This window comes from Pongo abelii, chromosome 8 (genome assembly GCF_028885655.2).
Source record: "Pongo abelii isolate AG06213 chromosome 8, NHGRI_mPonAbe1-v2.0_pri, whole genome shotgun sequence".
Lineage (NCBI taxonomy): Eukaryota > Metazoa > Chordata > Mammalia > Primates > Hominidae > Pongo > Pongo abelii.
This window is the reverse complement of record NC_071993.2, coordinates 73,207,779-73,349,249: the sequence shown is the minus strand read 5'-3', so window position 1 is coordinate 73,349,249 and position 141,471 is coordinate 73,207,779. Positions and strand designations below refer to the sequence as shown.

Below are 141,471 nucleotides of genomic sequence, written 5' to 3'. Positions count from 1 at the left end.
CCTTGTGGTGGGTTAGAACATGCTCTTTTAGCTTGAGAAGTTTGTTGTTACCGACCTTCTGAAGCCTACTTCTGTCAACTCGTCAAACTCATTCTCCATCCAGCTTTGTTCCCTTGCTGGCGAGGAGCTCCAATCCTTTGGAGGAGAAGAGGTGCTCTGTTTTCTTGGAATTTTCAGCTTTTCTGTTCTGGTTTCTCCCCATCTTTGCGGTTTTATCTACGTTTGGTCTTCGATGTTGGTGACCTACAGTTGGGGTTTTGATGTGGATGTCCTTTTTGTTGATGTTGATGCTATTCCTTTCGTTTGTTAGTTTTCCTTCTAACGTCAGTCCCCTCAGCTGCAGGTCTGTTGGAGTTTGCTGGAGGTCCACTCCAGACCCTGTTTGCCTGGATATCACCAGTGGAGGCTGCAGAGCAGCAAATATTGCTGCCTGATCCTTCCACTAGAAGCTTCATCCCAGAGGGGCACCTGCCTGTTTGAGGTGTCTGTCAGCCCCTACTGGGAGGTGTTTCCCAGTCAGGCTACACAGGGGTCAGGGACTTGCTTGAAGAGGCAGTCTGTCTGTTCTCGGAGCTCAAACGCCATGCTGAGAGAACCACTGCTCTCTTCAGAGCTTGCAGACAGGGAAGTTTAAGTCTGCAGAAGCTGTCTGCTGCCTTTTGTTCTGCTATGCCCTGCCCCCAGGGGTGGAATCCGTAGAGACAGTAGGCCTTGCTGAGCTGTGGTGGGCTCCATCCAGTTCCTGCTCTTTGTTTACACTGTGAGCTACTCAAGCCTCAGCAATGGCAGATGCCCCTCCCTTCATCCAGCTGCAGCATCGCAAGTCGATCTCAGACTGCTGCACTAGCAGTGAGCAAGGCTCCGTGGGTGTGGGACCCACCAAGCCAGGCATGGGAGGGTGTCTCCTGGTCTGCCAGTTGCTAGGACTGCGGGAATAGCTCAGTATTTGGTCAGAAGTGTACCATTTCTCCAGGTACAGTCTGTCACGGCTTCCCTTGGCTAGGAAAGGGAAATCCCCTGACCCCTTGCGCTTCCCGGGTGAGGCAATGCCTCTCCCTGCTTCAGTTCACCCTCCATGGGCTGCACCCACTGTCCAACCAGTCCTAGTGAGATGAACCAGGTACCTCAGTTGCAAATGCAGAAATCACCTGTCTTCTGTGTTGATCTCGCTGGGAGCTGCAAACTGGAGGTCTTCCTATTCGGCCATCTTGGAAGCGACCTCCGACCCTTTTATGTTTGAATGCTTTCTGTCAATAAATGAGGGAAATGCCATTTAAATTTATGAGCAGCTCTTTCTTTTCCTTTTGGCTTGGGGTAGAGTTACAAGGCAATTTATCTTCGGGGTAAATATAGAGCTTTTGGTAAAAAACAAAAACATTAGCCTTTGGAGATGCAGGGATGCAGGCCAGATCTCTGTGACCTTGGGTTGGAGCCTCTGTTTCCACATCTGAAAACAGAAGCATTAATATCCACCTGGCCAGCAAATCAGAGGGTCACTGTGAATGTGAAATGGCCTAGTGGGCTGCAGGCATCATGGCCATCTTCACCTTTTGCTCTTACCCTGGTGGTAAGGGCTCAGTCTGTGGTCACCTGGCCCTCACCCTGCTGTAACTCTGCTTACCACTCTGCTCTCAGGCCTTTGTGATGGGAGCGTGTTTGTGCACCCTACAGTCATGAACAGCATCTGCTCTGTCACCTGCATAGCTCTGTACAATTGTCAGAGGGCTTTCATGCTCATCCATGATCTCATTTAGAAAGAAACTGAGCACAGAATCTACCAAAGCCCCCAGATCTGGGTGTCTTATTTTGTAATTTGCTCATTTAAAGCAATAATATTAAATCCAGTCAGATTAACAGCCATTTGTTGAATCCTTACAATGTATCAGGTGCTCTGCTAAACACTTTCCATACATTTCACCCTAACCACAGACCAAAAAATTAGGTCTATGATTTCCTTATTTTCCATATGGAGAAACTGAGGCTCAGAGGGTTTAAGAAACATCCCCTAAGTCACAGAGCTGTTAAGTGGCAGAGCCAGGACTCAAACTGACCTCTGTCTGACCCTCATCAGCATCGCTTACTTGCCTAAAACACTTCCAGATCTTATATGTGTCAGGGGCAGTGTGTGGAATCCCCCTGCTGAGGGATCTAGTGCCCAGGTAGGGGTGCAAAGCTGCTGAGGTTGGAGAGAAGATGGAAAAAAGAAAGTGGAATTGGTCAACATGGCACCCCTGGCTGGAGTGGGTACCCTGGACAGGACATTGGGGAACCTGGTTTGGAATATCAGAGCTTACATTCTCCCACAGCACGACCTTGGCCCATTCACCTCCACTTTCTGCCTTCAGTTTTCCCTCCAGAAACACTGTTAGGATCACAGCAGTCATTATTTGTGGTGCAGCTGCTTCATGATTGCTTAGCACGGCCTGTGAATCATTGGATTCATCTTTAGAAGATCCCTCACGGAAGGATGCAAAGGCATAAGAATGATACAATGGACTTTGGGGACTTGGGGGAAAGGGTGGGAGTGGGTGAGGGATAAAAGACTACACATTGGGTACAGCGTACACTGCTCAGGTGATGGGTGCACAAAATCTCAGACATCACTACTAAATAACTCATTTATGTAACCAAACACCACTTGTTCCCCAAAAACCTATTGAAATAAACAAAGATCCCTCATGAGTGGATACCATTATTCTTTTAATTTTACAGAGAGGGAAATTGAGGCATTTAAAGGTAAAGTAACTTGAATCAATTCACCTGGATGGTTAGTGTTGGCACCAGGGCTTGAACCTGTGCCACCTGATTCCAGAGTTTTGTGGAATTGTGGAATTGATGGAGCCCTCAGGTTCCCACTGTTATGGGTGGAAGGTATCTGAGTCACCTGGCAGGGAATCCACACAGGTCTGCAGCAACCTCAATTCTTGCCTCCTCAGAGAGAAAGAATTCAACTGAGGGGCATAAGGCAGAAGGAGAGACCAATGCAAGTTTCAGAGCAGGAGTGGAAGTTTATTTAAAAGGCTTTAGAAAAGGAAAGAAAGGAAAACATGCTTGGAAGAAACTCAAGCAGGCACGTGAAGGTCAAGTGCAGTGTTTAGCCCTGATCCTAGGACTTTCTAGGCTGGCCCCTTTCCCATGATTCTTCCCTTAGGATGGGCTGCCCACATGCACAGTGCCCTCCTTACACTCGGAGGTGAGCGTGTACAGTGTGGTTAGGGAGTTGTATGCACACCAATCTGCAGCTTTCTTCACTTTTCTGGTGGAGTGCCCCCTGAAGGTAATACTCCACCATTTTGTTTCTTGATGCACATGCCCAGGCTCACTAGTCCAATACCTGAGATTTTGTTGGAAGCCTCTTTTTGCTTCTCCCTGGAGCCTGCATTCAATTAACATTTTAATGCAACAGGTGTGGACCATCAGGAAATGGCCACTCCCTGGTGCTGACTGCCAATTTATCACTTTTAGAGAGACAATGTGACAACTGCCAAGCCATCGCTCAAAGTAGGTGGAGGAGAGCTCTCTCTTGCCCCATGCGTGTCTGTCTACCTGTAACACCACCAGCTGGAGTTCCCTGGGGCCTTTTCTCTTGCTAGGGTTAGGGAAGTAATGAGGGACCCTGGGGCAGAGGAGGAAGCCCTAAGGGTAGGAGCGTCTATGGATGGTCACCAGGGTAGGGGTCCTCTGTTAACAATGGCCAAGAGAAATGGAGGAGGGGCTGTCAGCTAAGTCAGAGGCTGCCCCTCAATGGCCTCTCCCTTATTAGTTTGATATGGTCCTGGAAGTGCCCACCCCTCCCCTGGATGCCTTCCTTCTCTGCAACCCAAGGTACCTGGCTCCCCTACTAACCCTCACGCAGATGGTCTCAGATGCTGCTTCTGGATGCTCTGGTCCCATGCAAGGTCCAGGGAAGAAAAGCCTGTTGCTCACTGCTTGCCCTTGTACTTAAGGAGACAGGAGGCCTCTTCCCTCTCAGCTCACAGGCTCACATTAGCCCCCCACAGTATCTGTTGGGAGACAATTCCCTTGGATCTCTTGTGTCATGTCACAGCTTTTGTTCTAGACTATCTTTTCAAGGATTTTTGTACAGCAAACAGACTTGGAAATGGCCTTGGAAGATAAAGATCTTGTCTCCAGGGTGGAGGTCAGATTTGTTTGCTGTCCCCCAGGGTAGGGATGGGGCAGTGTAAGGGAAATGGCTGCGCTTTAGTCAGGAGTAGGCTGAGGTGGCCTTCCAGTGCAGCATGACTTAATGGGTTTGGAGTGCAAGTGCACAACTCCACACATTATGTAACCATGCTGCATGAGGCGCATTAGGTTACCAGTCATGTGAGCTTGTGCTTGACTCAGAGCCACTTTTGTCAATAAAAGGTATCATTACCCTGCTGATGCTGTATGTACAGCTCGTGCCCAGGCTCACGCCCACGGAGAGAATAAAGCCGTGCCAAAACTGCCTACAATTCCTTAAGTGTTTTTCCAGCTACCTGCCACCTGCCCACCGACTCCTCTCGGACCCAGTTTGGTCTAGAAACTGACAATTGGCACTGTGAGCAGGATCCCGACATAAGTGAGCCTTCTGTCCCCACCGATTCCAGGTTGGCCATGTGGCCGCAACATAGACTGTGGTACCCAGTGGCAGATGTGCTTCTTGGATGGGCTCTGGTGGAAACCTGGGTGGCAGTAAATGGGTTCCCCTACAAGCATGGAGAAGGTGCTGAAGCAGCTGGAAGCACAGAGCACCAAGAAGGAGCAAACCTTTGCTGGCAGAGTTGGATGGGCATTTTTGACTGTGCAATGGGAAGTACACACCCAGTCTCTGAGGGATGTAATGCAGGTAAGGGACCTCCAGGCTCAGGTGGGGCACCTGGAGGCCCAGCTACAGAGCTCAGAAAAAGTTAGAGGCTGCTGTGAATGGGGACCTCCAGGTGCAGGTGGGGTGCCTGGAGGTCCAGCTACACTGATCAGAAAAAGAATTAGAGGCTGCAGTGAATGCAGGCCTGGATCCACCATCTCAACCTGAGGCCCCCACTCGGTCTGATACTGAGGAGGAGGAACTCTTGTTGTGGGCTCACCCAATGGTCTGTCAGAAGATAGATCATGAACAGCTGATGGGGCCCCAAGGGCAGGCTCAGGGACCCCCCCCCACCATAATGCAACACACTTCATATATTCCCTATACCCCAACTGAGTTGCAGAAATTAGGCAAGCAGTGCCACCAGCATCCAGGGGAACCCCTGACTGCTTGGATGCTTCGTTTGTGGGACAAGGGAGCAGATAGTATCTGTTGTTTTGTCTCTGAGATGGAAGAGCTGGCCTCCGTGACTCATCCCTCCCTCTGTCAGCAGTTGCAAGTGAGCAGGTGGTGAGCGGCAGGGCAAGGTGACCACACCCTGATTGAGTGGCTATGGGCAGCCATATAGACTGTGTGGAACAATGCTGGTGAAATACCCAAAACTGTGAGCAAATGGCAGTCATGTGCCAATTTGGTGCAAGCCATCTTTGAGATGGGTATGTGGCAGGCTATGTTTGACCTGAATACTTGGGGGCCAGATGATGAATGTTTCACCTTCCACATGAGGGATCTCCTTTTGGGTTCTGCATCCCCGAGCTGCTGTTCTCACCCTGTACATAGGGTGCCACATACATGAAGTGATCACTGCTATGGCAGCCCTCAGGGAAGCGGAAGGCTGTCAGCAGGACTGAGGGGTCCATGCCGTAAAGAAGGGGAAGATGCCTTTCCCACAAAGAGCTCCCCCATGGGACAAAAGGGGGCCCAATGAGTGACATGCTCATAGATGTGGATACATTTGATTTTGGCCAGGATTGACTGAGAGAAAATTGATAAGCGGCTCAATGAATACTCCTAACTTTGTGGAGACACTTGTCTCCAGAGCAGCAATTCCAGAAAATGCCCAAGGGGGAGAAGGACATTACTGCATGACCCAGTCCCAGCTGGGTGCTCCAGATCAAAGACTACTTGCTGCAGCCAGGTGGAAATGTAGAGCCTTTTCTGTTTGATTAGGGAACTGGCTGAGGTGCCCGGCTTTGGGGGACATTGGACGACTGGAGGCCACATGTAAAATTGGCAATCCACTGGTACCCCCACCAATGTACAGTGGGTACTGGCACTGGTAGATACTGGAGCAGACTGTAGCCTTGTTTATGGGAACCTGGGTGAGTTTCTGGACAAAACTGCTTACACTGATGGTTATGGAGGCTGGTCAGTGAAAGTGAAACCGATATCTCTACACCTTGACATCAGCTGTTTGGCTCCCCATTTATATACTGTGTATGTCTCTCCCATACTAGAATACATTCTAGGGGTGGACATTTTACATGACCTGGCATTACAAACCACAGCTGGGGAATTCAGACTCTGAGTGCATGTGGTGAAGCCAGTGCTGTGTGGACATATGCATCACCAGCCTCAGGTCCTGCCACAACCCTGATGGGGTTTGCTGGGTGGGTAGATGGAGATCACTGAGACAATTAAAAAGCTGGAGGAGGTGCAGATAATGCATGGCACCCACAGCCCCTACAATTATCTGGTGTGGCCAGTTAGAAAGCCTGATGGAACTTGGGAGATAATGGTGGACTATTGGGAACTGAATAAAGTAATACCCCCTTTGCATGCGTCTGTATCATCATGAATTTGATGAACTGTTTGACGATGGAACTGGGACAGTATCACTGTGTAGTGGACTTGGCCTTATGTACCTGCCACTGTTCTCTCCACATTGCCCAGATGCCCACAAAACCAGGAGGCTCTATGCTCTAGGGTTTTGCAAGTACGGTGAATCCCTTGGTGGTTCTATCCCCTGGCAGTGACTATCCCTGGAGTGGGTGTCATAACTGTAGAAGCACAAGTTACTGCTCTTGCAGAGCATGCTACTCAGGCTCTGAATTACACCTGAGTGGCCCTCTTCCTGTTAATGGATGAAGTTGATCAGATCAGAAAGGTAGTGTTGCAAAACCAAATGGCCTTAGACATAGTAACTGATGCCCAACGAGGCACCTGTGCCCTTTTAGGAACACAATGTTGTACCTTTATTCCTGACAACACTTGGCAGAACAAAACAGCAGCCCTTTAAGGGGTCTCACAGCAGATTAAGGCAGTCGAGAGCCTTACTGACAAGCCCCAGCAGGGATGGTGGGCATCCCTGGGCTCTGGCCTATGCTGGGCCTTAATAGTCATAAGTAGCATAGCTGGGATCCTAGTAGTGAGCTGTTGCTCTCTGTATTGTTGTTGTGGGTTGTGGATTCAGAGATCTGCCTTGTGGGCATGTATCCCTACCTGGAAGATGCCCTTGGCCTAGGAGGTGGAGTGTAAGGGAAATGGCTGTGCTTTAGTCAGGAGTAGGCCGAGGTGGCCTTCTGGCACAGCATGACTCAGTGGATTTGGAGCGCAGGCACACAACTCCACACATTATGTAACCATGCCATGTGAGGTGCATTAGGTGACCACTCATGTGAGCTTGTGCTTGGCTTGGAGCCACTATTGTCTGTAAAAGGTATAATTACCCTGCTGATGCTGTACATATGGCTCGCGCCCAGAGAGAGAATAAAGCCATGTTGAAACTGCCTATGTATCCTTGAGTGTTTTCCCAGCTACCTGCTACCCACTCACTGACTCCCCTCAGACCTCAGTTTGGGCTAGAACCTAACAGGCATGTTTTCCAGCAGCCCCCTTTTAAGTTTGGAGGTTTCTTCTGCTATGTCCCTGAGCTGTGACACAAAACTGTGGTAGCATCCACATGCGCCTGCCTCCACATTGGCCCTGTGGGACTGGGAATGTGAGGGTAACATGAAGATCTTGCTGCCTGCTGTCCCCTGAGCAACAGAGTCCTTAGTCTCTGACCCAGGACTTTTGTGTCTTCTGCCAGGAAACTGGATTAGCTTAAAAGTAGAGCAACATCTCACACACTTCATAGCTCTTTATAGTTTTGACAGCAAGGATGGGTGCCGATGGAGACATGGCTTTCTGGAAGACCCCATGGATCTGGTAACAAATGCTCTCCTCAAGTGGTGGGTGAGGGTTGTGGAATAAGGGTCCCCCACTGTTTTATTAATGAGGCTCTCACTTTGCCTCAACAACCCTTTTCTTGTTTTTTTTTTTTTTTCCTCCTGCAGGCAGGAGGAGGAAGGGCCAAGGAGTCCCCAAGCTGATGGAGAGCTCCAGGTGGGTCCAAACTGAGCCTAGCTGGCCACAGGGCTGCTAAAACCCAAAGCATGGGGGAATTGCCCTCCCAGCAGATGGACTACCTGAACTTCCACTACTGACATTTCTTCAGACTGATAGACCTAATCTGTGTCTTGTGTTTGGCTTTCTGGACGTTGACAATGGTGCACCTTTCATTACAAAAGCTACTCACCAGGGATTGAATTTCTGACTCTATCTACCTCCTCACCCACCCCATCTTAGTAAGAATCTTAGGTCATGGGGTGTGGCAGCCTTCAGAGAGAGAGATCTCCTCCTCTCAGCTGCTCTCTAGGCACGGGGGCTGGGGTGGTGTGTGCACCTATTTTGAAAATTCAGTGGTCAGTCACTTCTGAGTAGGAGGAAGCTTCCTCTTGGATGGTTGGAGAGGACTCTGGGAAGCACATAGCTCAGGGGCCCTAGTTTCGCATCTCATAATGTGCAATCTAGAGTCCTTTTTTAGCTCGTTCCGGATTTAGGCCTTCACACTGTACTTTACTTCTCTGGGTGCTTTGCTCTCTCCATGACCTTGTCTTCCAATGGCTCTCTGTAGCCCTCCACCCAAGGCCTCTGCTCTGCTCCACTGGCCTGAGGTAGCCATCTGCTGACTGAGTCAGGCGCCCTGGGAGAATTCCTGACCTGGTTCCCACCCCACAAGCTCCCAGCTTCCCGGTGCTGACTTGGCTAATTGATCTGGAGGCCTTGCCAAAAATCATATCCTGCAGGCATGTGGAGCCTTAAATGTGGAGTGGCTGTACAGCCCCGCTGTGCTTAGCTGCTCGGAGTTATAAAAAGAACTGCAGTGCCTGTGGTGGGCGGGTAACTAACGTGGCCACTTGGGGAGTCGTCATCAGCTGTTGGGTGAGGTGATGTGTATCAGGCCGCACTCGGTTCCCAAGGTTCGACCCTAGAGGCTGATCTCCTTTCTCACCTCCTTAGTCCGGGCTGCAGGAGAGATTTCTGCCTTGAGCACAGAACTTAATCAGTGGCTCACTGTCTATCCTGAGATATGGCTGTGGTACAGCCCAGGTCTAGGCACTGTGGCAGGCCCTGCGCTATGGGGAACTGTCATGAAGTGAATGATTTGGTGAGAAATGATATGCTGACAGTTTGCAGACACTAAAGGAGTGTGAGGAACGGGGAGTGGATTTTGGAGTCTGAAGAGCTACCTCCACATCCCAACTCTGCCACTTACTAGCTGTGTGACTTCGGGCTGGTTATTTAACTTCTCTGGACCTCAGTTTGCCTTGTCTGTGAAATGGAAACAATACCTATCCCATGAGGGTTACATGAAAAAAACATAGTATAATCCATTTTAATCTGACCTTGAGTCCTAAGAGAAGGAAGAAGGAAATGTTATCCCTGGCTGGGTGACACTTGGCATATCCAGCTGTCCCATGTGAAGCTCTTAGCAGAAGGCCTTTTTTTTTTTTGAGATGGAGTCTTGCCCTGTCACCCAGGCTGGAGTGCAGTGGCGTGATCTCAGCTCACTGCAACTCTCGCCTTTTGGGTTCAAGCGATTCTCATGCCTCAGCCTCCCAAGCAACTGGGATTACAGGCATTCGCCACCACACCCAGCTAATTTTTGTATTTTTAGTAGAAACAGGGTTCCGCCATGTTGTCCAGGCTGCTCTCAAACTCCTGACCTTAAGTGATCTGCCCACCTCAGTCTCCCAAAGTGCTGGGATTATAGGCATGAGCCATCACGCCCGGACAAGCACAGCCTTTTAACAGCAGCCTGCAAGACCCACACTTTGCTCCACGAACATATCAATATTACTACTGCTATGTTGGTAGGAGATGTTGTCTCCCTGGGGACCTTTTTACTTAAGCCTGGACCATAAACCATGGTAGTGATGGTCCTCTTGTTTGTGGTGGCACATCCATACAGGTGTGCAGCAACCTCAGTTCTTGCCTCCTCAGAAGAAAGAATTTGACTGAGGGGCATAAGTCAGAAGGACAGACCAAGGCAAGTTTTGAAGCAAGAGTGAACGTTTATTAAAAAGTTTTACAGGCTCGGCGTGGTGGCTTATGCCTGTAATCCCAGCACTTTGGGAAGCCGAGGCAGGCGGATCACTTGAGGTCAGGAGTTCGAGACCAGTCTGGCCAACATGGTGAAATCCCGTCTCTACTAAAAATACAAAAATTAGCTGGGCGTGGTGGCGGGCGCCTGCAATCCCACCTACGCGGGAGGCTGAGGCAGGAGAATCACTTGAAACTCTGCAGTGGGGTGAGATCATGCCTCTGCACTCCAGCCTGGGCTTCAGAGCGAGACTCCATCTAAAAACAGCAAGAACAACAACAACAAAAACCAAAAAACCCAAAGCTTTAGAGCAGGAATGAAAGCAAGGAAAGTACACTTGGAAGAGGCCCAAGCAGGTAACTTGAAGAACAAGTGCAGGACTTGACCTTTTGACTTGGGGTTTTATATGTTGGCATGCTTCTGGGGTCTTGCATCCCTTCTCACTTGATTCTTTTTTTTTTTTTTTTTAGATGGAGTTTTGCTCTTGTTGACCAGGCTGGAGTGCAATGGTGCAATCTCGGCTCACCACAACCTCCACCTCCCGGGTTCAAGTGATTCTCCTGTCTCAGCGTCCTGAGTAGCTGGGATTACAGGCATGCCCCACGCCTGGCTAATTTTGTAATTTTAGTAGAAATAGAGTTTCTCCATGTTGGTCAGGCTGGTCTCGAACTCCCGACCTCAGGTGATTTGCCCACTTCAGCCTTCCAAAGTACTAGGATTACAGGCATGAGCTACCATGCCCGGCCTTCTCGCTTGATTCTTCCCTTGGGGTGAGCTGCCCGCATGTGCGGTGGCCTGCTAGCCCTTTGGAGGGGAGCATGTGCAGTGTGTTTACTGGAGTTTTACGCATGCTTACCCAAGGAGTTCTTCCCTTTTACTGGTGGAATGCTCCTGGAAGTTCAACTCCGCCATTTCGTGTCTTAATTCACATGCTTGAGTCCACTCGCCCAACTCCTGAGATCTTATAGGAAACTGATGATCACCAGTTTTAGGTGTTTTCTATCTACAGGCAGATTGCCTTTTCCTGGTGCTGGTTGAGACCTATTATTATTTTCGAGAGGCAGTGTGACAACTGCCTAACCATCACCTAATGATCGCCTGACTTTCCTGGTGGGGTGTGGGGGCCCTCTTCTGCCCTGTTCATGTCTGACTAGCTATCCACCGTAACACTCCTGAGCACACTATTGGAGCTGGTGGGGTTTTCTTTGCAAATGCCACCATGTCACCCATAGCTTGGCCTGCAGGTCCCTGCACTAGTGCCAATGTAGATATTTTCTTTCCAAATCTAATCCCTAATTTACACATCCTTTGTGATGATGAGTTCAATTTCTTAGAGAAATTGTTTAGCACCCTGGAGAGACTGCTCTCCCAGTGTGGAGGGCTGGGGCTGGGGTCACATGTCAATATTGTTCAATGTGACACATATTTACTGAGCACCTACTCAGTGCCTATCCCTGGTGAGACAAAAGGTGAGTGAGGAATGGCCCCTGCCCTTGAGAAACATATAAGAAATGCTTCAGCAAGAAGTGTGTGTCTTTCTCTTGACCATAATGGCAATCTCCTAACACTGGAATAGGGTTAAGAAATCATAAAGAGTTAGTTCATGCATGTGTTCATTGATTCATGAAAGCTTTATAGGGCCTCTACTGTGTCCCAGGCTCTATGCTACACAGTAGGTAAAGCTGAATTGAAGCTTTCATTTTGCAGTTATTAAGCCTGTGAATAATTTCAGCACAGGAAGCCTACTGTGCCTTTCAGCACAGTTGACTTATGTCCAAGGTACAGATGTGGAACAGAAGAGAGAGTATTGAATGATTTGCTGGTGGGAGAGCAGGATGGTTCTTTGTCTGGGAGTGCTTCACAGAGGAAGTGGCTACTGAAAAAGGATTCAAAGGAAGACTCAGCTTGCCAGGTGGATGCATGGGGAAAAGGCATCCTAGGCTGAGGAAACAGCCTGTGCAAAGGCCTGGGAGCTGAGTCATGGACCAGCAGGGCTCAGAAGCTCCGCAGAAGTGATCTCATCCACCCACTCATAGTTCAGATGAGGCTGGGATGCAGACAGCGGAAGGCACTGCCTAGAGCTACTCAGCCAGTTAACCACAGAGTTTTGATTGGAACCTGGCCTCCTACCTCCCAGCCACAGCTGGTGTTTTCTCCGGCTGGGGAAATGCTACACATCATGCACAATGCCATCTTTACCACTTGATGAATCACAAGCAGGTATACATTCAAGTCATCTGAATTTAGTTCAAAGTTTGCAAATGGAGAGCAGAATTAGAGGGGCTGGTTGTGCTTTCCATGGGTCCAGATATATAGTGAGTGCTCAATAATTGTCTGTGCCCTCCTCCATGGCCAGATGTGGTCAGGGGGTGGGGGTGGGAAGTAAAGGCAACTCCCTGTTCTAAAGGAACACATGGATGACAACTTCCAACTTAGGATGACTTGAAGCTGGGCTTGTGAAGGCTCTGAGCAGCTGGGCTTGGAAGGCAATAATTTCTCAGGCAGAGCATGAGTACCTCTGTGTCACTCAGTTTGAAAGGGAGCAGGTCATCCTGAAAATAAGCAAATGTCACTTCACCTCCGACCTGGCTGCCCTTTCAGTGGGTGCAGCGAATAAAGCCTTCTCGGTCATTCCAGGCTTTCAGTTTATGGGACTAAGAAAAAGGCAGAAATGCCAATAATATACAATCATATCTATTTTATTGTGCTTTGCTTTATTATGCTTGGCAGATACTCCATTTTTAAAAAACAAAGTAAAGGTTTGTGGCAATCCTGCTTTGAGCAAGTCTATTGGTGCCATTTTTCCAACAGCATGTGCTCACTTAATGTCTCTGTGTCACATTTTGGTAATTCCGGCAATATTTCAGACTTTTTCATTATTATTATATCTGTTATGGTAATCTGTAATTATTGATCCTTGATGTTACTATTGTAATTATTTTGGGGTGCCACAAACTGTGCCCCTAAGACAGCAAATTTAATCAATAAATGTTGTGTGTGTTCTGACTGCTCCACCAACTGGCCATTCCTTCATGTCTCCCTGTCTTTTGGCCTCCCTATTCTCCAAGACACAACAATATTGGAATTAGGCCAAGTAATAACCCTACAATGCTGCCTTAAGTGTTCAAGTGAAAGGAAGGGTGGCATGTTTCTTGCTTGAAGTAAGAAGCTGGACATGATGAAGCTTAGTGAGGAAGACATATGGAAAGCAGAAAAAGGCTGAAAATGAGGCCTCTTGTACCAAACAGTTACAAACGCAAAGGAAAAGTTCTTGAAGGAAATTAAAAGTGCTACTTCAGTGAACACAGGAATGATAAGAAAGTGAAGCAGCTTTATTGCTGATATGGAGAACGTTTGAGTAGTCTGAATAGAAGATCAAACTAACCACAACATTCCCTTAAGGCAAAGCCTAATCCAGAGCATGACCCTAACTCTCTCCAGTTCTATAAAGGCAGAGAGAGGTGAAGAAGCTACAGAAAAGAAGTTGGAGCTGGGTATGGTGGCTCACACCTGTAATCCTAGAACTTTGGGATTCTAGGTGAGGCAGGTGGATCACTTAAGTCCAGGAGTTTTGAGATCAGCCTGGGCAACATGGAGAAAACCTGTTGCTACAAAAAAAAAAAAAAAAAAAAAAATTAGCTGGGTGTGGTGGTGCATGCCTGTGGTCCCTGCTACTTGGGAGGTTGAGGTGGGAAAATCTCTTGAGACCGGGAAGTGGAGGTTGCAGTGAGCCATGATTGCACCACTCCACTCCAACCTGAGTGACAGAGTGAGACCCTGACACACACACACACACACACACACACACACACACACAAATAAAAAGAAAAAAAAATTGGAAGCTAGCAGAGGTCAGTTTCTGAGGTTTAAGGAAATAAGCTATCTCTTTGATATAAAAGTACAAGCAGCAAGTGCTGATGTAGAAGCTGCAGCAAGTTATCCAGAAGATCTAGCTAAGACCATCAATGAAGGTGGCTACACTGAACAACAGATTTTCACTGGAGACAAAGCAGCCTTACATGGGAAAAAGATGCCATCTAGGACTTCCATAGCTAGAGAGGAGAAGTCAATGCCTGGCCTCAAAGCTTGAAAGGACAGGCTGGCTCTCTTGTTAGGGGCTAATGTAGCTGGTGACTTTAAGTTTAAGCCAATGCTCAATGGCCGTTCTGAAAATCCTAGGGCCCTTAAGAATTATGATAAATCCACTCTGTCTGTGCTCTAGAAGTGGAACAACAAAACTTGGATGACAGCATATCTGTTTAGAGCATAGTTTGCTGAATGTTTTAAGCCCACTGTTGAGACCTACTGCTGAGAAAAAAAGATTCATTTGAAAATACTACTGTTCACTAACAATGTACCTGGTTACCAAGAGTTCTGATGGAGATGTACAAGGAGATGAATGTTGTTTTCATACCTATTAACACATCATCTGTTCTGCACCCATGGATCAAGTAATTTTGACTTTCAAGTCTTATTACTTAAGAAATACATTTCATAAAGTGATAGCTGCCATAGAGAGCGATCCGTCTGACTGACCTGGACAAAGTAAGTTGAAAACCTTCTGGGAAGGATTCACCATTAGAGATGCCATTAAGAACATTCATGACTCATGGAAGGAGGTAAAAATGTCAACGTTAACAGGATTTTTTTTGGCTGCCCAGTGCATATAAAAGTTATATTTATGCTATTACATGTACAATAGCATTATGTCTAAAAAACAATGTATGGACCTTAATTTAAAAATACTTTACTGCTAAAAAATGCTAAAGATCATCTGAGCCTTCAGCAAGTCATAATCTTGCTCAAGTCTGGAAGTCTGGAGTTTGTAAGAAGTTGATTGCAACCCTCATGAATGACTCTGAGGGATTCAACATTTCAGTGGAGGAAGTAACTGCAGATGTGGTAGAAATAAGCAAGAGAATTAGAATTGGAAGCGGAGCCTGAAGATGGGACCGAATTGCTGCCATCTCGTGATCAAACTTGAATGGTTGAGGGGTTGCTTCTTTATGGATGAGCAAAGAAAGTGGTTTCTTAAGATGAAACCTACTCCTGGTGAAGATGCTGTGAATATTGTGGAAATTACAACAAAGGATTTAGAATATTCCATAAACTTAGTTGGTGAAGCAGTGGCAGGGTTTAAAAGGATTGATTCCAATCTTGAAATAAGTTCTACTATGGGTAAAATGCTATCAAATAGCATTGTGTGCTACAGAGATGTCTTTTGTGAAAGGAAGAGCTAATCCATATGGCAAATTTCATGGTTGTTTTATTTCAAGAAATTGCCACAGCCACTCCAGCCTTCAGCAACCACCACCCTGATCAGTCAGCAGCCATCAACATGGAGACAAGACCCTCCACAGCAAAAAGATTATGACTTGCTGAAGGCTCAGATGATTGTTAGCATTTTTTAGCAATAAAGTATTTTTAAATTAAGGCATGTATATTGTTTTTTAGATATAATGCTATTGTACATGTAATGGCATAAATATACCTTTTATGTGCACTGGGCAGCCAAAAAAATTGTGTGACTCACTTTATTGCAATATTTGCTTTATTGTGGTGGTCCAGAACCAAACCCGCAACATCCCCAAGGCATGCCTGTATGCCTTTACTGCTCTCGGGTTTTTTTTTTTTTTTTTTTTTTTGAGACAGAGTCTTGCTCTGTCTCCCAGGCTGGGGTGCAGTGGCATGATCTCGGCTCACTGCAACCTACGCCTCCCGGGTTCAAGTGATCCTCCTGCCTCAACCTCCCTAGTAGCTGGGAGTATATGTGTGTGCCACCATGCCCCACTAATTTTTTATATTTTTAGTAGAGACGGGGTTTCACCACGTTGGCCAGGCTGATCTCGAACTCCTGATCTCATGATCTGCCCACCTCTGCCTCCCAAAGTGCTGGGGTTACAGGTGTGAGCCACCACACCCAGCTGCCTTTTCAATCTTAACTAAGCATTTATTATGTACTGTGGCTGTCGCTTTTGCAGTTTCAGGTGTGACAGCAAAACTAGCATGAACTTCTTTTTCCTTCTTCACAATTTCACAGGCAGAAGATCTTAGTAATCTCATTGTACAATTTTTTTCTTTCCTAATTAAGTTGAAAACTTTCACCTTTTCAGTTAAAAGAAGCATGATACAGCTTCTCTTTGGCACAGCTGCATTGTCAGTATCACTACTCTTGCATCTTGGGGCCACTGCTACGTAAAGTAAGAGTTACTTGAACACGAGCAAGATTGCCTAGCTGATCTGATAACTCAGATGGCTACTGACTGACTAATGGGTGGGTAGTGAAGACAGCATGGGTACGCTGGACAAAGGGATCATTCATATCCCAGGCAGGATGGATTAGGACAGTGCGAGATTTTGTCACACTACACTGAACAGCATGCAGCTGAAAACATGAATTGCTTATTTCTGAAATTTTCTATGTAATATTATTGGACTGTGGTTGACCATGGGTAACTGAAACCACAGAAAGCAAAACCACGGATAAGGTGGGACTGCTGTATATAGAATAGTCTATGATATTATATATTAAACACATCATAAATAATACATTTTATAATATAATGCTTTATAGTATAAACTATATAAATTCAATATTAAAATAGAAATTACATATTTAAAATATAAATATAAAATATAATATAAAGACATGTATTTAATATATATGAGAAATATTTAAAGAAGTCAAAGCATAGTATGATAAACACCCTCCCACTGCATCTTAACAGTTTACCCTGTTGTCTCTACCCCAGTACACAACTATGGTTGACTGTAACACCTCAATGTGAGTGAGAAATTTGAATGCAGGTTTTACATCTGTAGCTTTTTAAGTACCAAAGCTGCTCCTGCCTCCTCATAGAATCCTCCAGTGGCTACTGAGAGCCCTCTGGATAGGCCAGACTCCCGCACAGGGTCTTTGGAGGCTTGTGAGATTGGATCCCTGCCCACATCTCCCCACCAGCCCCTCATGCTCTGGCTCCTGTTTTGTTCCTTCCACCAGGCAAGTGGCTGTCTCCGCCTGGGACGTTCTCTCCTCCTCTTCCCCTTGCCAACTCCTGATTATCCTTCAGGCCTTGGCTGAAATGGCACTTCCTCCAGGAAGCACTTTATGACAGCTCCAACGTGGCTGTGGCTACTGCCCTCCAGCACCGTGCCTGCCCTGGGCCCAGCATGTCAGTCCTCCCTCCCCCAGGGATTGCTTGACCCCTCCTCTGTGACTTTCACTGTTTAGTGAGTTCTGGCACAGGGATTGGCCTGCTAGGGTCACCTCTGCACCCTGCATGTCCATCATAGAGTTTTAACAAGTTGGTGGGCACATCACCTCTACTTGTTACATGTTAAACATGAAGTGGAAGGTGGCACAGGGCGTATCCTGGTGGATGAGGGAACCCTGAATGGGTAAAGCCTGCTGAGGAAGGCTTGGCCAGCCCTAGCATTGGCTAAGTTGGCCCATTTTGAAAGATTGGAACCATCCTGGTTTCCCAACTAGTAACATTCACTTCCTTCCCCTCTTTCTGATAGAAACCCGACTTTGCTCATCTTCGTATGAGCAGCCATATGTTTCCAAAGAGGGGGCTCAGCCCTCATCAGGAACTGGCCAAGGCATGGGCTGGGGGGGGGGTCTGGACAGTAACACTTGAGGGTGACTCTGCTGCTGGGGGGTCCCTGAAGCCTCACCTTATTCTTCAAAAGAGACACAGGAATGTGGGGAATTCTGTAGGACAAATGTCTTGGTTTTCTCGACTTAAAAAAAAAAAAAAGATGTTGGGGAGGGGAAGAGAGGGAGAGAGAGAAACTGTTTAGATGAGAGGTTAGTAGATTTTTTCTTCCAAATGCCAAGCAGTAAATATTTTAGGCTTTGTGGGCTGTACTGTCTCGGTAGTAACCGCTCAACTCCGCCTCTAGCAGGAAAGAACCATGGAACACATAAACAAGCAGAGGCGGCTGCGTTCCCATGAAGCTGATTTACAAAAACACACGGCGGGCTCACTGGGCCCCAGGTGTAGTTTGCCCACTTATGGTATAGATGAAAAGAGACTTCTGAGGTATACTGGCCAGATGAGATGTATGGACTTTGCTTGGATACCCACTTGAACAAATCAAGACAGGGTTTCACCATATTGGCCAGGCTGATCTCGAACTCCTGATCTCAAGCAATCCACCTGCCTCAGCCTCCCAAAGTATTGGGATTACAGGCGTGAGCCACTGCATCTAGCCCAAACCAAGTCTTAAAAACCAAACAAGACAAAAATGTTTGTGACAGTTGGGGAAATTTGAACAATGATCAGATGCAAGATGATTTTAAGGAATTATTGTTAATTTTGCTAGGTGTGACAAAGACATGGTTTTCGTTGTTGTTGATGTTGTTTTGATTTTGTTTTTAAAGAAGAGAGAGTCTTTATCTACTAGCTGCTGATACTAAATGGGAGATAATGTAGGGGTTTGCTCTAAAATGACCTCGGGTGTGGAGGGAAGGGGTAAGGATGACATGGAGCTGGCCATATGAGCATAATGATTGAAGCTGGGTGATGGAATTGGGGGAAGGGGCCTCCATACTCTTTTGTCTTCCTTTGTTTATGTTTAAAAATCTGTATAATAAAGTCTCAGCCAGCCGCGGTGTCTTACTCCTTCAATCCCAGAACTTTGGGAGGCCGAGGTGGTTGGATCACCTGAGGTCAGGAGTTCGAGATCAGCCTGGCCAACATGGTGAAACCCCATCTCTGCAAAAAATACAGAACAACTAGCTGGGCATGGTGGTGAGCGCCTGTAATCCCAGCTACTTAGGAGGCTGAGGGCAGGAGAATGGCTTCAACCCGGGAGGTGGAGGTTGCAGCGAGCTGAGACAACACTATTGCACTCCAGCCTGGGCAACAGAGCAAGATTCTCTCAAAAAAAAAAAAAAAAGAAAAGAAAAGAAAAGAAAAAGAAAATCTGTGTAATAAAGTCTTTAAAAAGGAGAGACAAGAAAGAACTCCCCGCCAGGTGTGGTGGCTCACGCCTATAATCCCAGCACTTTGGGAGGCCGAGACAGGCAGATCACCTGAGGTCAGGAGTTCAAGACCAGCCTGACCAACATGGTGAAACCCTGTCTCTACTTAAAAAAAAAAAAAAAAATTAGCTGGGCGTGGTGGTGCATGCCTGTAATCCCAGCTACTCAGGTGGCTGAGGCAGGAGAATCACTTGAACCCGGGAGGTGGAGGTTGCAGTCAGCCGAGATTGCACCACTGCACTGTCACTGGGTGACAAAGGGAGACTCTGTTTCAAAAAAAAGAAAGAACTGCCTCTTCCACTGCCTCTGGTCCCCATTGCATCTGGTGAATATGTGATGCCTGCAGCTAATGCAGTCATTTTACAGCTAAGAGGGAACAAGCCTGAGGATGAGACTAATCCCCAAGCATGACAGAGTGGAAGAGGAAGGGACTGAGATGTGGGAAGATCCTGTGAGGCTGCCAAATTAACCAGGTCCAGAACTGGCCTGCTTCAGGATTCCTTTTTATATGAGACAATAAATTAAGCCGTGTGTTTGGTGACATGTAAGCCAAAGTCCCCTTACTGAGGAACAGTATAGAGGTCTGGCCCCTCTTTGCTGCAGAATGTCACCCATGGTATCTAAGAGGATGTTAGGATTGGAAGAAAAGCTGGTAAGTGGTATCCAAGAGGATGTTAGGATTGGAAGAAAAGCTGGTAAGAAGCATGCCCTGGAGGAATCTCTCTGAGTCCTTCCATTATACCATAGGGGCACCAGGAAATGGGGGGGATCACTGCTTCCTGCCTTACTCTCTGGAACCCCAGGCTGCCAATGCCAGGGGCCGCACTGGACTTTGCTTAGGAGGATGCTATAGGAGACCTATAGTTTTAGAAGAGTAAATGGCAGAAACAAAACTCCCAAAGGATAGCTGGGCTTTTTGGCATCCTTCCTTACAAAGACAAGGAGACCTCCTCTCCCCACACTCCCCAACACGCAGTAACCACAGCCACACAATGTCTACACACAGGGCACAAACAGCATTGTTTCTAACTGATCTCATGGTTCAGCCAGTCTCGGGGGCATCAGCTGTTCTGTAGTGCATGACAAATCACTGTGGTTAACTTAACCCATCCTTGTCTCCTAGCTACAGTCATTAGACACTTGCCAAAAAATGTGCAGAGGGAATGCTGGGGAAACAAAGGAGAAGGGTCATGTGGAGAAGGCCACGAGGCACAGCCCCTCTCCCGCACATCTGGAGGCTTCTGGAGCGCTGCCAGACTCCTGGAGTTCAGATGCAGCACCAGCCCAGGCTTTGGAGATGGGGGATAGGAAATGAGAGTAGCGGCCTTGAATTAGGAGCAAGTCACAGATCCTCAGTTAGTGAGTTTGCTCTCAGTCTTCATTTGGCCCCAGTTTTCTTTTTCTTTTTTTTCTTGAGACTCAGTCTCACTCTGTCATCTAGTCAAGTGATCATGGCTCACTGCAGCCTCGACCTCCTTGGGCTCAGGTGATTCTCCCACCTCAGCCTCCCAAGTAGCTGGGCCTACAGGTGCACCACCATGCCTGGCTAATTTTGTATTTTTTGTAGAGACAGGGTTTTGCCATGTTGCTCAGGAAAGTCTTGAACTGCTGGGCTCAAGTGATCCACTGGCCTCAGCTTCCCAAAGAGCTGGGGATTAGAGGTGTGAGCCATTGCTCCCAGCCTGGCCCCAGTTTTCAAGGCTTTGTTTAGAACAGTGATTCTTAAACTTGAGCATGCATCAGAGTCCCCTGGAGGACAGGTTAAAACAGATTGCTGGGCCCCTTCCCCAGAGTTTCTGGTTGAGTAGGCCTGGGGTGAGGCCTGAGAATGTGCATGTCTAAAAACTTTCAAGTGATGCTGATTCTGCTGCACAGGGGGACCCTGATTTGAGAACCACTGGCTTAGAGCTGCTGTGCATGACTGTGGCTCTCAGGTAGCAGCAGGAAGAGACTCAGACTCTTCTTCCTCTTCCTTCCCTTTGGGCTGAGGTAGGAACTAACGATGAATGACCAAAGGAGGAACCAATATCACCAATACTCTAAGATCACTGTGAACCAGGAACCAGGAGACTTGAGGTGTTATCCTGCCCCTGAATGATCTTTCTGTGTGGTGTTGCAAAGTCACCTCTGCTCTCTGGGTCTCAGTTTGCCCCTCTGTACAATAGGCAGGTGGTGTTTTTCTGTATGTGTTGTCATTTCCACTAACAAACAGTTTTATAAAATAAGGAGGCTGGGCACAGTGGCTCACGCCTGTAATCCCAGCACTTTGGGAGGCCGAGGCAGGCAGATCACCTGAGGTCAGGAGTTCAAGACCAGCCTGACCAACATGGTGAAACCCCGTCTCTACTAAAAATACAAAAATTAGCCGGGCATGGTGGCCCATGCCTGTATTCCCAGCTACTCGGGAGGTTGAAGCAGGGGAATCGCTTGAACCCAGGAGGCAGAGGTTGCAGTGAGCCAAGATCGAGTCATTGCACTCCAGCCTGGGCAACAAGAGTGAAACTCCATCTCAAAATAATAATAATAATAATAATAATAAAAAACAAGGAAAACAAAATGAACTAAGTGATCTCCAAGAAGGTGGAGGTGGGAGAATCTCTTGGCAGCATCACTGTGTGCCTGAAAGCCTGGGAACTGGAATCTGACTTGGGTTTGAATATGGCTCTGATATTTACCAGCTATGAGTGCTGTGAGCACTGGCAGAGCTGCCCAACGTGGCAGAGCCTTAGACTCCTCTTCTGCAAGTGGGGATGAGGATGCTGACCTTATAAAGTTGTTGCAGGAGTGGAAGTAAATGTATAAAGGGGCTGGCCAACAAATATTAGCTATGATGATTGTTTTTGTTATTTTTAATATCTTTTCAAGGCTTGGCAACTCAGAAAGGCAACTCATCTCCTGCATCCGTGCCTGACTGTGGAGCCTGGTGATGTTCGTTGATGACCACTCAGAACTTACACGAATGTGTCTCAAGTTTTCCCCTGGAATGATTATTCTGGGAAATGCTTGACTCACCAAATTTTCCGTGAACTGTTCTTTCTCCAACTTCTGTTCATTTGATTACTAATTTAACTAATATTTATTAAGGGCCTCCCATGTGCCCAACACAGGGTAGCCACTGGGGATACAATGAGGAGAGAACCCCAAATGTGGTCCCTGTTCCCTGTGAAACTCAGTCTGGGGGAAGCAGATGTTCATCTGTGAATCACAGAGAATCAGGAGAAACTCAACAGCAAAAACTGCTGTGCAGGGGCCCAGAGATGGTACAACAGCAGGTGGATTTGACCTGGTTGGGAGGCCAGGACAGGCTTGGGGAAGAGAGGACTAAAAGGATGATGTCTGAGGGTAGCAGGCATTGACTGGGAGAAGAGAGAGGGTTGGGCATTACGGGCAGAGAGTACAGCCTGTTGTGCAAAGGTGGCTACAAGGAACTAGGCTGGAGGGCGGTGGAGGTATTACCCAGTGTACGTGACCTCAGTGACTTTTCACCCCACCTTAACTCTGCTTATCTTTAGAAAACAGGACATCTGAGGTCAGAAGTTCCCCCTCGTGACTAAGCAGCTAAGACTAGTGGGATCCAAGATGACAGTTCCCTTGACCTCTGAAGAACCTGTAACTTCATTATAATCTAATTTCCAGGCTAAATGACACTCTTACCAGCATGACCACTGTTGATAATCACCATGCCAATGGCTGGAAGAAACCACGAAAGGACAAAAAGGAAGGTGGCAACTCTGGTTCCCAGAAGTTCTCTGCCCATTCCCAGAAAAGACATGAATATTCCTCCCCTTGTTTTCAATGCTCAATGTCTTTATTAAAGATGCCCTATATCTGTGACTTCCCAGCACTCACAAGCTGAGCAGTGTTGCGGGAAGTCAGGAACCCCAAATGGAGGGACCGACTGAAGCCATGGCAGAAGAACATGGATTGTGACGATTTCATGGACATTTATTAGTTCCCCAAATTAATACGTTTATAATTTCTTATGCCTGTCTTTACTGCAACCTCTGAACATAAATTGTGAAGATTTCATGGACGCTTATCACTTCCCTAATCAATACCCTTGTGATTTCCTATGCCTGTCTTTACTTTAATCTCTTAATCCCATCATCTTTATAAACTGAGGAGGATGTATGTCACCTCAGGACCCTGTGATGATTGCATGAACTGCACAAATTGTTTGTAGAGCATGTGTGTTTAAACAATAGAAAATCTGGGCACCTTGAAAAAAGAACAGGATAACAGCAATGTTCAGGGAACAAGAGAGATAACCTTAAACTCTGACCACTGGTGAGCCAGATGGAACAGAGCCATATTTCTCTTCTTTCAAAAGCAAATGGGAGAAATATCGCTGAATTCTTTTTCTCAGCAAGGAACATCCCTGAGAAAGAGAATGAGTCCCTGAGGGTAGGTCTCTAAAATGGCCACTTTGGGGGGTGGCCGTCTTTTATGGTCGAAGCTGTAGGGATGAAATAAGCCCCAGTCTCCTGTAGCGCTCCCTGGCTTATTAGGATGAGGAAATTCCCGCCTAATAAATTTTGGTCAGACCAGTTGTCTGCTCTCAAACCCTGTCTCCTGATAAGATGTTATCAATGACAATGCGTGCCTGAAACTTCATTAGCAATTTTAATTTTGCCCCGGTCCTGTGGTCCTGTGATCTCACCCTGCCTCCATTTGCCTTGTGATATTCTATTACCTTGTGAAGCACGTGATCTGTGTGACCCACAACCTATTCGTACACTCCCTCCCCTTTTGAAAATCACTAATAAAAACTTGCTGGTTTTGCGGCTTGTGGGGCATCACAGAACCTGCTGACAGTTGATTTGTGAGCCAAGCTCCCACTTCTCAATTCCATGGCCATTAAATAAAGCCTGCACTGCTTGATGCTCACTCTCAGTTTTGCGTACTGACTTTGTGACACCCAACAGAGAATAATATCTCATTTTTTTGAGAGGACCACCTTTGTCAGTAACAGAGGCAGGAAGGTGGGCACAGGGAGTCTGATCTTTGTTCCAAGAGGAACAGAGCCTTTGGAGGTTTCATAGCAGAGAGGGCCACGTGATGTCTCAAACATCTCTGGGTGTAGTTGGAGGAGAGATTCCGGGGCCCGGAGAGGAGTGGGGATATCTGTTAGGACAAACCTACAGCAGTGTCCACAGAGGGCTGCTGGTGGCCTGCTGGGAGAGGGGGTTGCATTTGAAATGGAAAGAAGTTACTGTATTTGGAATATCCTTTGGAGCTGACTCCACAAGAGTTGGAGGGGATTGATGTGGTGGGTGAGAGAGTGGTCCGGCTGTTTGACTTCCTAACTGGCTATCCAGCATGGATGGTGATAGCTTTCAGTGAGCTAGGGTGGAACTCCTTTTCTCCAGAGCATTTCAGAGCCCTACTGGTCACTTGTCACACCGTGGGTTAGAAGACAAGGACCCTCTTCCTGTGTTTCAGGGTCCTCATCTCCTCCAGGTGTGGATAAAACAGGTAAACACTTAGCACAGTAGCTGGTTCTCAACAAATGATAGCTGCCTGCTGGACCCCCTGCCTCTGGGTCACTCTCGTGGAGCTGTTGGCCTCTTGCTGCAGAGACCTGTCACAGGCTGACACTCTTACTTCCTTGTGGGGGCATCTGGGACTCCTGCTGAGGTGGGGATATTTTGTCTCAACCTTGAACCTCCTCATCTTTATCTTGGAAGATGGAGCAAGAGGGGAAGCGAGCTGGTGCTCAGCAGAGGTTGTGGTTTTCTGAAGCCAGGGAAACTGGCCCTCCTCTAAACCAGCTGTGTGACCAGAGGCAAGTCTGCTTTCCTCTCCAGACCTCAGTTTACCTAACTATAAATGCAGTGGGGCACAGGACTGGAGACTGCCTCTTAACCCCTCTATCTCCAAATCTCTGCATTTTTGTTTATGCTCAAAGGAACGTGGGTGGAGGCTGGGACCACCTTGCTCCTCAGGGTCAAATCCTGGGCCGTTGCCCAAGCCCCAGCCCGCTCATTACATCTGTTTCAAAGTCTTGCCACAGTCACCTTTTGGGGATAGACACCTCCACTTTGTCTTTCTGCCCTACCTGTCACAGGAGCCTTCCATGGGCTCTAGCTAGTCCAGACTTTTCTCCTCCTGCCTGGGAGGCTCATGGCAGGCTGCCCCCTCCTGCCCGTGCTCGTGCCATTCCCAACCAGGAACACTGCTTCCTCTCTGTCTCCCCTGTGGAAGCCTCAGCTTGGATCCACGGCAGTGAAATCTCCCTCTAAGCTCCTCCTTCCCAGAGTCCCCAGAGTCCCTGGGGTACCCCCGGCGACCTTGCATGTTCATTTACAGCACATTTCTCTACCCTTTCCTTACCTAGTTTTCAGACTTTCTCTTGCCCACATCAGGTTTCTCAATTGGTTGCTGGCTTCATGCAGCCAACACAGACTTTCTGCATCCCTCTCCCCCAGGGCCTTAGACTGAAAGTGTTGTGTTAGGTGTTGGGAGAAACACCCAAGACATTCTGTCCTGTGCGAAGACTCAAGGAAGACACTGGAAAACCCAGACCTTGACTTCCTAGGAGTGTCCCCAGCTTACACCTGGGGATTTCTTTCTTTGGCCCCATTCACCTCCAAATCTGGGGCCACCTTGCCCTCTCCCCACCTTCTGGCCCAGACTCGGAGCTAGGCCCCCATGTCCCCTTTTCCTAACAAAGCCTTCCTCAGTGGAAGAGAGCTTGGACACACAATACTTGCCAATAAAAGCAACCATTGCAGCCCCAGGGAAGGGGGTGGGGGTAAAGAAACAGGGAGAGGTTTTGCTCTCTGCTTGCCAAGGCTGGCTCCAGGGAAGGCCGCAGCCCACGCCGGTGAGGCAGGCTGCTGAGGCCCCAGCTGTGACCTGCCCCTCTTGACTTGCTTTCCTTGAGGCAGGAAGAAGCGGGTGGAATGGAGCTGGGGCCCCTGAGTTTCCTAGGGGAGTCTTTCTGAGATGGCCCCACAGCAGAAAAGGGGCAATCCTTATGCCATGACTTTTTCCTTCTGTCCCACAGGGTTCCCACTCTGCAGCTTGGAAAACTGAGACCCTGAGAAGGGAAGCCATTTTATCCAGAGATCATTTGGTGGGCTTGGGTTTGCAGAGGGCCAGAGCTGTGAAGCTCCAGCCTGGTCATCTCCCAGCCTTCTCTCTCTCTCTCTCTCTCTCTCTCTCTCTTTCTCTCCCTCTCTCTCTTTCTCTCTCTCTCTCCTATCTCTCTCTCTTTCTCTCTTTCCTATCTCTCTGTCTCTTTCCTCTCTCTGTCTCTCACACACACACACACACACACCCTCTAACTTTCTTGCTCCGTCAGCCTTCACACACAGAATCCTGTCTGGACCTTGACTTTGCACGTCTTTTTTTTTTTTTTTTTTTTTTTTTTTTTGAGACAGGGTATTGTGCTGTCACCCAGGCTGGGGTACAGTGGTGTGATCTCAGCTCACTGCAGCTTCAGCCTCTCAGGCTAAAGCAACCTTCCGCCTCAGCCTCCCAAAGTATTGGGACTATAGGCGTGAGCCACTGTACCCAGCCAACACACATCTTAAAAGACCAGAAAGAGGAGAAAGAGGAACTCTATTCTTTCTGAATTTAATATAGATCAATTTGGTTGTGGCATTTCCAAATAACTGGATGCTCTGATGTAGCTTGGAATGCTTGGAATATAATATACTTTAGCTTTCTGAACCTGCTTCTTAAATGCACTCGTCCTCCAAAACCTTGGCATCATTTCCAAGATTCTTTATTCTATGGTTATTACAAAAAAATCTCCTTTCCACAACTCCCACCCCTGGATTGCTTGAAATATAGTTTATTTGCAAGTTATTAGTTACATATTTACAGAGTAAAGCAAGAGCATGGATCTTCTGTTGGGTTGTTTGTACTGACTCCTGACCTGGTCTCAACACCATTGCAAGACCAGCATCAAGCGCTCATCTCTCAGACTCTTGGTTCTTTCCACCTTGGGATGCCGCAGTTGTTACTGGTGTCAGGGATGGAAGTGGAGGGCAGTTATCACTTATTGAGCATCTATTATGTGCTGTAGTTAACACCCATTTCACAGATGAGGCAACTGAGGTTCAGAGCTAGGATTTCAATCAGGGCTGTCTGACTCTGAAGCCAGGGCTCTCTCCTCACCGGCTCAGCCCTGCTGTTGGCTAGGACACAGGTCAGTCGTGCACTCTGGGCTGCAGTCTGGAAAATGGGCAGATCCAAGGGGTCGATAGTTAGTGAGGGCATCAAGACCATAGTGAAAGAAAGACGGAGTCTCCCTCTACCGGGAGGTTCACTGTCCACCACACTCCCAAATGCAGCCGGACACCCCTTTGGCCTCCTGGCTCTGGAACAGAAACGGAGAGCAGGCCCTGCGGCCAAGAAAGGGGGCGGAGCAGCCATAGAAAGCGGCTTCGGGCCGCCACTCCGGGGATCCCAGGCGTCTGAGGGGACAATCGGTCCGTGCGCCAGGAGCCCCTGCTCTGTCTCCGCGTGGCACTTCCGATCCCCAGCCGCAGGCAGCTGCACTCCCCAGCCGCGCGCCCCGCCCCCGGGCGCCCGGCGCCCCAGCTCCGACCCGCGCCCGGCCCCGCCCCGCCCGGTGTGCCCACCCTCGGCCCGCCCCGCCGCCCCGTCGCCCGGCTCCCGCGGAGTCCCGGAGCGTCACTGCGCGGGCGGGCTGACCGACCCGCCGGCAGTTGGCACCGGGGGCGCTGGCGCGTCAGCGGCTCCGCTTTCCAGCCGGCAGCCTCACGCGCCCGGAGCCAGCGGTCCAGGCGGCGGCGCCGCGCAGGGGACCCGGAGCTGGCGGGAGGGAGGCTGCTAGGCGGGGAGGCGGCTGAGGCGGCAGCGGCGGGAGCCAGCCGGTGCTCCGACAGCCCGGGGCGCACCCTAGCCTCGCCGCCCTCAGCCTGGGACTTGGGGCTCGGGCGCTTGCCCAGCCCGCGTCCCAGCGCGGCCACATGGCTCCACTCCGCGCGCTGCTGTCCTGCCTGCTGCCTTTGCACTGTGCGCTCTGCGCCGCCGCGGGCAGCCGGACCCCAGGTGCGTGCGGGTTGGGCGCGCGGGGGCCCGTGGGGTCCGGGATGCACGCGGTCAGGGTGGCCCAAGGTTGCCCCAGCCACCCAGGCAGGGTTCCCGCGGGTGGGAGGCAGTGTGCACACTCTGGGCTGATTTGCTTTTTTCTTCCACTGTGCCACGGCGCTGTCCCGTGATTTCTCTCCCTTTCTGGCACTAGAAGTAGACAGAGACCCCAGGAGAGAATTTGAGAGCATCGGTCTTTTCTCAGGAGCAGCATATCTGCCTCTTTGTCGCTCTGTGTTTCTTCTTTCCCCTCTTCCCCAATCTGTTTCTCTGTCCTGTGTCTCTTTCTCTTTCAATGTCTTCTCTGTCTCCAACTTGTGTGAGCATGGGTGCAAGGTGTGTGTGTGTGTGTGTGTGTGACTGTTACATACCCAGAATAAGGCTAACAGGTGATTGCCTCCTACTGCAGAGCATGCGGGGCACTCACGCTCCTGCACAGAAACATACATCCTTCCACTGCCCCCAACATAGCATTGTCAAACGCTGCGGACACAGGCCTCTGGCATACACACCAGATACACTCCACTCCCGCCCTGCAGCATGGGGTACCCTCCTGGTGGCTCTGAACATGGGGAGGAGTCTCCGGTCATTTCCAGGCAGGGTCCCTCCTTGTTTGTGAGCCTTGTTCATGTGCCAGAGTGGGTCCCCTCTTGCAGCAGTCTTGGGGGTCCTCTGCTATAATGGGGATGAAACTAGAGCTGTGGGCATGGGGGATTTTCAGGAAACACCACTTTCTATGTTTTGTCAGTGACGTGAACTGGGGAGACGAGAGGTAGAGCTGTGTGGAAATGAAAATTCCTCCCAAACTTGCATTCATGAATCACCAGGCCTGGAAGCCAGGGAGCTGTCATTCCTGCCCAGCCTGGCTGGGCTCAAGGAGAGCTGTGTGAGGATGGGCCTGCTGGCATGTGGCCTGGAGCATGGGGCCGTGACCTCACTGTTAATTCAGCCCAAGTGGGCAGGTCACCCCCTGTATATACTTTTATTTTTGAAGATCTATATTTATCCAGCTTGGGGCTAAGCCATACAGAGATCTCAGCGGCCACTGTCCTGCTGTAAAAAGTTTTCTTTCTAACCTTGGAAAAATAGAGAACCGCGAATTCCCTCCCTCCCCTCTGCAGCCCCACCTTCTCCTTGACACGTGCCCACGGTCCCTTGGGTTTCTAGGTGTGTTTGTTTTGCCAGCTGCGTTCTTGGAAGCTTGGGGAGGAGGGCCCTACCCCAGCCTGGGCTGGTGACTTCAGCACGTTGGGGAGTTTGGGCAGATCTGCCCTTCCCTTTATTTTGCCCTGTTGGCTTTTGGGGAATTTTAGTCCTTTTCTGGGCAGAACCCAAGGTTGGAAGTCTTGTCGCTAGTGACCGGGCTCTGTCTGGTATCATTTGCTTTCTTCTGCTAAGTTTAAAAAGGACCTGGGGGCTACAGGGAGTGATATTTCCACAAGGTACCTGAACACCCTTCATCCAAGTGTAGGAATCCTGGAGCTCAGGAAGCAATGGATGGAAAATGGGTGAACTCGGGCTAAGGGGCCTATCTAAGGGTAACACTGAGAGTTCCTATCCCTCCCTGCCCTTGTGGGATTGCCGACTTCCCCTTACCTCTACATCTACTGCATTGAAGTGACTCTTTGTTTACCTCCAACAGAGCTGCACCTCTCTGGAAAGCTCAGTGACTATGGTGTGACAGTGCCCTGCAGCACAGACTTTCGGGGACGCTTCCTCTCCCATGTGGTGTCTGGCCCAGCAGCAGCCTCTGCAGGGAGCATGGTAGTGGACACGCCACCCACACTACCACGACACTCCAGTCACCTCCGGGTGGCTCGCAGCCCTCTGCACCCAGGAGGGACCCTGTGGCCTGGCAGGGCGGGGCGCCACTCCCTCTACTTCAATGTCACTGTTTTCGGGAAGGAACTGCACTTGCGCCTGCGGCCCAACCGGAGGTTGGTAGTGCCAGGATCCTCAGTGGAGTGGCAGGAGGATTTTCGGGAGCTGTTCCGGCAGCCCTTACGGCAGGAGTGTGTGTACACTGGAGGTGTCACTGGAATGCCTGGGGCAGCTGTTGCCATCAGCAACTGTGATGGATTGGTAAGGGATGAGACTTTCATTAAGCTGTATCCTCCCCTCCCATGCCCTGCTCACGTGGTTTTGAGATTGCTGTGGGCATATTTTGCAGTCTGGGCCAAGGCAGGGGTGGTGCTGCCTTCCTGAGGGAGTGCCGCCTGCCCCCGCGGCCCACTAGGTTCATGCTCTGCCAGGTGTGAAGTGGCCAAGTTGGGATGGTGTTCACCCCTCGCCTTCCATGGACCCACCTGGATCACAAGCTGTTTGGCTGGTGTCTCAGAGTGCGGAGAAACACTAGGGTTGGAATTGTGGCTGAGCCACTGCCTAGCTGTGAGGATTTGGATGAGTTAACCTCTCTGTGGTTCTTTCCCTTATTTATTTTGCACATATTTACTGTTCTAGGTGCTGGGGGTACGGTGGTGCCCGAGACAGACATGGCTTCTGCTCTCCTGGAGCTGACCCGCGGGTGTTAATGATATGGCCCGCCTAACTGGGCAGTGTACTGGGGGCTGCCCCTGCCTGGCTCGTGGCGCGGGCACAGTTAGTGGCTGCTATTATGTCTTGTAACATTGTGATGTCGTGTCCTTCCTCTTCTCCTCCCTGTCTCTCCCCCCAGAGCCAGCCTGCTCTTTCCTGGCTGCTCTGTGTGGTCCCTTTCCTAGGACCCCCACTGCTTCTGCACTGCTTCCCAGAGTCTGGGAAGTTGGCTCTGCTAGTTGGCTCCACATTGCAAACCAGAAAGCCATGGGGTGGGCTGTCTTTCTCGCCCCCACCTGGGGTTGGCTCTCATTCCCCTCGCTGCTCCTCCTCAATGTGCAGGCCCTTGTGAGCTGGCACAGCAGCCTCAAGGTCCTGTTGGGCGGCTCTTCCCTGCCCCAGAGACATCAGATGTGAGCTGATGGGTCCCAAGAAGGGGCCCGCTTGCTCCCCTGCCCTTCAGCTTTGAGACCGAGAAAATTTGAGATGGGGAGGTGTTGTGGGTTCCTTCCTCACTGGCAGGGTGGGGAGCATTTGTCACCATCGTCTCATGTGTAGGAGATGTCTTATCTGCTGATTTCGTGGCTGCCTCTGTCTAGGCCAGTGCTTTCCACCTTTTATCATGATGTGCCCCTAAATGTTTTAGACATTTCCCCCCAGTCATCAGTCCACCCCACGATGAGGTTTTTATTTTTTTAGAGGTGGATTTTCACTATGTTGCCCAGGCTGGAGTGCAGTGGCTACTCACAGGCACAAACACAGGGCACCGCAGCCTCAAACTCCTGGCCTCCAGCCATCCTCCTGCCTCTGCATCCCAGGAGCTGGGGCTATAGGTGCTTGTCACTGTGCCTGGCTTTCCTCATGCAATTTTAATACCACAGATATATTGAATATCTGTTTATACACTGAATATCTATCTGTGCTTTATATATTCAAAGGTGTAATATTTTTGCCTTCCCCAGAATAAATTTTCATCCCATTGAAGGTGATAGGGCCCTCATGGAGAGGGCTTATCTACATGGTAGTTGGTTCTCATAGTTGAGCATGCACTAGAATCACCTGAGCATCTTGTCAGGGGCGCAGAATCTGCCTCTCAGGGGAGGGACCAGGATCTGATCATTACCAAACTCTGCAGGTGAACTGATGCAAGAGTTCCTGAGAACGGACTTTGAGAAAGCAGATTGTCAGGGCAGCTGGGGGAGCCTAAGGCCTTGTCAGGTGTCTGGGCTGAGCCTCCGCCACCAGCCCACTCTGGCCCTGCGGCTCTGTGCCACAGGGGCCCTTGGTCACCCTGCTGGCTAGAGCTATGCCATGGCCATAAGTTTTGGTTGAAAATCCCAAGTGATGTTAGGAATCATCCAGGGATACAGTATCCATGCAGATAGAGAGAAAGTGCTGGTGCAAGCCAGCAGCTGCACTGAATTAGATGGTGAATTCCTTCTAAAGTCATCACACAGGTAGGCTATAAGCTCCTCGGTGACAGGGCTAGGGCTCCAGCTTCTCTGACTGCCCTCCTGGAGCGAGACACGGAAGAGATGCTCAATATATGCTGAGAACCTAAACTGAGGATGACCGTCACCAATGATAAGTAACTCCCCACCCCCTTTGCATCCTGCAAACCTCCCTTGTCATTGAACCAGCTCAGCAGCCCATTGACAAGTAGTGACTGACCACTAGGTGCCACGGGGACCAGGGCCATGAAGGACCCTGAGTTAGCACTCCTGAAGCACGATCACATGGCTACATGGTGTAGCGTATATGGTGACAAATCGTCATGCTCTGGTTTTGGGGGCTGGCAGATGGTGGAGGTGGGGCTGTTCAGTGGCCCTGGGGCTGGGCATTCCTCAGAGGGTGTTGCTGATTTTTGGTGGCATCTGAGTAAATGTTCTCATTAGCTGTGTGACCTTGGGCAAGTCGCTCCCACATTTCTGAGCTTTACTCTTCTCATTTGTCCAAAGAAGGGCTATACTTGATGTTCCCTGGAGGATGGGAATCGATTCTGTGTGGCATTTGCTAAAGCCGGATTGGGTCTCAGAGGCTGTCCAGATACAGGCTTCTGGAGGCTTGCTCTGTAGCTGGTATAGAACTGAGGCTCTAGGAAGTGACTTGCCTGGGTCCCCCTCCCCTTGGTGAGGGGCAGAAATGGACTTCACTGGGCTGAGCTTCAGGCTGGACCACAACATGTACCCTGGCTGTTTCCAGAGGCCAGTACTGAAGTCCAGTATCTGGATGCCTCCGCCTCCAAGCCCTGGGAGTGGTACTCCCTGACTGCCTTCCACTGGGGCCACTGGCACAGAGGTCACCCCAGGCTGGGATTCCTTGACTTTCCACCCACTCCAGGAAACGGCCCTGTGTCCCATGACAGCAAGGGGCTGTGTCCCAGTGACCCAGCTGAGCTCACCTTTGGACTCAAAGGCCACGGTGTAGCATTTCTGATAAGATTGAACTCTGCATCTTTACATGGTCTCTGGATTTTAATCCCATATTCTCTAACATCTCAAATGCCAAAGTCATTCATTTCAAAAAAACATGTACTGAGTGCTGACCATGGACAAGGTCCACAGGAGATCATACAGAAAATGAAAGTGACACAGATAATGACAGCAACAGTAACGAGTCCTTCCTGTGGCCCAGACACAGCATGCATACGTGTATGTGCTTTTATTAACTCCATCCATTTGCAGATGAGGAAACTGAGCCATAGGCGGAGATACGAAGATAATACAGATAGCTTCCATTAGCACAGGACTTTATAGTTTACAAAGCTCTTTTGCTTCCTTCAATCTTGTGAAGTGTGTATGCAGATATTGTTATTACTCCTGCTTTGCAGAGAGTCAGGTCCCTGTCCTCGAGGAACTTGGGTGCCATGCAGGGGGAAACCCACCAATAGTTTCAACATCGACTTGGTTTCCTAGAACACAGTGGGGATGGGTCCTCAGTAAATGAGAGTGATTGTTTTCTTTGATGTCAGAGAAGGTGACATTTGAACTGGGCCTTGAAGGATGAGTAGAAGTTTGCTGGGGTCAGGGGGTGGGGAGGGCCCTCTGGGCAGGGGGAAGAGCTTGAGCAGGCTAGTGATGGTTGGACAGAGGAAGGAGCACTATGTCAGGTGGGGCTGGGGAGTGGACCCTAGAAGACACACGGGGCAGGGGGGCTTGGTCTGACCTTGAAGGAAGGGCAGGATGGAAGAAGGGGTGTGGGGCAGGGATGGGGCAGGTTGCTGTCTTGAAGAGGCTAGGCTGGGAGTTGAGAGATGTAGCTGTGTGACTCTGAGCAAGCTGGCCCCTTCTCTGGGCCTCAGTTGCCTCCTGGGTGCGTTAAGGAAGCTGGAATGTGTAAGCTCAGACCCCTTCCAGCTCTGGTATTGGTGCTTTGTAGCATGGGGCTGACCTTGCTGGAGTTTGGAGCCAGGCCCCTATAAACCTGTAGTTGATGGCTCCCTCCTGCATTGCGGTTAATTCTTGCCTAACACTGGGGTATGGGATACTTTATCTTACTTCCCACCCACTGTTCTGGAGGGCCTTCTGTGTGTCCTAGCTGTGGGAGAGGAAAGAGAAAGATCCAGGAATGAAAAAGCAGGGCCCTTGCCCTGGAGGAGTTTGTAGGCTAATGGGGACTCAGATGTAAAAGCAAACTTGAGAATCCGCTGAGAGGCAGCAGGAGAAGGACCCGTTTGGTTTGGTTAGGGCATCTAGGAAGGTTCCCCGGAGGACGTAGCAATTGCTCAAGACTGTTCATACATTATAAACATGAAAGATAGTGCCAGGCCACTGACCAGCAGAAAGAATGACTGACCCAGCCAGTCTTGAGGATGTTCAGCGGCAGGAAACAAGGGATGTGGGGGCGGGGCCTGGTCCTGCCTGCAAAGTGCTTCCTCTGGGGTTGGGGAGAGCTAGCCTGGGATGATGTTAGACCTGAGAGTCCCAGACTGGGAATGTGTCCAGGTGTCAGCAGTGACCTGACGGGCCACTCTTCAGAGCCACTAACACTCTGCACCTGGGAGGAACATGGGGTGGGGACCAGTTCTTTGTGGATCCTGGAGAAGTTGTGGTGTGCAAGGATGGGGTCGGCAGAGTGGGGTCCCTGCTTCTTAGTGGGGCTGCATGCTCACCGTGCCCATCGAGAATCCAGGCCACCAGCCTCCTGAAGGGTTGCTTCTCCTACGGCCATCTCTGCCTCCCCAGGCCCTGGGGCCTGATGCCCTGCGACGGGATGATGGGGGCTTGGCTGCATCATGTTTCCCCCTTTGCCTTCAGTGCCTCTGTGAGTCAGGGCCTGGCGCGGAAGCAGCCACACGTGTAAGATTTGTCACCATCTGGTTCTGTTTTCCACTCTCTGCAGATCTTGCATTTTTGATGGGTTATACTGAGTAGACCCTGGCAGATGGCTTTGGGAGGGGCAGGGGAGGCTGCATCCCAGCCCAGCTGCTCACCACTGAACAAGTCACAGAAGCTCTTTGAGCACCTCCCTGTTGTCTTTAAAATGGGACTACAATGTGGGGCGGGGCTGGAGGAGTTGAGAACTTCAGGGTAAGGGGCTTCTTTACTGGAGGCTGAAAATATTCTAAAATTGTGGCAGTGGTTACACAATTCTGTGAATATACTAAAAACAATTACAATATGCACTTTAAGTGGGTGAATTATATGGTATGTTATATCTCAATAAACCTGTTACTGGCTGGGCGCGGTGGCTCATGCCTGTAATCCCAGCACTTTGGGAGGCTGAGGCAGGTGGATCACCTGAGGTCGGGAGTTCGAGACCAGCCTGGCCAACATGGAGAAACCCTGCCTCCACTAAAAATACAAAATTAGCCGGGCATGGTGGGGATGCCTGTGATCCCAGCTACTCAGGAGGCTGAGGCAGGAGAATTGCTTGAACCCGGGAGGTGGAGGTTGCAGTGAGCCAAGATTGCGCCACTGCACTCCAGCCTAGGCAACAAGAGCGAAACTCTGTCTCAAAAAATAAATAAATTAATAAATAAAATAAAATAAACCTGTTACTAAAATACCTGGCCTATGGAAGGGCCCCATGAAAGGTGGTGTTCGTAATTCCAAGGAAATAGTCTAGGTTGGGGGAAAGAGCAGGATGTGCTCACTCCAGCACAGATCAGCTGTGGGACCTTGAGCGAGCGTCTTCATCTCCCTATGCTTAGATTCCTCATCTGTAGGAAGGGCAGAGGAACAGCTGTCTATGGGGTTGTTCAGAGGATTAAATGAGATAAGGCAAAGTGCAGGACGGGGTTTATGGTAGGGCCTTAAAAAATGCATAAAAGTCTACAACCTCCGCCTCCTGGGTTCAAGTGATTCTCCTGTCTCAGCCTCCTGAGCAGCTGGGACTACAGGCATGCACCACCATGCCCAGCTAATTTTTGTATTTTTAGTAGAGTCAGAGTTTCACCATGTTGGCCACACTGGTCTCGAAATCCTGACCTCAGCCTCGGCTGATCCACCTGCCTCGGCCTCCCAAAGTGCTGGGATTACAGGCATGAGCCACTGCACCTGACCAATCATGATTACTTTTTAACAGTAATTATTAATAATGATAAATATTACAAATATCATCAGAGTCCCTTTATTGCAATGATATATAGATCATTGGCGTTATCTGACTGGCCCTTGGTCAAGTCCTGAGGATGCAGGGATGAAACTCAGCCCTCTGCCCCTGTACTCCAGAAGCCCACGGTTTAAAGGGGAGGCTGAACTGCACAGTAGACAGTAAAAAGCAACACAGACCATACTAAGCTTCAATGATTTGTGGAAATACAGGGAAGCATAGTGCACGCCAGGGGTGGCTTGGAGGCGAGTACTGAGGAGGAGGGGTGCTCAGGGAAGGCTTCCAGGGTAGGGGACATTTGGGCTGGGTTTTAAAGGATCAGTAGGAGTTTTCAAAGCCACGGAATGAGAATTGTAGTCATTCTGTAGGGAAGGAAATCCTGTGTCTCTGCAGGATTCAGGAAATGGCAGGTCATTTCAGCTCTCCATGGGAGAGGGGGAATGGTGAAAATGTAATTGGAAAATGTCAACCTCACCACGGAGCTTGGCCTTGCCCCTGGCATCATGGGGAGCCATGGAGGTTTGTAAACAGGAGTCACATTAGTGTTCGAGAAAGACACTCATCCTTCCAGCTCGATGCTGGTGCACAGCAGACTTGTCTGTGGCTTTTTGGTCTCCTGTGCCAAACACCTCTCCTTGCCCCGGGGGCTGCTCTTGACTGGCTGGATGAGTGAGTAGGCGTCCTGGGGGCGCCCTGGGAAGCCGCGGGTCGGCTCCACATTCCACCCTGCTTTGGAGGTGTGGAGTGTGGAGGCTTGGAGTCTCACTGTGACCGACCCCCTCCCAGACACCCAGCTGGCTTGTCCCCTTACATCTTGACCTGCAGGCCTCCTGCCCTCACACGTGTGTGCCTAGAGACCCTGGGAGGGGCAGGGGGCACCAGAGCCTTGTGTCTGGCCCCATGTTGGTGCAGGCCTTGCTGCCTTGCTGACCTGCCTCTCTAGCCTTATGGGCTCCAGCTCACAGACCGCTGTCCCCGCCCCTGCCCTGCCCAGGCTGGCCTGCTCTCGCCTCACTTTTCAGCCCCCTGCCTTTGCTGTGTTGTTCACATATTCCCTGTCCCCTCACTTGATGTATCTCCCATTTCAACTACCAGTTCCTACAAATCAGAGACTGTCTTAAATGTGTGCATTTCCTGGAGCACTGAGCATAAGGCTGGGCCCCTGGGTTGGAGGGGCAGGAGGTGGAAATTTCAGATGCACTAGGAGTAAGCAGGTAACAGAAGAAAGAGAAGAGGACTGGGTAGTTATAGGGGTGGTGGGTTTATGGCAAACGGGAAAGGACCTGCCCACTCCAGTGCCACTCTGGTATTATAAGAGGTTTGAGTATTGTAGGAGAGATGGGAAATATGGGTTTTTAGGTAATTCTCAAGCCATCGTATGAACCAAACCCAGCAAGGCTGTTAGCTGGAGGCCTTGGGTTGCTTGTCAGCTCAGCAGTGTGCTGGGGGTGAGTGTGACCCTGGAACCAGCCCACCTGGGCTGAAATCCCAGCTCTGCCTGTTATATGCCGTGACCCTGGGCAGTTAGCTCACCTCTGTGTGGTTTGGTTTTCTCATCTGGAAAGTGGGGATCATAATAGTAATCACTTCATAGAGTTGTCGTGTGTGTAAAGGGTTTAGTGCAGTCCCCAGTACACTCAGCTGTTGCTATTACATGGTGTGGATTACTGGTTGGTTGAGTCTACCAGGTCTGAGGGGATGGTGGCAGGAAAGAAGTCAAGAGCACCCCATTTTTCTGGCTGCCACTCCCAGAGGGGTCTCTGGGTTTTCAGTGGGGCACACAGAGCCCGTGCTGGTCTTGGCCCCACTCAGGCCCGTTAGTTTTCTCAGGGTGCACCTTGCTTCTCCCTCAGTTTGCTGCTGGCCCTGAACATTCCCATCTGTAGTTCCCAGAGGCGCAGGGTAGAGTGTGGCCACCTGTGTGTCCTCATGACCCAGCACTGGGCCTGCTGGACAACCGTCTGGGTGAGGAGGCATAAACTCCTGTAGTTAGATGAGGGGACAGCATCTGTCATCCTCTCCGTGGCTGTCTGGCCATCTGCTCCTAGGCCAGAGGTGGTGACTGCTGAGGCACGCACACTGCCATTTGCCCTCCTGCGCCCTGGCAGGCCCTGCAGGCCCGGTGTGGCAGCTGTCCCCGGGCTCAGACCCCGCTGTATGTGCTTATGCGGTCACTCTCCGAGGGCCGAGTGGGCGAGCAGGGGAAACCCGTTTTCCTCCCCGCCCTCGGCACTCCCTTCGTGAGCAAGTCTCTGTCTTCAGGATGTGCAACCTTTCTGAGAGTGTGAGCTGTTTTCTCCTGTTTGCCACTTAGATAACCCGATTTCCTGGGAAATACTGGGTCCCTCTTGGCAATTTGTGTTTGCAGCACACGAAACAAGAAAGGGAGTCTTTGGAGAGAAAGGGGGCTTCTCCTGACCCGCCTGCCAGGGTGACAGTGGGTCTTCAGTGTGGAAAGAGGAAGTCACTGCTTCCTGATGGTGGCAATGTGAGGGCCTGGAGGACACAGAGGGGCTGTGGTCTGCATGGGAGTGTCTTGATCCCAGCCAAATTCCAGGAAGTGGGCAGCACAGGCTCTCCTGGGGAAATAGGCAGGGTGGGAACCTGAGTGACTATCAGTTATCATTCTTGTGTAACAAATCAGTCTAAAACTTGGAACTGAAAACAACATTGTGTCCTTCCTCACAACTCTGTGGGTGGGCTGGGTGGTTCTTCCCCTGCCTGCTCTGGCCTGCTCTCGTGGCTGTGCTCTGCTGAAGGGTGGGCTGGGCGGGAAGGCCCAAGCTGGCTTCTTTTACATGACCAGCATGATGCTGGCTGTGGGCCGGGCGGCCTCAGTTCTCTCTGTGGCCAGTCATCCTCCAGTAGGCGGTCTCAGGGTAGCATTCCAACAAGGGGAAGGTGGAAGCTGGAATACTCCTTGAGGCCTAGCCTTGGGAGTTGCATGTATTAGTTCGTTCTTGCACTGCTATAAAGAAATAACTGAGGCTGGGTAATTTAGAAAGAAAAAAGGTTTAATCAGCTCACAGTTCTGCAGGTTGTACAGGAAGCATAGCGGCTTCCGCTACTGGGGAGGCCTGAGGAAGCTTCCAATCATGGCAGAAGGCAAAGGGGAGGGAGGTATCTCGCATGGCGGGAGCAGGAGCAAGACAGAGAGGAGGGGGGTGCTACACACTTTTAAACAACGAGATCTCATTCACTGTCACAGTAACAGTGCCAAGAACATAGTGCTAAACCATTCATGGGAAACCGACTCTGTGATTCAATCATCCCCTAGCAGGCCCCACCTCTAACATTAGGGATTACAATTTGAAATGAGATTTGGTGGGGACACAGATCCAAACCATATCATGGCATAAGGTCACTTCTGCACATTCTGTTGGTCAACGTGAGCCATAAAGCTGGACAAAATTTTTCAAGAGTAGGGAAATGGACTCTTCCATTTGAGGGAAGTAGTGGCAAAGTCTCATTGTAAAGAGATGGTGCACAGAAACAAGAGGACAAGTTGCAGCCATCTTTGCAAACATTCTTCCACATTGCCCCTAGGCAAGTGATTTGACGTCTCTGAGCCTCAGTTTATGTATCTGTAAAGTGGGTGTCCCTACCTTGTAGTTTTGCAGGTTAGAAATTATGCACTTAAAGTGTTGCCACAGTGCCTGGAGCAATAAAAGTTAGCATTTCTTCTTCTTATTGCTGATGTCTTAGAATAAATAAGGAAACTGAGGCAGAATCCACAGCGGGTTTGTCTCCAGCTCTCTGGGCGCCCATGCCAGGGCTCTTCTCCCTGCTTTCCAGAGGCCCCCTCCTGTCTGGGCTGCTGTCTGTCTGAGCAGAGGCCCCGGGCCTGGGTCCTGGGTCCTGGGTGTTTTTCCAGTCCTCCAGCCAGTCTGATCTTGCAGTTTTACCTCCCTTGTCTCCTCATGACCATGCCTCACTGTCTGCCTTGGATTAATAACTTATTTATGATATGGAATAAAAGCCAGACATCACCTCACTGCGGCTCCTCCGGAGCAGAGCCGGCCTCCCATTCCAGCAAGGGCTGGTTTTATTTTTCTTCCTCTGTGTCTTCAGGCACTGGCTGGAGGGAGGGCGGCCTGAGGGCTGCTTAGCAGGCTGGTGAGAGTGATGGGGGCTGTGCTTGTCTCTCCATCTGCCTTCCAGCCCCAGGGTGGTACAGGCCCAGGGTGGGCTCTCAGTGAGGGCCCAGGAGATTCCACATTCCCAGGCACTGCAGTGGAAAGTTCCCAAAGCATCCACCAGGCCCAGCATTCCATTTTCAGCATGTGGGTCTTGCCCTGCTTTCAAAGCCCTAAAAACAACAACAGTGATAATATTTACATGCTGCTTCATCCTTAGCAGCACCAAGGAGCTCCCTGTCAACATAAGCTCAGGCGCCTGCAGATACCCTTGTGTTATGAAAACCTGCATGGATCCCAGCTCAGCGTACTTTCCACCATTCACCCTGACTTTGGCCTGAGTTGGAGACAGCTGTGGCTGGAAAAGGCTTTGGGGCCCTCTAGCTCCCTCTTCATTTTCCAGCAGAGGAAGCCGAGGCTCAAGTTGGGGAGGAGATCCAGGGTCATGGAGTAGCAGGTGAGTGTCAGGTGTCAGGGCACACAAGGACCAAGGTTCCTGACTCCCAGGCAATGTTCCTCCCGCAGTTCCAGGCAGCCTCTCCTGTCAGTGGAAAGACCAAGTGTATGTGAACAGAGACTCAAGGTCGTAAACTGTGTGCTGTCCCGTGATACGGTAGCCATGGCAACAGCTTCAGAATGATTAATGCTAAAAGTGATTGGTCTAATGGTGGTGGGAGGTGAAGGGGCCTGGGGGTACTGAGTAGAGGTGTTTATGAGGCTCCCACTGTGAGGGGGAGGGCTGCTCAACTTCTGCACGTCATTGTCTTCCCTGAAACTGGGAGGCCAACTAAGAAAAACAGATGTCAATGGCCCAGTTAGTGGGATTTGATGCTCAAACGGAACCTTCTGATGTTTCTCAGACTCAAGTCACCAGTGCTGCTGTTTTATCCATTTTCAAAATATTGGAGAGGGAGCAGGCTGCTGTTATGTACACATTACTTGTCATGGAACATTTAAAAACCCTGCAGTCTAATTTTCTTCTGCTTTCAGTAACACAGCTGATGGGGCAGTAGAACAGGCCCCTTTTTAGAGAAATGTCTGGAGGTGAGATCGTTTGTTAGGACCAGGTTGGTCTGAATGCAAACTCTGTTCCCAATGGGTGGCTGAAGGCCTTTGTCAGCCTTTGCTTTTAAGCCAGCCGCATATTTACGCCTTTGGTCTGTCCAGAAACAGCCTGTCACTTTCCCCTCCAAGCCACTCCCGCCCCCCAGGCAGAGGTTCACATCTACCCCTCAAGGCTGGCAGGGGCCCACACTCTATGAGTTAGCTCCTCCAGCCTGAAGAGGCCTGTGTTCCACAGCCTGGCTGACTGCTGGCCTGGGTGCATCGTGCCTTTGAGGCTTTGTCACTTCAAAATTCATAGTCCCTGTGTAGGGAGATGCTAGGTAAAATATGCCGTCCGTCCCCTAATCCACGGCCACAGTTTTGGGGAAGCGGATCTCTCACAAGGGTGGTATACCCAAGGGAGTTTGTTTTAAGGCCTGACCCAAAGGATGCTTGTTTAGCATGGTTTCATTCCAAAGTCAGTTGCGCAGCATCAACCAGTTCATCCCCCTGAAGCTCACGTCTAGAAAAGGGACAGAGATACCTGGACAGGGATAGAGCACCTGCCAAGAGCCACCACCATGGAGCACAGAGGAGGGAGCAGTGATGGGGTGGCCTTCGAGCTGGGTGGAAGGGGCATTCCCAGTGGGGTGCACAGCAGGGGCAAAGGCACGGAGGCCCACGGGAACTGTGGCTCTGGTACAGAACGGGTCCTGTGTGGCTCCATTGTGGGGATTTTTGTTGCTGGTAATTCTAAAAGGGAAACAAACACAGCATAATAAGAATAACCAGCACTGGGGTGGTGTGAGCCACCTCCTGTCTCTCCCAGATGATGGCATTCGCCTCCCTGCGCTCCCTTGCACCTGCAGTGTATTCGCCAACAGCAGCCCAGGCAGTCCTGTTACAATCCGAGTCCTCCATGGTTCGCGGCATTCCTCCCGGAGAAGCCAGCCAGGCCCTGGGCCGCCATCGCTCCTTCTTACTGCCCTCCCTGAAGGAAACATTCCTCCCCAGGGACTGCCAGGGCCTGCCCCTCAGACCCCTCAGGCTTTCACTCAAATGTCGCCTTCAGAACAACGTCCTTCCTGGCAACCTTATTCACAATTTCCAGCTCCAGTCCTCTCTTCTCCATGGCTCCTTCCATTTGGTATGACACATATTTCTAGTTATTTATCGCCTGCCTCCACCCTGCTGTAGAATGTTAGCTCCATGCAAAGAGGAATTTTTGGCTGTGTCTCCAGCACCTAGATCAGGGCCTTCTCAGTCATCATCTGATGAATGAATGAGTGAATATGTGCTATTGCAGGCAAGGGGTTAGCAGAAGCAAGTTACAGAGACATAGGTGAACGTGTGAAGGGAGGGGGTCTGGAGAGGGGGTCTGGTGGCTGCAGTGTGGGCATTTGTGCTGCTAGTGCCTGGCAGGTGAGCTGTCAGACTGTAGCCAAATCTGGAACCTGTGCTAGTGGTGCTGGTCCCTGGGCAGGGTTAAGGACAGGACCATGCCACCTGTCTGGGGTCTTCTGGCCAATTGTGTTTCATCTGCTCCTTCCACCTTTTGCAGAGGAGACTGGCCAGTGATACCCGGAGGGTCATTGTATCATCAGGAGCCACTTGTGGGGCTAGAGCTAGCCTGGCATTCTCCCATGCTTACCTGCATTCTGGAGGGAACTTGTCTCTTGGCCACTGCCAAGTCCCTCATCAGCAGCTCACGACAGACCTGGCTATGCATCAGATGCAGTGATAAACATTTACGTGCATGATCTCACGTGGTTTAAAACTAGTCAGCGACACGCTGGGCCAGGCTGCTGTAGGGCTCATTCGGAGGGGAGGCCTGGCTGGGACAGTGACCTGTGGGGCCCTCTCTTGGGCCTGCTCTCCACTGCCAAGGGTGCAGCACCTTTCCCAGTGCTGCTCACCATCAGCTGGTGTGCATCTGAGTGGCAGCGTTCAAACTGCAGGGCCTCCACGCAGGGTGCCGCTCCTCTGCTCAGGGCCTGGCAGCCACACCGCCTGCTGGCATTTGAGGGCTGCTTCCTGTCTCTTCATCCTGGAGCCATGGCTGCTGCCAGAACTCAGGGCCAAGCAGGGGCCAGGCAGAGCTCCTTCGCCGAGCTTGGTGGGCTATGGTGGTGACAGAGGAGGAAGCCTCAGAGCCGCGTGGCTCCTGGACACTCGGAAATGGAATCTGAGGGTGGCTGCCGGCCTGGCAAGATCTGCCCTGAGTCTGGCTGGGCTCCAGAGTGACGTGTTTGCAGCAGAAGGCAGTCTCTGAGCACCTACAGGTCCTGCCTCTGGGCTAGGACATCTGCCTGTTGGCGGGGAAGGAGAGTAGAAGTAAAACGTGACCAACCCTCCTTTAAGAACTTCAAGCTGTTGGCTGGGCGCGGTGGCTCACGCCTGTAATCCTAGCACTTTGGGAGGCCAAGGCAGGTGGATCCCTTGAGGTCAGGGGTTCAAGACCAACCTGGCCAACATGGTGAATCCCCGTGTCTACTAAAAATACAAAAATTAGCTGGGTGTGGATGCGCACCTGTAGTCCCAGCTACTCGGGAAACTGAGGCGGGAGAATCGCTTGAACCTGGGAGGCAGAGGTTGCAGTGAGCAGAGATCATGCCACTGCACTCCAGCCTGGGGACAGAGTGAGACCCTGTTAAAAAACAAAAACAAAAACAAAAACTTCAAGCTTTTGATGATCTGAGCAGCTCTGTTCTCCAAGGTGCTGGAGGACAGCCAGTCATCACCTTCGTCATCAACATCAGCACAGGGGGACTCCTAATAATTGTCCTCACTCTCTGCACTATGGACTCCCAGCTTGGATGGCTGTGAGGGCATTGACTGGTCCTTGGCCACTCAGCAGGTCACAGCTGCTCCCTCTACCTCCCAGGCTTCCCCCACTCTGGATCACTTGTGGTCTAGATGGCCCTTGGTCGTGAAGTAAGAGGCGTGCAGTAACCTAGCCAGCTGGACTCCCTCTGTCCCCTCTCAGAGAACGTACTTATTGTACGCTCGTTTCCTCTCTTACTTGCCCATTTCTGGTGTTATGATGAACACACCTGTGCTACTATTGCTCTCTTTATGAAACATGGATGACCACTTAAATGTCCCTTTTCGTGCCATTCTAAATGTCCCTTTTCTTGCCATTCCACGGTTTGAAAGCCTCCAGGGTTTGGATGAGTGGTTCTCAGCCCTGGATGCATGTCTGAATCACCCAGCTAGCTTCCAGAATGCACTGACTCCTGAGCCCCACCCATCGGGTTTTGATTTCATTGGTCTGCGAGGTCGCCGTAGTTTTGTAAATTCCCCCAGGTGATTTTAATGACTATCTAGGGGTAAGAATGGCTGCTGTTGCCTCCTGGAAAGCCTACCGTGTGTCAGGTCAGTAGCTGGGGTCAGGTCTTTCAGACCAGAAGAGCCAGGCGGAGGAGGGAAGCAAAGGAAAAGACCACCACCTGCTGTGAACCCGGCTCCAGGAGGGCCATTTGCCATGCCTTATTTCATCTTCCCATCCACTCTTTGGTTTCAGATATGGAATCTGAGGCTGAGAGAGGGCTGGTGCCGCACAGCTGGGAAGGACCCTGCTGGGATGGAACCCCAGGTGTTTCCCTCCCCAGCGAAGCCTCTACACTACTTTGCAGGGAAGTTGAATGACAGAAAAGGAGGGATACATTATGTTTGTTTCCCTTTTTGGAAGCTTTGTTTAGGGAATGGGAGTTGATTCTGTGTTCATTGTGGTAGGCACACACTCTGTGTAGAACAGGTGTGCCTTTTGAGACGAGGACATCATAGAAAAGTTAGAAAATACCTAAAAGTTTAAAGAGAAAGAAATTGCCTACAATCTCATTGCCTAGAGACAAGTCTCTAACAACTGGGTATGTTTCTGCCCAACCGTTTGTCTGCAGGTCTTTTTCACCTTTAAAATCATCCTCTATCAGTCCCTTTTTGGGGGGATAAGGACTTTTCCCCTTAGGGTGTTCAACCACTGGTATTCTTTTTTTTTTCTTGAGGACTTCTTTCCACTTACAGGCAGGACATCTGGGCATGTGTGGTAGTCCATTTTTATGTTGCTATAAGGAAATATCTGGGGCTGGGCAATTTATAAAGAAGAATTTTAGTTGGCTCATGATTCTGCAGGCTGTACAAGCATGGCTCCAGCACCTGCTTCTGGTGAGAGCCTCAGGAAGTTTGCAATCATGGTGGGAAGGAAGAGGAGCTGGCATGCCACATGGTGACATCGGGAGCAAAAGAGATGGGGGAGGTGTCACACACTTTAAGCAACTAGATTTCGTGTGAACTGAGCGAGAACTCACTTACCACCAAGGAGATGGTGCTAAACCATTCATGAGGGATCTGCCCCCATGATCCAATCACCTCCCACCAGGCCCCACCTCTAACACTGGACATCACATTTCAACATGAGATTTGGAGGGGATAAACATCCAAACTCTATCAGCATGTCAAAGCCAGGCCATAGCAGAGCCAGGAGCTACATACAAACTCTCCTGTGGTTCCAGAATGTCACCCCCAGCACTGATCCTGCGGGCTTCCAGGCATCCTTCAAAGTGACAATGGTGATCATGAGAATCATGGCTGCAGATGCAAACACTAACATGGCCCTCGTGGCATGCTCGGGACCATCCTAGGTGCCTTATGTATGTTGCTTTCTCAGAGCAGTCCTACAAGATGGCTGTGGTTATAATCCTGAAGCACAAGGATGTTAAGTAAGTGTCCTAAGATTACATGATCTGAGAGTGATAGAGCCAGCATTTGAACTCAGGAACTCTCTGGCTCTAGGGTCTCTGCATTTACCCACCACATTGCTTCTCCCCTGAGAAAGACTTTTGCTGTAAATGCACTGGGCTCAGCAAGACCTCAGTAGCTTTTCACCCAGCATCATCCAGGGTGTGGGGCCTGCAGAGGTCATGACCTTGGGAACTGTGGCCGAGTGGTCATCCCAGATAACTATCTCCAGCTGGCAGAGGCTCTCTGCTTCCTGGTGTTTCTTTGAGCCTTTGGCTTGTTGTAGCAGCGCTGATGCTGCTGGTATGGGGTGCCGTGCAGATGTATGTGGCAGAGCGTGCCAGTTGTAGACAAGCCTGGCAGCTTTCAGCCCCATCCTCCAAGAGCTCCTTCTTCCTGCCTGTCCCCAAGGCTGCAGCTCGGTCTGAATCAGCTTTCAGACTTTCTTTGGCTTGGGCCGAAGACTTGGCAGCCCCAGCCTCCAGCAGAGCTCCTGTGGCTTGGGGCTTCCACATCAGGTTTGAATTAGATGAAATCTCAGCGTCGGCAGGCTTTCATCCCAGCCTCTCTGACTCCCGCTTCCGTGGTAGCAGGCAGTCTGTGTGCCACGTGCGTGTCGTCTCTGCATGAGTGTCTGCTGGAGCGCTTGTCGTCTGTGTGAGTCATCCCTTTGTGTGTTCTCCCCGTGCTTGTGTATTATCTCTGTGCATGTTTCTCGCCTCCATGCATGCATGTTATCTTTTTAATTAATAGCTTTATTGATATATAATTCACATACCACGCAATTCGCCCATTTAAAATATGCAATTCAGTGGTTTTAAAAATTATATTCACAGAGATCTGCAATCATCACTGCAGTCAACTGTAGACCATTTTCATCACCTAAAAAAGAGACTATGTGGCCTTTAGCTATTCACCCCCGATCCAACATTACCCCAGCCCTTGGCAGTGACGAATCTACTTTCTATCTCTGTGGATTTGCCTATTCTATTTGTATGAAGACACTTCATACAAACAGAATCATGTAATATGTGACCTTTTGCATCTGGCTTCTTTCACTTGGCATATTTTCAAGGTTCATCCATCTTGTAGCATGTACCAATACTTCATTCCTTTCTACGGCAAAATAATATTTCATTGTATGGCTATATATATATATAGATAGATAGATATAGTTTGTTTCTCCATTTATCCATTGATGGGCATTTGACTTGTTTCCATCTTTTGACTACTAGGAATAATGCTATGAGCAACTTTTCTTTGCGTGGGCATATGTTTTCTTTCTCTTGGGTGCTTACACTTTGGAAGTGGAATTGCTGGATCATGTGGTAATGCTGTTAATCATTGGAGGAGTATTGCCAGACCGTTTTCAAAGTGGCTGCGCTATTTTACATTCCCACCAATGTATGAGGGTTCCAGTTTCTCCACATCCTTGCCAACACTGGTTATCTGACTTTCTGATTCAAGCCATCCTATTTCTTTGTGGTTTGGATTTGCATTTCCCTGATGACTGATGATATTGAACATCTTTTCATGTGCTTACTGCTATTTGTAGATCTTTCTTGGAGAAACGTCTGTTCAGATCCCTTTCCCACTTTAAAACTGGGTTGTCTTTTAATGATTGTGTTGTAAGAGTTCTTTATATATTCCAGATACAAGTCCCTTACCAGGAGAGGAGAGGCCGGTCTCTCATGTCTTTTTGCACCCCCACCTTACCCCCATCAAGCTTAGCAAGCTGTATGTGATTCATAAAGACTTAAGGACATGTTAAGGGAGGAAGAGATCTGGGTCACTTTGAAGAGTCCCTGCAGGAGCCATGGTTCCAGGGTGTGGGGTTGTGAGGGGTGGGGCTGCCTCTCTTACCTGCCATGAATCAGAGACAACAGACCCGGATGGCCCATTAGAGGTTCTGGCCCCTGCAGGTTATGTAGGGTGTTGCTTTCAGCTGAACTGACTGATGGAACCACCAGGGTTGGGGGACTTGAAAAGACCTAGATCACTGAGCCTGTCCCTCCTCCTTGATTTTGGGGTAGAGCAACTGGGAAAAAGGCAGTGTCATTTACTGAGATGGGGAAGACAAGGGGAGGAGTGGGTCTGGAAGTCAAACCCAGAGTTCTGTTCCAAAGTTTGAGATGACCAGTGGAGATCCAGTCTCTATCAAGGAGGCTGTTGGATAATCACAAAGGAATTTCAGGAGGAGCCAGGGCTGGGGATATAAATTGGAAGTCATTTGCAGTCATGCAGTACCTAAAGCCATGGTCCTGGGGACGTGCCAAGGAGAGCTGATGATTGAAGGAGCTATGTGAGACCAGGGCAAAGAAGTGATTGCTGGCCATGGCCATGCGGTGGTCACAGGTGAGCAGTTTCCAGGAAGTGGTGGCTCTAGAAGGCCACTTGGGGTGGGTAGAGGAGAAGCCAAGGGGTATGGAGGTGGTGAGTGTAGACAATGCTTTCTGCTGTGGAGGGAAGCAGTGACACGGGCAGTAGCTGGGCAGGGATGGGAGGTAGAGAGTTTCAAAGATGCGGGACACTCGAGTGTGTTTGGATGCGGATAGGAATGGTCTTGTAGAAAGGAGAGTGTGATGAAGCTGGAAAGGGGGTGCTAACAGCAGGAGCTGAGTCCTTGAGGAGGTGACAGAGAGGTGATCCTGAGCACAGAGTGGGGGGGGCCACATCCAGCCACAGAAGAGGAGAGGGGGCCCAGCTGTGGGAGGACAGTGTGCAGCAGGGTGGTGGGAGCCTTGGAGTATGAGACTGGAGGTGGGGCAATGTTGGGGGTCTGAGCCATTTGGGAGAGCTGGGACACAGACCGTTAAGCTGTTAGTCTTAACAGGGAAGTGCAACAGAACCTCAGCTTCATGCTCACGTGAGGTGAGCTGCTGATTTCAAGTGAGACCAGTAGGCACCTATGTGCACGTGTGGAGTAAGTGGATGGTTGGGTTGAACCAGGGTGGAGAAGCTTCCCTGGGACAGCAGGATAGAGGGAAAGTGGGTGAGAGATTATGGATGTTTGCAAGAGAATTATTGTGCAACTAGACCTAGATGTCCAAGGTGATGAGAAGTGAAGCGAGGATGTAAGGATCACACCTCGGAGGTCCTGATGAACTTTAATAATAACTGGAGCCAAGTGCTAGGGTTGGGTGAGCTGGGCAGTGGGGGAAGGGAAGGAGCCACCTGCGGTCGAGGTTTCTGGGTTGTAGCAGCCCATGTGGTCTAGCCAAGGAGCATGGCTGGCAGTGGCTGGGAACAGTGCATGCAGTTGCAGGTGGCCCTGTTGAGGGGAAGCAGTCACCTGTTGAGGAACCTGGTGGAAGCCAATTCTGATCCTTGTGTGTATCACCCCAGCATCCAGTTGCTGGGTTTTCTTTTGTTTCCTACAGTGGAACAGTTTCAAGCTGGGTTTGTTGGAAGCCTAGAACCTGAGACAGCGCAGCTGACCAAGGGATGTCCGTGGAAGTAAAGCCCTTGTGATAAAAATTCTAGAACAAGTTCAGACCCAAGAATGCACTCTCCTTGGGAGGTGGTGGGATGATTGGCTGAGAGGTGGCCTGCTCTGCTACTTTCTCCTCTGGAGAAGCCCCAGATAGGCCAGCCTTGGAAGGAGAAAGGAGAGGCAGTCGGGCCCACTCCTCAGCTGGCTTCAGTGAAGCTACTATCTTGAAATGGCCCTTCTGGGCATTTGGCAAAGGTAGGCTAGTCCAAGCGGCAGCAGGCAAGGGGACTCAGGATCCCCCTTTTCCAGGGCCTGCAGCTGTCCCCTGAGAGCCAAGCCACTTGCAACTGTCTGGACCCCAGGCCAGGTCCTTGCTCATTGTCTCTGTACCTACCCATGTCTGACACATCTCCGAGTCCTTGGGGATCTCTTCTGTGCTCCTCTTGGAGATCTCTTTGTTGGCTCTGGGTACCCTTGCCTCCCAGTTTACATGCACATACATGCAATTTGAGAATAGGTGTACTTTTATGTACGCATACACATATACGTACTGATTTCAAAATAATTTGGCCTCAATTACCTGCTATAATATTTGGGACCTCATCCTGATAGTAGACAGCTGTGGGTGACCCGCTGCACTTGCTCAGTTGTGGTTCACAGCAGGACACAAGGTGATTTCTAAGCCAGCACTCACCTCCCTAGTTGCCACGTGACCATGTCTTCTTTGGGTGTCCTGGGCTTACACCTGAACTTGGGGGCTTTCCCTGAGGGGAACCAATACTGGAAAACCTGTTAACATGGCCTGGAGGCCTCTGGATGAAGAGGCAGCCGAATGTGTTACCTTTGCAACCAAAACGATGTCATGTTGGAGAATCCACAGTCCTTCCCATCTTCCACCCTCACCATCATTCAGCCACACACCTCCCAGGGAAGGCACCTCAGAAGCAGCCACATTAAAGGGAGTTTAGCCCAGCTGAGAGTGGCCAGATTTGTGCACTGGAGAATTTCCATTTGGGGAAACTGGACAAGGGCCTATGGGTATGTGGCTCAATTGGATGTAATCAATGATTCTTTGTTTTAGTTTTACTGTGTGAAGAACCTTTCTAGTACATATTTCCTATTTGTTTACTGTTTGTAAAAGAATAAGGTATAGGTGGAAATTCAGTATGGCTGATATTTATTTTCCATCCTACCAGAATTTACTTCTCCTTTTTTCTTGATTTTTTTATACAGAAATTTGATTTGATTTTAGCACTTTAAAATTAGCCACCACTTTTCAGAAATATAAACATTCAATAAATTGAGAGACGGGAGTACTTTAATGAGGAGGCGGAGAGCCAGAAAGTTCTCACTGCCAGCCTGTCTATGCTGTGTGGTGCCTGGTTTCCTGGCCACGGCAGAGATTCAAGGGAACTTGGGCCAAACCTCTCATTGTGCAGACAGGGAAACCGAGGTCTGAGGGGGCCCATCTTGCCTCCCAGTCTGGTGGCCAAGCCTGCCTTCCTGTCTTCTCTGTCTAAGAGGAGAGTCTCTGCGGCCCAGGAGGAGCCCAGACCTGGATGAGAGCTGCCTGTCGAGGCCTGGGTAGGATGCGAGCAATGAGACAAGGACAATCTCTGGAGAGGTTCCGCCCTGATCCCTTGGGGGCTGATGGGATCCACAGTCACATAGAAATTTAGAAACTTATTTCTCGGATTACGTAGGACGGGGCTTGGGTCTGGCTTCTTTGTCCTAAACAGTTTACTGGGATGGGGAAAGACAGATCTTTTAACCCTTTCCTGGGGAGAGGCCTAAGGGTGTGGAGGTTGGACCAGACCCAGTGTCCTGGGGGTTCCCATTCTGCTGAGAACAGTGAGGGAGTGATGAGGATGGTCTCTGTAGGGGTAAGAATCCTTGGGGGAGGTCACCTGGGGAGTGGGAGGGACCGTTTCTTTTATGGGCTGTGCCCTGCCCTCCCTTCTCATATCCTTGGTGAGAGGTGTGCTGGCCTCCACGGGAGGGTTTTGCCCAGAGGTGGAGAGTTGGAGAATGAGTGTCCTTGCTCAGCAGGGTCAGACTAGAGGCCCAGGGATTTGCAAGTGGTACTAGGAAAGCAGTGTTTTCTTGCTCCAAGTGGCTCCTGACAGCAGAAGCAGGCCCGGGGGCTGAACCCAGGTAATAGAGTATTGTAGTTAAGAATGCTGGCACTTACTTGCTGGGTGACTTTGGGCCAGTTACTTAACTCTTCTGAACCTCTATTTCCTCGTCTGTGAAATGGATCTAACATTAGTGCCTACCTTATAGGGCTATAAAGATGAAATAAGATAATACATAAAAATATGAGTGGCAGGTACTGTTGTTAATAACAGTGATAAGAAGACTATTTATAAAGGATGGAAGGTAGGGAAGTGTGTTCATGCTGAATACAATGTTAGGAGTGTCCCTACACAGAATCTGTTACATATTGAGGGAGGGAGCTCTCTGTCACTGGAGGCATCCAAGTAAAAGCTAGAGGTCTCCTAACTGGGGAGGTTATCAAAGTATAATGCCTCAGACTGGGACGAGCACGATGATCTTGAAAGGTCTGTAGTCCATGATTGTGGGCCAGAAGGAGGGGGGCGGGCTGGAAGGCAGTGGCTTCATTCTGGAAACTGTATCCCTCATATGAGACACGGAGCCCTGGAGGCCACATGGAGTCACTGGGCTGTGGGGCAGGGAATGCCAGGCTTGAAGGATCCTCTTTGTGGAGCCATTGAACCAAGCCCCAGAATGGGGGAGGGCCTTGACCAGGTGTGTGGGAGGGGCTGAGCAGAGCCTTCCACTTCCTGGTCTGGACAGTTTGCCTCTGCTAGGCAGCTTGAGAGGTGTGATGGACCGAGACGGCGCAGGCCACTGCCTTGGACCAGACAGGTTTGTGTGCCTGTAGCCTGGATGGAGCAGTGGCCTCTGACTCATGCTGTCTCTTGCTTGCTTGTTCCAGGGGCAGGAACGGTCCCTCTGGGTATCAGACACGGGTGCAGAAAGGGGGATGGGATAAATCATGCAGGGCTTGGCTGAGACTTCATCACAGGCCCTCACGGCAACAAAGCTGTGGTAGGCCTTGGAGGTGTGTCCCGGGCCTGGAGCCACCAGCTGGAAGACAGGCCTCCCGTGGGGAGTTCTGCAGGCGTACAGCGGCAGAGGCCCTTGGATTTGGCCACCACTTTTTGTCCAGGTTTGGGCTCAACCTCTGTCCCTGAGCCTGAATGTCCTGGTCCCCTCTCCACACTGTCCTTCCTGCATTTCCATCCTCACCCGGGGGTCCTTCCCCTCTACCTGGTATGCTCTTTCCTTCTTGGGTTGGTTTTTTTTTTGCACCCTAACAATTTCTCCCTTCTGCCTGCTGTGGAAACCTGGGCTGACAGTCCCTGGGTGACCATGTGACTCTGCCTGGATGGGACTGTGAAGGGAGAATCTCCTTGTCTCTGGTGGCAGAGAGGAGATGTGTCTGCAAGGACAGGGGACATATAGCCTGTCTGGGAGAAGGGAGGATGAAGCTGGTGTAGGGGGAGCTGAGGGGAGTGGTGGCAAGAGTGTTGGGCCTCTCACTTCCAGTCTTAGCCCCTGCCTAGGTGTGTCCTGGGGCTAGTAGCTTCCCCTTCAGGCCAGGGGGTTTGAGTTGAATTTCTAATCCTTGCAACTAGGAACCTGATGGATAGTCATCCTTCAGGACCCACAGATGGCACCTCCTTTGGGACACGTGTCCACACTTTGTCATAGCACCGGGCAGGACGTTGGCTGCCCTCGGCTCTTGGGCCTTATTTTTCCATTTGTCCCTGCCCATAGGAGGCACACAGTAGGTATAAAGTCAAAGTGCTCTGCATGGATGCATGTATGCTCAGTATAAGGTTTGACGTTGACATTTTAACAAGCACACCAGAACTTTTGCAGACAATTGAGTGTTACCTGATAAAATGGTTACAGGGAAGCCTCAAATTTGTTCCAATAATGCCATTTTTCCCTGGAACATTTCTTGGCCTCCTGATTGGGCCTGTTTATGAAGCCCAGAAGGCAACCATCTTGGTTTGGCTCCAAAATGATGTTTTCTGTTTGATCCACAGAAACAGCTAGAAGGGGCAAAGAAAAGGTTGGCTGCTGCCGGAGGCTTAGTGGTGGGTGTTCAGTCGGACTTGGAGGGGGCTCCTAAGATGCGGCCTCAGAACAGGAGGAGGTGGGAAAATGGGTGGAATAGAGTTGTGTTGTCACTGGAGTTCCAATTCAAATGGGGAAGGTCCAGTGAATTTATAAAAACGCTTTCTTCATTCACTGCTTCGTGTTCACAGCTGCGCTCCCAGTCCTTGGTATGTAGTAGGCACTCAATAGATCTTTGTCGAACAAGTGAAGGAATTCAACAAATATTTATTTGCTAAATAATGCCTACTATTTTCCATCCACTGCAGTAGGTGGGCTGCTCTTGGTACTTTGTAGGATGACGTGGTGTGTGTGCGTGTGTGTGTATGTGCACATGTGCATATGTAGACACACAAACACGAACCCACATCTAGTTGTATGTTTCATTGGCCCCTGTGATGACCGCCTTCACTGGGGGATAATAACACATTTGCTGGACTTTGTCAACATATTTTTTTGTTTTTATTTCCAAGGCCAACACCTGATTTTTTTAAAGGGAATATTTGATGTAGGGAAAGATTAAAAACACTCACTCCTGGCTCATTTATCGTGAATGAGCATTAGCTGCCCTCCTCCCTGGCCCCCAACCCCCATCCCGCCATGTGCACACCCACGTGCTTTCAACCTGAAATAACAGCGCTTCGTATTGGAGTGGGGGACAAGCACCCACCTTAGGGATAATGAGCCTTTGCCCCTAGGATCTTCCCGTCTGCCTCTAGGTAAAGCCAAACCCCTGTGATGTGCTTCGGGCTGGAGTGCAGTGCCTTAGTGTGTGTGCATGTGCCTTATGGCAGTGGCTTTTGTGCCTCTGCTTTTTATAAGCAATGGAAGCTCTGATGTAATGAAATTTTATGTAGAGCCCCATGGATAGACAACACTGTAAAAGTGGACCTGCTTTGCTGAAAGGAGGGTGGGCCCGTTTGCTCAGCTTTCCTACCACCTCCTCCCACTCTCCTGCCAGGGCCTCATAGAACATCCTGGAATCCCAGGGCTCCTCAAGGCCCTGGAGGAAGAGCCTGCAAGCATGTAGAGTCACATATGTGCATTCACAGATGCTCGCCTGTCGGCTGTACTGTGTGTTCATGCCTCTTATTTCTCTCTTCCCTGCTGCTTGCCGTCCCTGGTTCAGGCGGGCCTCATCCGCACAGACAGCACCGACTTCTTCATTGAGCCTCTGGAGCGGGGCCAGCAGGAGAAGGAGCCCAGTGGGAGGACACATGTGGTGTACCGCCGGGAGGCCGTCCGGCAGGAGTGGGCAGAACCTCACGGGGACCTGCACAATGAAGGTAGGCTGTAGGTAGGGGCCTGTGCGCTGCTTCTCTCCCTACCTCTGGAGTGTTTCCCGGTAACTTCTGTCCTTAAGCTGTCCATGTCTGGCCTCAGTCTTCTTATCTGTAAAATGGGACTGGGCCACATAGACCTGCTGTACTGGCAGAGAAACCCCATTGCGTTCTAGGAGCTGCTGTAATTGGCTGGAGCTAGGGGCCAGAGGAGTCACTTGTGTCCTGAGCTGTGGTCCCTGGGACTCCAGAGGTCTCCGAGGAGCTCACCATTGCTTCTCAAGGCTATTTCTGAGGCAAGGCAGAAGGTAGAATGCCTGCAGTGAGTTCTTCCCCCCTAAAATCTACTCAACCCTTGGGAGCCACAGGAAGGGAGTTATTAGGGCACCCGCAGGGAGGCTGCCTGGTGTCTGGGTGTCATGGTCAGCTGTGTGTCCCATAGACCATTTTACAACCCTGCCTTCAAGTCTGTCTACTGTGTGACCCTAGGCAAGTTACCTAAGATTTCTGAGCCCTCATTTTCCTCATCAGTAAAGCAGAGATGATCCATGTCTACCTGTAAATGTTATATGTAATGGTGATGGTATCTATGAAAATCCCAGTATAGGGCTTGGCATGTAGTAGGTGCTGGATAAATGGCAGCTCTCCTTACAGTATTATTAAGGGTAACTGCTGACATGTTAGGGTGGGAACCCCCTGAGGGAAGGGGCGTCCCTGAGCCCAGGTGACCAGTGCAGGAGCCTACACACCAGAGGCACTCAAGACTTATGGTTGGGCAAATGAAACTGGATGTGACAGGTGCTGGTCCTGGGCCCGTGGTCAACTTCACAGTGTCACAAAGCTCCTTGGGCCAAGAGATGAGGAGGCCATGGGTGAAATCTGGTTATGACTGGACCACATCCTTGTGCCAGCTCCCTGTGGGACTGGGCCTGGTGTGAGAAATGCCTGGAAGCCAGTTGTCCCCACAAACAGTGCATCCGTTGAAGCTCCAGTCGCTCTCCAAGTATCACTCATAAGAGAAGCTGTGGCACCGGAGCCAGAGGATTCTGCAGGCCTAAGGTGGGGAGGGCAGGGCTGGCGGGGCCTCTGAGCACTGGCATGGATTTCAGGGCACCCTTCTCTCCACCAGGATTGAGAAGAGGGATGAGTCTCCCCTGGGCTCCATTTTTTTAAGGACAATTCTGAATCCAAAGACCATAAGGTCCCCTCTTTTAGGAAGAGACGCTGGGGAAGTCCAGCTCCAGAGCTGTGAGCCTGGAACCAGCTGCATCACCAGCCACCATGGTGGGCAGCTGGGGAGCTGAGACCACTGAGCACACGGAGCTGGAGTTCAGACCTAGAGAAATGTGGCTGCGACTCTTGCCCCACACCGGGCTCTGGGGCTGGAACTCCAGTGAGGCCAGGCCCTGGTCCATCTACGGGCCTTCCTTAGAAAGACCAGGGGCAGGAGAAGACTTTCTTGGAAACCCGCGACTTGTACTTTTATTTGAAGGCCGGTCGTGGGGCTGAGCCCAGTGTGGGGAGAAGCATTTCTAGGCGTGCCTGTCTCCATTTCACACGCTTGATTAAAGCCGGAGGCTTCAGCTCAGCTCTTTGGGTCTAGTTTTCGGCACACGGAGAGGTGCCTCGGAGGCCTGGCCAGGTACTCAGAGCCTGCTTATCAGCCAGCTAAAGGCTTTTGGGGAATCTCCCTCAGGCTGGGGACCTCCGCATCTCCAGCTATCCCCATCCTCCACAGGTGTCCCTCCCCTTGGTTCCTCAGACCGGGGAGTCTCCTGGGTCTGTTCCTTTCTCCCACCCAGGCTGGGGGGCCTGGAGGACAGATGCCAAGTCTCCATCTCTGTGTGATTCACAGCAGCAGGCCTGTCCCTGGCGGAAGGAGGGCAGGGAGGCATCAGAGACTCCACTACATGAGTTTGCTCACTGGGCTGAGGCTGTGGAGGGGATTCCAGCCCCCTGCTCCACTGTAAGGGAGTCTGAGGTGCACCAGTGGACCTGGAGTGGAGGGGACAATTCCTCTTGGCACTCAGTAAGGCCTCAGCTGCTGCTTCCTGAAAAGGGCATGTGTGGACCCACACACTCACACCTACCCACGCACTCTCCCACACACTGACACCCACGCTCACAAACACAGACCCATATACCCACACTCACCCTTACCGGCACACACCCATGCACCCACACTCACACATGGACACATATCATCCATACACTCATGCTCACACACTGACGCAAACACACGCTCACAAACACACACCCATACACCCACACTCACACATAGACACACACCACCCATACACTCATGCTCACACACTGACACAAACACACGCTTACAAACACACACCCATACACCCACACTCAAACACTGACAAACACATACTTAGACCCACCCGCACTCACACACCTGCATACACACATACAGACCCCTCTATACACTCATACACTCTCACAACCCCACATCCACACACTGACACCCCCCTACATACTCACACACCCCTTCACACACTCGCACACTCTCAAACACACTCATACACACACATGCTCATATACACACACACTCATATATACACACATCCATGAATAAGCCCCAGAGAAGAGTTAGGTGATCCTTTCCCAAGGCTCTGGTGAGAAATTGAACCGTTCAGAGTCCAGGGGCAGGAATTCCCGGTGCTGGGCCACCAGGCTCGAGCTGGCCCTCACCCCGCGGCCCTGCCTTGGCCCCTGAGGCTGTGTCCTGGATGCTCTCCTGCTCCTAACGCTTCCCTCTCCTATTTAATCCATGGTCCTACTCTCTGGAACCCCGTTCCCACCCCCAGTTCCCTCCTGAGGACACGAATGGGGTAAGTGCTCCTGCAGCCAGAGCTCCGGCTCTCCGTGGGGCTGCCCATGCCAGGGCCGCCAGCTGGGCTGGGGCTCAGGGCGGCTGCTTTACAAGCAATTGAGATAAAATTCACCATTTTAACCGTTTTGAGGCATACGATTCAGTGGGTTTTTAAAACTGCATTCACAATGCTGTGCAACCATCACCTCCATCTAATTCCAGAACATTCCCGTCCATTAGTTGTAGTCACTCCTGTTTCCCTGCCATCCAATGCCCCCTGGCAACCACTAATCTACTTTCTATCTTTCTAAATAGGATTTGCCTATTCAGAACATTTCATGGAATGAAATCATGTGGTATGTGCCTTTGGTGCCTGGCTTCTTTCACTCAGCGTGTTTTCAAGGCTCATCCATGGGATCGCCTGTCTTGATGCTTCTCTCCTCTTTATGATGGAGCACTAGTCCAGTGTGTGGACATGCCACATTTATTCATTCATCTGGTGGGCACTGGGGTTGTTTCTATCTTTTGGCTACTATGAAATGCTGCTGTGAACTTTCGTGTGCAAGATTTCATGTGAACATACGTTTTCAATTCTCTTGAGTACATACTTAGCAGTGGAATTACTGGGTCACATGGTACCTCTAGGTTTAACTTTCAACTGTACTTTCAAAGCAGCTGCATCATTTTACATTGGCTTGGGGCTTCTTGGATGGCTCACGGCAGCTTCCCAGTGGCTGGTGGGCCCTGCTCTGCCCTGAGGGTTGTCTGCTCCTGTCATCCTGAAGGATGAGGGACCCACAGAAGAGGGTGTGGCTGGAGCCCCCCACAGCATCCAAGGCTGATGCTGGCTGGTCTTCCCCGATTCCCCAGAAAGTCTGCAGAGAGAGAGTTATGGCTGTGCCCTGACAGAGTGTGGTCATGGCTGGGGGAGGCCTGAGTTTACATTCTGGGCTGTTGTCATGAAGCTGCTGTGTGACCTAGGGTGAGTGGGGTAACCTCTCCAGCCTTCCTGTGACAGGCCTGGCAGGGAGGGCTCTGAGGGATCAAGTGCGGCATTCCACTCGCAGGGCTTACACTTCTGAGCACGGCCCATGCATTGGGGGTGACTGTTAATTTTTCTCCCTGCTCCATGGAGAGAGCCTTGCGCCTTCCCCTCCCCTGCCGGGGGCTGCCCTCCTCTCTCCCAGGAGTTTGGCTGTGGGCTGCTGCGCTTGCCGTTGGCTCAGACACTAGGGCCACCAGAAGCTGCCTGCAGTGTGAGCTCAGAGCGGCACCAGCCTCAAGGGTAAGTGAGGGAGAAACCCACCCGAGCCCTGCTCACCAAGCTGTGTGTCCACCCAGAGGGCTTTCCCTGCCAGGCCAGTGGCCACATGTTTTTCCAGCTCTTAAGTCTAGGGCTTTGTTCCTTTGCACTATAGCACCACTCAGCAAAGAGGAGATACAAACAAGCGGTGGCACCAAGCCCTGTGTGTTCCCTGTTACCCATCCTCAGATCCCCATTACCTGAGCAGCCATGTGGATAGCAGCGTAGAGGCGGCTTGTGTCTCTAAAGAGGTTCCCGTGGATGCATCCATGTGCATCACCCACGTGTGGACAGGGTCTGCACGCACTCGCTCCCATGTGTAAAATAAACAATCACAATGGATTGTGCAGGGGCAGGGCCCTCTGCCCCCTGTGCTGAAGCGGGTTATCTCCTGCTCTCTGTTCAGCCCCAGCTTCAATGTCCCCTCCTCAGGAAGCCTTCCCCAACAGGTCTGGATCTCCAGTGGGGTGCCTTCTCTGATCAGTCCTGCTGTAGCCTTTGATATTCCTGTATTGTTACAATCCAATTTCTTATTTGTCCCTTCTGTTAGGCAGTGGGCTTAAGGGCAGAGGCCCAGCCTTTATCACCTACCCACTGTCCATCCATTGACTAGTACGGGGCCCCTCCTGCTGCCACACCCCTGATACATGCTGAGGATATTGTGGTGGCCTCTTTACATCCTCAGTCCCAGCCTCCTATCTGGGGAGTTCTCAAATAACTGTGGGTAAATGAAGGTTCTTAGAAATTAATGGTATGAGTATCAAAACTTCAGAGTGAGATGGGGGGAAAGTCATTAAGAGTTAAGGCTCTGGAGCCTTCTTGACAGACCCCAGCCTCCTGTCCTGCCTTCTTAGCTTTCCCTGCGAGTCTCCATGCAACCTCACTCCACCGCCCCAGCAGAGTGTACTCTATCTTCATTCAGGCTGTAGCATAGATGTCTGACAGCGCTCAAGGTGTTACCCTTCTACGTGGCGGCATAGATGGTAATGTTTCAAAGCATGGGCTTTTGATTCAGACAGACCCACATGAGAAGCTACTTAACATCTTTGAACTTCAGTGTGTTCACCTGTGTAATGGGGACAACAATCTGATAGAGTTGTTGTAAAGATTAGACTAGATTGGATTGCATTAGATTAGATTAGAGGTCAGTAAAGGTAAGGCCCAGGGCCAGATATAGCCTGGCAGCTGTCTTGTAAAGGAAGTTGGATTGGAACACAGACACACTCACTCACAGTCTTATCTGCGGCTGATTTTGTGCTTCAGTGGCAGAATCGAATGGTTGTGACCGAGAATGAATGACCCCCAGAGCCTAAAATATTTATCTGGTCCTTTACAGAAAAAGTTTAGTAACTCTTGGATTATATAATACAAGTTAATAAATGCTATTTTGCTTTTAGCCAAAAGGGCAGAGCAGCAATGGTGAAATTTGGGGTCACTGACAGTTCTTGGGTGGGATTTGAGAGGCTCAGTGCTCACAGGAGTATCCCGGAGTTCCTCAGAAGCCCTGCGGAGGCCACAGTAGCCCCATGACTTTTCTCCTTTATGGAGATATTGCCAACTTTGATTTTTACAGCAACCCTGTGGGTTAGAGATAAAGGGTGGTTCATCCTCATGTTATACGAGAGACGATGGAGGCCAGAGAAGCGAGGGATTGGGCCTGGGACGCCCAGAGAGATAGGATGAGTGGCTCCTGGAACCCAGGCGTTCTGCTCTGGGCCAGTTCTCACCCCTTTGCTACTCATTGCTTCAAAGATTTAGCAGTGCCCTCGTGGCAGGAAAATGGCTCTTGCCCATGAGTTGACCTAGTATGGAACAATCCCTCATACTACTTTACTTATAGAGACAGGGAAAGGGGTGCCAGTGATGGGGCCAGAGGTGGGTGGTGGGCAATGTCACAGTGACAGCCCCTCCTGTGGGTTGGACCTCACTCTCTTCTTGTCTTGGTTCCAGCCTTTGGCCTGGGAGACCTTCCCAACCTGCTGGGCCTGGTGAGGGACCAGCTGGGCGACACAGAGCGGAAGCGGCGGCATGCCAAGCCAGGCAGCTACAGCATCGAGGTGTTGTTGGTGGTGGATGACTCGGTGGTTCGCTTCCATGGCAAGGAGCATGTGCAGAACTACGTCCTCACCCTCATGAATATCGTGAGTGTCCATGTGTCCTAGGACTTGGGGGGAGTGGGGTGGGGTGGGCCCCAGTGCTGATCCAAATGGAAGTTTCTGGGGCCTGGTATTTTTCAGGTGGACCTGGGGAAGTCATTGCTTGCTCCTTAGCCCAGCAGGCACACCCTTGGCAGCCAGGTTTGATGGTGTAATGAGCCTGAATTGGCCTGACTCGCGTCCCAGGCTGTGGCCTGATCCCAGCTGTACATACCTGGGCTGAGGTGACCCACCAGGCCTCCTGCGTTGGAACCTGTGGACAGTGGGTTCTGGACTTGGAGACATTCAGAGTCAGGGTCAGGCATGGCCTGGATCCTTGCTTGTGTTGGAGTTGAAGGGACTCTTTTGGGACTCATCATCTGGAAAAAATGCCCAACCCCAGGCTGGGGAGACTGGCCAAGGAGCTGTCAATCTGTGAAGTGGGTCCTGAGACCCTGACATAGGCCTTGGGTGTGCACAGACAGGCAAGGAAAATCAGGGATGTGGGCAAATTCTAAGACTGCATTGAAGCAGAGAGCCCGTGCCCTCAGCTGCTGCCTGTGGCTGTCCTGCAGAGATACAGGACTCTCGTCACAGAAAAGCTAGTTTTTCAAGAAAAGTCAGAAATGTAGTTTTTTTTATAAGTGTTTAAAAAATTTCATTATGGAAAATTTTAATCCAGATATTTAAGTGAACATTTCCAGTTGTTTTTTTTTTTTGAGACGGAGTCTCGCTTTGTTGCCCAGGCTGGAGTGCAGTGGCACAATCTCGGCTCACTGCAAGCTCCGCCTCCTGGGTTCATGCCATTCTCCTGCCTCAGCCTCCCGAGTAGCTGGGACTACAGGTGCCCGCCACCATGCCCGGCTAATTTTTTATATTTTTAGTAGAGACGGGGTTTCACTGTGTTAGCCAGGATGGTCTCGATCTCCTGACCTCGCGATCCGCCTGCCTCTGCCTCCCAAAGTGCTGGGATTACAGGCTTGAGCCACCACGCCCGGCCTACATTTCCAGTTTTTAAATGTTAAAAGAGAAACCCACTGTGGATGCCAAACAAAACACACTATAGGCTACAGGTGGCCCCGAGTGAGCATCCCTGGGCTAAAGGGGCAGAGACAAGGAAGAGCAGGAGGGAAAGGAGGGTGAAAGCATAGGGCCTTTGTCAGGGTGCCTGTGGCTGTGTGGTTCTGGGAAAGGATGGGGACCTGTCTGGGTGAGGTGAGACCCAAGGTAGAAATAGTGCAGGCAGGGGCCAGATGCTGGGGATGGGGGCCGGACCCTCAGCCCTCCCCTATGAAGTGTAGTACCAGAAGCAGGTGACCCATTGGGATAGACCCCAGCTCAGCATGGGACACTGTGCAGTCCAGGCCTGGGGGAGGTGGGCAGTGGTGCACAAGGGAAAATGCCACGTCAACAGGAGGCAACAGGGCAGGTGCCCTTCACCTCTGAGCCTCTGCAAGGTGACCAGGTTAATGGCTCATCATAAACATTCATCTGGAACACCAGAGCTGAGAAAGAAGATATGTACGTGGTGGGTCCTGAAGAATTTGAGTGAGGCCTCTTTTGAAGGCCAAAGCTTCCAGCCCCTGCATGGGCCCTCACTGGCCTTGATGTTAGGGCCCTCTGCCCCTAGGCCTGCCTGGAGAGGATAAAGAGGTTGGCTAGCTGCATGATCATACAGACGGAAAGATGACTGCAGCATGCCAGGGCCGGGATAGATTCACCTTATCCTCAGTCTAACATGGGCAGTGCTGGGAGGCTGTAAAGGATGTGTAATTGATTGTGCTGCAGCACTAAGAGGAATATTAGTGAATCGGCCAAGAGCACACAGTCTGACTCGGCCCCTTCTTGTCTTTGTGACTTTGGGGGCAAATTACAAAGCCTCTGGAGTGTCTCTTCTGCACTTTGAAAGCAGCATTAACAGTACTTACTACCAGAGGTTTTGGGGAGGATGAAACGAGCGCACGGCGCAGAGCATGGCCAGGCAGAGCATGCGCTGTCAGTGGGTGGTGGTTGGTGATAATAATGTGACCTTTGTGAAGTGACTGATCATGCATTTCTGGGAACGGGACAGTTGATGGGGAGAAATGTCAACCCCATGTCATGTCAGTCCCCTTGGAAACATTGGTAGGGTGCTGCCTGGGTCCATAATCTGGCTGCACCTTTGACGAGGTGGTCACTAGGGGGACAGCCCCTTAATGTATCTGGGACCTTGGGCAGGGGACCTGTGTTGCTCAGGGATCCATAGGATGCAAATGATGAAAACCCAACTCAATCTAGATTAAGACAAATGCGGTAATTTCTTGGTTCATGGTCAAACTGGGGGAGGGACAGGTTGGAGCCAGTTGTAAGAGTAATTGGAACTAGAGGAAGTTTTCAGGTTCGCTTCTCTGTCGGTGACATCCTGATTCTCTCTGATCGACTTCTCTACCAGACGTTCTGGCCACTGACAACACGACGCTGACTCCTATCCCCATCCATGGCTGGAGACAAAAGGAGTTTCCCCTCTGGTTCCCAGGCAAAAATCTCCCGAAGCAGGACTCTGATTGGCCTAACGTGGGTCACATGCCACTCTTTGGGATGATCACTACACGTTAGAGAGGGAGAGCATCAGTGCTCCAAGGCTGGAGAGCGGTTAGACACAGCCATGGCCGCTGGAGAAATTGTTCTGAGCTGGCCAGGCACCCCAGTTTGTGTCTGCTACAGTTTAGCCCCTTAGAGCCTCTGCTTTTTCATGATAGTGTCTGCTCTTGGGTTTGTGAAGATTTAGTATCCAGGGTATCTAGCACATGCCTGGCACATAGTGGGTACTCAAGTAATGTTTTCTGTCATTAGTATTGTTACATTGTTTGTTTTTGCGTGTATAAGTTGTTCCTTGCCTGAGTTTGGGAAGGTGAGTTCCCTGAGGGGAGGGGCTTTGTCTTTTTAGGAAACCCAACAGCACACACAGCACAGGGTCTGAGACCTGAGAGGTGATTGGTAAACGTGGAGGTGAATGGTATCTACCAGAGAAGTGGGTGGCCGGCACCCATTGAGATGGCAGCAGGAGAGAGCAGCAGAGTTCTGTCTGCAACGTCAACATCAATAAAAGAGCAGGAGCAGAGATCAGCTCCAATGACAGGAGCCCAGGGAGCGGGTGGGAGGCTAGAGAATCTATCCCTGGCCGCCCCTGTGTGTGGACACGTCTTCCATCCCAGGAGCTTAGCGTGTGGTTTTGGACACAAAGGGCAAAGGCTACCACATGGAGTTGTTTGAGAAAGAGAGAGGCGGGGGAGGGAGAGGATGCCTGTGAATCTGAACACACCCACCATCCTGGAACACTCGACCACCCACCCAGACTCTGCAAATCACAGGCCCAGCCTGAGGCCATAGCTGGGGACTGATCCCATTAGTGGGAGGCCACGCTGAGAGCCAGGTTTGGCCCCTGGAGCCAGCAGGTGGGGGACAAGAGGAAGGACAGGAAAGGGGAAAGGGGCAGGGGAGACCTCAGGATGCCCAAGAGTGGTAGGAGCCTGGGTCCCACGGCCCAAAGCTGGGGCTGAAGACCCCAGGACTGTAAGCCAGGCCCTATTGCAGCCCCAGAATCCTTCACTTTGTTAAAAGATAATTTTCAGGAAAAGGTAAACTCATGACTCTCATAGAGAAATAAAAACGAACATGTGTTAAAGATTTGACTCTACTCATTACTGAGGGAACCAGGCAGATGTTATAACTCGTTCAAAAGAGAACCCAAGGACAGAAACATTATAGATTAGGAATTTTACAAAGAATGTGCAAAAGGAGACAAAATTGGTGTTGTGTAGGGTGGGAGGGAAGGCTGTTTAGCCTCTGCCAGAGAAGATGGAACCTGCCTGCGTGCAGACAGGAATTTTGCGTTGCTCTTGGTGACCCACGGTGCTCTCTGCTGTAAGGGCGCTTTCTCTGTATCTGATTCCGATAAGCGGGAAAGGCGCGCTGTGGCAGTGCCTGCCTTCTATTGAAGTACAAGTTTTTATTCTCTGGTTTGAGGCCTGACCTGGTGTGAGGAGTCTGATGACTTGTCCTACTTAAAAATCTCTGCCCCCATTCCTGAAACTAGCAGAGTGGCAGCATCTCCCAGGCCGCAGCCCTGGATTGGACTGGGTTACAGCCCTAAACAGCAATGTGGTGGGATCCTGTCTCTTTTGCAGCTCTGTTCTGCCACCTGCTCCTCACTCCCAGGATTCTGGCTGGGGTTATGAGAGTGAGAGTGCCCAGGGCAGTGGCAGGGGTGAGTTGTCTGAGGGGGACCACAAAGCTGTCTTGAGTGATCTGCTCCATTCTTTCTCTCATCTTTCAGAGAAACTCTTTCAGAGGTACCCTGAGGGACCTCCATGAATTCTGTTGCTCAGCTTCTTAACTCTTGGTTGGACTGAGGTGTCTGCAGGTACTGGAGGGTGGATCAGGCTTGCTGGAGCCCTGCTCCCCAGCTGGCTCCACTGCCAGCCTTGGCTGACATCCATTCATTTGTTCAGAGCTGGGTGCTGTGCTACCTCTGTGGGCCCTCCATGGGGTGAGGTATTGGGTAGGGTGGGGTGGGAGTCAGGGTTCTTGTGGTTGCAGGTGACAGATCCAGCTCACACTAGCTGAAACCAAAGAGGGGTGTATTGGCAGGGAGCTGCTGGCGTGCCCACAGAGTCAGTGCGGCAGGAGCCCCAGGGACCACCGGATGAGGGCTTCAGGCCCATTAGGGCACCGTCTCCTACTCTGCTGGCCTGTGCTTGTCAGTGGAACCCAGCAGCAGATGGGCTTTCTCCCATGATGGGAAACAGGAACACCCCAGGTGCTCACACTTAGGACCCAAATGCCAAAGGGCTCTTTCTTGCCTTCCTAGGGAAGACTGGCTAGGGTGGGACATGTGGCTATCCCTGTACTAACTGCTGTGACTAGAAGGTTGGTTTGGGTCTGCTGGGTCACAGCTTGCCACTGTGTATGGGAGTGAGTTGGAGCAGGACCTGTGCCCAGAAAGCAAGCAGCAAAGCATGCAGACAGGAAGAATGGCTTCCACAGTGGGGGACACAAAAGGAAGAGAAAACACAGTCGCTGCCCTCTGAGCTTATACTGCTGTGTGTCTGCAGACCACTGCACAAGATATAATTGCAAGCTGGGTATATAATCCTAGCACTTTGGGAGTCCAAGACAGGAGGATTGTTTGAGGCCAGGAGTTCAAGACCAGGTTGGCATAGCAAGTCCCCATTTCTACAAAAAAATTTAAAAGATTAGCCAAGCAAGGTGGTGCACACCTGTAGTTCCAGCTACTCAGGAGGTTGAGGTGGGAGGATCGCTGGAGCCCAGGAGTTCAAGGCTGCAGTGAGCTACGATTGTGCTGCTGCACTCCACCCTGGCCAACAGAGTAAGACCCTGTCTCTAGAATTAAAAAAAAAAGAATATCATTGTAGAAATCATTAGTATTGTTTTTCAGCAATCACTGGGAGCCAGACTCTTTGTAGACTCTACCTCGTTTACTTAAGTCTCCCCATAACCCTACGAGAGGTCTGAGTAGCCTCAATGTCCTTACATAGAAACTGGCGTGCAGAGACAGGCTGTAACTTGCTAGTCTCCCCTCTGGCAGGCCGTGGGGCTGGGATCTGAGCACCGCTGTGTCCACTCCAGAGCTCACCCTCTTCCCCAGGCCTAGTGCCAGCTGGTGCTGTCCGTGGCTGGTGACCCAGCTGTTATGGCAGAAAAACTTTTCTCTACACTCTTATGTTCAGTACTGGAGGGCTTGTGAGTTAAACTGAAAGAGACAGACTGGCAGGAGAAAAGAGTTGATTTGCCAGTTCCTTGTATATAGGGGTGCTCCATGATGAGTACCTTAAAGGGGTGGTGAAAACTGGGGGTTTGGCCAGGTGCAGTGGCTCACGCATGTAATCCCAGCACTTTGGGAGGCTGAGGCAGGTGGATCACCTAAGGTCAGGCGTTTGAGACCAGCCTGACCAATATGGTGAAACCCCGTCTTTACTAAAACTACAAAAATTAGCTGGGTGTGGTGGTGTGCCTGTAGTTCCAGCTGCTCAGGAGGCTGAGACAGGAGAATTGCTTGAACCTGGGAGGCAGAGGTTGCAGTGAGCCAAGATCGGGCCATTGCACTCCAGCCTGGGCCACAGAGGGAGACTGCAGTCTCAAAAAAAAAAAAAAAAAAAAGAAAAACAAAACCTGGGGACTTATATTCTTAGCTTAATAGGGAGAGAAAGGGAGAAGGGAGAAAGGTTTCTTTAGGAAAGACAAGTGGGTTTTTAGGAGAACAAACGGGAGATGAAGTTTGTGATCATGTTTACTTAAGCAGGGTCAAGTGGTATTTCTGTCTTTATGACTGTGAAATTCCCTTGAGGGGATTTCCGACAACCTATTTTCCCAGATGCTGCTGCTTTTAAGGAAAGCTGAGAAGGCTTCTTTCTGCATCTGTTGGCTTTCAGATGTCTTCAGCTTACACTGATCTGTATCCTAACGCTGGGGTTCCGAATGGGCCCTCACACAGGCTGGGAACAGGACCCCAGGGGAGGGAGTGCTTGTATGCATGTACGTCCTGGAGGGGCCATGACCTGTGCCAGCTCCTACAGTCTCTGTTTGGTGAGGGGCTCCACATGCGTGGCTTCTGGGCACTGTGTGCCCTCAGCGAGGCCCCTCCCAGACCCACTGGGTGGCCTGGTCTGAGCCCCTGATAAGGGTTCTAAGAGGGTCAGCTCAAATGACGGGGGTGAGGGTGGAGGGGATACTCTTTGGGGCTATGGGAAAAACAATGAAACCCATTGCTGAGGTGGAGAGATGAAGGCAGCGAAGTTTGGAAGGTAGTGGGGAGAGTAGACGGGAACTTGTTCCCCAAGCAGAATTTGGGAGCTTCCCTTGGAAACCAGAAGAGGTCTTTTGATGGGCTGGCTATAAGTGAGATGTTTCTTTCCATTGGGCAAAGCGTACTTTTGAAACTTGGCATTCCAGGGCTGGCCTGGCCTGAAATGTGATGCATTTGGAAGGGGGTAGGAAGCCCTCCAATCTGGAGTTATAAGAGACCACGTGGATGGTGGCAGGAGTGGGTGGGAAGTTCTCTCTGAGCCCTTGATGTTCATGATGTGGAGGCCAGCTGCCAACCTGTCCTTCTCTGGTGTTCCCCTGACGTCCCTAGGACTTTACTATTGGAGGAAGGCAGGCTCAGTGACCCATTCTAACCTTCTTGGCCAAATTAACACATTCTGACTTTTGGCCCTTGACCTCTGACTCATGCATGACTCAAAGCTGTGGCCGGGGAAGACTGTCAGCTTCCACTGAAGACTGGGCGACGAGGGCCTGCCTTGGTGACTGCTGTTTGGATAGTCTTGGTCCTACCTTCCTTCTCCCCACAATCTGCCAGAAAGTGGGTGAGGAGAGAGGAGAGTAATGATCTTCCCAGAGGTTCTGGAAGGCCATTAGAGGCTGGGTCTTCTGCTCACTGCTGGGTTGCCCCATGAATGTGGGAACAGAAAGGGCCTGGGATGGGTGAGGGGCACAGTTGAGGCAGAGCTTCCCCTGAGGGAAGCCCAGTTCCTCTTGGGAAGACAGGCTCACAGCACTGAGATGGACTGCGGCTTAAAGGAGCCGTGACCTTGCAAACCTGCTGCTGCCATCGCGGGTATGTGGGCGGTGTGGGGTTCAGGCTTCCCTTGAACAGGTGCAGAGGACGGACAGCCGAACTTCCCAGCAAGGGAAGGAGAGCAGATGGGGACCGACAGTCTGCCTCCCTGGGGACAAGCAGCTCATCCTGTCCATTGTGTGGAAGCTTTTATTCGGCTGGGATGCTTGACACTCGAATTGCCTTAGGGGATTTCCATGGGGCCAGTAATAACAGCTTGCCTTTGCATTCCCCTTGGAACACCTGTCTGCTGTGACCATTTCTGATCCTGATTTCCGGGGCCAGGTCTGGGCTGGCGGGACCAGAGGGAGGAGATCTGGTTCCTGGGATGGATGGTCCCATTGTGCTCTCAACCCAGGGAGGAGGGGGCAGAAGCCATTAGTGAAGCACCCAAAGTTATCTGACAAGGCCCTGGGCACTGCTGTCAGGGGCAGCTGGAGGGACAGTCTGGGTGGCCCTGCCTCCCATGTGTCTTTTGCACTGACCTGGGGAGGTGCTATGGATATTCCTGCAGCTTCAGATGATGTGACCGGGCTCCCTGCTCAGCCTTTCCGCACACGCTGCTGGGCGCTGTCTTTCTCTGTGCCTGTGTGTGCATCTATACTGGGTCATCTTCCTTAAGACTTCTTCAAATCTCAGGACTAGAGAACCATTTGAGCACTTTGAAGCATAAAGGGGTAGTTGTTTTCAGCATTTAGTGAGCACGTGTTGTGTGTCTTGTATCACAGACAGACTCCCATCCTAGAAGTTTTGGTCTGGCTGCAAAAACAAGCCTTAGTCCTGTGGAATAATCAGGGAACCATTGAGAATGGTACCAGTACCAAGGAGCTTAGAGGGGGTGCTGTCCCTGTGGGGTTGTGGAGAGAGGAGGGCTGTCTACAGGGGCTTATTGCTGAGCCTGCCTTTGGGGAGAGGGCAGTTTGGAGAGGAGAGGGCATGCGGGCCAGGGCGGCAGATAGCACAGCAAGGTCGTGGGGATAGGGTTGAGGAAGGAGACCCAAGTGTGTGGCAACAGGTGACAGAAGCCTGCAGAGACCTCCCTGGCATCTAGGTGTGGCAGGATAGCTGGCGAGGCAGCAGCATGGACTGTGGCGTAAAGAAGAGGCATGAGAACAGCTCCCCATGGTGGCATCCAAGGTGGATCCGCAGGTTTCCAGGGCCCTTTCCTGGCCCAGGGGTGATGGACCAGTTCTCGGGCGAGGACCCCTTTGGACATGGGGAGATTGGCGAACCTCCTAGGGCCTGGAGCTGGAGCACAGGGAGGGTGAAAAGAGAGACAGAGAGGCCCTTTCATCATTTCTTCCCAGCCAGGTTGCAGCCAGAAGCTTCCAGTCTCTGTTTCCTCTAGAAACCCTCTTGGCAGCCAGCCTGTCTGGATGATAGGTGCCTGGTCCACCTCCACTCCCCACCCTGCCCCACCTGGCTGACAGTACATAGATGTTGAGGTGGTTGCCGGGACACTGGCTAGCACCTCTGCCAATTGTAGGGTCCTACCAGCTCTGACCTGCCTCAGAGCCCCTTTCTGAGCCTGGGGCTTGCTCAGATGGCCTGTATAGAAGAGCTTGGCGCCTGTTTTAGACCTGGGAGGTTTTGGCACAGTTGGCTGTCAGATCAGGGCCTTGGTGGCCTCAGCCTGGAAGGGTGGCATTTTGTTTGCCCTTGACACGCATTACACATCCATCATAAAGCCTGGTTTGGAACACCACAAAAACTGCTTTCCTGCTGACAGAGAGCGTGGCTTTGCCAGACATTCTTCTTTTGGGTAGATGAAACTCTAAGGAGCTCATCCTCCTTGACATGAAGCAGACAATCCTCTTCTTCCCTCTCTTTTTGGTCTTTTTCTCTTCTTTTATGTCTCTTCCCCAAAACTGCTTTTGCTAAAAGTAAAAAAACTCATTCACTGTAAAGCAGCAGTTCTTTTATTTTATTTATTATATTTATTTTATTTAAAAGTTATTTTATTTTATTTTTTTGAGACGGAGTTTCACCATTGCCCAGGCTGGAGTGCAGTGGTGTGATCTCGGCTCACTGCAACCTTCGTCTCGTGGGTTCAAGTGATTCTCCTGCCTCAGCCTCCTGAGTAGCTGGGATTACAGGCGTGCCACCACACCCAAGTAATTTTTGTATTTTTAGTAGTGATGGGGATTCGCTCTGTTGGCCAGGCTGGTCTCGAACACCTGACCTCAAGCGACCTGCCCGCCTCAGCCTCCCAAAGTGCTGGGATTACAGATGTGAGCCAAAGTGCCCAGGCTTTTTTTTTTTTCCTTTTAAAGACAGGGTCTTGCTTTGTCACCCAGGCAGGAGCACAGTGGTGCAATCATGGCTCACTGCAGCCTCAACCTCCTGGGCTCAAGGGATCCTCCTGACTCAGTCTCCTAAGCACCACAGGTGAGTGCCACCATGCTTGGCTAATTTTCTTCTTCTTCTTTTTTTTTTTTTTTTAATTTTTAGTAGAGACAGGGTCTTACTATATTACCCAAGCTGGTCTTGAACACCTGGCCTCAAGCAATCCTCCTGCCTTGGCCCCCCAGAGTGCTGGGATTACAGGTGTGAGCCGTGGCACCCACCCCAGCAGTAGTTCTTAACCAGGGACATTTGGTAATGTCTGGAGATATTTTTGGTTATCACAGCTAGAGGGGATGGGGTGCTACCGGCATCTAGTTGGTAGAGGCCAGGGATTCCACCAAACATCTTAAAATGTTGGGGGAGAACAGCTCCCCCAACTGAGATCACCCACGTCAAATTGTCCGTTGAGACCCCCTGACCTATGGTATTAGTTCCGATTGCCACACACAGGAATTTTCAAAGCAAACCCACTGGGCAGAGAATGAGTGCATCACAGAAGGAGAGTGCTGGGAATCTTGGTGTGAGAGGTATGTGATAGTGAGCACCTTCCTGCGAAGAGAGTTTTATGGTTCACACAACACTTCTGCTTTCGTGGACAGCATCTCACTCCACAAATACACACACACACACACACACACACACACACACACACACTTTTTAGAGGTAGGGTCTTGCTTTGTCACCCAGGCTGGAGTGCAGTGGTGCGATCATGGCTCACCATAGCCTCCACCTCATGGGCTCAAGTGATCCTCCTGCCTCAGCCTCCCAAGTAGCTGGGACTACAGGCATGGCTGACTGTGCCCAGCTAATTTTTAATTTTTTTTTTAAAGAAATAGACAAGGTCTTACTATGTTGCTCAGACTGGTCTTGAATTCCTGAGCTCAAACAATCCTCCTGCCTCAGCCTCCCAAAGTGCTGGTACTATAGGCATGAGCCATTGTGCCTGGCTGAAATAAGTTTTAAACTAACAGATGCCATTGATCAAGCACATGCTATGGGCCAGGCCTGGTTTCAAAGGCTTGACGTCTGTTTTTCCCCTCCACTCTCCTGCCTCTGCAAGCTATGTTTCCTCCACACCCACAGATGAGCAGGGTCGAGCTCCAAGAGGTAAGACCAGGCAGTGGTGAGACGTGGCAGAGCTCGACCTTCACAGGCCTCCACACTGCCTCTGTTTACACAAAAGTTGCCAGCCTGGGGCATCAAGGCTGCTGCGTTTCACAGATAGGTTGTGGGGGATAAATGCTGAGCATTGTGGGCTTGTGAAAGGGACTCTGTTGGGCTGGGTGGGTCCATCCCTGTGCACCCTGGAGCCACTCTGCACACGCAGCCTTGGCATGAGGTGGGCTGAGCAGCTGGATCCCTGGAGCACCACCAAGACCAGCCTGTAGGTTCCAGGAGCTCCAGAGACAGTCACCCTTTAAGAGGTGTGCTGATTAAAAGGCAGCTAAAAGTGCTCACTTGGAACCCACACCAGCCCTTTAAAATATAGGGCATGATCATGAGCTTGGCAGGGAGGGGAGATGGAGCAGCTGAGCCTGCAGCAGCTGAGAAAGAAGTCAGGAGACTCAGCACTCTCCTTCCACTCCCCTGAGAGCAGCCTCATCCTCCAAGACCTTAAACACCTCACTAGTGACCTCGGAGGCAGGGCCTACCAATGTGGTACGTGGCATAAAATCATGGGGTATCTGACCATCATGGAGCCTTAGATTTGATGAAATATGGCATACATGTGAACTTGTCTGTGTGTACACACCTGAGCATGGCATCTTGGTGAGGTCTTAGTGTCCCAACCTAGGGTAAACCAGACCCACCTCTGGCTACTGCGAGGGCCGGCCCCAGAGGGCTGGGGAAGGCAGAGAGCTCAGGTCACAAGTAGTAGTATATTGCTGTTAAACATCCACATACATGCACATGTGTACACACATACAACACAGGTACCCACACACATGCACATGCGTGTACACCTTTAATACGGGTACCCACACACATGCATATACCTGTGCATGTTTAATCACCCACATGTGTAACACAGGTGTGTTTGTGTAGATACATGCACCCATGTGTACCATACCAAATTAAATGTGTGCACACAGACAAGTTCACATGTGTACCATATTTCATCAAATCTAAGACCACACTGATGGTCAGATACCCCATTATTTTATGTCCTTAAGAATGAAAAAGTGTTACCAATGAAACTCTGTTCATCACTTAGCATTTTTACTGTAGACTTATTAGAAGAGAGCTTTCTCTCTTTTTTCTTTCTTTTCTTTTTTTTTTTTTTGAGATGGACTCTCGCTCTATCACCCAGGCTGGAGTGCAGTGGTGCGATCTCAGCTCACCACAACCTCCGCCTCCCGGGTTCAAGTGATTCTCCTGCCTCAGCCTCCTGAGGAGCTGGTATTACAGGTGCATGTCACCATGCCTGGCTAATTTTTCTATTTTTAGTGGAGATGGGGTTTCACCATGTTGGTAAGGCTGGTCTCCAACTCCTGACCTTGTGATCCTCCTGCCTCAGCCTCCCAAAGTGCTGGGATTACAGGCGTGAGCCACCACACCCAGCTAGAAGACAGCTTTTAACCTCAGTTAGACTTAGGTCTTTATCATATGTTACTCTTTTTTTTTCTCTTTTCTTTTTTTTTGAGACGGAGTCTTGCTCTATTGCCCAGGCTGGAGTGCAGTGGCGCGATCTCGGCTCACTGCAAGCTCCACGTCCCAGGTTCACGCCATTCTCCTGCCTCAGCCTCCCGAGTAGCTAGGACTACAGGTACCTGCCACCATGCCTGGCGAATTTTTTCTGTATTTTTAGTAGAGATGGGGTTTCACCGTGTTAGCCAGGATGGTCTTAATCTCCTGACCTCGTGATCCACCTGCCTCGGCCTCCCAAAGTGCTGGGATTACAGGCTTGAGCCACTGCACCTGGCCTATCATATGTTACTCTTATACACACACACATAAGGCAACATGAACAGGTGAAGAGTTCCCCTAACTTCTTCACATTCAGAGCAGTGCCCTTGCAGGTCACATTTCGGCATAGTCAGCATAGTCGTCAGTGTGTGACCTTTCCATGCAACATTGTCCTGCCTGCCATCGAGAGCAGGGGTGGTGCCACCTGAGGGCTCCACTGGCATCCCTGGATTTTTGTACAAGCTACAGACAGCATCCTGTGGATTTGATGCTGGAGCCAGATTGATTTTACTGGAAGGTGTCAATGGGAGGTTTTCAGACAACACCCAGGATTCACATTCCTGCCTCTGATAGTTTGTTACCTGAAATGACGAGGGCTGTGGTTGTGAAGCCACCAGAAATGACAGAGGCTCTTGCTTGCACTGGCAGTGACAGTCACCCCTGGGCTGCCCCCTGGCCAACAGTGATTGTAAACATGAAAAAGAGGAGCCTGTTGGACTCAATAGGATGCAGCATGTGTCTTGGGGGCGCTGGGGGCTGGAGCACGTGGTCTGCAGAGTCACCTTGTGCCTTGTGAGAAGGGCCAGGGTTGTGTGCCAAGGGGCTGGTCCAGGGCCTGAGACTCCGTGTTGCTGTTGTCTCCCTAGGACTGAGAAAGGACAGGAGGGGTCATTGTGGCCATTCCTCTGTCTTCAAGCAATGTTGCCCACATCTGTCCAGGTTCAGAGGCAGTAAGTGATCAGGGAAGGCGCACGAGCAGGTCAGGTTTTCCAAGGCCTGGGCTTGTCCTCTGACCATGACTGCTGTCCTCAGGCAAGTTTCTGTATACCTTTGGGCCTGCCTGTATCCCTGAAAACAGGGATAGCATACCATTCTCCTTGGAGGTCCTTGGAGAAATGGCTGACTCTGGGACTAGGGCAGGGAATATGCAAGATGACTCCGGAGCATCTCCTAGAGCCAGAAAGTAATGAAGTGTTAAAAAACATACCCTGAATCCCCAAACCATGGGGGTGTGTTTATGGGACACAGGAGCCAACTCAAAGAGCTCTCAACCACCAAAGCTGGGACAATTTGAGCAACAAAACAAATCACAGAGAATTATACCCCAAGGTGTAAAATAGATAAAAGTCCATACTGATAACAAATGATAGAATAAATAGATGAAGAAGGGACAAATTTCCCATGCAGAGTAATTCCAGTTTATTCACATAGAGACTCCGTCTTCAAGGAGATGGATTTTAACTCCCCACTCCCTGGATGTGGCCGCACATAGTGACTTTCTTCTCAAGAATTCAGTATGGAAATCAGGGAGCAGAGGGTAACTTTCAGTGAAGAAACCTGACAAACAGTCCCTCAGATGGGTGATGAAGGCCAACAGCAACAGTGATGAGTCATGCTGGTATCGTGCACCCTTGACATGGCCTGATGAGGATGCACCTTACCCCTGTGGGCTTCCTCCCCGATAGCCCCTATCTAACCGTGAGAAAACCATCAGACATACCCTAATTGAAGGACACAAAATACCTGCTCAGTGCTCCTCAAGACTTAAAGTCATCAAAAACCAGAAGGCGGGAGAACCTGTCACAGAGAAGAAACAGAGCAGAGGGGCTAAGGAGACAGGAAGTTTAAATGGAATGTGGCACCCTGGATAGGACCAGGACATTTGGGGGAAATTAGAGAAATCTGAATAAAATGTAGACTTTAGTTAATAACAGCATGTCAGTATTGGTTCATTAACTGTGACAACCATACCATAGTAATGGAAGATGTTAACATTTGGAATAAACTGGGTATGGGGAGTTTCTGTACTATCCTTGCAACTTTTAGCTGAATCTAAAGTTATTTTAAAATAAAGTTTATTTTTAGAATAATAGGAATTCCAGGCCATTCGCCGCGAGGATTCAGTGAAGTGATGCGGGGAGGCGCATGTGGGCTGTACCAGCCATTAGTGGCGATGAGTGTTCCGCTTCTGTTTGAGCGCGGGTGGGCTTAATACCCCCAGGGTCTTGCTTTTTCAGCACTGGCCTCCACCTCTCCCTGTTTAAGACCTGCCCGAGCCTGGCTACCAAGCGGTGGGTGGACCTTTTACAACCTTCTTGAGTTGTAAATGCGCCTTATTCTCTCTCCTGGGCCAGAGAAAGCCCACCCCAGCCACCCTGCCACAGAAACTGGTTCTGGACAGCAGCTGAGTGTAGTGGCTAAGGAAGCAGGCCTGAGAGTCACAGAGATCTGAGTTGAACTCCTGGCCTTCTCACTTCTAGCTGCGTGGCCTTGGGCAAGTTACTTACCCTCTCTGAACCTTGGATGTCTTGCCTATGAGAGAGAAATAATTCCTCTCCCCATAAGGTTGTTGTGAGGCTGTATGCCAAGCCCTTGGCACAGTGCCTGGCACACAGTAGGTGCTTGGGGAGTAGCAGTGCCTCCCTCCAATCCCAGTACCGTCTACCATCTTCTCTTGTGCTGCTTTTTCTCCCCTTGGCCAGAGAGAGTCCTGACCTTTGCTTGTTTTTCTGGTACATACCCAGTGGTTATCTCAGGTCAATATGTGGTGCTGAATCCTAAGGTAGGGGTCCTGGCAGAGGTGACTTTGAACTTGGCGCAGAGGTGACTTTGAGCTTGGCTCAGAGGTGAGAAGCAGGGAAGCTGAACACACTGCTCTGTTCTGCCCTGTGGGTGTGCCTCGTAGCCATCCTGCCTCGTGCGCAACCATGGGAAGCGATCCGTGATCTCCCCTGAGCTAGCTCCTTGGCCTCACCTCTGGCATTTGGGAGGCAGCCATGGAGGGCCAAGGCAGACAGGGCCAGGTCCTGGGTGCACAGCCAGGCTGGAGCCTCTCAGCGAGCCGCCTGTGCGTGTTCTGGAGCAGCTGGGGTCCTGGCCGTGGTGCCATGTGTCACATGGCCTCTGCAGTTCTACCAGACATGGCAGCCCTGTCCAGCCACCTTCTTGGCCTGTGCAAAGTCTCAGGCAGCTTGAGCCAAATCAAAGACGCTGAGGTCCCTACTCAAGGGCTGGGGATGGCAGGGGTGTGTGCAGATGAGCGTACCAGGGCCCCAGAGGACTGGAACAGGGGACTTGGAATGGAAGGGCTAACTCCACCTTTTTTTAATGGGGGAGAAAGGGAATAAAATAAAAGCAGTTTATTTTTATCGTCCTATTTAGTATAAGAAAAGTCCCAACTGTTTCTCATTGCCAAGCTCCTTTTCTACCACAGCCTCAAAACTCTTCACTTCTCCTTGTGCTTTAGGCTTCCTTTTTGGGATCATTTTCCATCTTCCCTGCCATTCCTTTAGTGGGGTCTGTGTAACAGTTTTTGTTTATCTAATAATGTGTTCATTTCATCATGGTCCTTAAAAGATGGTTTTGTGAGTTCAGGATTCTAGATTGATGGTTTCTTTATCTCGGTGCTTAGATGGTGCTAATTCAGTGTTTTCCGTTTGGTGAGTGATCTCTATTCTCTTTGATGGAGGTGTGCTTACAGGGAAGTCCATAAGAGACTGCGGTCACTGTCTGCCCCCAGGAAGGGAGCAGACATGCTCAGTGAAACTGCCAGCAGGAGACTTAAGGCCAGCAGAGGATGTAGATGGGAAGGCTGAACAGGGCTCATGCCCCAGGGAACTTTCCAATGATGAAAAGCTCCCCACTACTGGGTGCATGTGAACACTGGCTGGGAAGAAATTCCCTGTCAGATGGAGGGGGATGGCTTAGCCTGTTTGGGCTGCTGTAACAAAATATCCTAAGTGAGTAGCATAGAAACAACAGAAATTTATTTCTCACAGTTCTGGAGGTTGGGAAGTCCAAGATCAGGGCACCAGCAGATTTGGCAACTGGTGAGAGCCCACCCACTTTCTGTTTCATAGACGGTGACTTCTCACTGTGTCCTCACATGGTAGAAGGAGTGAGGGGGTCTTTCAGGGGCTTCTTTTATAAGGACACTAATCCCATTCAGGAGGGCTCTGCCTTTATGACTTAATTACCACCTAATGCCCTATCTCCTAATACCATTCCCTTGGGAGTTGGATTTCAACATATGAATTTTGGGGCAACACCAACATTCAGACCAAAGCAGTTGACTTTAGTTACCTTGGTTGCCAGTGACCTTGGGGTTCTCTTGGTGGTTCCACGTGGCTCTTGCCTTCCTCTCCCCTGCTGCAAGCCTCTGCCCCTCTCCTTTTAAAGGCCCACAACCTTCTTGGTCCAGGGATCGTTCCAGCTCCTCTGCTGAGACTTCCCTGAGCCCTCCTGCCCAGACACTGTTTCCCTTTTCTCCAGATCCTGGAGCTGGGTCCGGGGTAGTGGGGGCCTGTGCTGCAGACCTCAGGACACCAGGCACCTGAAGCCCTTGGTCTCGGGTTGCTTCTTAGTGGTATCTCCAGATGGGCTGTCCCTTTCTGTTTACATAGCATTTGCATCTAGGCCGGTTACCAGGGAGTGGGAAGTGGCATCAGGGGGCCTCACCCCACCTCCTGCCAGTGTTGGACAGATGAGCTGTGATTCTATCTCCTGCTCAGAGAGGCAGCAGCCCCCTGCCCAGTCCCACTGTAAGGACCTCTCAATGTCCTGAGCTGGAGATGGCAGCTGTTGGAGCAAGGGTTGTTGGAGGCTTTGATGAGTGGGTTTGGCCTGTTGAGTGAGGTACAGAAATGAGTAATATGGCAGGATTCTGGCAGCATTTCACATGGTCTGCCCTACAAGAGAGACACATGGAGGCAGGCAGTAGCCCTGGGCATTTCCAGATGCCCTGAGGCCCAGCAGATGCCCCCGCTGAATGTCCCAGTGACTCCTTTCTCCTGCCCCCAGGATAACTGATGGGTTTACATGGGTATGCGTGGGGCACAGATGTGGCTGTGCAGAGCGTGCATTGCCTGTGATCCTGTCCTTAGTCTGCTTATAGTGCACTCAGGGAGGTCAGCAACACTTACCCACCCCGGTACAGAAGGAAGGCCATGATCCAGTGTTGGAGGGGCTGGGAAGTAAGGGTTACTTAAGGGTCGCCCTACTGCACATCCATGATCATCTCAGCGATCAGCAAAGACTCCTTAGTTTAGAATTCCACCAGGGAGCCTGTGTGTGTGTGACTGATTGGGTGCCCCCCACTCCACCCTGAAGTCCCTCGTAGGATAAGTCTAGGGCGTGTGGATTGAGGAGGACATTGTCTCTATGCATTGGAGCACTTTACTCCCACTGGGGAGGGGAAGAGGTTGGGAAGGAAGCCCTGCTGCTCGTTGGACTATTGTCATTTCTTGTGGTGGGCGTTGGCATTGTTCCTTGTGGTGGGGTGTTGGCGGGGAGCTGCTTTACCACAGCGGGTGCTGGTCTTTGGTCTTGCTACTCAATTGGATCCAGATATGGGTGCCAGGAAGACCCGTGGTGGAAGCCTGACACTGGCTGCTCTGAAGTCTGCCCATTCATGAACTGGGGCAGCTGCCAGTTCTGGGCACTGCAGAAAGTGGCTTGGGACTGGGGCTCGGTGATGCATGCAGCTTCTGCTGCCCACAGTTTTGTGCTTACAGCCTGGCTCCCTCCTTGGCTGGCCCAGAAGGGCTTTGCTGGCAAAGTGTACATCTCCTGTTCCCCTCCTGGCTCACCCCTTGCCATGGGACTGTCACGCCTGTGTGGTTGGGAGTGCTATTCCTCTTCTCCATGTGGTGGACAACGGTTGCTTTGTGGGTTGTAGGTTGATCACTTTGCTTTTGAGTGGAAAAGAATTGATGGCTGAAGGGCATGGGGAGATGGAAGTAGTGAGAGCAAGACTATGCATGGAGCTCTGGCCCAGCTCCTAGGAAGCCACGTGGGCAGGAGGCAGAGGCTGGGTTCCACTTCTGCTGGCATCACCTCCCTAACCGCACCAGTGGCATCACATCCCTGACCGTGCTGGTGGCATTGCATCCCTGACCACGCTGGTGGCATCACATCCCTGACTGCACTGGTGGCATTGCATCCCTGACCGCACTGGTGGCTTCACATCCCTGACCGTGCTGGTGGCTTCACATCCCTGACCGTGCTGGTGGCATCACATCCCTGACTGCACTGGTGGCTTCACATCCCTGACCACGCTGGTGGCTTCACATCCCTGACCACACTGGTGGCTTCACATCCCTGACGGCGGCAGTGGCATTTTTTTGTAGAGACAGGGTCTCACTATGTTGCCCAGGCTGGTTTCAAAATCTTGGCCTCGGCCAGGCGCGGTGGCTCACGCCTGTAATCCTAGCACTTTGGGAGGCTGAGGCGGGTGGATCATGAGGTCAGGAGATCGAGACCATCCTGGCTAACACGGTGTAACCCCATCTCTACTAAAAATACAAAAAAATTAGAAGGGCGTGGTGGTGGGCGCCTGTAGTCCCAGCTACTTGGGAGGCTGAGGCAGAAGAATGGCGTGAACCCAGGAGGTGGAGTTTGCAGTGAGTCGAGATCGCACCACTGCACTCCAGCCTGGGCAATAGAGTGAGACTCCACCTCAAAAAAAAAAAAAAAAAATCTGGGCCTCAAGTGATCCTCCTACCTTGGCCTCCCAAAGCACTAGGATTACAGGCATGAGCCACCGTGCCTGTGCCCGGTCGAGATTAGGCTTTTAAATGTATTGAATAATGTTCTATGAAACAAGCAACATAGAAACAGTATATTCAGTATGATTCCAATTTTGTAAAATAAGATGCATGCATGTACACGTGTGGCAGGATGCAGGTTAACTGTGGTTATTATAAGTCTGGCTAATAGTAGTGTCGGTGATTTCGTTTTCTTCTTTTTTTGTAGTTTTCAATTTTTGTTTCTAGTGAGGTGTTTTGTATTCATAAACAAGGTTATTTAAAACAAAAAAGCTGGAGTATCCAATGGGACCACTCAGGAAATGGGTGTCCCCAGGAGAGGGTGAACTCCCTGTCCTTGGGGGTGGACAAGCAGAGGCCGAGTGTCTGCCTCATGAACACTGTTCAGGAGCTTCCTAGCAGAGGAGTGCAAAGGGCTGGATTCTTTGATGAGCTGTGCAGGACACTGCCCCCACAGTCCCGGGCCTGTGAGAGAAAGGAATTATTTAGAGCAGTGCTCCTCAAACTTGCCCATGCCTGCCAGTCAGCTGGGGATCTTGTTCAATTGCAGATCCTTATTCAGGAGGCCTGGGGTGGGGCCCAAGACTCTGCATTTCTCACAAGCTCCCAGGTGCTGCTGCTGCTCCAAGGTCCTGGAGTATGTCTCCTGGAGGAGTGCCCACTGCTGCCTCCCCAGGGCCGGGGTACTGTAGGGCAGACACTATGCCAGTGGCAACTGGAAAGGTACACAAGGATGTTAGGGCGAGTGGCCTATGGCAGGAATGTTAGGGCGAGTGGCCTGTGGTTCTCTGAGCCAGGTGACATGTCTGGAAGAGGCTCTCCAGACATGGAAAGATGAGTCTTGGTCAGAGTTGCTGAGTTTGAGACCAGGCCCTCTACACTGTGGCTTTGTGGAAAGAGCTCATGGTTGGGATTACATGGTCTAGGATGTGAGTCCCAGTTCTGCAGCTTGTTAGCAGCGTGTCCTTGGGCAGGTCATTTTGCCCCCTCAGCCTCAGTTTGTTTATCTGTAAAGTAGGATAAGTATCTTGCCTGATAAGGTCACAGCGGGGATACCATATGTTAGGTACCTACCCCAGTACCTGGCACACAGTAGGCCTGTGATGAATGTTTCCTTCCCTTAAACTGTATTTTCTTCCTGCAGGTAGATGAGATTTACCACGATGAGTCCCTGGGGGTTCATATAAATATTGCCCTCGTCCGCTTGATCATGGTTGGCTACCGACAGGTAAACCACCTTGTCAGCAGGCAGGGTTTGTGGGGAGAAGGGTTGTGGGGCCAGAGTGTTGGACCAGCAATGGTGTGGGCTGGAGGGACAAGCATCCAGGAAACTTTGTTTCCAGAATCAGAACTTGAGGCTCTTAGAATTGCGGCTTCAGTGGTGGAGCCTTTGGAAGTGGTAAGCAGCGATTTATGGGTTCCTACAATCTGAGAAACTGATGATTCCACACCTTTATCACTGGGAGATCCCTCTCCTTGGGGAAACTGGGGCTTACAGTGGGGTGGCCACTGAGACAAGTCATGTTATGGTTGAGCCCTGGTGCCCTGCGCTCTGCAATCTTAGACCACCAGTCACCTATTATTAAATGGGGGTAGCAACCAAACTTTCCTGTAAGGGATATTGTGAAGATTAAATAAAACAATGAACGCAAAGTATAGAGGAAATGCTCAGAACAGCACCTGCCTTGCAGGTTAGTTGAAGGGATTGGAAATTGTGTGTGAAGTTCCCAGCAGAAACGCATCTCAGCATGGTGCTTGGCATGTGAACATCCCTGAAAGAAGGCAGGGCTGTGTGCCAGCAGCAGCTGAGTGGGGACAGCTGGTGATCTTGGGGTGGGTCCTGCAGTCCTCTGGGCCTTAGCGTTCTCATCTGTAAGTGGGAGGAGAGAGGCCTGCTGTTTCCAGGGCTCTGACCCTCCATGTGGCTGTTGGTGCTCTCCCGGCCCCTGCAGTCCCTGAGCCTGATCGAGCGCGGGAACCCCTCACGCAGCCTGGAGCAGGTGTGTCGCTGGGCACACTCCCAGCAGCGCCAGGACCCCGGCCACGCTGAGCACCATGACCACGTTGTGTTCCTCACCCGGCAGGACTTTGGGCCCTCAGGTATGCAAGGTACTGTATTTGCCATGGCCAGGTGTGTGCAGCACGCAGGGCAGACAGAGGCTGGGCCTGGAGGCAGATGGGCTCTCTTCCGGGGCCCACCACACGGAGGTTTGAAGGGAGAGGACCTGGACAGCCGAGGGCGAGCTTTGCAATGGTTTATTGGGACCGTGGGAAGTAGAGGGGTCCCTACTCTGGTCCCCGATATTTTGGTGGAGGCTGCAGACAGCTATGAGTGGTCAGGCCCTGGGTCCTAAGATGCTTCTCCCCATACTGTGTCCTTCTGTTCTCATTGCAGACTGTGGGACACCTAGGAAGGGGCTTGTGTGGGCTGCAGAATAGGAAGTCTGTGCTCTGCCTCCAGCTCCACACCTTGCTAGCCCAGTGGTCTGAGATCTCTTCATCTCCCTGGGTCCTCCCAGTTGTAGAATGGAGAACATCATAATATTTGCTTTTCCCCATTCCAGGGCTGCTAAAGGCCCCGGGGGTGCATGACATGTTTGTGACAGAGTATTGACAATTGTAAGTACTCTGCAGGCATGCAGCTTTGATACCCATATGGGGAAACTGAGCCATGGGGTGGTGAAGAGACTTGCCCATGTGGTTTAGCAGACAGGAGGCAGATGTGAGGCTCAAACTGGATCTCCAGGTTCCATGTCGAAGGCTTTCTATTTTTTTCTGCTTTAATGCTGGAAATCAGTTGGTCAGCCCTGCCTACCCAAAAGATTTCTTGTCTGAATGACTGAAGCCCCAAATGTGGTTTTACACACCACACACACACACACACACACACACGTACAGACACACACACACATACAAGTACAGACATCCACACACATGTACAGGCCCGTGTGCACACAGACACGTGCACACATGCAAATAGACATAAGCCAGTGTGTACATGTACAGATATACAAACACACACGTATACACAGACACACAGAGACACTGCATACATGTAGGGACACAAAGACACATGTGCATGCATGCACAGGCACTCACATAGACACAGACATGCACACACATGTATATCACATGTAGAGCAAATCTCAGCCTTCCAGGACAACAGAGGCCCCAGAAACCTCCTTCCCACTCAGCCTCTTGTTATACTCCCCAAACCATGTCAAATAAAAGAATATTTCAGCTCCTCTAACATGAAGGAATAGCTCTGTCTGGGGGACTGCAGGCCTAGGCAGGGACATGCCCTTTGTCATCACCCCCACCTTGGAGGCCCCTAGGACACAGGCCTCATGCATGGTAGTGCTTAGCCAGTGCCGACCCCCCCTGCACTGCCATGATTCCTGTGTAGCCTGCCTGCATCTTGGCCTGTGTCCTCCCCACCTCTGAAGAGTTGTCTCAGCTGTCCTTCACTGCCCTCCATCAGCCATTCCTGGTCCCCCTCAACTCCTTCCAAACCATTCCCTTTCCCCTTCCTCCAGCTCCCCTGCTGCACCCTGGCTTGCTCCTTGAATTCTAGCCCTTCCAGCCCATGCCTCATCACGTGACCTCCCTGCCAAACCACAGTTCTTTAGCTGTTGCGGTGGGTGGGTAGGGGGCTGTTGCAGGGTCAGGGGTAGGCTCGGATCTGAGTCCCCTGTTTTCCCAGTAGTACCTAACATAATGCTGCCCCCAACTCCTGCATAGAAAGCATTCGGAGCTTGTTTGCTGATTGACTGTGGGACTGGAGGGAGGCGTTGTGGAAGTAGTGTGTTTGCAGGCCCGGGTGTTCTCTGATTTAGAGGGGCGCTGATAAACCCTGGGAAGCTGCAGACCGAGAGGGAAGCCATCAAGCCCTAGGATGTGAGGGTGGCTTGGCCCAGGTTTGTTCGGCTGCAGGTGGGACTTTGTGAGCATCCTTCTTCCTCCAGGAATGTCCCCACTCCAAGCACTGACCAGAGGTCTGGGCTGGGCACAGACCACAGCGTGTCCTGCCTTACCTGCCCTCAACCTCGCTCTCCACCTTTTCTCTCTCTCTTCGGCAGGGTATGCACCCGTCACTGGCATGTGTCACCCCCTGAGGAGCTGTGCCCTCAACCATGAGGATGGCTTCTCCTCAGCCTTCGTGATAGCTCATGAGACCGGCCACGTGTAAGTGGCAGCAGCAGGGTAGGCGGGACTGGCAGCTGTGCCATGAGCTCCAGGGAGTTCTGTGGCTGTGGGAGGATTTGCCCAGCTTGGCCTGGTCCCAGTGTCCTGGGAGGTGTCAGAGGAGCTGGCCTGCCACTGAGGCATGGCCTCCTGCAGTTGCCAGTAGAGGGAGGCCCTAACCTGAGTTGGGAGGAGCCAAGGGGCTTGAGTAGTAATTTGGGCCTACCTTGGGCCCAGCCTCCAAATCCCAGGGCCATAGGGGACCAGATGTGGCCCTGCCTTTGGGTGGGTCCGTGGCAGTGTCCCCATCACACGCAGAGACCTGCTCTCTCTGGGTGGTCTTGATCTCTGGCTTCCCTCCATCACGTCCACATTTGAGGCCTTTCTAAGACTTGATCCAGCCCACCCTGATACTCAGCACTCATTGGAGTGCTGGCCTGAGCCCACTGTAAACAGGTGCACTTAGAGCTTAGGCAGTGGGCCAGGCAGAGGCTGGCTTGCCTGATCTTAGGGCTTTGGGTTTTGTTTAGAGTGTGTTCATTCATTCAATATTTCTTGAGCACCTACCATGCACCAGGCCCCATTCTAGGAATGAGGCTACAGTGGAGACCAGGACAGAGAAGCCCTCAAGAGGCTACATGCTGGGTGGACACAAATGAGCTACTGTTCAGTAGGTCATGCCATGTCACAGGGGCAGAACCAAGGGACACCATCAGCCGTGTTAGATTTTATCCCAGCTCTGCTCCTCCAGGCAGGTGGGACCTCCTCTCCACACCTGCAACATGGGGCTGACACCAGGGGAACCTCTGAGGCCCCTCCCTGTGGAGACACAAGGTCAAGCTTATAGGGCTGTGTATCTGCCTAGCAGTCAAAGACAGACGCAGCCATCTGGGAATGTTTAAGAACTTAGAATTCTTGGGATTTGGCATTAATGACTAATTGTGAAGAGCAAATTTTTAAATGTAAACTGTTATTATGGTAGGTGCCTACCATGTGCAAAGCTCTGTGCCCAGCCTTGCAGAGTCTTGGAGAGACTCAAGAGGCAGGTGCTGACAGGGGCTCAAGAAATGAGGTTGAGTTGAGTTGAATGAAACCTGGTCCTTGCACTCAAAGGCCCTCAGTGGGAAGCCAGCGAATGGCTGTGAGTTTTTAATGGTGGGATAGATGGCTCCTGCTGTGGAGGTGAGCCCACAGGTGAGACAGCTAGGACCAGTGGCCAAGTGGGGCTTGATCTGGCCTTGGAAGCTGTAAGAACATGGGTGGAGCTCACAGAAGGGGTGGGTGTCTGGGAGTGGTGAATAGTGGGAGCGAAGGCTTGGAGGGCAGGATGAGCCCCGTCCCAGTGGGAGCAGCCTTGGAGAAAAGATTGGTCCTCCCCACTGCATGGTTGGAAAACTGAGGCCAGAAAGAGTGATCTGAGCTCTGGGTTAGGACAGGGTCTCCTGCTGCTGGCCTGCCTGCCTGCCTGCCTGCCTTCCCGGGGCAGGCCCCTGGGATGTATCAGGACTCCTCTGTCTTCCCCATTCCAGGCTCGGCATGGAGCATGACGGTCAGGGGAATGGCTGCGCAGAAGAGACCAGCCTGGGCAGCGTCATGGCGCCGCTGGTGCAGGCTGCCTTCCACCGCTTCCACTGGTCCCGCTGCAGCAAGCTGGAGCTCAGCCGCTACCTCCCGTAGGTCATTCCTGCCCTCAGAGTTGGGATAGGGGAGCGTGCGATCTGCCACTCTGAGCAGACATCACACAGCTGGCTGGCTTCCCCAAGTCTCCCCTGGCTTGACTTTTCTGTGACTCATCTCGCCTCCCCGCCAAACCTGGCCTAAAACATACCCCATTAGCATCGCAGGTGGGTTAGTCTAGTGTTGCAGAATGTGTTCAGGTGACCACTTACATAAAATTCTTATTAAAAATGCAGACCCCCTGGCTCATGGAAGATGGTAAGTTAGATTCTGCTGGGGTTGGGTCTAGGAATCTGGATTTATCAAGCATTGCAGGTGATACTTATGCCTGCTGAAGGTTATGAGCCACTGGGCTGAGGCTGGGGCTCTAAACCCAGTGGCTCCTAACGACCCCTTTGAACCCACCTGGTCCCAGCACCCAGAGCTGCCCGGGATCGACTTCTCAATGGATGAACAGTGCCACTGTGGCTTTCCCCCAGGCCCCAAGGAAATGGGTATGCTGAGGAGGGAGCTCCTCCTCTCCCCATTCCCATCCTTGGCCCCAGCAGCACACTCCAAATTCCGGCCTGGCTGGTCAGCTCCTGGGTCTTCAAGGATGTGCAGGTACAGAGCAAGTGTTAGACTCAGGACTTTGAGGCCTGAGAATGGGAGGCCAAGTGGATTTGGATGGGGGCAGGTGGAGGCAGAGATATAGTCACTAGCCCCATTCAGGAGCTGGCCAGGGCAGCTCGCCCAGGGTCCATCTTGCATGGTAGGCTTTTCTCCTTCTTTCAGTACAGAGTGAGTCCTCAAATTGTCTATGAATCAACCATTAGTCTTGGCCATATCATGTCCCTCTAAGGTGGGCAAAATGACCTCCTAATCCAGCTGCAAGCTGAGTAATCTAATCCCAGTCTGGGTACCCTTGCCTTTGGCTGCAAATGGAGCCCTTCCAGACATAGTCACTGGTGGGAGTGAGGTCCTGAGTGAGGGGCTGCTCAGGGCAGCCCGTCCTCCCTGGAAGAGACAGCACTGGGCACAGGATAGCAGGTGCAGATTCTTGCAGGCCTTGCTCATGAAAACCCCAGCCCCTCGGAAGGGAAAGCCTGGGACTTCCTGCTGTCGGCCTGGCTCACCTTCCTTGTCTCCACTGGCAGCTCCTACGACTGCCTCCTCGATGACCCCTTTGACCCTGCCTGGCCCCAGCCCCCAGAGCTGCCTGGGATCGACTACTCAATGGATGAGCAGTGCCGCTTTGACTTTGGCAGTGGATACCAGACCTGCTTGGCAGTAAGTAGCCATCCGGCCTCTGCCAGGTGGTTGGGGGCCAGGGCAGTGTCTTTCTGTGGCCCAGGCTGATCATTCATGAGGCACCTTCCGCCCAGCTGGCCAGTGGGCCTGGTGATGGGCCCACAGACACAGTGCCGGCCACCGTGCAGGGATGCAGAGTGAACACCTGTGGGGGCAGGTGGACACAGTGGCTTGGGAATGCATTAGCCCTGGGAAAGATGGGAACAGCAGAGCAGAGAGCGTGGGCACCTGATGGGATACTGTCTGGATACTGCAAGGAGCCCAGGTTTCAGATAAGGTGTTGGGCTCTGGCCTGGTGGAGCAGCAGGTCCCACACCCTCAGGGGATGTGCCAGGTCTTTCAGTCTAACTCCCCACCTTCTGCACCTGCACATCACCTCTCTCCAGAGCGTCAGTTCCACGCCCCTGCTGCCTGTGCCTGAGGACATAGATACAAGGGAGCATAACCTTGTCCCTACCCTGCAGGATGGGGCAGGGGGAGACTGCTGAGCCTGAGATCAGCTAGAGTCCCCTAGGAGAGGACCCAACAGCTGCCACCCAGGGCCCAGGCTGAGCTGTCAGAGAATGGGCCATCTCAGGGGTAGGGGGCTTTCTGAAGGGGGCAGGCCTTGGGGACCCGAGTGCTTCATACTACCCATCTAGGGAATGCAGCCCTCTTCACCTCCACGGAACGGGGAGCACCCCCAACAATGTGTGGACACCTTCCCCACTGTCTGGGACATGTGGTCTGACAAAGTGAGTTGTGGGCAGAGGACCAGGACATGGGATTTCAGGGCCCAAATGCTGTACTTGTAGGGTGCTTGTCTGGCTGGCAGGGGATGATAAGAGGGAATATTAAGGAAACTATGGCTTTTCTGGACAATCTGAAACATAAGGTCATCAACCTTTGGCATGGCTGGGTGTCCAAGTTACAGGGAGGTGGAGTCCCAGCCTCGTTGGGTACTGTGGTGGTGGGGGGTCTGGGCTGGAAAGCAGCGGTCCCCTCAATTCTCCCCATGTGCACAGGGCTCAGGGCAGGGGCACTGTGAACCTAGACCTCCCCAGAGCCTCGCACCTTAGTCTCAGCTCAGTGACAAATGGCCTCTGTAAAGCAGGGGAGGGAGGCCTTGGAGAGAGAACGACGAGAGCATGGGCCATGGCCGGGCTCTTTCTCAGTGCCCTGGAGAAAGGAGGGGTCCCTGAAGGTTGCTGGTACTTGGGGTAGAGTGAACTTGAAGCAGGTGTTGAAGCAGGTGAAGGGCTCTGGCTGCCTTCCCTGCAGTGCCCTGGGTGCCTGCACCCATCACACCCTCTTTTCTCTCCATCACTGCCCTTTGTTCTTGGACAAAGAGCCAGTCCAGTCTGGTGACCCCATTCCCTTGCCATGCAGTTCAGGACCTTTGAGCCCTGCAAGCAGCTGTGGTGCAGCCACCCTGACAACCCGTACTTCTGCAAGACCAAGAAGGGGCCCCCGCTGGATGGGACTGAGTGTGCACCCGGCAAGGTACCTGTGGGGTGTGCAGCAGGAGTGGCCTTCCTGGGGTGCAGGGCATCCATCACTGGCATGAGGGCAGATCCCAGGGCGAACCCTGACCCCTCCCTCCAAGTGCTTATATGAGATAGGGGTGGTGCTAAAGGACAGTGGTGAGCCCAGCGTGTGGGTAGATACACGTGGAGTCTTCCCATAAGCTCACCCTTTCTTCTCTCCCAGCCCACAGCCCTTTGTCTCTGTAATTGGCTGAGGGTAGCATGATCTCCTAGCCCATCTGACAGGAAGGCTTACTTCCATTTTACAAATGAGAAGAATGAGGCCCAGGCAGGTTAATTAAGGAACTTGATGCGGTCCCACAAGGAGGGATTAGCAGAGAAGGGATGCAGAGAAGTCTCTGTGTGTCCTGCCTACTCTCCCACCCCCATGCTGTCTCTGAGCATGAGACACACATGTTCTCCCCACACCAACCTTCATGAATGTCCTGTGTTTGCTCCCTCATGCACGTGTGGGTGCCAGGGCTTCATTTGCCCGGGGGACCCCGTGACTGGGTCTGAAACCCAGCTCTGCTCTGCTGCCAGCCCTGCCCTTGATCACTGTGGTGACCTTGGGCCATTCATTGAACTTTTCTGACTCGCCAAAACCTGACCAACCTCAGGGTTGTTCCGAGGTTACTGAGTCATGTCAAGGCACGTGAGGGAGCAGGGAAGAAGCCAGGTGCTAGGAGAGGTGGTTCCTCAGATCAGCAGGAGCCCAGCCCCAGGGCCACCCCACCAGCTTGCCCCCTGCCTCCTGCCCTAGCCAGGCTCCTCCTATTCACACCTGTCCTGCTGAGCAGCTCTGGGGCTTGTCCTGTCACAGGTGGATGGAACTTCCCCTGGCCTGGCAGGTCCTTGATGGGTTATAGCTGTTCCAGGTCTTTCCATTTCTTAAGTTTTCCCAGGTGTTTTCAAAGTTCCAGACCCTCCCCAGCCAGTTTCCCAAGACAGTTCATCAGTGGTTCTCTATCTGGGCTGCATATTGGAATCATCCTGGGAGTTTTAAAACCCCTCCCATAGAACAAGAAGTGACTGCAGATGAGCACAGAGGATATTTTTGGGGTGATAAAAATATTCTCAAATTGGATTGTGGTGACGATTGGACAACTTTGCGAATTTATGAAAAGTCATCGCGTTGCACACTTGAAATGAGTGAGTTCTATAGTGTGTAAATTACACCTCATTATAGTGCCTCCAAAAGTTCCTACCCCTAGTGATTCTGACTCAGTTGGTTTGGGGTGAAGATCAGGCATCTGAAGTTGTAAAATCTCCCCCAGGTGATTCCAAGGTTGAGAACCACTGAGTTCATCTCTTGGGAGATGAACTTTGCCCAGAGAGCTTTGTGCATTTTTTTTCATGCTACCCTACAGGAAAAGGGAAGGGAGTTGCCTGTAGTTGAGCCCTCCCTTATTGCCTGGCTCTGTGCTAAGGCCTGTATAGATATTAGAGCAGTCCCACCTAACAGGTGGGTAAACTGAGGCTCAGCAAGCTAAAGTAGCCACACATAGCTAGTATTGCTGAGCTGGGATTCAAATCCAGGAATCCTTCATGCATACACATGCATACACTCCTTCCACTGCATGCACAGACCTCCCTGCATGGCTGGTCTGCCTCCCAGAAGCACATCTCACGATCTCTGGAAGGTGATTTTGAGATACAGAGCCAAGATCAACTCTAGCTAGTGTGGGAAGATTGTGTCTTCTCTCCCCTATCAGCCTTTTATTACTCCCGGGTGTGCAAATAATTGCACATTTATTATCATTGTTCATCATAAGATCTGCCATTTCTGGAGGGCCTTGTATACTGGGTATGATCTCATCAGAAGATATGAGCAGGTGCCGTTACCCATGTTGTCCAGTTAAGAAGCAGGCCCAGAAAGGCAAGCCCTTTGTTTAAGGCTGCTCAGCTCATGCTAGGGGTGGGATTCTGCCTAAACCCAGGCTCCTGCTCTTGCTATCCCTTTTTCTGGCTCCCTGGGTGGGCTCAGCAGCAGCAGCCCAGGGTGACCTCACTCCCTCTGCTCTGCCCCAGTGGTGCTTCAAAGGTCACTGCATCTGGAAGTCGCCAGAGCAGACATACGGCCAGGATGGAGGCTGGAGCTCCTGGACCAAGTTTGGGTCATGTTCGCGGTCGTGTGGGGCCGGGGTGCGATCCCGCAGCCGGAGCTGCAACAACCCCTCGTGAGTGTGCTTGGCTAGGGTGGGGAGGGCAGGGAGCCCCTCCTCAGGGCGGAGGGGCTTGGAAGAGAAGGCACTGGGGAGACAGTGCAGGAGAGAAGGGCCCCTGTGGGTGATTGTGTATGCTAATGCATGAGGACACAAAATTGTTGGTGGAGGCAGATCACTCCTACCTGCATCCACTAAGGACTCTCAGGTCTGCCTTCTGTGCGTTTGTCTGAACCAGTGGTTCTCAAGCTCATGCGCAGAAGATTCCCCAGAGTCTGGGTGGCCCTACTTCTTCATGCATGTAACAAGTCCTCTCATGACCCTGACCCTCTGGCTAAACTTTGAGAAACACTGATCTAAGCTCTTTGTTGGAAGAATCAATTTCCTAACTTTGTTTTCTACCACATGGAGAAAATCTCCCTTTAATTTTTCTTAACTCTTTCTAACATCAAAGCTCCTTCCCCTCTTCCCCACTCCCGAGTTTTAGCATTCTGGGGGAGATGTCCATTCTCCCTTCTCATCCCCTCTATAGGGATCTTCTCCCCAACTCCACGGGTTTGGGACATCTGAGCCCTAGTTCTCCATCTCCATCTCCAAGCAGAAGCAGCCTGTTTAGAACAGCACCACGAGAGATGGGGACTGACCAAGGCCAGCTGCGTGGGTCAGTTGACTCTAGGAATGCAGGAGTTCTGAACCCTCACAACGACAGGGCCTGGCCTGACCCCCTCACAGCACTGAGGGGTATGATGAAGACTGCGGAATCACAGAGTTGTAGGGTCACAGTGGCTCTGGTGTCCTCAGGAGTGGTCATTCATACTCTGTTATTTATCTCTAGGGATGGGAAACTCACTGCCTATTGAAGCAGCGGTTCCTTTGTTTTAGACAATATAGCCGTATAGTTAATATGGACAGCTATATTGACCTTCTACACACATGAACCAAAATGGACTGCTTTGTAACTCATCTGTCGGGAATACAAAGTCTGTGGTTATAGAAAAGCCCAGGGGTCCCTGTTCTGAGTAAATCACCTTGCAGGCATGACCGATAATTATCCCTTGGTATAATTGGTATCAAAGCTACCATTTATTGAGCTCCTGTGTAATAACAACTATTTTTATTTTATGAGGCTTAAATGAAATAATATGTGTGCTCTCAGCACCATGCTCACACAAATTAAATACTTAATGAAAGACAGCTGCTGTTATAATAATCATTATTATAGTATGTCAAGCACTTTGTGCTAGGTGGGATGCTAAGCACTTAGGTACAAAAATCTGTGCCATTCTCCCACATGTCTATGAGTAGGGTACTGTTAACCCCAGCACTTGGACACTTTGTATCAAGTCTTACCCAATCCTCTTGACTTAATGGAGAAGAGAGCATAGATGACTATAAAATACCTTTTCTTACTATTCTTCACAGACACACCAGGAGGTGTGTAAAATAAGAGGGATTATAGTCCCTGTTTTCAAGGGGAAATTAAGCCACAGCAAGGCTAAGTGGCCTGGCCAAGGTTGCATGGTCAGGACTTGGAAGCCAGCTCTTCTGATTCCAAATCCAAGTTTCTTTTACCACTCCATAGTTTATGATGATATTAAGTGGAAGTGGATGCAAATGGGAGTGGCTGAGTCATTTATGGGGCCTACTCTATGCCAGGGCCTGCAAAACAGTTGAAGGCACCCACAAAGATGAATAAGAAGGATTTCTCTTCCAGTCCAGCTGGAGAGGGTTAGTCAGTCTGTACGTCTGTCTGTCACACTCACTGTGGAATAGGTGGTGTATGTCTGAAGGGTAAAGCAGTCAGGGAGGAAGAGGGATCTGGAAGGCTGAGCTCCACAGCCCCCACCCTGGGAGACATTCTCTGGTTTATGTCAGTGGAGGCCCTTGTCATGCTATTATGAATGGCTGAGCTGCTCCTGGTGGCTGTGTGGGAAGCCTGGCCCTCCCCAGCCTTCCCAGCCAGCAAGGTCACCCATTTCTCTATGTCTGTCCCAGCCCAGCCTATGGAGGCCGCCCGTGCTTAGGGCCCATGTTCGAGTACCAGGTCTGCAACAGTGAGGAGTGCCCTGGGCCCTACGAGGACTTCCGGGCCCAGCAGTGTGCCAAGCGCAACTCCTACTATGTGCACCAGAACGCCAAGCACAGCTGGGTGCCCTACGAGCCTGACGACGGTGAGCGGGCCCCACCCCCCTCCCACTCCATGTCCTTGGGCATCTGTGGGGGCTGCGTGTGCCCAGGCAGGGCCTCCTACGCCTGCATACACCAGTGAAGGTGGAGGGACAGTGGGGGTGCCAAAAGGGACACTGCAGTCAGCAGGCTCACCATATACCCTTGTGTAGGCCTGTTCTTGGCATACTTCTGGGGTCATCATCCCCATCAAGGCCATCCCTGATTTGTGTACTTATGACAGTTTTCTGGCAGATGCAAGGAAAGTGTCTTGAGGAAGGGACACTTCACACACAGGTGTTGCCATGGCCAGCAGCAGTGTTGGCTGTTAGGGTTGCCTGCCTTTCGTCTTCTGTCCCTACGTTCAGGGAGAAGAATTATACAGGTGCAGGCGCCCTTCTCATTGCATGACCAATGTCCTGAGGAGCTCAGTCCTATTACACGCTGTGTTTTTAGGTTTTACTGATTGGATTGTGGTTTCAGAAGAGTCAAAGAGATGATTTTCGAAGGCAGGCAGATAGGATCTGGTGGGATCTTCATACCAACTCTCTAGGCTGCCCTGGGGCATACACAGGACTTCTGGACTCCTGTAAAGAATCTGAATTTGAGGACCATAGTGGTGCCAGTTCCCATCTGTTTTTGAGTGTTTCCAGTGATGGCTCCATAGCGGCAGAGCATCCAGTGAAGGGTTGGGATTCGTGGCAAGTCAGAGCCTCGGCTGGAAGAGCCCTCAATGATCCTCTGATTCCAGCTTTTCCCTGCCAGCCTCTCCATGGGTCCTCCATGGACAGATGCTCATTCTCCATCACACAACTCTTGGCCCAGACAGCTCCCATCAGGACGGGCTTTCCTTCCCGGAGCCCGGGCTCCACCCCAGAACTGTCAGCTCTTCAGCTCCGGTCTGGAATGACAGACTCTTCAGGTTGGAAGGGACCTCAGAGGCCTGTCATTGCCAGATTCTTCCAGAGCATCCTTGCAGGGGGTGTCTTCTCTCTGCTTGGATTCCTCCTACTCTGGGGAGCTCACCAGTCCCTTCACACTGTTGCTGCCCAGAGAGCTTCCGTTGGTGCCCAGAGAGCTGCCTGCCTGGGTCAGGATCCTGCCTGTCCTGGGTTGGAGCTCCCCCAGACCCAGGTCCCTCCAGGAATCTGGTTCCTGTGGATGAAATCCAAGGTGGTCTTGGAGGTTGTGGCTCCAGACTTGAGTCCTTCATGCTGGAGACAAGGAGTCACCAGCTGTCCTGGAGCCCAGGGACCACAGCAGAGCCCAACAGGTTCCTTAGTAATTGGCTGAGGGAATCTTGGTTTGAAAGCCTTCCAGATCCATTCAGAAACCAAACCAGCAACCACAGCATTGGGGAGAGGAGGGGCTGGGAGGCCCGTGGGGCAGCTGGACTTTGGGTTTTTCCCAGGACTGTTAGACGAATTCCAGGAAGTTAGCTAAGCCCCCAACCTCCTTTTTTCTAAGAAGCACAGTAAATGTTTATATATTCTCTGGAACCTCCTTTTTAGGACATCTATAGCCCACATAAAGAAAGAAACATTTAATTGTTAGGACCAGAAAGGACTCTCTTTCTCCCTAACTGTTGCTCCATTTTGCAAATCCAGATACAGACCACTTTTCTGCCTTTTTCTCACGCAGCCTTCTAATGTTTGCAAACATGTTAACACACATGTCATACATGTGCACAGTGAAGTTTTGTAGGGGTCAGAGCAGGACTCAAGCCAGACTGCTAAGGTTAGAATCCAGACTGAACCACTTACCGTGTGGCTGTGTGGACTTGAGCAAGTTCCTTAACCTCTCTGGTCTTCAATTTCCTCCTCTGTAATGCTAGCACCTACCTCATTGAGAGGGTTAAATGAGTTAATTCATGAAAAGCCATTAAAGCTGTATGTTAAAGGCATGTGAAGGTTTTAGAAATATCTAGTACATAGTAAGCATTCACCAAGTGTTGGCTTATTATTACTTTATCACTTGATTTTTCTCAATAAGCCGATGTGGCATTTTTCTGATTAGGGTTAATAAAAATAGGGAACAAAGGCTGGGAGAGGTCAGAGCATTTATCCAAGGTCACATGGCTAATAAGTGACACAGCAGGGATTTTCAGCCCCAGCGCCACACCCAGTGCTCCCCCAACTGCCCAGAGCTGGCCCCAGAGCTTTCTGGCTGGACCACATACTGATCTGTCCTGGGCCACTTTCTCTGAGCCCAGCTGGGGGCTCAGCATAGTCCCTCTCCCTACAGACGCCCAGAAGTGTGAGCTGATCTGCCAGTCGGCGGACACGGGGGACGTGGTGTTCATGAACCAGGTGGTTCACGATGGGACACGCTGCAGCTACCGGGACCCATACAGCGTCTGTGCGCGTGGCGAGTGTGTGGTGGGTGCACCCCTGGCCACCCCGACTACCGGCACAGGGAGACTGGAGGGCTGCACTGCAGCCCCTCCTGCCTGGGAAGATGAGCATTGCCTCACCGGCCCACTCGCAACACCGTGTTGGTCCTCAGCATAGCCCTGGGGTGCTGGAAGGGGCTAATTATTGCTCAGCCCCATTGGCGGGGAGAGGAGATGGCAAGAATCCTCATCACGCCGGGTTTAAGACCTCAGCCAGGTCCCACGGTGAATTTGTGCCAGAATCCTGTCCAGGGACACCTCCCAGGCCAGAGGTCCTCTCCTGACCAGGGCCTGGGGATGGGAATGGGAGCCCTGGGGTGGCGGTGGGGGCAGGGGAGCCTCCTCCCACTGACCTCACCTCTGGCCTCAGCCTGTCGGCTGTGACAAGGAGGTGGGGTCCATGAAGGCAGATGACAAGTGTGGAGTCTGCGGGGGTGACAACTCCCACTGCAGGACTGTGAAGGGGACGCTGGGCAAGGCCTCCAAGCAGGCAGGTGAGCCGGGCTGGGGCTGGGGGGATGATGAGGGCTGACTGGAGTTCTTGCCGTCCCTCAGGGGGGCCCTCCTTCCTTGAACTGTACCACAGTCTGGGGTGGGGAGAAGGGGCCCTGGGGCCCATCTCCAGGCCTTCCTGGGTTGCCCAGGCTGGTGAGCCAGGTGCTGCAGCCAGTCACCTCACCTTCCAGGCAAGCTCCTCCCTGAGTTTGGGGCCCAGGAGCTCCAAGAGGCATTTTCCCGCTAGGTAATGTTTTGTGATGGGAGCTTGGCCATCCCCTGGACCTTGGGGCTATTGGTGGGAGGGAGGCATCAGACAGGTCTAAAGGTGTAGCCAAGACTGGACTGATAGTTTTCTTTTCCTCTCTCCTTCCTCATTTTTTTTAAACCTGTGGCACTTTCTGCTTTGAATTCCTGGTATCTTTGAGTTCCTTGACTTTCCTCTCTACCTCCAATCTGACCAGACTTGCTGTGGAAAAGAACCAGATATCAGTCCTTCACACTTTAGTATAAATGGGGCCTATTTTCCCTTGGGAGATGTTACACTTTGTCTTACCTTTGATTGTTGGGGACAAGGTTGGTGGCTCTGAGATAGTCCAGGCCTTGGGTGGGGAGGGCCATGGGGGCTCAGGACAGTCATGTGGAGTCTTCATGGCCTTTATCATTTAAATCCCATCAGTAGCAAGTAGTTTAAGGTGTGAGAAGAAGGGGAGAGAGAGAGTCAGAGGAGCAAAAAGGGAGGGGGGAAGGGCAGAAGTGAGAGGGAGAGGAAGACGGTCAGGAAAGAGGGAAGTAATAGCAGCTCTCACACACACGGAGGCCCTTAGAGTTTACATGACGCGTCTCATTCGATCCTCCCAGCACCCTCATGGAGAAGATCTCATCCTCAGTTTACAAATGAGGATACAGAGATTCAGAGAGGTTCTGTGATCAAATGAGATGTTCCTGGGTGCCCAGTGAGGGAGCAGGGGATGCTGGGCAGTGGGACCACCAGCTTAGGATGCTCACGACTTCTGGATCCCCCTGTGTGGCAGGAGCTCTCAAGCTGGTGCAGATCCCAGCAGGTGCCAGGCACATCCAGATTGAGGCACTGGAGAAGTCCCCCCACCGCATTGGTGAGTGCCCGGGTGCTGAGAGGGGACAGCAGGGCCCCAGGCCCTGCCCTCTGACTTGGGAGAGCTGGGAGAGCAGAGGGCAAGATTCTAGTACAAGTGGTATTGTACTAACTGGAACAATGGGCAGAGACCCCCTTTTCATTTTATTTTAAATTTATGCTGCATGGGTAACCCATTCCATGGTTTACATTTCAGAAGGTCTAAAAGGGGACCTAGTAAAGAGTCCTCTTCCTACCCTTGTATCCTGGGGGCAGTTTTCTTCCCTAAGGGCAACTACTGTTAATAATTTCTTGTGCACATAGATGGCTGTTAAAGGAAAGCCATGTTCACAGAGCGTATCAGTCAGCTTTTGCTGCCTAACACACCACTCCAAAACTTAGTGGCTTCAAACAAGAATAATTCTTAGCTCGCGGTCCTGTGGGTCATCAGTTTGGGCTGGGCTCTGTGGGGTGGTTCTTCTACTTGTCTTCTTGGACCAAGTCATGCAGATGCCCTCAGCTGGTAGGTCTCTGGGAGCTGGTTGGTCTAGGATAGCCTCGCTCACATGTCTGGTGGTTGGTACTGGCTGTCAGCTGGGGTCACGGAGGTGGCAGGGCTGTGTCCTCAACAGGCCAACCCAGTATTATTCACATTATATCTGTCACATAGTCCTCAGGAACAGCTTGTGTCATGTTTTTTAGTGTCCCATTAGTCCAAATCACATGGACAAGCCCAGATTTAAGGGGTAGAAAAATAGACTAGCTCTTGATGGCAGAAGTTACTGTGCAAAGCAGCATGCATAGAGGAATAGGAGGAATGTAGAGGCATTCTGCAGTCTACCACACAGGCTGTTACATTATTCTCATTATAATCATACTTAAACACCAAGCCACTAAATGAGGTGACACCCTTATGCTTGTAACAGTTATCCAACTATGAAGCCAGGCTGGATTAAAAATGAGAATACCACAATAAATTAGTAAATTTAAATGAAGGCCATTAATATAATGTGAGAGATGTTTTGTTTCATTTTTGCTGAAACTAAATTGGCTGTCAAAAAATGGACATGTCCGGAGAGGCAAATCCATAGCGAGAGAGAGAGAATAGATTAGTGGCTGCCAGGGGCTGAGGAAGGAAAGAGGCATGACGGCTAATGGGTATCAGGTTTCTTTTTGGGGTGATGAAAATGTTCTGGAATTAGACAGTGGCGATAGCTGAATCTACTTAAAAATCAGGGCGGGTGCAGTGGCTCACGCCTGTAATCCCAACACTTTGGGAGGCCAAGGTGGGTGGATCACTTGAGCTCAGAAGTTTGAGATCAGCCTGGGGAACATGGCAAAATCCTGTCTCTACAAAAAAAAATACAAAAATCAGCTAGGCGTCGTGGAGCATGCCTGTAGTCCTAAGCTAGTTTGGGGACTGAGTCAGGAGCATCTCAAAAAAAAATTTTTTTTTCACTGGATTGCACACCTTATTCGAGTGAGTTGTATGGCATGTGAATTATATCTCGGTTCAAACCCAGTGAGCCTGGTTCAGAGCAGGGTCCCAGTGGCAAGTGGGCAGAAGACTGCTTCTCCCACACTGGTCAGTGGTGTCTGTGTTCAGACCCCTTTGTGGAGGACGTGCAGGCCACAATGTCCCCTTGAAATGTCACAGAGGCCCCTCTTACTTATTACGTCTGCCTAGTCACACTGCTTGGCACCAATTTCATCATAAATGGAAAAACAAAACACATACCTCTTGGCAGGCTCACATCACACACAAATGCTGCCATTCATATTTTTAGATTATCATCAAAATAGCAATTTGTAAATATCTTCAAAATTTCCTGGATAACTTGCATTTCCTGGAGAATGCATCTGCATGGGCACCTCCCCTTAACACAGCTCCAGTGGGCTCCTAAACTTCTATTCTTGAAGGCACCTGAAAGGGCATTGTCCCAACAGGCCATAGGCACAAGGGGAAACTGAAACCCAAAGTGGATTGGGGGCCTCTGTATGCCCTGATTCATCCATGAGGAGTGTGGGCAGAGCCAGTCTGGGCCCAGGTCTCCTGCCTCTCAGCTCTGTTCCCTTGCCAGCCATGCCACTCTACCACAGCGAGCCCAGGTTAGAGGACATTGGTTCAGGCAAGTCCTGCCTGCTGTGCCTGCCTGGCTGTGGGGAATGTGCTGGAATTAGGGGCCGGGGGAGGGAAGGGGCAAGGAGAGAAGGGACATCTATTCCAAGAAGAGGTGGAGCTCACGGATACTGCGTCCCCTGGGGATGATTTCAGAACATTAGCCGCCCTTTCCACTCTCTGCTGTCTCCAGAAATCTAGTTCTTTGATCCCCACGGAAGAACTAGTCTTCTGTGGAGGTCATGGCAGAGGCTGCTAGCACCCGGGGCAGGCCGAGTGCGGGCTTGCTTGCCTGTTTGTCGGGTGAGTTCCCTGAAAGGTTAGAGTTTTCTGGGGAGCCTGGTGAGGACAGTGAAGCAGGGGCAGCCCAGGAGCTGAGCTCTGAAGTTGGCACAGGTTGTGTGATTATACAGGTGTGAGGTGCCTTCAGTGAGCGGCCTTCAGTGAAAATGTGTGAATATGTGTGTGTGAGTGTGTGCATGCGCGTGCATGCCCGTGTAGGGGTGTGTGTACCCAACAGGATATGTAGAGGCCCAGGACAGGTGGCAGCCCTGGCGATGAAGGGAGAGGCTCTGTCCATTGTTATTAGACTCTCCTGGAATTGGGGACATGGGGTCTCTGAAAGGAAGTGTAGGGAGGAGAAGGAGAACTCACGCTGTTAATATCTCCTATGCGCTGGGCCATGAGCTGCCACTTTTCATGCATATATTTAGTAAGCCTCATGCCCATCTATGAATATGGTTTTCCCGTTTTGCAGTTAAAGGAAACTGAGGCTCAGAGAGAGGTTAGATACAGAACAGGTCAGTGGTGGAGCCTGGATTCGGGACTGGGTCTGGACAGTGGGGAGTTTATGGTGGTCCATAACAAACCCCCAACTGTCTGGAATGAGGGGTGCATAGTCAGGGCTCTGCTACAGTGAGGTGCAGGCACAGTCAAGGGCAATGGGCGAATTGGGGGCTGCACCTGGCCTGAGGAGCTGCCCAGCCTTAGCCTAGACAGTCTGGAGCTGCTGGGGACCAAGAGTGATCAGGGAACCTGAGGGAGAGGCCTGGGCGGGCAGGAGGTGAGGGGCATCTCTCCAGCAGCCTCCCAGGAAGGGGCGAGGCTCTTATTTTTCCACCCCTCTTCCCCACCCTCACCCTGCCCCTACATTGCTCGGTCTCTCTGGGTGCCTGGGCTCTGGCCCAGCTCCAACTGTAGCCCACTGTGTGTCCAGGACACTGTGTGTCTAGGAGCCTCCAATTCCCCATCTGTATTAACAACAGCCCAGCCCTTAGGATGTATTTAAGGACTGAACTGAAGCAGTTGGCAGAGAGACTGGCACATAGTTAGTGTTCTCGGATCCTTAGCTCTTATATGACAGTTATGACCATTTAAATCTGTCCCAGGTGGGAGCTCTGTGGGCCCTTCCTCCTGGACACCGCAAGGCTCTGGAGCCTTTGCCCTCCCTACTTGGCTAAGGGGCTTGGGTCTCAGGCTGCTGGGCCCTAGGAAGTCCAGGGTGGCCAAAGGTACCACTCAGGGGCCTTGGCCAGGTGTTGGCATCTACATGTCTCCCACCCACCTGCCTCCCGGGGTCTTTCGGTAATAAGTTGTGAGTTACTCACTGACTGGGACATTAAAGGGTAGACATTTATGGATTGTTGAAATCTCTGCCTCTGTTCCAGGCCCTGTGCTGGGCTGAGGACACCAAGATGGAGATGAGCCAACAGGCCGCTGGGAGAGGTGTGGCATCTGCAATCACAGCAGTGCCAAAAGTCCAGTACTTTTCTGGTGGTCTAGCGATAGACGTGCCCACTGCACGTCACTACTTGCCAAGCTGGCTATGTTTATGAACTCTTCTCGTTGTCCTGAGAGCCTCAGTAGTGGGGGGCGGGGATTTCTATCATCCTCCTGGGGCAGCAGCAGCCCTGTGAACTGGGTACAATTATCATTCCCATTCTCCAGATGGTGAAACTGAGGCAGCACAGTGGGGCTGAGTAGTTTCCTCACCATCAATCTGACTCCAGAGTCTGTACTCTCAACCTCTATGCTCTGCTATAGAAATTCTAGGGAGGGCAGAATCCCTGAGGACTGGGCAACCAAAGAAGACTCCCTGGAGGAGAGGAGATTATGCTGAGCCTCAACCATGGGTAGAGGTTAGTTAGGCAGGAAGCAAGGAAGGCGGTAAGGGTGAGAGGAATGGTGTGCCCTAGGATCCAGAGACAGCAAGAGTGTGTGTGTGTGTGTGTGTGTGCGCGTGCGTGCGGGTTTGATGGGGAGTGTGTTGACCTGTCTGACTCGGGAGGGCTTGGGTGGGGAGGAAAGGCCGGTGGACAGGAGCCCAGAAGGCTCACTGGGAAGGCCTTGAATTTCATATTCATGGCCCGCCCCCTGTGGAGAGGAGCAGCAATCTGTGTGACCCTCTCCCCCCACCGGTCAGTGGTGAAGAACCAGGTCACCGGCAGCTTCATCCTCAACCCCAAGGGCAAGGAAGCCACAAGCCGGACCTTCACTGCCATGGGTCTGGAGTGGGAGGATGCGGTGGAGGATGCCAAAGAAAGCCTCAAGACCAGCGGGCCCCTGCCTGAAGCCATTGCCATCCTGGTGAGCCCCACTCTGTGCGGTGGCAGCCCCTGCCAACCCCCCTTGTCCCCTTAGCTCGCTACATCTGCTGCCAAGCCAGCGTGACACCATTCTGGTGTCTTTAGGAGCCTGGGCAAGGGCAAGGCGCCTTCCATCCTGGGGTTAGCTCCTCATTTGTGCTTAAAAGCCCACAGGATGGCAAGTGAGGAGAGATAAACACAGTTGTCTCCTCACTGTCAGACCCCAGATGTTACATGCAGGGAGCCTGCTCTCTTTAAGGCAGTCTTGGAAATGGAGCCTGGAGGGAGGTTGGGCAGGGCTGGGTCATCCTGGCATAATCCCGCATCTGTGTGCATCATAGCATGGCTGGCAAAGGAGTCCAGGAGCAGCTTCCTTGGGCCTTTAAGGCAGCTGATCCAGGGGCTCCAGCCTCCTGAAAAGGGGACAAGAGCCTGACTGGGGCCCATCTCTGCCCATACACCCCTTCCTAGAGCATGGGCCAGGGCTTGTGGAGTAGGGATTAACCCAGCAGATGAGACCATGAGTTCTGTCCATGGTGCCCTCAGCACTGGCTGGTGGCAGGGATACCTTGGATGGGCTTTGTTCCTGGTGTCACTCTCACTAGCTGGGGGGCTCCTGGAGGACAGGCTCTGTGGCCTATTGGTGTCAGCATATCAATTCAATCCAGCATATATTTTTGACTCACCTTATATTTGTTGACAACCCATACATCTATGGCCAGGTGATTTTCAACAAGTGTACCAAGGCCATTCAATTGTGAAAGAATAGTCTCTTCAAAATATGGTGCCGGGACAACTGGATATCTACATGCAAAAGAATGAAGTTCTACCCCTTCCTCACACCATACACAAATATTAACTCAAAATAGATCAAAGACCTAGATATAAGAGCTTAAACCATACAACTCTTAGAAAAGAACAGAGGGGCAAATCTTTATGACCTTAGATTCTTAGATATGATAGGCACTAAAAGCATATACAGCAAAAGAAAAAATAGATAAACTGGACTTCATCAAGATTGAAAACTTAAGTGCATCAAAAGACATTATCAAGGAAAGGAAAAGACCACCTGCAGAATGGGGGAAAATACTTGCAAGTCATATATTTGATGAGGGTCAGTATCCAGACCGTTCTTAACTGCCTTCTAGAGCCAGGCAGTGTGGATGCTGCAGTGAGCAGAACAGACCGACAGACAGACAGCCCTGCCCTCCCGTCAGAACTTAGGTCCATGAAAGGGAAGAGCATTCCTAGGTGCACTGGCTGTCCTTGGGCCTGGCACACAGCAAGTGTCCAGCCTGAGTTTGTCCCATGGCAGCTGGTCTGAATCCAACCCCCTACCATACCCCAGCCATGCTGGGCACAACCTCATCCTAGCTTTCACAGGTTCTGCTCTGACCCTAAGTCCTTCTCTTCGGCCCCTCCCCTCCCAGCGCATGCCACTCTTGCTTCCTTCTCTGGTCCTGTGCCAGCTCCCCATCTCCCCTCAGGTGCTCCCCCCCACTGAGGGTGGCCCCCGCAGCAGCCTTGCCTACAAGTATGTCATCCACGAGGACCTGCTGCCCCTCATCGGGAGCAACAATGTGCTTCTGGAGGAGATGGACACCTATGAGTGGGCGCTCAAGAGCTGGGCACCCTGCAGCAAGGCCTGTGGAGGAGGTACCGGTTCCCTGACCCACCAGTGCTTTGTTGGGGCAGCCCAGGATCCCTTGAGAGGCAGGGGTGGGGGACTGATGTTGTCTCCATTTGATGTGTCCTTGCTTATGACTCAGTTTCTCCTTGAAGATCTCCAGTGTGTGGAAGCCCGTTTTGGGCAGGGCCTTTGGGATGAGGCTGGGGGTGCTAGAGCCATATCCAGGCAGAGCCTCTATCCTAAAAGAGCTCACCCACTGTGGGGACAGACAGCTGTCCAAAGCCACCTCCTCACCAGCGAGATGGAGCTGATCAGGAAGGTGTCCCTCAGAAAGTGGTGTGGGCAGGCGGGGGCATAGACAGAGGGAGGTGGGATTGGCCCACAAGGCTCTCCACAGGTACTGCCCCTGAGGCCCCAGCAGGGCAATGGGGGGCCTGGCCGGACTAGGCCCACGGCAGCCTGCCCACCCCATAGGGATCCAGTTCACCAAATACGGCTGCCGGCGCAGACGAGACCACCACATGGTGCAGCGGCACCTGTGTGACCACAAGAAGAGGCCCAAGCCTATCCGCCGGCGCTGCAACCAGCACCCGTGCTCTCAGCCTGTGTGAGTGTTCCCAGAGAGGGACAGGGAGTCTGGTTCTATGCCTAGCCCAGGCCCCAGGCAGTGGGGCTGCTGAGCCTGCTACCCTCAGCACTGGGTTATGGAGACACACCCATATAGGCAACAAGAGTTTCAGTGCTTCTGGGCTCCAGGCCCAGGCCAGGATGCTGACCTCTACCTCTTCTCTGCCTGATTGTTGGGAGTCCGGAGACATGGCTCAGCCTGCCAGCCCCCAGCCATGGTCTAGCCCCTAATTGGGATTCCCTGGCTTGAGGCTACATGCTCTTCTGAGCACAAGGATGACCTTGGGATTATTTGGGGGAGAGCCTTTGGGGAGAGGAGAGAGCTGTGCCTGGTGGAGGGCTCATGGCCAGGCCTCTGAACCTGTTGCAGAGCCGGCCTCGAGACCTCCTCAGCCTCCACCGGGCTTCCCTAGTACACCCCAGGCAGACTGAGGCCGAGGGTGGCTGGCTGGTAGCAGCCACAGAGGGCCTCGCCCGTCCTCCTGCTTCCCCAGGAGTCCTCCCTGGTAGGCGTAGGGTGCTGCCTGGGTCTCGTCAGCTTCTGCTCCTCTGGGCTGGGGGAACCCCAGGGCTGGGCATGTAATCGGGGCAAGGGTGGGAACCGGTGGCCAGCGCTAGAGGCTGCTGTGGCCTCCCTGTCTGTGCCCAGGCCAGGCCATGATAACCAACCCCTCCTCTGCCCAAGACAGCTTTATAACCAGCCCCCTGTGCTTCTCTTTCACTTGTTCCTTTGTATTGTTATTCAGACTGATTTTCTCACAAATGCCTGTAATCACAGAACATGCAGGGTTAGCTCTGCCTGAGTTCCTGGCTGGTGTCCCCCAGCCCCTACCCCTTTGGGGTTTTAAGGAAGAGGTTGACTTAGGAAACCTGCCTGGAAGGGACTAAAAGATGCCTTGGGAACCCAGGGAGGAGTAGGAGTTGAGGCTATCCCTCCTTCCATCCTCACCAGAGCAGTTTTGTTTCCTCTAATGCACCCAGTGGGCATGCGTTTAAGATGCTGTTGGAAGTTGCTCAGTGGCTAAAAGACACTTGCAGGCCACCAGCATAGCTACTCTGTGTGGAAGCTCTGTGGATGATGATGGTGACAGTAACAGTGTTCTTGTCCCAGGAGCCCCATGGGAAATTGGGGGATCTGCCTTGAAAGTGTGGTTTGATCTGTTTTGTGCCCTGATGCTTCTCAGCACCCATGACAGTGCCTGCGCCAGCGGGCACTCAAATATGTATGCGGCTTTGAAGTAATCGTGATGTGAAGATGGGGTAACTGAAGCTTAGAGGGCTAATAGCTTGCCCAGGGACATGCAGGGTGCTAGGATTTAAATACACATCATGCCTGTTTTTCAGATGAGACACAGCAGGAGAGAAGAGTGCCCTTCCTGAGGTCACATACCCAGTAGCTGCAGAGCCAGATGGACAGTTGTCCTAGGCCTCAAACATTCTGAAACCCAAACCCACTCTCTGGCTCCTGCCTGCAGCTGTCTGGGGATGGGAAGTGTCCTCTGGGATGAAGTGTCCCCTTGGTCTCATGTCCGCTCCTTTCACCCTGTTTCCAGGTGGGTGACGGAGGAGTGGAGTGCCTGCAGTCGGAGCTGTGGGAAGCTGGGGGTGCAGACACGGGGGATACAGTGCCTGCTGCCCCTCCCCAATGGAACCCACAAGGTCATGCCGGCCAAAGCCTGCCCCGGGGACCGGCCTGAGGCCCGACGGCCCTGTCTCCGAGTGCCCTGCCCAGCCCAGTGGCGGCTGGGAGCCTGGTCCCAGGTGACTTGTCCTCAGGAGGTGGGAGGGGCTTAGAGAGGAGGTGGGTCTGAGGGATTTTTTGGTGTTCCCTGCAGGCAAGAGAGTTTCTGCCTGAATCGCTCCCCCTACATCAAATTTTGTTTTTCTTAAAGTAGACTAGCTCCCACGTACCCTGGGCCGTGGCTCTGTGCTAGGCCTTTATGTTCATTCATTATTGCCAATAAGCTTCACACAGTGCCGAGAGGCATGGGTTCATGTCCCTGTGTTCCAGATGAGCAGACTGAAGTATACTCTTGCATTCCAGAAATACTTGCTGAGCACTAGCTATATGCCAGACCTTGTACTAAGAATGTGGGAACCCAGCATCAACCAGACAGAGCTGATTCTTGCCCTGGTGCAGCCCACAGTCCCGTGAGGGAAACGTATTAGACCATCAACCCACAGCCAAGCACTGACAGACTGCAGTCGGAGCTGGGTGGGGAGCAGTGGGGCAATGTGGTGGAGGATGGAGGGTGGTCACAGGGCTTCTCTGAGGAGGTGTTGCTCAAGCTGAGACCAGAGGGACAAGCCACGGGAAGAGACCAAGTCAGGAACAATCTTACAATGTTCCGGAAACCAACAGGACAGTGGGGCTGGAGCTGACTGGGAGGGATAGGGGCTGCGAGATAACACTGGGGAGGCAGGCGGGGGTCCACGGCTACAGGCTTTGCAAGGGGTTTGCATGTATTCTAAGAGCAATGGGAAACCAGGGAAGCCTTTTAACACGGGCATTACAAGCTCTGATTTCAGGTTGTAAAGATTACTCTGGCGGTGCTGTGGAAGGTTGAGTGTTAGACGGTCAGGGTAGCAAAAGGGAGACAGCAGTAAGGCTGCTTAGTTATCTGGGTGCTCTGTGGCTTAGATCCTGGAGGTTACCTCAGGGAAATTGCCTTGAGGAAATTGTCTTGGGTTTTCTTTTAAATACTCATTTGATGTGAACATTGAGAACATCATGCCAAGTAAAACAAGCCAAGCTGGATGCAGTGGCTCATGCCTGGAATCCCAACACTTTGGGAGGCTGAGGTGGGCAGATTTTTGGGAGGTTGATGTGGGTGGATCGCTTGAGCCCAGGAATTCGAGACCAGCCTGGGCAACATAGCAAGACCTCGCCTCTACAAAAAATGTAAAAAGTTAGCTGGGCGTGGTGGTGTGTGCTTGTAATCCCAGCTGCTCTGGAGGCTAAGGTAGGAAGATTGCTGGAGCCCACAAGGTCAAGGCTCCAGTGAGCTATGACCATGCCACTGCACTCCAGCCTGAGTGACAGAGCAAGAGCTTGTCTCACAAAAAAAAAAAAAAAAAAAAAAAAAGAAAAGAAAAGAAATAAGCCAGACATCCAGACACGTAAGGACAAACCCTATATGAGGGCACTTTGCTGGTGATTTCCAGGGGCTGGTGGAGGGCGAATGAGGAATTAGTGTTTAATAGGCAAGGAGTTTCAGTTGGGAAAGAAGAAAATGTTCTAGAAACAGATGGTGGTAATGATTGTACAACAATGTGAATGTGCTTAATGCCACTGAATCGCAGACTTAAGAATAGTTAAGATGGGCTGGGTGCGGTGGCTCACGCCTGTAATTCCACCACTTTGGGAGGTCAAGGCGGGCAGATTGTCTGGGGTCAAGAGTTCAAGACCAGCCTGGCCAACATGGTGAAACCCTGTCTCTACTAAAAATGCAAAAATTAGCCGGGTGTGGTGGCGCATGCCTGTAATCTCAGCTACTCAGGAGGTTGAGGCAGGAGAATCGCTTGAACCTGGGAGGCAGAGGTTGCAGTGAGCCAAGATCACGCCATTGTACTCCAGCCTGGGCGACAAGAGCGAAACTTCATCTCAAAAAAAGAAAAAATTAGTTAAGATGGCAAACTTTATGTTATATAGATATTACCCCAATTTAAAAAACCTCATTTGATCACAACGATGTTTATTGTAACAGCAAAACATTAGGACGTATCCCAAATGTTTATCTATAGAAGATTGGACAAAAATCATGGTCTGTTCATACAATATAGTACTATACGACAAGAAAAATGAGCAGGCCTGAGCTGTACTTACCAAAATAGATAAACTTCTATTATAAAGATTACATTTAGGTGAGAAAAAGCACTTCAGTATGAAGTAAAAAAGCACTTCCAATGGATGTCATTTCCTTAATGTATAGAGGGGCACAACACAATTTGAAAATATTCTGGGATGCTCATTTATTAAGGCTGGTGGTGGCATCTGGATAGGGTTTTGTGAATAACTCCATACTTTTCTGTATTTTGAAATATTACATTATGAGTATTTGTAAAGAACCAAAAATCCACACACAACTCATGCATTTTATATGTCTCCATAATATATAGCTTCATTTGTTTTGATATGAAATAGAAAGATTGCTGGTCTTCAAAGGACCCCACAGATAAAAGTAACAGAGAGATGGCAGATAGTGGAAGATACTGGCCCTGTCGCAATAGCAAAATATAGAGATGAATCTCTAAATTTAACTTTTATTAAGTAAGAATTGCAATTCAAGGCATACACAGAGACCAGGTGGTCTTCAGTATGTCCAAAGAACAAAGGAAAGGTTGGAGGTTTTATTAGAAAGAGACATGATATGTATTGTGTTGAACACAAACTCATTGGCAGTAGACAAGCTTTTGGGAGCTGGCAGGCTCTGACTGGTGAGTGATGGTGCTATGGAAAACTAGCCGTGGAGTCACAGCAGGTTGTTTCAGCAGCTGCTAGGTAAAACTGGTCTTGGAATTACATCAGCCTGTTTCAGCAGCTGGCCTTGTGGAAAATTTAATTCTTGGAGCAGGTGCTAGGTGCCCTGAGTGCTTTTTCCCCTGGTCCCTCAACTCTGATTTAGTTGGGTGTGACAAGTATGACCCTATTCATATAATCAACTTTCACAGCCCCTTATGAGACTGACTGAGCAGTCAGGAGCTGTTAGCTGCTGTTTGTAATGATTCATCCTGGGAGGATAAGCTGTGTTTGTCTCATAGTTCTGTGTGGCCCCATGACCCTTGTGTCTCAGTGGTCACACGCTCCAGTGTGGGAAGTGGGGCCCTGCAAGTTCCTCTCCTTCCAGCTATGTAAGACTGTGGTCAGCGTCTAAAAAGTGACCCAGTCACATTGGGCAACGCTGCATTCCTAGAGTCCCTGCCCCTCCATTGAGGACCTCCACATGCCCTGTTTGTCAGAGTAAGAGTGGGTCAGGTCCAGGGGACAATGTGTGTGGCCACCCCCTGCAAACGGTGGTCCTCTGCTGCCTCCTGCTCCTTGTACCCACACCCTGCCCCCTCAGGGAAGAAGACACTTTTGAACGTACTTCTGCAGGCCCATGTTTGGTAAATCGAGTCACAAGATGATTGACTATCAGAGCTAGTCAGAGAAGGGTCCATGGAGACCCTGTCGCCCGGCTCTCTCAGTTTACAGAGTAAGACATTGAATCAGGGTGGGGGTAGCAGACGCCACAATCCAGGCCCCTAATCCTGTTAACAGGATATCATCACATCAATCCACCTGCCCCAGGTTACACCATGTAGTGGATTGCAACAGGGGAGTTTGCTAGAGTGATACACAAAATATTAAAGAACCCAGGCACAGACCAGACACAGTGCATGCAGGTGGTAGTAGGGAATGGGGTCCCAGAGGCTCCCTCCTGAGCCGGAGATTAACCATTTAGATTGTGGAAAGGCCCATGGGGTTCTAGGCTCAGGGCAATGGCTCTTCACCATTCGTATCAGGATTATTTGACAACAGGTGCAGTGTCCCACTGAGGCTCCTTAGAAGCAGTCCTTGCATGTCCCTCTGGTCAAGTGAAGACTTGGTGCTCTCCTTTATACCCTTTCTGTCCGCGGGCATTGGCTGGGCTCTGAGCTCACTGACTCGTCTTTCTTCTCTCCACCTACCCTGACCCCGGCCACTGTGCCTGGCACTGACCCACCCATGGCAGTGCTCTGCCACCTGTGGAGAGGGCATCCAGCAGCGGCAGGTGGTGTGTAGGACCAACGCCAACAGCCTCGGGCAGTGCGAGGGGGATAGGCCAGACACAGTCCAGGTCTGCAGCCTGCCCGCCTGTGGAGGTGAGCCAGAGGAGATGGGGAAGCCAGGTCCAGTCCCTTGGGCCAAAGTCCGAAATACTAGAATTGCTTCTCCCTGCTCACAGGAAATCGCCAGAACTCCACGGTGAGGGCCGATGTCTGGGAACTTGGGACGCCAGAAGGGCAGTGGGTGCCACAATCTGGACCCCTACATCCCATTAACAAGATATCATCAAGTAAGTATAGTCTATGGACCCTACACTGCTCCCCAGACCTTTCGGTGGCCCTGGTGTTGCAGCATGGGCCACTCAGTGGAGCAAACCCAGCTTGTAGCTGTCTGTGTGACCTTCACCTCCCTGAGCCTCAGATACCTCAGTTGTGAAGCTGGGAGGAGGCTCTACTGGTCCATGACCCGTTACCTGCAATTCCAAAATGTTTATTTCTAAGTTTGGTGCAAACTTACCTGGCAGCAAAATCTGACCTGAACTAATGAGGTCATTTATTCTTTTGATATAGAAATTTAGCCATATTTAGTTACAAGGTGATATCTCAGGCTCCATTGAGGTTGTTCTATAATATAAACACAGAATATTATGTTTCTGATCCCAAAAGTTCTGAATTCTGAACTATATCTGGTTCCGAGATTTTCAGAAAAGCAATTGTAGATCTGAGCTGCCTTTATAGGGCTGGTGAGAGAATTGGATGAGAGAATGCATGCAGTCCTGTCCGGCTGTCAGCTTCCAGTAACAATAGGCCTAGCAATTTCTCTCAGCCCCATGATTCAGTTCATCCTCCCGTCTTTCCATTCATCCACCCAAGGATAAATATTTACTGAGCATCTGCTACGTGCCAGGCTGTAGATTCTTCACTCCTTTCCTAGGTTCCATCTCTCTTTTCCTTCCTCACCCTCCCGAGGACCAGGGTCTGGCAAGATGAGTAGCAGAAAGATCAAAGACCCTAACTCCTAGTTAGAGGACCAGTTGGCTACAAATTCCTTAACCTCTCTGAGCTTAGTGAGCTTATCTGTAAGATAAGGTTCTGACTAGATGTCCTCAAAGGACCTTCTACTTCCAGTCTTCTACTTCTCTGCTCCTAGGCTGAGGCTCTGACTGGGGGAGTGCCTGGGTTTCCTGCCCTCTTCCTTCCCAATGCAAAGGACGATTCTGATTCTGGTTCCAGAAATCTGGCGCCATCTAGAGGCCACTGGCTTTCCATTTTTCTCTGCTCTTTCTCTTGTTCCCCTAAGCCTGCCCCTCCACCTGTGTCTCTTCTTTCCCTCTGTCCCTCCCACTCTTCCCACCTCCCTCTTTCTCTCTCTCTCTCTGGCAAAAATTAGTAGAAAGCAAAGCTCCTGCCTTCACATTCTGTCTGGAGAAACCTACATGGAGTTATCACAGAAAGGTGTGATATTTTGGGCAAAGCAAACTAGTGTAGTGAGCACTTATCTTTGCCAGGTGCTTTAAAGATGTTATTTGCAATGTTATTATTCACTGGTAAGGGTCAACATCAGCCTCATTTTATAGGTGAAGAAACTGAGGCTTGGAGGGTTTAAGTGACTTGCCAAAGGCCTCACACTTTTAAGTGGTAGAGTCTGGATTTGAACTGAAATCTGCTTGATTCCAAATTAAGTAGTAGCAGTCTTAATGTCCCGATGTGTGCTGACTGTGGCAGGATGGTCAGTCTGCCTGTCCCAAGCATGAGTTGCCTGGGCTCTAGCCTGACCCTGGCTGGAGTGGGCCAGACTCCTTGGGTTGATTGGGAGAGGCTAGGGTTCCCACTTCCATCCAGAGCAGCTGCATGTTAGAACCACCTGGTGGTAGGCCACACCCTAGATTGTCCAGTGTGAGGGTGAAGGAGACGGGCACCCCCAAGGATTCCAGTGTGCAGCAGGGCTGAGGGCGAATGGTGAAGGGCCAGGGTTCTCAGACGCATCCACACGTGGAGTCCCCTGGAGGGCTTGTGAAAGCACAGCACTTGAGCCCCAGCCTGAGTTTCTGATGCAGTAGGGCTGGGTGGTGCTGGAGGATGTGCATTGCCAGCAAGCTTCCAGGTGACGCTGCTGCTGCGTGTGGGGACATCACTTTGAGATCTGCCGCTCTAGAGGATTTTAGTTCCTCTTCCATGTAGTCAGGGCTCGCTCTGCTGTCAGGTGGCTCCGTAGCCTCCCCCACCACCAGGAAAATGCTTTACAGTGGATCCAGCAGGGGCGGGGGTGGAGGGCGGGCAGTCAGTGGGTGAGTGGGAGGCGGGGCCACCTGACTGACAGGCATCCCCACATTGCTTCCATCCTTGTCCTTGTGCTGTGTGTGCAGCGGAGCTCTGCACGGGAGACAGGTCCGTCTTCTGCCAGTTGGAAGTGCTCGATCGCTACTGCTCCATTCCCGGCTACCACCGGCTCTGCTGTGTGTCCTGCATCAAGAAGGCCTCGGGCCCCAACCCTGGCCCAGACTCTGGCCCAACCTCACTACCCCCCTTCTCCACTCCTGGAAGCCCCTTACCAGGACCCCAGGACCCTGCAGATGCTGTGGAGCCTCCTGGAAAGCCAACGGGATCAGAGGACCATCAGCATGGCCAAGCCACACAGCTCCCGGGAGCGCTGGATACAAGCTCCCCAGGGACCCAGCATCCCTTTGCCCCTGAGACACCGATCCCTGGAGCATCCTGGAGCATCTCCCCTACCACCCCTGGGGGGCTGCCTTGGGGCTGGACTCAGACACCTACGCCAGTCCCCGAGGATAAAGGGCAGCCTGGAGAAGACCTGAGGCATCCCGGCACCAGCCTCCCTGCTGCCTCCCCGGTGACATGAGCTGTGCCCTGCCATCCCACCGGCACATTTACACTCTGTGTACTGCCCTGCGACCCCCAGCTCAGAGGACACACATAGCAGGGCAGGCGCAAGCACAGACTTCATTTTAAATAATTCGCCTTCTTCTCATTTGGGGCTGTGATGCTCTTTACCCCACAAAGCGGGGTGGGAGGAAGACAAAAATCAGGGAAAGCCCTAATCGGAGATACCTCAGCAAGCTGCCCCCGGCGGGACTGACCCTTTCAGGGCCCCTGTTGGTCTCCCCTGCCAGGACCAGGGTCAACTATTGCTCCCTCCTCACAGACCCTGGGCCTGGGCAGGTCTGAATCCCAGCTGGTCTGTAGCTGGAAGCTGTCAGGGCTGTCCGCCTTCCCGGAACTGTGAGGACCCCTGTGGAGGCCCTGCATATTTGGCCCCTCTCCCCAGAAAGGCAAAGCAGGGCCAGGGGAGGTGGGGGACTGTTCACAGCCAGGCCGAGAGGAAGGGGGCCTGGGAATGTGGCATGAGGCTTCCCAGCTGCAGGGCTGGAGCGGGTGGGACAGAAGGTGATCGCAGGCCCAGCTCCTGGAAGCCAAGAGCTCCATGCAGTTCCACCAGCTGAGGCCAGGCAGCAGAGGCCAGTTTGTCTTTGCTGGCCAGAAGATGGTGCTCATGGCCATACTCTGGCCTTGCAGATGTCACCAGTGTTACTTCTAGTGACTCCAGATTACAGACTGGCCCCCCAATCTCACCCCAGCCCACCAGAGAAGGGGGCTCAGGACACCCTGGACCCCAAGTCCTCAGCATCCAGGGGTTTCCAAACCGGTGCTCACCCCTTGGCTCCACCAGGATGGCAACTTCAATTATCACTATCAGCCTGGAAGGGGACTCTGTGGGACACAGAGGGAACATGATTTCTCAGGCTGTCCCTTCAATCATTGCCCTTCTCCAAAGATCGCTCCTGCTGGAGTCGGACATCTTCATCTCCTACCTGGCTCAAGCTGGGCCAGAGTGTGTGGTTCTCCCAGGGGTGGTCAGACCCCAGGACTGAGGACCAGAGTCCACTCATAGCCTGGCCCTGGAGATGACAAGGGCCACCCAGGCCAAGTGCCCCAGGGCAGGGTGCCAGCCCCTGGCCTGGTGCTGGAGTGGGGAAGACACACTCACCCACGGTGCTGTAAGGGCCTGAGCTGGGCTCAGCTGCCGGCCATGCTACCTCCAAGGGACAGGTAACAGCCTTAGATCCTCTGGCTCTCAGGAAGTGGCAGGGGGTCCCAGGACACCTCCAGGGTCTTGGAGGATGTCTCCTAAACTCCTGCCAGGTGATAGAGGTGCTTCTTACTTCTTCCTTCCCCAAGGCAAGGGGGCTGTTCTGAGCCAGGCTGGAGGAACACGAGCAGTGGGCCCCTGGCCTGCAACCCCTTTGGAGAGTGGAGGTCCTGGGGGGCTCCCCGCCCTCCCCCTGTTGCCCTCCCCTCCCTGGGATGCTGGGGCACACATGGAGTCATTCCTGTGAGAACCAGCCTGGCCTGTGTTAAACTCTTGTGCCTTGGAAATCCAGATCTTTAAAATTTTATGTATTTATTAACATTGCCGTTGGACCCCAAAAAGTTGTGTGTGTGTTTCTTTTTCTCTCTCTGATTTATGGGAAGGGCACAATGAAGCCAGAGCTCGAAGGTTGAGGGCTGGGCTATAGCAAGAGAACTGGGGATGGGGGTGCAGCTCCCTGTGGCTGTCTCCTGTCCCTCCACCTTTCCACCCATGCCCTGCTGCGGCACTGCCAGGTGGGACACAGGGTTGCCACCGGTTTCTTGGCTACTGAATCTCCTGTTTCCCTGGGGCCCAAGTTCCAGGACAACACTTTATTTAAGGTTATTATGAAATTCTCAACCTGTTTAAATGCAACTAGAGGCCAGTGGGGCAGAGTGGCTCATGCCTGTAATCCCAGCACTTTTGGAGGTGGGAGTTCCAGATCAGCCTGAGCAACATAGCAAGATCCCGTCTCAACAAAAAATAAAAAGAACATTAGCCAGGAATGGTGTTGCATGCCTGTGGTCTCAGCTATTTAGGAGGCGGAAGTGAGAGGATCCCTTGAGCCCAGGAGTTTGAGGCCACACTGAGCTGTGACTGCACCATGGCACTCCAGCCTGAGTGACAGAGCATGATCCTGTCTCAAAAACAAAAAATAACAAGAGGGGCTCTCTAAAGGAATCTTAGCAACCACAGAACAAAGAGATTGTCATTGAAAGCAAAATGACCGCAACCACTTTTGCCTTCTAAGCAGTGGCAGAATTTGTGTCATGGAGTAAAAGAATCTACACTGCTGGGCACTTAGAAAAGGTGAAGCTAAGGCCGAGGAGAAAATGGTTTGGAGACTCCTACCCCCGTGGGGGTGGGAACACAGAGAGGGCAGCCTCTCCATCTGTCTTTGGCTGGGGGCTTTTTAGGATGCAGGTTGTCTAATATGTCTAAGGTTCAACTAAATTTGTGTTGCCATCTCCCCATACATCTGGAAATGTCTGCTCCCCAAATTAAGGGCTTCTTATGGGTCAGGATTTTTGCTTGTTTTGGTGGAAACTGAGAAAATGAAAGGATTCACGGGTGAAGATAGAGGAACAGCACCAAGGGCCCTCTTTCCATCGCAGCCTCAGAAACATCCCTCACTTCTTGTAGGAGCCCAGTGGGAAAGGCCATATGGGAGTGGTCTCACCCCTTCCTGCCCTAAACGGTTTCCTGTTTGAAGTCTGGTGGGTGCAGGTGCCAGGGTACCAGACTGCCTGTCTCTTCCCTGGAGGGGATTCTCCAGGCCACTCTGACTTCAAGGCTGTATGGCCAAGCTTCCTCAGCCCATAGCCAGGGGCCAGCACACCTGTCATTTTGGAGGAAGCCCCCTGAAGTTCCAGCATCTCCTAGGGACAGTGCTGCACAGAGTTACCCTTACCCGCTTGTCCAAAGAGCCTGGGAAGTCCTCACCATGGCAGTCTTCTGTGTCCAGATGGCCTCCTTGAGGTTCCAGCCTGTGACTTCATTTGGGCTAGTAAGGCCTAAAAGCTCCAGGTGGGGAAGGGATCGGGGGGATGGCAAGGGTTTAGGGAGAGCAGGAGACTTACCTTCCCATTCCTCCAGAGGAGGAAAGGGGCAATTGGAGCCTCGTCATGTTCCTGGGAAATAGATTGGCCTCTGGGCCCTTTCTTGATTTACCCTCCTGGTGAACCTCCAGGCCTTCCACCTGAAATGACACAGCAGGCAGGGGAAGAGGGGAAGGCACAGAGCCTGGGCCATCTGACCTGGAAGATCTCCTGCTCCCTACCTGGCTTCAGGAGACTGAAGGCTTGGGGGACAGTAGGGGTCTGGGGGAGGAGGGAAAGAGCAAGAAGGGGTGGAAATGTAGCTGGGGCAGTCCCAGGGACCCAGCTGCCACGGATTAGAAATCTCTGGGGCCTACACCACAAATCTTCTCCTTTAAAAAATTATGCAAGAAATATATGCTCATTATTGAAAAATTTTACAACCTGAGGAAAAAAAATCTATAATTCTACCTAGCAGTAACCACTGTTAATAATTTGGTTATCCATTCCAGATGTGTGCATGTGCAAGATTGTTCGTGTCTGCACACACATACACACACGCTGGGTGGATATTATTAATACTACACTCATACACGTCATCTGGGATCTGCTCCCCCTCCTACCCTACCTACAGCAATATAATAAGAACACGTTTCCATCCTGAACTACGTTGAACTACGTTTTTTTTTTTTGTTTTGTTTTTTTTTTTTGATGGAGTTTCGTTCTTGTTGCCCAGGCTGGAGTGCAATGGTGCAATCTCGGCTTACTGCAACCTCTGCCTCCCAGGTTCAAGCGATTCTCCTGCCTCAGCCTCCTGAGTAGCTGGGATTACAGGCATGCGCCACCACTCCTGGCTAATTTTGTATTTTTAGTAAAGATGGGGTTTCTCCATGTTGGTTAGGCTGGTCTTGAACTCCCAGGTGATCCTCCTGCCTCAGCCTCCCAAAGTGCTGGGATTATAGGTATGAGCCACCGTGCCCAGCCACGTCTTCATTTTTAATGACTGCACAGTACCCCACAGTATGGCTAGATGACCATTTATTTAACCAAATCCTCTAGTACCTTAAACTTCCTGTACAGCCTGTGGAACCGTGAGCCAACTAAACCTTTTTTCTTTATGAATTACCCAGTCTCAGGTAGTTTTTTATAGCAACGTGAGAATGGACTAATACAGAAAATTGGTACCAGAGAAATGAGGCATTGCTATAAAGATAACTGAAAATGTGGAAGCAACTTTGGAACTGGGTAACAGGAAGAGGCTGGAACAGATTGAAGGGATCAGAAGAAGACTGGAAGAGGTGGGAATGTTTGGAACTTCCTAGAGATTTGTTGAATGTTGTGACCAAAATGCTGACAGTGATATGGACAGTGAATTCCAGGCTGAGGAGGTCTCAGATGGAGATGAGAAATTTATTGGGAACTGTAGTAAAGGTCACTCTTGCTATGCTTTAGCAAAGAGACGGGGAGTATTGTGCCCCTGCTCTAGAAATCTGTGGGACTTTGAATTTGAGAGAAATGATTTAGGGTATCTGGTGGAGGAAATTTCTAAGCAGCAGTGTTCCAGAGGTATCCTGGCTACTTCTAACAGCATATACTCATATGCATTCACCAATATATGGTCTGAAATTGGAACTTACATTTAAAAGGAAAGCAGAGCATAGCAGCTTGAAACATTTGTAGCCTGACCATGTGGCAGAAAGACCCATTTTCTTAGGAAAAAGTCAAGCCAGCTGTAGAAATTTGCATAAGTAGAGGAGCCAAATGTTAATAGCCAAGACAATGGGGAAGATGTGTCAAGGGAGTTTCAGAGGCCTTCATGGCAGCCCCTCCCATCACAGGCCTGGAGGCCTAGGAGGGAAAATGGTTTCATGGGCTAGGCCAAGTGCCCCACTGCCTTGTTCAGCCTCAGGACATGGCACCCTGAGTCCCAGTCGCTCCAGCTCCAGCCATGACTAAGTTTCCCAAATATGTCTCAGCTGCTGCTACAGTGGGTGCAAGCCATAAGAAGCCTTGGTGGCTTTCACGTGGTATTGGCCCTGCAGGTGCACAGAGGGCAAGAGTTGAGGCTTGGGAGTCTCTGCCTAGATTTAAGAGGATGTATGGAAATGCCTGGATGTCCAGGCAGAAGTCTGCTGCAGGGGCAGAGCCCTCATGGATAACCTCTACTAGGGCAGTGCAGAGGGGAAATGTGGGGTTGGAGTCCCCACACAGAGTCCTTACTGGGGCACTGCCTAGTGGAGCTGTGAGAAGAGTGCTCCGTCCTTCAAACCCCAGAATGGTAGATCCACTGACAGCTTGCACCACGCACCTGGAAAAGCTGCAGGCACTCAATGCCAGCCTGTGAAAGCCACCAAGTGTGCTGTAGCTGGCAGAGCCACAGTGATGGATCTGCCCAATGCCTTAGAAGCCCACTTCTTGTCTCAGTGTAGCCTAAATGTGAGACATGGAGTCAAAGGAGATTATTTTGGAGCTCTAAGATTTAATGACTGCCCTTCTGGGCTTCAGACTTGCATGGGGGCCTGTAGCCTCTTTGTTTTGACAAATTTCTCCCATTTGGAATGGAAGCATTTACCCACTGCCTGTACTTCCATTGTATCTTGGAAGTAACTAACTTGCTTTTGATTTTACAGGCTCATAGGTGGAAGGGACTTGCTTAGTCTCAGGTGAGACTTTGGACTTTTGAGTTAATGCTGGAATAAGTTAAGGCTTTGAGAGATTGTTGGGAAGACATGATTATGTTTTGAAATGTGAAAAGGACATGAGATTTCAGAGGGCCAGGGGTGGAATGATATGGTTTGGATTTGTGTCCCCACCCAAATCTCATGTTGCATTGTATTCCTCAATGTTGGAGGAGGGACCTGGTGGGAGGTGATTGGATCATGAAAGCAGATTTCCCCCTTGTTGTTCTCATGACAGTGAGTTCTCATGATCCAGTTGTTTGAAACTGTGTAGCATCTCCCCCTTCACTCTCTTTCTTTCCTGCCGTGCTGTGAAGACGTGCTTGCTACCCCTTCACCCTTTTGCCATGACTGTAAGTTTCCTAAGCCATGCCTTCTGTATAGCCTCTGGAACCATGAGTCAATGAAACCTCTTTTCTTTATAAATTACCCAGTCTCAGGTAGTTCTTTATAGCAGTGTGAGAATGGATTAATACATACATTTATTTAAGCAAAAAGAGAAAGGTAAATTTAAATAAACATTAAGGAAGCGTATAGGTCGTAGATGCTTGTAACAAGGCTGGGTGTAGTGGCTCACACCTGTAATCCTAGCACTTTGGGAGGTGGAGGTGGGCAGATCGCTTGAGCCCAGAAGTCCAAGACCAGCCTGGGCAACACAGGGAGACCCTGTCTCTACACAAAAATGCAAAAATTAGCCAGGCATGGTGGCATGTGCCTGTAGTCCCAGCTACTCAGGAGGCTGAGGTGGGAGAATTTCTTGAGTCCAGGAGTTTGAGACTGCAGTGAGCTGCACTCCAACCTGGGCCACAGAGTGAAACATGTTTCAAAAAAGAAGAAAAAGAAAGAAAGAAAGATGAAAGAAAGAAAGAAAGAAAAAGAAAAACAGAGAGAGAGAGAAAGAAAGAAAGAAAAGAAAGAAGGAAAGAAAGAAAGAAAGAAAAAGAAAGAAAGAAAGAAAAAAACCAGGTATAACAAAATTCATGATAGGGGTATGGGAATGGCTCAAGTTTAGAAATCAAGTGACTGACTCTTGTCAGTCACTCAGCCAGGACCTGGAGTCTGGTGAATCTGGATTTCAATTCTGAAACCTCTGCTTACCAGCTATATGACCTTAGATTATTGTGGATCCTTTTCATCACATGTGACACAAAAATTAACTGCTTTTGTACATTCATTCTCATAGCAGCGTTATGCACAATAGACAAAAAGTGGAAACAACCCAAGTGTCCATCGATGGATGAATGGATAAACATTAGGTGGTATATTCATACAAGGGACTGTCATTTAGGCCAAAGAAGGAAGGAAATTGGCTGGGCATGATGGCTCACGCCTGTAACCCCAGCACTTTGGGAGGCTGAGGCGGGCAGATCACCTGAGGTTAGGAGTTCAAGATCAGCCTGATTAACATGGCGAAACCCCGTCTCTACTAAAAATACAAAATTAGCCCGGCATGGTGGCGCATGCCTGTAATACCAGCTACTCGGGAGGCTGAGGCAGGAGAATCGCTTGAACCTGGGAGACAGAGGTGGCGGTGAGCCAAGATTACGCATTGCACTCCAGCCTGGGCAACAACAGCGAAACTCTGTCAAAAAAAAAAAAAAAAAAAAAAAGGAGGGAAATTCTAACATATACTGCAAGATGGCTGAATAGTGAGGACATTATGCTAAGTGAAATCAGCCAGTCACAGAAGGACAGACACTGTATGATTCTACTTAAGTGAGGTACCTAGAGCAGTCAATTCCATAGAGACAGAGTGTAAAATGGTGTTGCCAGGAACAGGGAGAGGAGAGAATGGGAAGTTATTGTTTAATGGGCATAGAGTGTTAGCTTTGCAAGATGAAAAGAGTTCTGTGGACAGATGGGAGTGATGGTGGCACAGCGATGTGAATGTAATTAATGCCACTGAACTGTGTATTTTAAAATGGTTAAGGTGGTAAATTTTATGTAGAAAAATACACATAAAAATCAACTATTGGATGGAGAAGGAATTTTATTGCCTCACACATGGGGAATGGTGGGGAAGAATCAGGAGCCTCAGGTGTGACTGTATCAAGGACTTTGTCCCCATGGAAAAATGATGGAATCCTCTGATACTCCAACCTTCCTTCCCCTGAAAAAACATTTCCAAGGACAGAATGTGATTGGCCCAGCTTGGGTTACATGCTTATCCTACCCCTGACCAGTCCTGTTGATACAGGAGGTAGAAATTATTTAGGAAGATAGTGAGGGTAAGAGTCTCCAGCAGAGCTTCTCTTTTAACAAAAAACAGCTCAGTAATTATTTTTTTCTAACAAAGAGCAGCCTGAAAAATTGAGCTGCAAGCATAGATAAGCAAGCTGGAAGCTTGTACCGGGGAATGCTGGCAGCTGTGCCAATAGAAAAGGGCTAGCTGGGAGCCAGGCATGTCCAACATGGAGGCTCCATCTTCCCTTTTTTTGTTACCATGTGTACAGTAAAGGAATGGGCAACAGGGTGCAGGCCAGGCAGAGGCCTGCATAATAAAAGATTAGGGTGAGGGTGGCCAGAAATTCTCATCCTGTGCAAATGGCACTCCTAGTCCTAACCAGTTTTTAGTGCCCTATGCCAAGGCACACCTGGTCCAACCAATCTTTCCCACTCTATGTAAATCAGACACTGCCTCCTCAGCCTCATCTATAAAACCACCTGCATTTCACCATGGAACCAGCAACCCATTTCTCTGGGACGCCTGTCTGCAGCAGAGAGCTATTCTCTTTCTTTCACCTATTAAAACTTCCACTCTTAACCTCACTCTTTGTGTGTCTGTGTCCTTGATTTCCTTGGCTGTGAGACAATAAACCTTAGGTATCACCCTAGACAATGAGGCTGCTTCACTATGGGAAGGGATGGGGGGCTCTGGTTGGACAGTGCTAGGTTTCACATTCCTGGATACCCAAGAACAAGGGCTACCTCCATGGCTAAGGAGACTGAGTCCCAAGAAGGACCTAGAGCCTTCAGGGAAAAGATGAAAGGGAAAATCTGTCTCCATGCTTCAGGGAGAGAAGCAGGGGAAAGGGAGGAGAGAACTTCCAGGGCCTGGAGACAGAGAAAATTTAGGAGTGACCGGGAAGTGGCCATGGCATCCTGACCCCCATGAGAAATCACTCGGATACCCAAGAGGACAGGGAGCACCTTGGGGAGCAGGGCCTAGAGACTTTCCTGAACATGGCCACATCATTCTTACATGTGCTGCCGCTGGGGAGACAACCCCAGTGGAAGAGGGGCGAGGGCCTTTAAAAACAAGGTGGCTTAATGTTGAACATGAAGCTGTTTACTTAACAGCAAATCCCTATCCATCCACTAATCTTGATTGAAGGCTGCTGTACAGAAAAGTTTTGTGTGAATGGAGTGTTTGGGAAAACCCAGAGGGACTGAATCTATCTGAATGAATGTAAGGTAGGGTAGTGTTGCAAGCATAGAATGGAGCCACAATCCATGGAACTAAGTCCACTTACTTCATTATCTTAGCCAGTAAAATAGCAGCTCAGAGCCACAGGGGACCATGACCTTATAAATCCTCAATGCCTCCTCCCATCCCAATTTTCCAGGGAATTTGCAGAAATGTCATGGAAGACATTGGACTTCCCAGAGAGTCTTCTCTAGATCTTATGATTTCGGAAATGTAACCACAGCTTTTGGCTAGGGTGGGTAAGGCAGTATAATACAGTTTTGTTTTGTTTTGTTTTGAATTCTGAGATGGAGTCTTGCTCTGTTGCCCAAGCTAGAGTGCACTGGCATGATCTTGGCTCACTGCAACCTTTGCCCCTCAGGTTCAAGTGATTCTCCTGCCTCAGCCTCCTGAGCAGCTGGGATTACAAGCATCCACTACCATGCCTGGCTAATTTTTGTATTTTTAGTAGAGATGGTGTTTCGCCATGTTGGTCAGGCTTGTCTTGAACTCCTGATCTCAGGTGATCCACCTACCTCAGCCTCCCAAAGTCCTGGGATTACAGGCGTGAGCCACCGCGCCCAGCCAGAATGCAGTTTTCAGGAGCAGGGGTTCTGAAGCCAGACATCCAGGCTTTGGATCCTGGCCACTTGTTAACTATAGGACTTTGGACAAGTTGTTTCACCTGCATGTGTGTAGATATGTACTGCATATAAAGCACATTGAACAATTCACATTGTGCTCATCACCAGCTTTTACCTAACTTGCTGCCTCTGTGCCCAGCACACACAAAAACAGAAACTCAATAATTGGCAACAGTGATCATTCTAAGGAGGCCTGCATGTTCCCTAACCTCTGCTCTACCCCACCCAGAGTCCTGTGTGTCTCAGCTCCAGGAGGGGCAGAGTCCTTTCTCAGGATGCCCCAACTGCCATCTGCCCTTCAGTTCTCTAGAACATAAAAGGACCAGGGAGCCCCACGTGGAGGTAGCACTTGGGCTTTCCCATGGGAGTGGGGAGTAGGGATGGTTCCGTGCAGCCCATCCCTCTCCTGGAATCAGTGACCCCAACCAAGCACAGGCCTCCCACTGCTAGGAAAGCAGAACTGTCCTCTCTCAGGGAAGACGGTTTTATTTAGTAGAGTTTTCATGGTAGGGAATCAGGTACTGCTGTGAAGGTGGTGGAGACAGAAACACCCCTGAACCCTTGGGGCTGCTCTTGAGCAATGCAGGCACAGGTGTTAGGGCCCTTCAGCTCTCTGCCCTCGGCTTCGATGTCTTCTCCTCTGTGTTCTGGCTTGAATGCATCCGGAGGACTTGAGCTTCTCCAATGTACTCTAGTGGGAGGAGAGACAGCAGGCAGGAGAGGACCGGGAAGGTGGGGCCCCCACCTGGGAGCTGCAGGTGGATGTGTGAATGCTGAGGGGAAGGTCTGAGTCAAGCCTAGCTCCTGCTCTCAGCTCTGCTGGTGACCGAGGAGGGAATCCAACCTAAGAGGAATGGAGCGAATGGAATCCAACCTCTCTTCTTTCAACATCCAAGTAACAAATATCGATGAGATGCCTACTCTGTGCCTCTTTGCCAGGCACTCTGGACCTCTGATGGTCTAATCAGGGAGAATAATATACATTGAGGGTGTGTTTCCTCTTCTCTCCCCTCCAGCCTGCTGCCACTCCTGCTGCCCACTCTAGTCTAAGGCACCGGGATGACTGCAGCAGCCTCTCCTTGGTCTCCCTCACCCATTCTTGTCCCCCCATAGTCCATGCTGCACACAGTAGCCAGAGGGGGCATGCACACCCTGCTCATAACCCTCTTATACACTCATGCACACCCCTGGCCTTTACCGCAGGCCAGCTCCTCCCACCTGTCTCATGCCTCCCTTACCACTGTCCCCCACCCAGAAGGCCCCAGCCACCATGGTCTGCTTGCTTTTCCACCAGCACACCAAGAGGTGGGAGCTTTGCTGGTTAGCTCTTCCTAGACTTGGGTAGAGCTGTATCTTTCCTGCCGTTTAGCTCTAGGAGCCCTCTCCCCACCTGCCAGTCCTTCTCACTACTGACCACAGAGCCCTGTTATTCTCCTTACAGTATCTGTCTCCACTCCTCCCCAGGTGTTTTACTTTGTTGTCTGTATTCCTCCTTGCTGGGAAGTAAGTTCCGTGACAGCAGGAACTTGTCTGAATTCTTCCTCAATGATCCCCAGAGCTCAGCACATTGTGGGTGCTTGATAAATATTTGTGAATGAATGAATATGAATAAGTGAATGAATAGATGAAATGAGCAGCTTCCTTGGACAGGGACTCATCTCCAAGTTAACTGGAATCCCCTGAGAAATCCAGCCAGAGTGGGCCTTGGTGAGCCCCCCGAATGACCCACTGCTTGGAATCTTACCTGGTTTTTCGCTTTTTGTAAAAGGTGATATCTTCGTTTTCTTCAGGAATTGACTGTGACCAAATACAAAGAAGGGGCTGGGAAGGTCATGCTGGAAACCTGACCCCACGGGTGGCAGGGGAGACGGGGAGGTGGGGAAGGTGGGGCAGGTGCAGTCAGCTGTCTGCTCCAGGGAGAGGCAAGAGTCACCCCTCCTGGAGGGCCAGAAAACATCTGTCCATGGCTAGCACCCAGGTAGCCTTCCTATGTCACCCTAGGCCAGACCCAGACAACTGTGGCCCTGCTGTCTGCAGTTAGTTCCACTGGGAAGCAAGGCCCTCCTGTCCCTGGAGCAACAAGGCATGGACTCTGCATCACCCCTCCCCTTAGCCCTCACTCACTCGCTCCACTGGTTTCCTTGTGGACTTCCCTTTGAGTGGGCAAGACAAGAACCCTGCATCTTGAATGAATTAAATGTATGAAAGATGCTCTTCCATCTTGTATTGGGCTTTACATCTCCCCATGCCTTTTTATGTGCCTGATGTTATTTTCCCTCCCTACGACTCTGGGAGGGGGCTTTTGAGAGATAGATGAAGCTGATGATTGCAGTCGGGAGGTGGTTTGCCCAAGGTCACAGTGAAGCCTGTCTTCCTCACTAGGCCGTTCCTCCTTTGCTCTCTCAGAGTGGAAGGGAACACCAAGTCCAAGGCCATGCAAGAACCCATGACTTCAAGAAATCTCGGTCCACCCCTACCCCTGCTTCTTCTCACCAAGTCCCCCATGCTCCAGACACCTCAAACTTGGCATTCCCCAGTTGTATACCTTCCTGACTTCCATGCCTTCACCCAGGCTGGTCCCACTTCCCAGGATGACCTTTTCCCAAGCTTTCATTTGCTCAATCAAATCCTACCGCTCCTATCAGTGTTTCCCAAACTCTGTTGGAAACACTCAGGTGACTGTTAAAAATACAGGTCCCCCCTGCTTCACCCCAGCCTGCTATGTTAGAATCTTTAGAGGTCTGCATTTTTAACAAGCTCCTGGGGTGAATCTGAGTGCTGCTGGCCTTGGGAGTCAGTCGGGTCCAAGTCTGAATCCCAGCCCTTCTGCTGACCAGTCAGGTTACTTTGGGAAGGCCATTCTATTGTTCCTGAGCCTCAGCTTTCCCATCTGTAAAATGGAGCTAATACTGCCTCAGTGGGTTGTTGGATGGACTAGAAAAACGTGGAACACTCGGCAGTGTCAGGCAAACTTATCGCTGCTGTGTGGCCTTGCTGACTCTTGGGCTCCACTCACCTGCTTTGTGAGGCCTCCCCCAGTTCGTAATTAATCTTTCTCTTCCAGCCATCAGGGCACTTAGTACTGGTATAAAACCACTGCTTTGTGTTAGCATTTTCTCTCTACTCATGTCTTCCCATAGACCAAAGAGCTTCTGAAGAGGTAGGTGTGGCTAATCCAGCCTTATCTGGTTAAAATTGACACCGGTGGCCCCCTTGGGGTCTCCCCAGCCCTGGCAGTTCGGGGGCTGGTCTGGCTGTGTTGGCCTTGAAGCGCCTTGGGTAGCACTAGAAGGTCCCTGGGGAGGGGCTGGGCCTCTGCCTCCAGGACAGACTTAGTCAGCCCAGGCCCTGGCCAGCACCAGGCTCCCTTCTCCAGGTCCCACTGGCCTCACCTGGGAGGACAGAAGGCTGCAGAAGGGCAGGGGTGGGGTGCGGGGCCCACCTGCAGGGTGGCTCTTGCTTCTCCTGAGGAGGTTCGTGCACTTCTTGAAGCTGGTTTAGGAGCTTTTCTGTAGGGATGGAGACTAGGGGCTGGGGAAGGAGCTGAGCCACTGCTGTCTGCAGAAGTCCCAGAGCGAGGTCTTTTTCTGAAAGCACAGCCCGGGGGCAGAGTCATCAGCCCCCAGCCCCCTTCCTGTCCCTGTGGTGGGGCCAGAAGCAGGGCCTCCATCCAGGGCAGCTTTCTCTAAGCATCCCACCTTCTGCCCTCAGGTCCCCTTGGGAGAGCTCCCTCTTCTCTCCTGGCCCATGTGTGCAGAGCCCCTAGCCCTTTCACATCCCTGTCCTGCCACATGAGGATGTGTATGCCTTCTTCTTGGCCCCAGCTGGCCCTCCTGCCCACCATATCTCCGGGCCCACGCTGGGAAGTCTACTGGGGACCTGCCTTCCTCCTCCTCCTTCTCCTTTACTCTCCTGTCCAGGAAGTCTTCTCCAATTAGCTTCCTGGTTCTCATCACTCCTCACCCTTCTACTCAGATGCACCCCCTACCCACTGTCCCATTGCGTCCATGTGTGTATTCTCGTGTTCATGTGTATACACGTTTGTAGCCCCATGTGCATATACTTGCACCTGTATGTGTGTGGGTCTCCCACTGCAATGTGTGAGGGGCTGTGTCTGCTAAGTACAGTCTTTGGATTTTTCCTCCCAGGTGCCTAGGCCCGGGGTCAGCATGAAAGAGGGGTCCCCTCCAAGGAGCAGGGGTAAGGAAATCCTGCTGAGGAATTGGGGAGGAGGAAGCAGAGATGCTGTCCAGCTGGGAAGGGTTAGTTTGGGGCTCCAAAATGGAGGAGAGGCCTCCGTGGAAGGCCCCCTCCAGGGTGGGAGCTGAGTGACATTTGAGTCCTGCAGAACCAGAGATCAAGGGCAGGACCTTGGTAGCCTCCACTGAGATAGTGCTGCGGGGCTGTGTCCTCACCCTTGGGCGGAGCGTAGAGCAGCCAGAACTGGATCGCGCTTAGCGAGTCTGTTTCCAGGATCTGACACAGGAGCTCCAGGACCTGTGGGCAGGAGGCCAGCACATTCCAGCCAGGAGTACAGGCAAATGTAGGTTTGTAGGGCACCAAGGGGACCCTTCCCCCAAAGTGCGCTCCCAGAGGCGCCTGCTGGGCTAAACTTGCTCCCACAAGGGTCCGTGCCTTTTCCTCCACATTGGACTTTGCACTTAACAGAGGGCTTTGTCTCACGACAGCCCCGGAGGAAGATTCTTAACCTTCCTGCTGGACAAGTGGAGAATCCGAGGCCTTGAGAGGGGATGCTAGCAGGAAGTTGGTGGCAGAACGCGGCCTCAGCGAAAGGCTCTGTGGACCCCACATCCTTGAAGCCTGCTCAGCTGGTTATTCCCTAGGGCCCCTCACTGGGAAGCCAAGGTCCGAGCTGGCCAGTCAGCTCCTCAGAGACACACCAAATCCCACAAGCCCAGGGCCTTGGTGTGGGGATTTCAGGAACCCCATGGTACGCCATACCCCAAAAGTCCCGGAGTCTGGGGATGTTGGAAAAGGGGTGGGGGAAGCCCAGAGGGCAGCCTGAGGGGCAGCACAGGCCGGTTCTGCAAACTGCTCAGCACCAGGCTCCCTCCTGCAGAGCTGCAGGCATGCTTGGCTCCTTGCTAAATCCTCAGTCTTTGACATCTTTGCTACTTCCGGGCTCATTTTCCCCTGCGTTCTCCAGTCATTTAGCATCAGGAAAAGATCCAGCTCTGTCTGGGATAGGCTATGGGGGCTCCCTAGGCCAGACTGCTGCTGGTGGCTGTAGCTATGGCAGGCTGGAGTTGGGGCCCGAGGTGAAAGCTGGGAGCCCTGGAGTCCTAGGAAAGTGAGGCCCCCTCAGCTCCTGGCGGTCAGTCATCCTAGGACCTGGAGGGGCCCGTCAGTCCCCAGCAGGTCGGCCTCACCCTCAGCAGAGCGGAATCTGGGCTGGGCCTCTCCCCAGGCCTCTGCCTGCTTAGGGGCCCACCCTCGTCCCCAGATGCCCACCCGCTGTGCTGACCCACCCTGACCTGCCACTGGGCCCTTCTCCATTCTCTGCGTCCAACTTACCTGCCCTGTGCCCCCTCCCCACAGGACCCGAGAACCTAATTCCAGGCGAGGTGAGGCTGCCCTATGGTGGAGAAAGCACCTTAGTCCTAGCTGTGCTGCTCCATCTCAGGGGACCTGGCCCATGGACTATCACTTGGCAGGGCCTCGGCCTCCCCATCTGTGGCATGGGGGTGCTGAGCCCTGTCTGCTCTATCCACTTTGCTGCATTGTGGCAAGGTTTCAGAGGGAGTGTGTGTCTGACAGCGCTGGTCACAAGGAAGGTGGCAGGATGCTGGCTCCACTTCTGGCCTTTCTTGGAGGACATCCGTGCATTTTCATAGGGACCTCTGATGCCTTCACCCACTGGGATGAGGCATGGACTCATCTCAGGCCTCGATGGGGAAACGTGAGCATGGAGGAGTTGGGCTCTGTGCTCACTGAAGCACAAGCCGGGCCCCTCTCTGAGTGTGGACACCAGGCTGGGCCTAGCCATGCAGGCTGTGGGGTGCAGCCTGCTGTGGTGGGCAGGACCTCCTTCTTCAATCCATCATTGCAGCTCCCTTCACTAACTCAGCAAATGCCACAGGTAGAAGGCACCCTCGACAACAATGCATTCATATTTCCAGTGGATAGATCACGGAACTAGGGCCCAGGGAGGGGAAAGGACTCACAAGGAAACCTAGGACTCACATGCCCGCAGCAGGGGGTCATATCCCCGGCTGCTGACTCCCCAGGGCTGGAGTTTTCTGGTCTTAACAGTCCTAAGCACCAGTATCCCTGGGAGGGGCCTCGCCCTAAAGCGGTTTGTAAGACTCCTAATGTGGAGAGCCAGGAGCCCGGGAGCAGAACTGGGCCCTCACCAGCAGCTCCTGATCCTGAAGGAGAAAGGCCTGGACTCCTTCATCTCTGCTGGAAGACTGACTCTGCTGGCCCTGGTGAGATCTGCGGCGGCCGACAGTCCGGGTAGAAGCAGGGATGAGCCTCCCAGTCTCTGCCGAGTACTTTGCCCCCTGCTCCCGCAGAGGCTCCTCCTTCTGCTCCTTCTGCTGGGACAAAAGTGGCTAGAGACTCCAGGCAGTCAGCAAGAGGGGAGGAAGAGGGCCGAGGGGAGGAGAGGAGCAGGAGGCCGGGTCACAATCCCAGGGCACTTCGCCTCCCAAATCCTAGCATCACAGCGTTGCCAGGGTCCCAGGGTATCATTCAGCTCTGCCACCCACCCACCCCCCACCTGCCCTAGACCCCTCCTTGGGCATCCCCGGCCCTCTCTCCAGCAGCTGGCCCTTCCACTATCAGCTATCATGCTTAAACTAGCAAAAGCTCTTCCTCCTGGAACTCAGTAACGGAGGGTCGATCGCTGGATGCCCATGGGTGGTTCTCGTTCTTCCTCCCAGGCAAGTCCTCCCTGCTGCTCCTCCCCACAGCCATCAGAGATTTGAAAACAGCATCCTGCACCAAGGGCCCAGCGCCTACCTTAATTCCCAGCTCAGCTGCCCCCAGGTCTGTCCCAGAGAGGCCTGGGGCCCGGGGCCTCCTGCTCTTGCAATTCCAGTTAAGACTGATAGTATCCTTCCCCCCATTTTAAAGATAAGAAAACAGAGACCCAGACAGCTTAGCTGAGTTGTCCTGAGTGCTGCAGTGAGTTAGCTGTGAGCAGGAATGAGAAGCAGGGCCTCTGCCTGTCCACTCTGGTTGCCCAAGACAAGAGGCAGGACAAGGGGCAACCACAAGGTTGCCCAGGACAAGGGGCAGGACCAGGCTGTCTAAGAGCAATTCCAGTCACCTTCAAGCTGCCTCTCAGGTGACTTTACTGTTTTATCATCAAATGGCACCTATGGGGTCACCCCTATCATGTTTGAAAACCTTCCGAGATTCTCTGCTCCTTATGTGATTAGACACTAAAGATTTTGGCGATTAAGAACAAGCTGCTCTCCTGGCTAACACGGTGAAACCCCGTCTCTACTAAAAATACAAAAAATTAGCTGGGCGAGGTGGAGGGCACCTGTAGTCCCGGCTACTCGGGAGGCTGAGGCAGGAGAATGGCGTGAACCCCGGGGGGCGGAGCCTGCAGTGAGACGAGATCGCGCCACCGCACTCCAGCCTGGGCAACAGCGAGACTCCGTCTCAAAAAAAAAAACAAGCTGCTCCTCCCCACATGCAAAGTCTGCCCCCCCTCACCTTTCCCATTGCTGCCCACTTATAGCCTGGTTTCTGATGGTGCCCTGCATTTGCCAGCTTTTGAGCTGCTGTGCTAGGTGCCTCTGCCCGGAACTCCTCAGTCCCCTTGTGAACATCTCACTTAGGTATCGAAGGCCCCCAAGTGCCGCCTGTCCTAAAACCCCTGCTTGGATTTCTCCGCCTAGGTGTGCTCTCTCCCTCACTGTGACCTTTCCCCTGATGTTTGTATGAATCAGTCCCCCCACCCCACCTCTGGTAGGCTGAACTGACTCGGGAAGGATCTCCTTACACAGGGAAGGATCCGTTTCACCTCTTCCCAGACTAGCTCCTGTGTTCCGCACCCACCTCTTTCTTCTTCAGCTCATCCTCCTTGGTGAAGAAGGCCACCCGGGAAGCCAGCTCCTTCAATTCCTTCTTCCAGGCTTCTGGGAGGAGGCAACAAGGTCCTGCCAACTGAAGTCAGGGGCCCTCCTCCCCTCCCTGTGCCACCAGGCCTTGGTAGAGGAGTCTGCTCTCCTTCTTGGCCTCCCTGCCTGGATCTTAAAGGGAAAGGGGGAGGCAGTGCCCTGGAGAGAGAAGGATCTGGATTCACACCATGGGTGGTGGTTGTGGCAGTGGGTGGGGTACGGGGGTGGGGTATTGCTTTCCTTCTAGCAGGGGCTGATGTTGATGTCCTAGCCTGTGGCATTTCTAGGGGATGCTGGAGAACATTTTGTTGCCTGTGCCGAGATGCACATGGTTTAATCTAGCTTTGCCTCTTTTAGGTCCCTGAGGCCAAGACTGAAGCTGAGGAGATATGGATGGGCCTGTTATTAAGAAATCGAACTACTCCCTGGAGAGGGTGGCAAAGAGAGCTGCAGCCAGCCTTCCAAGTCTCTCTGGCCTGCACCGGCAGCCCCAGCCCCTTCTCCAGGATCTCTCCCCTGTCCCCACCAAACTGGCTTCCAGCACCTCAGTCGTGGAAAGGATAACACTCAGCAGAGCAGAGACCTCTGGAATGCCAAGCCAGCACTGTGGCTGATTGTTCTGGTTGGCCAATGCCTGAGCACACAAGCTACTAAATATTCCTTATAGCATTCTGCCCTACAGCTGCCAGTCACACGACTGCAGGCTCAACATCTGCTTCCCCTCTGTGTGCTATTACTCCTCAAGCACCTCAAATCCAAGCAGGGGTGCATTTCTGCTGGCTAGGACTTGCTGGGTGGGGATTAATGCAGAGATTAGGCTGTCCAAGGAAATGGGAGAAAAAATGAGGTTCCCCCAGCGGACCTCACTGACCTAAGAGCGATGGCCCTTTCCTTCTGGGCACCCACACAAGTGAGGCAGCCTTGGGGAGAGGCATGAGCCCCAGGGTAGAGGGAGGCATGGCCCAAGTACCCACCAGAAGAAAGCTGGGGGTTCCGATTAGACTGTGGGTCTCCAATGGGGACAGAGATGGTGGGCATCCCCATTTGACAGCCGGAAAAGACAGTTGACTCAGGCAAGGGGGCTGGAAAATCCCTGACGACACAGACGGGCTTCCCGGTGAGATCTGCAAAGGGTTAGAGGCTGTGGGAAGGGAGGCTTAGGTGGACCTTAAGACCTCCAGGAGGCTGGGAAGAGGCTGAGGGGCAGGGTGATTCCGGCTCCACCTCTTCCAGTGACCACAAGCTGATCGATTATCAGAGCTGGGAAGGTGTTGCAACCACCTAGACCAGCGACCACCTCACCCACGGGGGGATCCTAGAATGGACAGGGGAAGGGCCTGCTCAGGGCCACACTGTGAGTTGGGCAGAGGTGAGACAAGAACTTAGGCTTCCTGGGCCCCTAGTCCTGAAGATCTTCTGATTTCCTATGACAGGGCAACAAATTGCCGATGTGAGTACGCAGGGGTAGGCGGGCAGCTTAAAGATGAGAATGCTGGGGCAAGGGCATTACGTCACAGTTCATGATGGGAGAGGCCTGGGCTCACATGACAGGGAGAGAGATTGAGCCACACCCTCTGCAGAAAACTTCTGCTTTGGTCAGCCTGTGCAAGGCTGCATGCAGGGCAGCCTGGAGTTAGTGGGGGCCATTTACACTTGAGGACCCTTCTGGCTAACCCTGGGTGATTATTATATCACTATTGATAGTGAGGCTTGAAGACCGGCCTGGCGAGGACCTAGCAGGGCTGCTCTCTCCTCCCTGAAACACTTCCCTTTTGGTGCCAGGACCCCTCACTCTTGTCCCAGCTCACTACCTCTCCTCATCTCCTCTGCCGACTTCTCATCTTCTCAACCTCTTAATCCTGGGGTCCCCAGGGACCTGCCCCCAGGTTTTTCTCTCCTGTACCTACATGGACTCCTTGGTGATCCTACCCAGGCCCACCACTTGAAACACCCCCTCTCGAATGGCTCTCATGTCTGTGTCTCTGCCCTGAACTCCAGATCCGACTGCACCCCCGTACCTCCACCTGGAGGTCTAGAAAGCATCTCGCGTCACCCATCTCCCACATCAGAGACCAAACCCCTGACTCCTCCCAGCCTACACTGGCCCTTCTGCAGATTTCCCTGTCTCAGTCAATGCACTCCAGTTTCCCAGGTGCTCAGGCCAAAAATCTAAGTCGGCCTTAACTCTTCTCTTCCTCTCACACTCCACTTTTAATCAATCGCCGAGTCCTACTGACTTTACCTTTCACATATCTCCAGGATAGAGCCACTGAGTCTTCCACTTCTAGCCCCTGGTCCAAGCCACACTTAAGACAGAAGCCAGGATGACCTTGCTAAAACATCTCACTTCTGTGCTCTCAGCCTTCCAAGGGCTCCAGCTGATTCAGGAAGGTGGCTTAATGGTGACAACAGTGGCCCAAATGCCTAGCTGATCTGGGCCCACTGTCTCCCTGATGCCTTCTCCGTTCTCCTCTCCTACTTTACTCCAGCCAGACCAGCTTCTGCTTCCTTGCTGCTGCTCCAACAGAGTGGGAGCGCTCTTGCCTTCTGGACTTTGTATTTGCAGATCTACCTGCCTGAGACATCCTTCCCCCTGCCGTGTGCACAGTTCCCGTGCAGTTCTTTGCTCAAATGTCATGTTAATGGCCATGTCTTCCTTGACCACCTTTCAAAAATAGCTATCTTCCCACTGCAGCCTGGGCACTTGACACCTTCCCCATCTCCCATCCCTCCCCACTGGAGGTCAGCTCCAGGAGGGGGGCCACCATGTCTGTCTTGTTCACTGTTGTATCCCCAAGGCCTAAAAAAGTGCCTAGCCAATAGTTCACACTCAATAAATATTTGATGGCTGGCTGGATGGCTGAGTGGCTGACATGGCCTAGGTTAGAGAACTTAGAGAACAGAGCACTGCTCCAGGACAGAACTTATCCCTTTCTCTGATTCATAAAATGGGAGAACCCAGCAGTCAGGGGACTCTGTAGGGAACCTGTCACCCACCCTTGGAGGCTTCTCTCCTGCCCACCGAACACAGTCCTGGCTGGGTTCTTTGGCAGCCCTGGGATCCTGGACCCCAACCTCTCTGGGCCCCAGCCTGGAAACGGGCTGCCATCAATTATTCCTTCCCAGTTCTCAAGACCAATTAGTGATACTCCCTCTGCTCCCACCCCAACCAGCCAGGCCCTACCTTGAATGTGGGTCACGTGCTGGGGGTGTGGGTGGTGCCGGGAGAAGAAGGAGTGGTGACTGAGGCGTCCAAAGCAGTAGGTGCCAGGGCTTTGGGGCTTGGGGGTCCTCAATGCCTGGCGGATCCGCTCGAAATCCACAATCCCTGGGATCACCAGTTCTTTCTGTGGCCCACTGTCCCTGGGGCTCCTTGGCTTGCACCCTGACTTCTTCTCAGGTTTCAGCTCAGCCTTTGGACTGAAGGAGGAGGTTTCAGGAGAAGCTAATGGAGTCTCCTCTGGCAGTGGGCCCACCTGGGCTCAGAGCTCAGTGCTTATTACAGAGCCCCTTCCTGAGGAGCTCTGAAATCTGGTTTCCTGGGTTTCACCACCACCCCCATAGCACCAAAACTAGGCCTCCCCTAGAGTCCTTTCCCAACTGGTGCAATCCTGTCCTGATTAGTCTTCCTTATCAGGGAGCTAGCATCCATTTGAGGGAACTCAGACTCTCCCAGCACCCCAGTTTTTTCCCAGAGACCATATCTGAAACCAGAAAGAGAAGCAGCAGACCCACCTACTCATCAAAATACCCAGGATGGAGCAAAGTCACCTTATATACATCCCTGGGGATGGGGATGGTCTCAACAGGGGCCTCTCCCCAAGCCAGACTGTGGACAGCCCAGAGGCCAGCTATAGGCTGTCATCCTCTCCCATGCACTTAGTAGTAGTCTTGGCTCAGACTCAGCGTCCAGAGGCCAGAGCTGGAGCTTAGGCCAGACCAGACCAGCAAGTTCTGTTTCCATGGGGGTCCCTCCTAGGAGAGTAAGAGCTGATGCAGCAGCTACTGGGGCTGTGACGCTGAGGGAAGCTTCAAGCTCTGTTTTGCTTTGCTGGAGACAAGCCAGCTTGGGTCCTCTCTCCTCTACCCCACACCCCTCCCCTTCCTGAGGACGCTGTGCATCTGCCCTTGGAGGAAGGTCAAGATCAGCAAAGGTGGGCCACTCCCCACTGGAGGCCTGCTGGGACCACCTGCCTGATCGCCATCTGCATGCCCTTCTCACGGTGGCCCTGGCTGAAGGGAGTCCTTTTGGAGTACAGATGGACTCTGGATGTGCTAAGCAAGGCGTGCTGCCCAGGGACCCTCTGAGGACTCCACTGACCTGGCCCCTGAGTTTCCTGTTCCATTCTCCATTCGCCTCTAAGGGATCTGGGGCTTAAAGAAATAAAGCAAACCTTCTCTGAAAGTTGCAGTTAGCTGTCCTCTTCTACCCCCAAGTAACAGAGGAATTCACCTCCTGAGAACCCCTGGAACTCCTTTGCTCAGTGCTTCTGGCACCTGCTCAAGTCTTTTCCCTGCCCAGGAGGGGCAAAGCCCATTACCTGGGCTAACTTGGGCCTGAGGACCCATCAGGGGGTCTGCCTGACTGGCAGCAGAAGTCCAGTAAGAACCACCTCTCTTGGACTCCTAATCTGTTGAGATCCCCCAAGGCCACCTTTTTCTTCCACCCTGCCCTACCCCAAGCCCTCCTCAGTCAGCAGGGTGGGCATTTGGAGCCTCACCTCATCAGTGGATAATCAGCCAATTGAACATCTGTAGCCATTGTATGCTTTCTAACAGACTAAAGGCCAGTGCACTTAATACTAGTGTTGAAGATGCAGAACAGGAACTCTCATGAACTGGTGGTGGAAGTGTAAAAAGGAACAGGCATTTTAGGGGGAGAGATGGTAATATCTTATAAAATTGAGCATTTGTATGCTGTATCACCCAGCAATTTCTTTCCCAGATATAAGAGAAATTCTCACAGATGTACAACAGGGGCTACTTATAAGAATATTCATATAAACACGGTTCAAAATAGCAAAAAACTGGTGGCAACCCAAATGTCTGATGGCAGAAGAATGGATAAGTAAGCTGTGGTGCATTCAGAGAATGGGATACTTTATTGCTATGAAAATAAATGAGTCACAGCTACATGTAACAACATGGATGAATCTTATAATCAGTATGAGAAAACGTACAATTCTTGGTTTTGGGATGTTATATTTATGCAATCTTATTAACTCAATTTACTTTTTATTAATTACTATTAAATAGACTACAGTATAACAAGATATATGCATTTGAAACAATACAATTGTTGTCATCCACTATATATAATGTGTAGTTAATATAAAATAACTACTAAACTGTATAAATGTTGTGTTTAAAAACATATTATTTTTCTTTCATAAATGGTTTAGTTTATGTGTGTTCCAGAGGACCACATAGCCTGAGATCCTTTCTAAAAATAAAAGTTTAAAAGCAAGCAAAATGATCATGAACATGCGATAAAACAGCAACAACAGCATCAAACAAGGAAATGCTAAGCACGAAATTCACACAGTGGCTATTTCCGAGGGAAGGTGGGAAGGGGACGTGTGCAGGAGAAGCGCATATAAGGAGATGTGTTAGTGGTGATGTTCTTGTTCTTGGTTTGGGTGGTGTATTTGCTTGTGTTTATTATATTATTAAATAAATTAATTAAATGGCATAGATGAAAGATGATAGGTGTGAAAACCAAGAATTGTGATTAAATCTATGGACCTGAATATATATATCTAGCCAAAGTGCTAGGGATGGGGTTGGGACAGGACATCAGCGCATTTTGAGAATTAACCCTCAGAGTCACATAATCTGCAAGGGACCCCAGAGATCTCCCAATGCCAGCCTTCATCAGGTAGTGGGATGGGTTGGTGTTGTCTGAGATCAGGGAAGCAGGGGAGATTTGCTGAGGTCACACAGAAGGAACCAGAGCCCGGGCAGTCTGACTCACAGTTTGCTGATCTTTTCTCTCCTTAAAAGGAAGCTCCAGACATCCTTGATGTCAGGGACTGGGCTCTAGAGTACTTAGATGCTACAATCTTGAGAACAGGATATGTGGAAGCCCCAAATCCTCCTGCCTATGGGAAAAAGTACTCTTTAGAACAGAGACTTGCAAATGTGTTTGGGTGTGATGACAGTAAGAAATTCTTTATGTCATGATCCAATTCACACACGGGTTTGTGTGTGTGTGTGAAACTAAAACAATAATATCCTGAAGCAATATTTATCCATACTACATATGATGCACACTGATATTTTTACCCTATTTTTGGTTTTTATTTCTTAAATGTTAGATATGATCCATTAAATTGATCCAATAAGCCACCAGGGGGTCATAACCCACAGCGGCTGTAGAGAGGCCGACAGGGACACTAGTAGGCCAAGCCTGCCTTGTCCAGAGCGGGACAGGCGGGACCCCAGTGTAGTCTGCCCTGCCCTGCCCTGCCCCTGCTCTCTGTCCCTGGGGCCCCAGCCAGCCAGGCAGAGGGGTCTGAGGGCTCCCATCAATCCAGCCACAGAACTTCCCTTTCTACCTCTGCCCTTCTGGGCTGTCCAGGGTCCATCTCCTCTCCCGAGAGGTCCCTGGACTCACCAAGGCAGTGCCCGCTACAGCATGTGTACGAGAAGCCCTGCTGTCCTAGCAGGAAGGAGCAAGAGGACAAATCGAGGGGAAGGCTGTGGGATTCTGTGGGCAAGTCTGCTTGCTTTGTGACAATGAGCCCAGTGGTTGCTAGGTTACCCTGTTCCCACAACTTCAGAACCTCTGCCCAGCACCCCTCTACCACATCCCCTGCCTGTCTCCCCCTCCTGGAAGGGTAGACAAGGGCTAAGGACCTTCTGTCCCTCCTGACTTCCCGGCTGCCTCCCATCCAACCCTTTCAATGGGGGCCAAGGGAGAGAAGGAGAGTCTGGGGCTGGTTTTAGCCAGTGAGAAGCGGATGGAGGTGGAACACTGGCAGAGGACGTTGGTGGGCTGCATCCCAGCTTTGACAGCCCCACCTGGCCTGACCCCACCACACAGGGGTCGGCTTCCACGCATCTTGGTTCTGGGGACTCATTCTCAGGGAGATGGGTCTTAGAAGGAGAGAAGATGACAGCCCGCATTACCCAGAGGGACCCCAGCCCCTCTCTCTGCATGATAACTGGGTGGGAAGATTCTGGGCTTGCATTTGGACAGGTGTTCTAATCAGATTTCAACATCCCATAGACACGTTACCTTGGGTAAGTCACCGGGACTGCCACAGATGCAAAATAGTGGGAAGAATCCTTGCTTCGAGTTCCTATTCTGCTACTTCCTAGTTGTGTGGCCTCAGACAATGCACCTGCCTTCTCTGAGCCTTAGTTCCCATATCCCTAAAATGGAGATGATGATATTGCACTTATTCTCACAGGATGTTTGAGAATATTAATTGAGTTGATATACATTAAAGTGTTTCAAACAGTATCTGCCCCCAAGTATAATTTCTTACTGTTATTGCCTTCTCTGGGTCTATAAAATGGGATATCCTCGCCTACTTCTGTGGTTGTTCTGAAGACAAGCTAATGGAAGTGAAGCCTTTAGTTGTATGTCTGGCACACAGAAGATGCTCAAAAAGGATAATAATCATCATCATTATTGGTAACTTGATGGAGGTAGTAGGATGAGTCCTTCATCTGAGAACTATCTTAGGTAGTTCACTATTTCTCTGAGGCTCAACTTGGACACCTGTCAAATGGGGGTAAGGATAGTTCTTAGCCGACAGGGCTGTAACTCGATCAGATGCCGGGAGGGGTGTAGACAGGCTCTGTAAACTATGGGAATGCTTGCAGACAGTGCCGGGTGCTGTCCCTCAGAATGATGAGGTGGGCTTTTCCCAGGGCCTTTGCCCTCAGCACCCCTGGCTTCATACTGGTGCTCTGGGGCTTCCAGACTCTGGGTCTTTTCTCTGGGGAGCAAGAAAAGGAAGGTGGGTAGCTAGAGGCAAACCCAAGTCCTTCAAAAGTTCTGCCCCTCCCAGCTAAGGGGTGGGGATTCATACCACTGTGGTAGCCCCCTGAGGGCTGGCCTCTGGTCTTGGCCTACTCCAAATGCCCACCCATCCTTCGGCAGGTCAGGACGCTCCCTGGCTTTTTCTGGGCCTGTCTCTGCAGGAACGAGGTGACTCTTTTGAAATCATACTGAAAACCCCCTCTTCCATACTTCTGGGCATCCTGGCAGCTGTGAAGATAGATGATACAGCGTTTGGGAGAAGAGAGGCTTTCTTCCCTGTGACAAGCCACTCCTCCCTCCTGCTTTCAGCACTCTTGGGGCATTTCCCACCACGTGAGCTGACTCAGCTGAGATGAAAACCCACTCGCATCCTCCCCACTGGTGCCTTGTAATGCTTCAACTATGTTATTTACAATCGAGCATGGGGGTCTGCATAGGGACTGCAGCTGGGGGGATGAAGGGGTTCCTCAGGAAATGTCTTCAACACTGGTTTGTAAAAGAAGAGCTGAGGAAACTCTTCTGACTCCTTTGTGGAGCGTCAAAAACTGGAGAGAGATCTGTCAGCCTGAGAGTGATTTGAGGTACAGTCCTTGGCCTGGATGACTCAGTCATAACAGAAGCAATATAAACTTCATGGAACACTTCCTATGTGCCAGGCACTGTGCCAACCTCTTAGATATATTACCTCATGTAATCCTATAGATGGGGAAATTAATGATCAGATAAATCTCTAGTTATTAGTGTTGCAAATATATTCTCTCCTTTGTGTGTTGCTTGTCTGTGTCTACATGCAGTCTTTTGATAAAGAGAATTCCTAATTTTAACATAACCCAGTTTATCAATTTTGTCCTTAATGGTTAGTGGGTTTTGTGTTTTAAGAGATCTTTGCCTACACAAAGTTATGAAGATAATTCTCCTTTATTATTTTCTGAACATTTACTGTTTTGCTGTTCACATTTAGATCTACGATCAATACAGAATTGATTTTTGTGTTTGGTGTAAGATAGGGGTCAAAATTTACATATTTTTTTCCATATAAATATCCATTCGACCCAGTACCATTACTTAAAACATTGTCCTTATCTCTGCAGTACCATCTTTATCAAAATTCAAGTATCCATATATGTATGGGCCTGTCTCTGGACTTTCTGTCTACCAATGCAACAACACTATATTCTCTTAATTACTGTAGCTTTAAATACATCTTGATGTCTATATAAGTGGTATAAGACTTCCAGCTTTGTTTTTTTAAGAGTGTCTTGGATATTCTAGTTCCTTTGCCTTTCCATACAAATTTTAGAATAATCTTATTGATATCTACAAACATTTTTGTTTAGATTTTTATAAGAATCAGGTTAAACTTCTGTATCGATTTGGGGAGAATGGACATCTTTACCATGTTGAGTCTTCCAGTCCATGAACATAGTATGTCTCTCCATTTATTTAAATCTTCTTTGATTACTTTAATCAGCATTTTATAGTTTTCAGCATAAAAGCCATGGACATGTTTTGTTAGATTTTCACCTATTTCAGTTTTTGTTTTTAAAGGAACTGTAAATGGTATGGTATTTTAAATTTTGGTGTCCATATATGCATTGCTAGTATATAGAAACACTATTAATTTTGTATGTTAGTTTGTATCCTGCAACCTTGCTGAACTCACTTATTAGTTTCTGGAGATATGTTGTAGATTCCCTGGAATTTTCTACATAGATAATAATATCATCTGCAAATAGGGACAGTTTTCTTTCTTCTTTTCTTTCCCATATATATGCTTTTTCTTCTCTTCTCTTCTCTTCTCTTTTCTTCTCTTCTCTTGTCTTACTGCACTGCCTAGAACTTCCAATACTAAGTTGAATAACAGTGGTGAGAGTGCACATCCTTACCTTGTTCCTAATCTTAGGAAGTAAACACGGAGTCTTTAACCATTAAATATAATGTCAGCTGTAGGTTTTTTATATATACTCTTTATCAGGTTAAAGAAGTCCCTCTCTATTCCTATTTTTCTGAGCATTTTTGTCATAAATGGGTGTTGAATTTTATCAAATGCTGTTTTTCTGCATCAACTAATATGATCGTGTGATTTTTGTTCTTTTGCTGGTCAGTACATTGATTTTTCAAATATTGAACTAGCTTTTTATCCCTGGAATAAGCCCCACTTGGTCATGGTGTACAATTCTTTTTATATATTGCTGGATTCTACCTGAAAATATTTTGTTAAGGATTATTGCACCTATATTTATGATGAATATTTAT

General features: G+C 51.1%; 2 protein-coding genes across 26 annotated transcripts; one reads left to right on the top strand and one right to left on the bottom strand.

Annotated features, from left to right (window-relative positions):
- Window positions 1-27,854: 27,854 nt before the first annotated feature.
- Window positions 27,855-114,940, top strand: ADAMTS14 (ADAM metallopeptidase with thrombospondin type 1 motif 14). 2 transcript variants are annotated; one of them, XM_054522525.2, is made up of 22 exons: window positions 27,855-28,233; window positions 29,915-30,354; window positions 54,989-55,145; window positions 61,214-61,404; window positions 81,959-82,042; window positions 82,767-82,914; window positions 84,894-84,999; window positions 86,529-86,672; window positions 87,813-87,945; window positions 89,335-89,448; window positions 91,503-91,651; window positions 93,632-93,807; window positions 96,047-96,180; window positions 96,565-96,688; window positions 97,724-97,804; window positions 102,324-102,487; window positions 103,974-104,142; window positions 104,591-104,723; window positions 106,297-106,504; window positions 110,458-110,587; window positions 110,671-110,781; window positions 112,858-114,940. In XM_054522525.2, the coding sequence occupies exons 1-22, from the start codon at window positions 28,152-28,154 to the stop codon at window positions 113,349-113,351; spliced, it is 3,672 nt and encodes a 1,223-aa protein (XP_054378500.2). In that variant the 5' UTR covers window positions 27,855-28,151; the 3' UTR covers window positions 113,352-114,940. The 2 variants fall into 2 exon arrangements, with proteins under 2 accessions (XP_054378500.2, XP_063583697.1); XM_063727627.1 differs by having other exon boundaries at window positions 82,767-82,923.
- Window positions 114,941-123,594: 8,654 nt separating this feature from the next.
- On the bottom strand, window positions 123,595-137,957 carry TBATA (thymus, brain and testes associated). 24 transcript variants are annotated; one of them, XR_008510502.2, is made up of 11 exons: window positions 137,839-137,957; window positions 137,197-137,323; window positions 135,944-136,060; window positions 134,407-134,642; window positions 132,197-132,346; window positions 131,161-131,240; window positions 129,501-129,701; window positions 127,542-127,623; window positions 126,569-126,713; window positions 124,566-124,923; window positions 123,595-124,086 (listed from the first exon to the last, which is right to left on the bottom strand). XR_008510502.2 is itself a non-coding variant. In XM_063727620.1 (11 exons), exons 3-11 carry the CDS (start codon window positions 135,982-135,984, stop codon window positions 123,924-123,926), a joined length of 1,035 nt encoding a protein of 344 aa, XP_063583690.1. In that variant the 5' UTR covers window positions 135,985-136,060; window positions 137,197-137,323; window positions 137,780-137,936; the 3' UTR covers window positions 123,595-123,923. The 24 variants fall into 24 exon arrangements, 13 of the variants coding, with proteins under 13 accessions (XP_063583690.1, XP_063583687.1, XP_063583691.1 ...); XR_010141564.1 differs by having other exon boundaries at window positions 137,780-137,936; XR_010141567.1 differs by having other exon boundaries at window positions 129,501-129,683; window positions 137,780-137,936.
- Window positions 137,958-141,471: the final 3,514 nt, after the last annotated feature.

Coding starts and splice junctions, on each gene's coding strand:
- TBATA (XM_063727614.1), bottom strand. CDS start 135,984: ATGGCTACAGATGTTCAATTGGCTGATTATCCACTGATGAG. Junction 134,643..135,943: donor GCTGATTATCCACTGATGAG/GTGAGGCTCCAA, acceptor CTCCTCCTTCAG/TCCAAAGGCTGAGCTGAAAC. Junction 126,714..127,541: donor GCTCTACGCTCCGCCCAAGG/GTGAGGACACAG, acceptor CTGTGCTTTCAG/AAAAAGACCTCGCTCTGGGA.
- ADAMTS14 (XM_063727627.1), top strand. CDS start 28,152: ATGGCTCCACTCCGCGCGCTGCTGTCCTGCCTGCTGCCTTTGCACTGT. Junction 82,043..82,766: donor TCATGGTTGGCTACCGACAG/GTAAACCACCTT, acceptor CGGCCCCTGCAG/TCCCTGAGCCTGATCGAGCG. Junction 91,652..93,631: donor CGGAGCTGCAACAACCCCTC/GTGAGTGTGCTT, acceptor TGTCTGTCCCAG/CCCAGCCTATGGAGGCCGCC.